This window comes from Mycetomoellerius zeteki, unplaced genomic scaffold (assembly GCF_001594055.1).
Source record: "Mycetomoellerius zeteki isolate Tzet28-1 unplaced genomic scaffold, Tzet1.0 scaffold114, whole genome shotgun sequence".
In the NCBI taxonomy this organism is placed as follows: domain Eukaryota; kingdom Metazoa; phylum Arthropoda; class Insecta; order Hymenoptera; family Formicidae; genus Mycetomoellerius; species Mycetomoellerius zeteki.
Window position 1 is genome coordinate 1433416 of NW_017256062.1, and position 144179 is coordinate 1577594.

Below are 144179 nucleotides of genomic sequence, written 5' to 3' on the forward strand. Positions count from 1 at the left end.
TTTCTCGGCTAGACCCCACCGGGATCTGGAACTTCGTTAAGTTATATCTCTGAATAGAAAACATATTTTTAACTTATCACATGCAAAATTGATATCTCTAGAGTAAGACAAGAACAAATAAACAAAGATGAAACAAAAAATATTTTATTCTTAAATCATTTCATAAAAAGTTAAAGTCTGAATTGCAATGTGAAAAATCACATTAGATACGTCATATTCCAGTATGGCGAACTAGGGTTAAAAGAATATTACATATTATAGCAAATACTCAAATTGGCGTCCCTCCGTAGTCTGACAATGTGCTAGACGATTATAAAAACTTAAGACTGCATTTCTACAGAATTCGCGAGGCATGATTCTAAATTCATTTATTATTCGTTGACGTAAATCATTAAAATTTCGAGGTTTAGTATTATAAATTTTTCCGGCTTATTGCCGGCATTTAGATTAAAATTATTGTATGTTTATTTTATATTTATTTTTATTTTTTAATTTTGACCCTGTATATTAACTTTGGCTCGTAGCTCTATTACCATTTATATGAAAGAAATATATTTTTTATATGTAACAAAAAATTTTCTTAAATAAAAACTATTTTTTTATGTAATAAAAAGATTACGATTATATCTTAACGGAAAAAATAATTTTTTTGTTATTATTTACTTTTGTTTTTCCAGTTTAATTTATTATTTACTATTTCGTATACCTTATATATTCTTGTCTTATTAACTACAATTAATTATTGAAAAACACATCGCATCGCCGCCAAGGTTTGAACCTACGATCCCTAGAACAGTAGCCTAATACGTTACACTTACGCTGAGCTAATCGCACGCTTGTGATCAAGTCATTGCCAACGTTAATTATATCTCCTATTGTAACCATTCTTATATTAATTTCATGCCTCTGCTGACAGTTTAATATTATTAATATTTGAAGAGATCATATGGAAACGAAATAATATTTATTATTTCGTTTCCATATTTATTCATTTAGTTAGGAAATGATAATAATTTATTCATGTTAAATACTTATTCTTTATATTTTTGTATCAATAAAGGAAAAATCTACACGACAATCGTATAAAAATAACTAACTGATAGCATAATAGAAGCAAACTATATAGAACCTAACCTACCGTTTGGATAGACTTTATTTGCTAGCGATACTGATTATCTTGATTATTTGTTATATTGAAGAATGAGAAATAATTTGTAATAGTACTTATTGATCGATCGTTTTCTTATCAATTTATCACATTTGTTGTCCCTTAATATGTTTATATAATAAAGTCACTTCTCTCAATGTGCAAAAACAAATATAATGAAATATGCTCAAACACTGAAAAAGTGACGTATAATTTATGAAGTTATGTTACATCGTAGTGATGTAATTTTTAAGAAAGCTTTTACAATCTCATAATTTTAGTGATATATCTGTTACAGATTATAATACATATTTCTGCAGATGTAACCAAAATATGTATTATTTACATCTTTTTCCATTATGACTTAATGATGTAAATGTATTTTGTATTTGTTATGTCTCATTCATAGAATAATATATGGATGTAACTTAATTACGTTTAATTTACATAATTATGTGCTATTTACATAATTATATGCTATAAATATATAACAAAGATATGTAACAAAATTATGATATTTATATCAGGATATCTCGTTTACGCCATATAGCTGTCTTGTTATAAAACAGAGACATCTGAATAATGACAAAAAAATTATATAATAGTGCCAAGTCATGTTTGCTGGGTAATATATCTATTATTTTAAATATTATAAACAAATCAAATTAAGACCTAAAATTAGAATATCACTAAAGCATCATTTATCTGTGCTCAATAAGTACATTGGTGTTACGTTACGCGATCTTATTGAAGGTGGATAAAGTAGAGAACTCCGCGATATACTTGCTAATTTTAGTCCAAACAAGTCACACTTACCAGAAGAAGTTTAAGTTGACTATTATCAGCTACAGTACAATTATATCAGCACGACAACATTACACATTTGTATAATAAATTTTTTATGATTTATGAAACCCTTAATCATTCAAAATAAACATACGGCCCGCAAGATTTTGTCTATATCTGAGAATGGTTTTCAATTTAAGACAGGTTGAGCTGATTTAAGAATCGATAATCATTTGTCAATAATTTATAATCACATAGAAATAGGTAATCACATTTACTATGATAAATTTATGCAAATTTTTTATCAATAACACGAGAGAAAATTTATAATTTATTGTATCATGAATTACTCATAAAATCCAAGATTTAATAAATTACCAAGGTATAGCAAATAAGTCTTATTTTTATTCAAAATATAAATATATATGAGGTATGTACACCCAAGGACTTCGATTCTTTCCCTCGATTACTTTTTTGAAACTTCCAAAAATCAGGTGTTATCTCGTCTTTATGTCAAATTTAGTTGTAAGCAGACGTAAGGTTTAGTCGTGCCGTTAATCGCGCATGGACTACGAGTATTAATGTAAAAAGGTGATCATTTCTCAGTTTGTGAAAATTTCCAAGGGAAAGAATCAAAGTTCTTAAGTGTACATCTCTAGAAATTATGTGGTCTGAGATTATATAGAGATTATATAGCGTTCTCCGTTAATCATTTGCAGCGAAACCAAAGTGACTCATTGAGAATCATGACAGTTTTGGGTTGGGTTATTTCTGTGATCGTACTGGATTATTATTTCAAGGCAGACATAGATATAGCATAGCATATAAGCATGTATAAATCGTATAGTACATCAAACAGGAAAATTAGACATTTTTAACTCTACTGTATTAAGTTCAACGAAATTAAAGATTTGTTAATAATATTATAGATTTCTCTCTCTCTCTCTATTCTATTTTTAATCAGACTTTTTTAAACTTTAAGAACACCCCTTCGAAAAAAATATATATGAAAGTACAATAAAAAATATGTATAAAAATAAAAAATATGATTTGCAATACAGTACATTCTATAAAATAAAATATTAATTAGAGATGCACTGAATCATAAAATTACCGGATATCAGATATCCGGCGTCACATGGTTTTAGGATATCTGATATCCGGTAGAGCAATTATTCGATCGGATATTTCTCTGGATATCCTGCCGAATATTTGGAAAATGGCTTTCAAAAAAAAAACAGGTCAGCGGAAAGGAAAAAATAGTGATAATAATTTTCTCTATCTTCCCAACATGAAAAGAAGAAGAGGAAAGATGAATTGTACAAGAAATTCAGCTGAAAAGACTAAAATTCTTTAATGACGCAACTATCTCAATATAAAGAATGTAATAGAATTCAGGCCAAAGTCGAGCAAAACAATGATTGTTATACATATATAAAAAACATTTAATTTAAAAAACCAATATACATATAAAAAAATCAGCGAAACTAGTTTCGACTTACAAAAGTCTTCTTCAATCGCATATTAATTACAAAAAATAAAACTTGTCAATGTAAGATCGCAAATCACATAATTGAAATGGTCAGTATGAAAGGCGAATTGTCTGTCACTTGTCGCCACGCTCTCTTAACTTGACGTTTTATGATCTAACTGTGATTTTAATTACATAAATATAACGGCAGGATGCGCTATAATTACAATATAGGGTGTGTGGATCGTTGTTGGTAATCGAGAATGGAATGATGATTAATCATAACAAAACACTCATCGTCTTGTGGCGAACAAAATGCAACAGATATGTTCTCGATATTTTTAGTAAAGTACTACATACATGTAGTTATAAAAATAATAATCACACATTAAAATAACGTTTATCCTTTTAGCGATACACTTTTATTTTCGAACAATCGTATACAAATCATTTTGTGGAATGTATAACAATGCACGTAATAAATTATTTACATTTATGCATCGTTTCTTTCAGTGAGGTTATTGCATTAATTTATTGTGCTGGACATTATCATGAGCGATAAATTAGCAGTGACCATATCTTTGGTAATTGGTAGCACAATTATTTTGTGGTTGACATGTCCTGTGATCAATATATCCTCATATAGCCGTGTCTGCGTTCATAACAGACATTTCGGCTTAATAAATCCCCGTCTTTAAATTTGTAATAAATTAACCGTAAGTAAAAACCATATATAGTCGCATTAATCCACGGCATATTCATCGTCAGAGTATAACATAGTTTTATGAGTAAGAGAATTATAATTTCGCGCTTCTTATAATTAACTCTTATAATTAAATTACTGAGTAGAGTTCATTCTCGCATCAAACTTACATATTTATATGTTTAATAAAAAATAAAATTAATAATGTTATTTTAAATAAGATAAAAATATTTTTTATTAATATTTAAATGAAAATACTATGTACATTACGAATTAAATGCAATTTTAAGATTTATTAATAATTTTCTTCATTTTGTGTGTTTTAATGTGACTAGCATATTTAATCTCACGTCTCACAATTTTTATTTTATTATTTGTAGAAAAGTGTTGGCAATTGTGCCACGCTAGATATAAGAAGATCATATTTTAACGTTTCCAATATCAAAGAACGCAAATAATCTGTTGCAAGAATGTACACACAGAGCGACTGATATCTCTAGTCAATATGTAAACTTTCACATCTTCATTCTCGTCATATACTATTTGCAGTATAGGTGATATGATATCGATTTCATGATAGTATTAAAAATATTATTGATACAGCTATCGATGTAAATCACGATCCATGTTTTGCAAGCAAACTATTCTAACGTACCTAGCGATTATACCTTTAATATATTTATATTTAAGTCTATCAAACATGAAAATACTAACAATCTTATCATTTTTGCAATAATATTAATAATTAATACAATAACGTAACAAAAATTATAAATTTTATAATTAGTTGAACAATGTATTCGACAATTACAACATTTATTTCATAATTTTCATTTATATCTACAATTTTCAGTAATTATTTAACAATGTATCGAAAATGGGACAACTTATTTTTTAGACGATGAGTATCTCTTAACCTCTCTTTAAGATATCAAAATTAAAATATGGATATTATTCTACAATATCTTGTTTTTTCTTTATATTTGTGGAACTTCTTGTTGATTATAGAGAAATTTTTTTTCGATAAGGCTTTAAATAGTTCAAATTCTTATCTCTTTTAAACTCTTATAATATATTTTGGCACTATTTATGACTTTTATAATTCATCCTGTGAATCATTTTTGATCTCTTAATCGGTAGGTTCCGATTTACAACATGTTATTAATTTATAATGAATTGTATCCATCACTTGATTCAGCTGTTCCTTGAGTTCTCGAGCCTTCACGTATACCTCTTCTTTCATCAGATTATAGCACATGGCTATTAGACCCATGCCCAACAACATGTACACAAAATTAATGATGAGCTTTGTCTGGCTGTCCTCCGTAGAGTGGCTCCAGCCTGGAACTAGATCGCCCATACCGATCTTGCAGAGCGAGGTGACGCAGAAATAAGTACTGTCCAGATAGTCCCATCCTTCCCACTCAGCAAATATAATGGAACCAACGATTATGTAGCCGAATATTACCCAGAGACAAGCAGTCGAGGGCACGATAATTCTCTGTCCAGGTTTCCGCTGACCAGTGCACTCGTGTAATTGCGTATACAGCCATTTAAAAGTCTGTGCAAACACCTTGCCCATGTTCAAAAAATAGAGCACGTACAATGGAATGCCTAGCACAGCGTAAATTACAGTGGCGCCTTTACCCCACTGGGTCTTCGGCACCAGGCTGCCATAGCCGATCATAGTGAACACCGAGAGACAGAACATCAACGCCGCTGGGAATGTCCAGACATCTTGAGGTGCTAGACCATTGCAGTTTAGCTTCTGTTGTTTTCTACCAGTAATATTTTCTTGATAACGTTGTAGAATACTGTTGGACACCACGTAGAAAGCAGTTTGGTTGAATACGTTCACCGACTGATTGCTAGCGGTCCTCAACCATAGTTCGTTGGCGTATTCCCGACGTGTATCATCCTGCACACACACTGTTTGATTGACCTGAGATTCGATCGATATGAAGCCAAAGGCACCGACAATGGCATAGCCCACTACCAGACCGCCCACGCCGACCTGAGTGCACATGAAAGCCACCAGCTTTCGGCAGCAGTCTTTGACGCGTTCTCGAGGATCGACCCCGGTCGATGTCGAGGACGAATCTCGGCTCCTCAGGGAGGATCTCATTGAGATGCCGCGTGGCATGCTTCGATGCGAACTATCGAGTTCGATCCGACGAAGAGACTCACATGGAACACCAACCTGGCTAATACTTAGCGACTCTCCTCTCGCGCGCGCGTACCGCTTTTCTATTTCTGGTCGGAACGCCCCGTCGCTTGCTTCTCGTTTCTTCCTTCAAGATTCAGCTGTCTATCCGTCTCCGTTTCTCTCCTTTTGTTGAATCATATAGCTCTCTACCATGCTGCTTTACTCTGGTGGATTACTTCCACGGGATTAGAATTGCTACAGTGGCTTTAGATCTATCGTTGTTTTAATACGACTTTGCGAAGATAATCCTCAAAGTCAAAGTTTGCATTGTTAGTTTCAAACCTTTGATATTAAAGCTGACTTATTATCCATATGTTACAAGAAGCTGTCTGATGATTAAGTAGTGAGATTGTCTAAGCTCCATATTATTATTAGTGGATAAATATAATTTGACAACATAAAAATTTTAAAAACCTTGAAAGCTATCAATCTGCCATTTTAATTGCGAGATAAAAATCTTATAGCTCTGTTATAGATTTAGCTATTTTATATTTAGCCTTTTAAGATATACACAGTTTATAAATCTTAAAAACGTTGAATGTCGAATGACGTCAAATTTGATGAGAAATAAATATTATCGTATATCAAGATATTCTTAAGTTGCATCAATTAATGTATATGTAGCGATATTTTGTGAAAAACTGTTCCGTTATGAAGCGATTACACGCAACTAACTCCATCAAGTTTACTATTTTTACCAGCGCATCTACACAAATGGGAGTCTACTAAATTCCAAGGAATACGTATACATGGAACTTGAAATAGTTACACATGTGGTGCCAAGTAACATGCCGGAACACGAATTTAATAAACAGGTTTTTTAATCATATAAAAGACATTTCACACAAAGAATTATAATTAATACGAGTTATTATTTCATACATGTATTATTGAAATCTTTGATAAACGGATTATTAAGAGGTTTTTATCCTTATCGTAATTTAGTTTTATTGATCAACTTTGAAACCTACTAAAAAGATCACGCCGACAGATGTGATAGCAGCTTTAGCAACGTAGTGTGTCAGAGTCATCAGCATTCCAAACAACATTACGAGTATATCAGAAGGGGGAGATAGAGAGAATCGTGTGACATAATAAACCGCATCATCGTGAAAGGGGGAGAGTCCCCTTTGTTGAATTATTTTCCCTTTGCAAAATTATACGCAAAATCACGCACATATATAAATTTAATATTACTGTATACATATGGTATGTTACAAGCATGTACATATTTATTTTGACTTGACTGACTGCACTTTCATATCAACTCATTCAATTTTATCGGAAATTATGTTTATTAAAGTAATTGCTCTTAAATGCGTTTATATTATAAAAATAAATCATATATTTCACATAAAGAAACGCTATATATTTTGATATTCGATTTACGGCCTTAGGCACAATAAAAGTTTGTAATAAATTTCATAACTTAAAATAATACTAATAATAGTGTGTTACTTAATGTATTAGGAATGTGATTTAATTTTGAGGGTTTTTTTTCTCAGAAACTGATTTATTTAAACAACATGTCACGTAAACGTTTAATAACTTTGTGTATGTTATACGAACAACATTTAATTCTCTGATAAGTTCTGACTGGGGATTGTGCTGGATTTTCGTCCAATAATGCTTGCAAATCTGCATTTTTCAGCTTTTGTCGTTAACATTGAAATCATCACTTTTGAATCGACAGATCCAATATTCACATGTCTTAATTGATGGAGTAACATCACCATAAGTTTCTATCAGAGTTTTATGACCTTCAACTGCTGTTTTCTTCTGATTAAAAAACAAAAGCAACGCATGTCGAAAATTCTCTTTAGGAAGCTCCAGCTTTTAAATGGTATAAATGCGATGTTTGCTGAGCCTATTGCTAGTAAACGACTAAATATCATGGAGTAATAACAGATCCAATATTCACATGTCTTAATTGATGGAGTAACATCACCATAAGTTTCTATCAGAGTTTTATGACCTTCAACTGCTGTTTTCTTCTGATTAAAAAACAAAAGCAACGCATGTCGAAAATTCTCTTTAGGAAGCTCCAGCTTTTAAATGGTATAAATGCGATGTTTGCTGAGCCTATTGCTAGTAAACGACTAAATATCATGGAGTAATATTAAAGCATTAAGAAATAATAGCTGTGATTGGAATGTTTTCGACAACACTGATTAATGCCATCTCTTGCAAAAGCCTCAAAACTAAATCACATTCCTAATAATACATTTTTTTTTACTTAAGGGGATCCTAAAGCCGTCTGTATAACATCACTTAATGTAATGTCATTTAAGGTTCATTATTTAAGGTAATGTTACACTAATTAGTATTTATTAAGTAAAAAGAATAGTAAATAAAAATTTTTTTTCAATAAGAGCATTGTACTAGCTTTAGTAAAAGAAGGAATACTTAACAAAGAAATATTATAAGTATTTAACAAATTTATTATGATACAATTTACGTAATCAGCTTTATGCTTTGATATTCTAGCATTTTATGAATGCTTTTGGGAAAATATAAAATAAGAACATTGTGTTTTGTGATTTCGAAGAATCTTAATCACATAATATACACGTTTGATTAAGAATGTTAAGAATAATGAAGCAAACGTGTTATAAGAGGATTGATTTTATGCCTAAAAAATCTAAACTTATTGGTAATTTGGACTCTTGACACATATTTAAAAAGTGCTTCAAAATATCCTAAATAGTAAATGTTTGAATTAAAATTATTTCTTTTATATAAGTATATTTAACTTTTTATATTAAATTATATATTTTAGAAAGGTGGGAGGGAGGGGAGAAAGAGGGGGGGAGAGAGATTATTAGAACGAATTCTAACATGAGGCCATTTACAATTTCAAAAACGGAAAGACAAATTTTTGGTTTCGAAATCGATTTATTGTCTCTGAGTAAAACACATAGACTTTTTGCAATTAGAAAAGATTTCAAATTTGTAGTCTTACTTATCTTATGATGGACTCGTTGGATTGGAATAATATTCGAAACGATCAAAAAGTTTCCTAATAAGTTTTAATTGTAATCAATGGAAAGAAATATATGATCATCTTAAATAAGATTATTTTTTAAATTTCTATTCGTTTTCTTTCTATTGTCATTTCTCTATAAAAAATGCTAGAATTTGCGAAAATTTATTTAAGCGCATTCGCGATCTTCTAATGGACTAATCAAGACTGCAGTTTCACGTGAGTTCGATATAGTAATGCGGGGGTTGGATACATCAGCCTCTCGACGAAGAATGTGTCAGATAGATCAGTCGGGCGATGATTGTCGTCCAAATTGTGTCTCGGTAAAATAATAGGTGGATGTGAAAAGGAGTTCAGGTCAATCGCTGATAGTTACACTGATGTTGCTTTGCACAGGTAAAATAATTTGCGATTTTTTGATAAAGTGTTATTTCTTTATGTCTTGATTATTATTAGTTTTTAGAGAGGCACTATGACAGTTTAACCTTTAAACGCGGAAATTAATATGCAATATTACAAATATTAAATATAAGAGGAAAAGGTGTAGAATAAATTAAACGAATGAAAGTAATTAAATAGTTATTTCTTTTTGTAAAAAAGAAAAGAGAAAGGTTAATGCATATAAAAATAAATTATTAGTCTTATACTTTTAAAGCAGCACAAAATCTTGTTTAAATTATCAATAATTATTAGTTTTTATGTTGATATTGCTTTTTATTGCTCCTAAAAATTAAATATTTAATTTAATTTTTCTAATTTTTTATTTTTACTTTGTTTCTCCAAATATTTAAAAAGCATAATAATTACGTTCTATAAAACTTTTATACTTTAAAATTAAGAATTAGAATGATTTTTCGTTTATTGTACTTTTAATTGTAATATTTATTTTAGACTGAAAATTCTTAATTAGTTTAAAAATCAATAGAAACTAGCTTGCTTAAGAATTAATTTCTTTATTATATCTTCCTTCAAAATAAAAAGATATATTCTTATATCAATTTCATTTCATTAGATTTCTTTTTATCAGATAAATATTTCTGAGAACACTTGTGTATGAGCGACTAATGATAACTTATTTTGAACGTAAGATACATTATAACAATGACGGTGACTACGCTTATATGCTTACCTGCTCACCTATTTTGGTCTATCGGTTGATGACCGCATAAACCGCATGTCTAAATTTAAGATTTAGACCACGCTTTGTTCGCGGATTTAATTTTACTCACAAGGAGAGGCTCAAACGTTCGAAATTTAGAAAAATTTGAAACTTATGGTACGTGAAGTGTATCAACCAGATATTATTTTGGTCAAGCAGTAAGACGCGCTTCTTAGCCAATATCGAGAAAATCGATTTTTAAAAATTCCGAGCATGATATGTACATTGAACGTTAAGCAGATATCAACGAGCAGGTATCCCGTGGCGCAACGGGTAGCGCTCTTGTCTAGTATAACCGTTGGATCGCTGATTCGATTCTCTGCCGGCACTTTCTTCTTCCCTTTTTTTTTATTTTAATATATATGTTATTTCTATGTAAAATCAATCAAATTTATAGTAATCAACAGACATTCAATATAAATCTTTTATAAAAAAACGCACATTTCATTTAAACGTAATGGAAACATGTGATAAATAAAATCCAATGCAATGAAAGCAAAATAAGAAATGGTTGAATGCGATGTCGAACGATGTCCGACTGTTACACGAGCTTCTGTTACACCTTCTCCCTTCGCAAGGCTTACCCAACATCTTTTGTGTACGTTCTTTTGTTCTCCGTACGTTCGTTCGATCTATTACCTGAGGTAGTGGTCGATCCGAGGGTACAAATGACCTCATTAAATACCTGTTAAATTTGTCACTGTTCCAAATTTCCCTTGAATTCCATGATTCCGAGAATTGAATGTTTTCGAGAATTTTGTGTGTTCCTGATAATATTCAAAAATATACAAAAATTTCAAGTTAAACTACAAAATTAAGCCAAAAGTGAAATCAACGTAACGAGAGCACACAAAGAATAAACCTTAACGCAGAAAGAAAAACGTGTTTAATGTTTGCCTATTCTTGTTGTATTGAATTTTATTTATCTTATCACATACTTCCGTTACGTTGTAAATGAAATATGAGTCTTTTATAAATGATTTATATTGAATATCCATTGATTATTATAAACTTGATTGATTTTTATATAGAAATGACATAAATATTAAAATAAAAAAAGGGGAAAAAGAAAGTGCCGGTAGAGAATCGAACCAACAATCCAGCGGTTACAAGAGCGCTACCCGTTGCGCCATGGGATTCATTGATACGTGTACTTGCTTAATGTTCACTGTACATACAGTGTACCCCGCTCGAAATTTTTCAAACTCGATTTTTTCAACATTAGCTGAGAAGCGCGTCTTATTGCTTGGCCAAAATAATGTTTGGATGATACATTTCATGTACCATGAGTTTCGAATTTTTCTAAATTTCGAACGTCTGAATTTCTCCTTGTCAGTTGATTGCTCTGGCTACCGCCCCATAACGGCGTTACTTTACATCAGTAACGGAAATGCAACACTTTTCTTGCTTGCGTTTTACAAATTTTAATTATGTTATAAATACCAATTATTCATCAAATTAAAAAAATCTTTTTAATGTGTTTTATTATACTTCTTGCACTTAACAAGTAAAACAAGTACATAATTTTAGAGAAATAAAAATTGCAAGAAATCTCAGTCGCAATTATAAAAAGAAAATAAAAATAAAAATCTGTAATTTAATGCCATCATTTTAATTTTTCTTAAAAAATTTATTATACTTTGCAACAATTGATACATAAAAGTGTATTCATTCAATCAGTTAATGTAAATTGAATGAATCATTCTGCACCATTCGCTCGAATCGCGATCGTGTAATACAGATAAACGCACTCGATTATTTGCACAAAAATAGTGCATGTTGATAGAAAGAAGAAAAATAGGTATTTGTTTCTCTTTACAATGTCATATTATACAATGCGCTGATAACATTGTTCGAAAAAAATAACTTTTTTTGAACATCGAAACAAAACAATCATTCTTCGTACTGTAATATAATATATAAATTTTGGATGCTAAATATGAATTCGTTTTCCAAATTGCTTTATCACATCATAGTTTTGAAAAATTTGCAAAAAGGGCTATTTTACGTATTTCATTTTACGTATTTTTTTTATGCATTTTATCATATCATAACTAGGATATGTGGTGTACTGGAGAAGATTTATTATAATTAAAAAATTAAGTATGTTGTTAGGACTTTCATCCTTCGAATGGATTTTTTAGTGTCGATTAATAAGGTATTTATAGTTAAATACGTAGTCTATTACGGAAAAACTATTATGAATTATGTCATTGATGATTTAACAAATAGTTTTTAATTATATTTATTTAAACTTAAGAATTTTTTAAGCTGTTGAATACGGATGTGATATCAAAATTCACAAATTGAAACTGGTGGATTCAATATAGTAAATGTTAAAATTTGAAAAATATTTGGATTGTTACAAAATGAATTGAGACATATGACTGAATTCTTTTTGTATTATCTGGGTTATGTTTAATTAAATATAATTTAAAGCTATTTGATAAATTGTAAATTAATGACCTGATTTGTTTTTCCACATTAACCCTATAATTAACCATAAATGTCTTATTTAGCTTACATAGCGGACATTAAAAAATCTTTTTGAGGATTGAATGTCCTTACAATATGCTTCATTTTCATTGTTTTATTGTCAAAACTTCTCCAGCATGTCACATATTGTTATAATATGGCAAATATGTAAAAATAATTCTTTTTTGCAACTTCAAATGTAAATTTCTCAAAATTGTGGTATGATAGAATAATTTTGAAGTTAGATTCGTATTCAGCGTCCAAAAAACAACGGAAATTCGTTTTGATGTCCGTTTTTATCGAACAGTAATCAAACGGCCAGTTAGTCCATCTATAGTTCGCGTTTCATACTGTGATCACTACGACCTAACAGACCTGTGTATACGCTAAATCTCATGCGATAGCTTCTAGTGTAATCTCGGGGTTATCCAGTTAGATTTGCGTCGCGTTCATCAGTCGTATACTCGTCGTCATCGCGCTCGTGTGTCATCCATTACGATCATCCCAGGTGGTTCCCTGCGATGCGTCTCTTCTGCTTAATCGCTCTTCTAGGTAAGAGTTCTTCTACTGCGTTTGCCCGATAGCTGATTTCCGTTCTTTTGTTACTTCACCTGATGAATTATTCAAAGAAGATATCGATATGATGAAAGAGGTGAACAAGAGGATATCTCAGTTTTTTTATAATTCATCGTTTCTTAGGTATGTCCGAAATATTTGTGAACATAATATACTAAATATTTGATTTTATATTTTATCATTCTAATACTTTTTTGAGGATTTTAGCAATCGTTTTACCTGTTGGTGCCAATTTATAATAATAATATGTAGTACATTTTACTCTTTTTGCCAACAACTGTTTAAATTTATCGATACGTTTACTTGCAATTATTTATTTTAAATTTTGTTTGTGTAATATTTTGTACTATTTTAAACAGTTTCGAAATAGCTTAATTTTTTTCTTTTAAAACTATTTCTTCCCGGCAACTATTTTATAAGTCTATACATTTAATTAAGGGTTAAACTTACTACTTCTGTTTCGTACGTTTCCTCATTGCTCGTATAAGATAATATTGCATTCTGTTATCAAATCTAATTTATGTATATATATTTATTTTCAAGATTCATCACATAATCATCACTTAATTGTTCAAGAGCACTGCTCAATTAAATCATTTGCGAAAAAATACAATACTTGTTTAGAAATTCTAACATTAAATTATAAAAGAATTTTCTTAATAAATATTCTTAGAAATAGTTCTGTAATCTTAAAACTTGTGATTGTGAAATTATACATTTTATTTTCAAGTTAAATAATAGTATCATATCAAAGATAAAAAGAGACAAATTCTTTAAACTCTGTTGCAATAGAATTTATCGAAATATTGATATAGTGCACAAAGTTTCAACAAGAGAATCGTAGATGAAAGTTCGATGTGTCGATAGTATCGAACAATCTTAAACATTCCTAACTATAGATAAAACTCATATACCGATCAACCGGACTTACGCCCTATCCCCACAGCGGAAGTGTGCATTATGCTCATTAAAATCTGCGGGTCGTTTGAATGATTTGGCCGTTGTTGTGGCCAGTACGCTGATCTAGAAAGCGCCGGCGTTTATCCGCCGATTGTAGTCTAATTGCCAGCAGTATGGACGGCTTTCGCGAAATAATCGATTTATTTACCCTTGCCTTATCGCTTTCTTCCTAGCCGTGACGAGAATAGGAAATAAGTGCGAACAAATTCATTATGGTCCAAGCGGTCAATGAGGTCAATTCTGTTTCCTGTCGTGCGCGTTCAATTACTTATTAGGCCCAATGGGACGGACACGCTCGCGATATGACGAACTGTTCGCGTGGCAGTGACGTGAAAATAATCATATTTTATGAACAGTTCGTGCGAACTCGTCAAATTAATACTGGGAGCACGAGGTCAGCGCCGGCTTTAGATCACGAGTATTATAGTGCTCACGTTTCTCCGCAATTTGCCTCACTTGAACGAATTTGCATGTAATGCTGAAACTGAGCAGCCGGAAAAAAGTTAGAACAATTAGATAAAGGTTTACTGTTAATTATAGAGATTACTATAATAGGAATTACTATCTCATTATGTCTATCAACTTGCGTAAATTTAATTTTGATGCCAATCACAATTACTGTGTTTGATCGATAATAATATTACTTGCGGAGACTAATATTGGCATTATAATATGCTTTCAAGCTAATTTGTTCTATTTTTTTAATTCAATTAAAATTTATAATTTGTATATGCAACATTAGTATAATTATTTGTATAAGGGATGCTGGAATGGCCGAACTGTCGGGATTTTGCAGATCGATATACATCTCCGAATTTACTGAATAGAATCAAAAATCTTTTTACAGGATTAAAGTAGCCGCAAAATTTGGGAGTGCTGCAATAGATTTTATACTAAAATCGGGAAAAAAGTTAAAAACTTACATTTTTTCAATTCATAGAGCTATCACCTGACGTAGATGTTTCCCCAAAAAATTTATAGCTTGTATGGGCCAAATAATAGTGCAATACTCAGCACAAACAATATTGAGTTTATAAAACTAAGATTAAAAGCTTCAAAAGAAAGATTTATATCGATTTGCTAATTACGTATATACGAACGCTGAGCGAAGACTTGGAATGATAAACAAAGCAATAATTGTGTCTAGCAGTAGGTGTTCGATCTTCTAAGAGATGGCGTTGCAATATGTTAGATAAGGACAGATGAATGTGTTTGAGCGAGACACAACGATGTATAAAAAGTATAAGAAGTGAATGAAAGATGTCACTATTATTGGAATTTAAAAAAGATATATGGAATTTAAAAAAGTCTGTACTATCGACCTCGATCAAGTTCGGCCGTCAATCCAGCATCCCCTTAAGGGGGTATTCTACTTTGTTGGGTAAAAAAATCGATTTTTTTTTACATTTTTTCAATCCTTATAGCCTGTAGAATATCTCTGTAAAGTTTTATACAAAAATTTGAAATATTAACGAAACTACAACAGTTATTCTGCGCATCTGTCAGCGCGCTATCTGAGCGCGGTCATCGGTAGGAAAAAACTTCTTTACTGTTTGTAATATCTTTTTTCCTACACTTGTCGCTATATTCATTTATTATGGCGGGCAATTTCTAACTGTTTCTTACCTTCTTTCGGCGTGAGTATAGAGATTAGAAGTGAAAAACGTTATATATAAGCTACATATACTAAAACAAGATTAGTTTGCGAATATGGACCGCTAAAACACATCCACTCCAGCCTTTTTTCAAAAAATGGTAAATATAAATCAAGTTGAAAAGGCCTTGGTCTTGATGTCTTAATTAGGTCAGGAATCTTTATCATAATTCCAGAAGAAGATTTTGAAATATTGTCTATATTAATTAGTGCTAACGTCTGAAGTCTGTGTGCTATTGATAATGCCAAAAAGGTTGCTATTTTTTCAGCCGCAGCTTTTATTTTAAGTTGGGATATGGGAGGAAGGTTTTCTATATATTTTAAGATTGGAAATGTGTCCCAAGTACTAGACTATTTAAGTTTAGTCGGTTTTTGTTTAAACTCCTTTCAAGAACCGGGCTATAAGACTATCCTGTGAAATATCTCTTAGAGAAATAAGTGAAATGGCGGATTTATTTGTGTTTAACACACTATAACTTGCTCCATCATTGAATCTTTTTGATAAAAAGCTTAGAATATCGGGAGTTAGAGCATTATAAATATTTAATCCTCTATTATGCGCGAATTCCCATCACATCTTCAATGCACTTTGATATTGTTTCAGTGTCGGAACAGAAATAGAGTTAAGAATAGTATTTATGGCATCGTCTCTCACACCTTTCCTTGGCATTGCCGATAAGATAATTTCCCTGCCACCAGGGAAAGGTAGGATGCCAACCTTACCTAATGGTTTACCTTTATTTGAAGGATCGCATTATTAGTAACAGACTTGGCAACGCCGTAGTGCAGCAGCTGATAAGAAGTCAACTTCATATAATTTATCTCGGCCTAACCGAGTGAAACAAACAGACATGAAAATGACGAAATTACTAATAAACGAAAAATGACGAAATAAATTATATTATCATTCGCCATAGCCAGTCACTGCCACATCGCGTACATTGACAAGTACACACTCGGTATTAACACTAGAATCGCCGGAACTGGATATCCTTCTAGAACCGCCAAACGCGCCAATTTGACTCTTATGCTTTTTTCGGATTAATGAAACGTTATTTTGATATTATTTGCATTATTTGGTGTTGTATATATATATTTTCGGTATTCTGTATTGTACAGAAAAAAAGAAACAATTGAATATGATAATCGCTGTTTCATTGTTGATGTGTTGATTATTCTTGCTATGGTAAACAATACCATAGTGGAATCAGAAAGGTAAAGCATTGCACATGATGAGGAAAGGATGGGGCGAATTTCGACCAATCAAACGCTATTGGCATTGTATGGCATTTCAAGATCATGTTGGCCATGACAGAAATGTGTGTGGCAAATCGAGAATGGGCACAAGTCGCTGACAGATATACCGCTAATTTTAAAACAGATCTATGCAATATGAAGTGTAAAGATCAGGTTTCAATTAAATAAATTGTTAGATAAATAGTTTAGTAAGTTATACATTTGAAAATGTCATTCCGCCACATGATTATTTTTCGCATCGCCGATCGCGTCTGATTGATCAAGCCTCCACTATTTTACTGTCTACTGCGCATCTTTCGGAATGCTTCACCTTTCTAATTCCACCATGAACAATGCTATAAAAAGAAAAACAAGACAGAAAATATCGGAATCATAGACGTATACAATACAGATGATTAACTCACACTAAACAATATTAGCATACGATTATTTCCAAATATACATGAAGCGCCATTTTGGTGACTTTTGGCGGTTCACAGTAAAAATAAAAATAAACTGTGTAAACGTGAGTGGAATTAATTAATTTTTTTTTATAAATCAAACTTCTAAAATGATGAAAAGTTAGAAAAAACTATTAACTAATACGGAAATTTATAAAAGTTATAGCAATTTTTAATATCAGCGGAGCCAAATTAGCGTCATCGGCGGTTATAATGTTAAAAGACTGACAACGACTTCCGAGTTGTTGATAATCTCATACATTTGTTAATATTCTATAAACTAATAATTTACTAAGAATATAGCACATAAATAATATCCATAATTCATGATACTAATATTGCATATTATTCGGAATCGCTAAATGACAACTTATTTCAGTCGCATTTTTTATTCCAATGTAATAGTCGAATCTCCTTAATAAAGAATCTGGAAATATTCCAAATGAAAAAGGTATTCACATTTTAATGAGTTATAGTTACATAGGAATAAATGTTTAAGGGGATGCTGGATCGACGGCCAAATTTGAGGTCGATAGTATCATAGTGGAAGTATATTAGATGTGCTCTTGCGCATTTTGACGCGCATTTTGATAAGAAGAGCGATATCCAGAACCCGCCATGTTACCGCGGTTATTTGAAGTTGGCATTATGTATTATTTTACATATTTATAATATAATGAATTTGATATAATGAATTTGATTTTATCTTGACATTAACAACTAGCAATTAATAATTACCATTAATTAGTAATTAATAATTAACATTAATATTAATTTATTTATTATTAACATTAACATTAATTTATTTACTGATGTATTGTATATTATACACATACCATTTTCGTACTCATTTTCGCGAAATGTCACTTTGTGTCACTTCGTTCAAAGTTACCGCGATGCAAATGTTTAAAATGACCGCATCTGGTTATGCGCAGAATGGTACGAAATTCGTCTCGAAAACGAGCACATCTTTCCTTCCACTATGGATAGCTTTTTTGTTTAACAATTGTTAACAAAAAAATTAAAAAAAGTTTTTTTTCTTCACAACATTGAAGTACTTTTAAAATTGTACAACTTTTATTAAAAAAAATTTTTTCCATCTTTTATACTTCCGACGGTATTCGGCTCGAAATAGAAATACCGGTTTTTATTTACGTATTTAGACGGTATATCATCATTTAGATAATATATCATATCATACCTAGATATTAAATCCAGAAATGATATATCACTTAAATATCAATTTTATATATTTACATTTAATAAACGCATAATATACCAACATGTGTTTATTGAGCAATATATAAAATCATTAAATATTATAGTCAAAATATGTATTATAGACGTATACATATTATGAATAGTTATATAACGCGATATCTTGATATCGCGATATCTTGATACGTTTATAAAAGAAAATATGTCTAAGTATTATAAACGTTGAAAACGCACCTCTATTTAACTCAATATAGGTTAAATATAAATAATAAAAATGTTTATTAATCGTATAATATTTTAGCTATAAAAGTGTAGTGTAAATTATTTCTGTAACCATTTATTGATATTTTAAAGACATAGATTATATCATTCGTACAATTTTGTAAATGTTTACAAATGAGATCTCTTTCATAAATCATATATCTTTTCAATACACAGGTTTTTCGATTACACGCATAAATATGTATATATTAATATATATATATTATAAATATAAATGTAAATACACTCTTAAAATTAAACCTTTCTTTTCGTATACTGGCTTTCAACTTATAAAATCTGCTTTGTGTTATGCAAACATAATAAAAACGGGTATTATTGTCATATATCACACGATTGCGTAAACATTTATCTGCTTTTAATTACTTTTATTCCTATACTATTTTTATACCTACTTTACGTTTAATGAACGTGTAATATACCATCATGTTTTTATTGAGTACATTTAAGGTTTATAATGGGATGTATAAAGATCATTCTCTTTATGTAATAGGTTCATGATATGTAGACAAACTTAACTCAATTAGTTGTTTTAACGATTTGTTGGGACGGTTAATGACGCTTAATTGTTGCGCATTTTATTCATGCATAATTTTAAGCTATAGTCTTAAAAGTTTATTTCTATATACAGGGTGTCCCACGGGAAGGTGTTGAAACTAATCAGTTGTTATTTTCAAAAGTATTCAGTTATTGAAAAAACAAAAATTGTGCTGAAAAAAGGAAAGAAATTAGTTTCAACACCTTCCCGTGGGACACTCTGTACGAGGGTCGTTTGAAAAGTTTTGAGCCTAACATAGAAACAAGTATTTTTCGGTCAAATTCAGTTTTATTTTTCAATATAGTCTCCTTTTAAGTCGATACACTTTTCCCAGCGACGCTCCCATCCTTTTAACCTATTCAAATAATAGTTGGCGTCTTGCTCTGCAAAATAGGCTTCTACGAATGTAATCCACTGTTTTGACTGTTCCTTCATCTCAGGAGTCCAGATCCAAATTTCATCAACAGTTATTAATTGACGCAAAAAATCTGACTCGTTTCGCTTAAACCACTCCAACAAAGCCTTGGAAATGTATATTCGATTTTTTCCATTTTTACAAAATCATCGACTGACACGAATGACTGTCAAACAACAACTGAGCGTCCACAATGGCTACAATTTTCACAGGTATCTTTCAAAGTATGTATTGTAGTACCAGAATGGTTTTGACGAGTAATGCCATCTTCATGTTGAGGCTCAAAACTTTTCAAACGACCCTCCTAGACATTAATTGAAAAATAAATACTTTTTAGTGCAAAGAAACGACTAAGAATATTGTATAATTACAGGTTTGCAAGCATCAAAAGCATCGGAGTGGGGATATTCGGGCAAATATGGTAATTATATGATGATTATACGATGAAAATTTTACGCAGTATAAAAATCCACGCAAATGCATTCATACATTAACGTTACATAATTCTTCGATAAATGCTTCGATAAAGATTGCAATAAAATATTTCCAAAAATTAATTGTAAGCTTTTATCTCGAAGCTTTCTTTAAACATTTTTAAAAATAAAATATTATTAATATTAGGTCATTCGGGTTAAGGAATGATATTTCACTTTCTACTTTCTTCTTTATTAAACATCTTAATTATGCAACATAATTTTACTTTAATGATGATAAATCTTCCGAGAATGTATAAAGAAATGTAATAGATACCGATTGATAAAATCGATCGCGGGACAATAAGAGGTGATTTCATCGATTTCAAAATTGATGTCTGGAGAATTTCTTTACAATAAACATAAAATGTGATAGGTACAATTTTTTTCATCTAGCTTTTATAAAACTTAAGCCTATTCTACAATTGCGTAAGTGTAGTTGTAAGTGGTTGTAGTTGTAAGAATTGATCAATCACAATCGAATATTCTTCTCGTATTCAACAGTGATTGGCCAATTCTTACAACTATAACTATTTACAACTACGCTTACGCAATTGTAGAATGGGCTTTACATTCATGTCATTAGCGATCTAATAACAGCAACCTTGAGTGTCAGTTAAAGGTATTTGAAGATAAAATCCGGCAATTGGTATGACAAAACAAATTTAATCATCTAAATGAACCTGCATTATTCAATAAGGTAATTGTTGAGAGTTAGCCTCTTCTAGGGTTGCCAACTTTAAAATTCAAAGTTATCGGTATTTTCACGCCGATTATGTAAAATTAGAGGAAAGTCGCCGATACTGATATAGATCTTCTAAAGTGACACTCTCTTATTTCTCAGAAACTAACTATTGCATTTTATTAATACTAATAAAATCATGACCTGTTTAGCTAATTAAAGAAGTACAAATTCATAATTAATATATTTGTGGCTTTTTTCTATACCAAATCAGCTAAAAACGAATTCTACGAATGCGAAAATAAAATTCTTACGATTTTCTTTTGCAAATTGCGTGGTTTAAATAATAGTGACTATATTATCGATAATATTACGTCATTTTAAATGCTTGTAGTTTCCTAAATCAGTTTTATTTATATTATTTTTTCTCTTAGTCTTTTCATAATACGATTTTAAATTTAAAATGGGGTGCAGCGTAAACTGCCACATCTGTAAAACAGACCGTGAGTTAACTTAATCTTTATAATGTTGCTTTATAATGCCAAATAAGTCTATTGGAGCTGAAGGCAATCGTGCTGTATGGAAATACTCTTGAAAAACTATCGCACATATTTGTATCTTGCAGAACAGCATAAAATAAATATGCATATATAATTCAATAAAAATATTTTATAACGAAGTGAAAAGATTCTGGAAAATCTTATATACATTCACTTATATAGGTACTTTATACAGATAATGCTTGTAAAATAAAAAGAATATGAATACGTAGTATTACTGCTTACTGTGTCAGTTTTGGAGCCCATTTTGTCAGATGCTCATTTTTACTTAATTATTGCAAAATTGTAAACAGTATTATAAAAACTGCTTATACTATCTGATAGAAAATACTTTTCAGTTTGTACTTATGTTTTTAAAGTTTTATTTTTATCTTTTGTTTAAGAAATATTGTCTAAAAACAAAGTGGTATCGGTGAATTTCGGCCGTAACCGCAACCCATATTTAAAAGATTTCGAAGATGTATAATTCAAAATAAAACTATGTATAATTAAGTAAAAACAATTATAAACCTTATTTATTAAAATATATGAACATTAAACAAACGTAGCTGAAATACATAGTCTACTTTTTTTATTTAAAATCATATTTTCTGTCCAATTTGACAGCAGCGATCAATGTAGGATGGCCAATATATGCAGCGTGGAATTCTGAACATATTCTCTTAATATTCATATGAACGCAAAATTCTGTCTTGATCATATCTACCGTCAGTCGGTTGCGTCCATAAATTGTTCATAATGCTAAAGATACGTTCGACATATACATTTAAACTGCATGGAATCGTCATATAATCATTTGTACGTGATTCTTTTCAAATTTGGCCGAATCTTACCGGCCAAGGCCGGTGGCCGGTAAGATACATTATACCGGCAACCGGCCGGAGAGTGAAAATACCGGCCAGGCCGGTTCATTATCGGTTAATTAGCAACCGTAGCCTCCTCACCTACGATATTGACTTTAATGATTAATATTTCTGTCCACGGGACAGAGCAATACTTTTTTTGCCAAATTCGTTTATTTCGTGTAAAAACGCGTCAAATGAATCTAATTTTATCAACATCAGAGGTGAGAAGATTAATCTCGACAATTAGCATTCAATAATGGTATGAGATTGGAAAATGCATATTTATAAATTTTCTTTACATATTGTGATTTAACTTATTTCTGTATATCCCTTATGCTAAAAAGATCTGATGTGTTTTATCTTGTGTATCTTATATATATAAACTTCTATGACATATATATACAGGGTGTTTCACGAGGAAGGGTCAATATCTTGAGAGATGATAGTATCAATTATTTTAAGCAAAAATATTCATACAAACATGTGTCCTGTTTCAAACGGTTTCCGAGATAGGACGAATTTGGCATGTAATATTGCCACTTCTTTTGGTTCAGTTACTTCTTTTGGCATCGCTGTTTATTTCCTGTTCTCGCTGTGACCTGTTAAGCATTTACAATGTCACAATTAACACAACAGTCAGTGTTGTTTGTAACGTTGTAGAAGCATTGTCAAAAATGCCGCACATATTCACACATGCCAAATATGCAAATATACTGTATGTTTATGGATTCAGTGCATTTTAAAGCCGTTGTACACAAATCGACGTAAAGATGTATGTTTAATAAAAAATATAGAAACAAATTAAAAACCACAAAATCCTCAATACATTTTATTGTGTATATTTGATAAAATATACATTGGGTATTTTATATATTGAGATATCTCACTTTTACATTCAGATTAGGTTAGTATACAACAGCTTTAATGTGCACTGAGTGCGCACCAGTTCTGTCAGTGAAAAGCGCTATTAGACGTCTAAATTAAAACGTGATTGTTATATGAAAATTTATGTGCATGTACATACATGAGTGATATTGGTGTTGTGATGTGACAATGATACATAAATCGTCTGTGTATAAATGCTATTAACAATATGACTAATCGTTTTTAGGATGCCCTTAAAGTACAACAAAATTTAATATTTATAATGCAAATATTAAATTTTGTTGTACTTTAAAATAATTGAAACTACTGTCTACTGTAGTTTCTAAATGATTACGTAGGACCAGAAAATTGGCCAGGAATATGTACGACAGGAAAGAAGCAATCGCCGATCGATATTGTGACGGAAGATGCTATAAGAGTTGATCTCGGTGCTCTTAAATTCCACCGATATGACTTCGCTTTTCCAAGTACAATGATTAACACTGGACATTCTGGTAAATAAATAGAATGTGACACATTTTACTGTTCAACATTTCGGTTGTACATTTTTTAACAAAACAGATTAGCAGTTATAGTTAAGTTTTAATAAATATAAATTAATAGAGAGTAAGTGTCCCTAAGAATCTGTCATTGGCTACGTTTACACCGTGCATTTAGGTCGCGGCCTATACAATAGATGTCCTTGTTTATCCTGTAGGTTAAACAAAGACATCTATCGTATAGGTCGCAGACTAAACGCACGATGTAAACGTAGCCATTGTTTATGTGTTCTTTTTATTTTTATTATATATAAGTTATAAACGTTTCAATAGAATGTTCTGAGTCATCATCTTTAGTATACAGGGTATTTCCTGTAGAAAACGCATAATTGCTTATTTTAAAAATTATCCATTTTGCATACATATTTCTTTAAAGCAACTATGTGTTTTCTTTACATCGATTAATTCATCTCATTTTTCTGTTCATAAAATTAAGATAGGATTATCAAAAAATTAATAGTATACGAGTTATTTAACATTTTATGTCAATATATGTGCCGGCTAGAATGAAATATACAATATCTTGTATTTATAATCTTATCAATCTATATCTTGTATCAAAACTATTATTTTTTTATATCTCTACCGTAATACTTTTATATGCAGAATAATTAGAGAAATCATATTGTGTAAAAAAAATCATTTCATTAAAAAAAGTGAAGGTGACTTTGAAGTCTCAAAAGATCTGCTTGGCTGGCAGATGTAGCGCCTCCATTTAACCAAAAATTTTTTAATATAACATATCGAATCGAAACAAGTACAAGAGCCTGCAAAGCATTATTCCGCGAAAATACAATTGTATGTTTTTTGTACTTTCAATATCTTTCGACTGAAATTTTTTTATAGTGCAAATACTACTTCATGGTGTACCACTTCATCTCAGTGGCGGAAGTCTATCATCAATGTTTGTTCTGGAACAAATGCACTTTCATTGGAGTGCAGAGCATACTGTGGACGGTTTACGTGATCCACTAGAGTTGCATCTAGTGCATTACGATATAAAGTATACGAATTTTAGCGTAGCGTTGCAACACGAATACGGGATTGCTGTGGTTGCCGTTCTATTTGAGGTAATAATGTATTGCTTATTTTAGTTTCGCTTTTTTCTAAATTTTTCCAACATAAAAATTATGTACGGACATATCAATGTAATATTTTGTTATGGATTAATAATATTCTGGTATGGAATTTTGCATGGACATAACGTAATATTTTGTTACAGTTGAGCAGTGATGATAATCCAGATCTGTCGCCGATTGTAGATGCAACGAAGTTGGTATCAAATTGGGTGGGACATAACATGATACACGTAAGGAACAAGTTGATACCTTTATTGTTCCTACCGAAGGATCATACTACGTACTACAATTATAAAGGATCTTTAACTACACCTGCATGCCAGGAAGATGTATTGTGGTTTGTTATGACTGAGAAGCTTAAAGTGTCGGAAACGCAGGTAACTTGAATATAAAAATGAACAGAATGTTTAATTTTGTAAGATTATTAATTCTTTTATTTGTATAATAGATTGTAAGTTAATTATTTTCTTAGAATTCTTTTGGATTAATGACAACAATAACAATAATTATTATATTAATATTTAATCTATTTACAGATGGACGTATTTAGACAAATGGATGGCAGTAATGGTACACTAAAGTTCAATTACAGACCAATTCAAAAGCTTGGTGACAGAAGAGTGTACCATCGTCTAGAGGGATATATTAACGCGTCGTCGAGTATTACCTGGAGTGTCTCTACAGTTCTTATTATTATTCTAGTCAGACTTTTAGGCGAGGACTTTTAGTACGAAATAAATAAGCGCCAAATCAAACTTTATGTTATAACGCGTACAACGTGATATGACAACTGTTATATGTGATATAATTTATTGCACTGTTTTGGAAGACGTGCATTTATTATGACAAATGTTATTGACACTTGTATAAATGCATTATTTGGAAGGCAATGTGTTTTACAGAAACATTGAAAACTGTAGGAGTATTATCAACGTTAATATATAAAAAGATGAGAGTTTTACAAATAATGAAAAATCCATTCCTTATAATCACCTTCTAAATTCTGTTGAAATATTGGATACGGATTTTCTATCATTAAATATTTGATTGTACGTACGAAAAATTCTTTTTATATAAACAATTTTTGTGATATAATACAAATATATAGCAATATATATTGCTATACACAATCTATTATTTAATGTTTATTTTGTGTCTAAACTGATATTAATAGTGACTGAAAATTATCGATTTGTGAGCATAGGCTAAAATGCATAAATTAAAACAGCGTATTTTTATGAAAATATGTTCCTATTTTTATGTACATAGAAATATAAATTATGTTAATTCTATAATATTATACATATATTATATTGATTTACGTATCTTTATTTACTAATAACAGATTGTTAACTAAACATGAAATGGGTTAAAGCATCTCTTTAATTAAACTTTAATTCCCATTTATTTTGTCACTTTTTTACAAAATAGCTTTAAATTAATTCTAAATTACCTACTAAAAATAAATTTTTATATTTGATTTATAAAGTTTCTTATGTTTGATTTGTTTCTTATTTTTGGCGTTAAAAATAAAAATATTAATAATATGAAATCTAATTAGAAACAAAATTATTTACAAAATTTTTAATTTTAATACCGTTTCTGAGATTCTTTCATTAAAATAAGATCAGGGAACATATCATGGAATTATTCGAAATGAAGTCTGATCGGAATTATTCAATTATTCCCTACATATCTATTGCATTTTCTAGGAACAACGAAATAATTCCGACCGGAATTCATTCCGACTTGTTTCATGTTAAGTTCCTTGTAGACACGGTAGTGTCTCGCCGCTAAGACAAGTGCAGTTACTACATAGTGCGAGACCGATCGTCTCTTTACTGGCGAGCTGCGGCAAATTTAGATTATATCGAATCTTAATAATGGCTTAATAACCGATCAAGTTCTATGTATGTTTAGTCGATAGATTCCACTCGGATTGTACAATAAAAATACTCTCATTTCTTCTCTATGTGCTTTACAAGCGGAGATATTGCGACGCAAAGTCCGGATTTGAAACTTTTTTATATTAAGATATGTCGTCGTCATTATTATCTTCGACCATTACGTACTGTTGTAGGCGGTTACGTTCTGGCGCAAAACTGTACTGTTTCTGGCATAAGAGGCACTGGTCAGCGAGTGCTGCGGTAGGTTTATTTGGAACAAGTAAGGTTATATGATCTTGAGTTTATGTCGTGTCGTGCAAATCACGGAGCTTCAAGAAAGAGAGCGAGCATGTGATGAGTAATGAGTTTCTCTTATACGCAATCTATATTAATCCAATAAATACATGATGGTATATTAAACGTAAAGTAAGTATAAAAATAGTACAAAAATAAAAGTGGTATAGCAGATAAATGTTTTAATTTTTACATATTTATGCAAACGTATAATATATGATAATGACATCCGTTTTTATTATGTTTGCAAAATACAAAACAGATTTATATGTTGAAAACTAGTATATGAAAAAAATGGTTTAATTTTAAGAGTGAATCTACGTTTATATATATATATATATTTATATAATCGAAAATACTGTTTATTGAAAACATATATGATTTATAAAAGAGATCTCATTTGAAATGTTTACAAAATATTATTGTACAAATGGTATAATCTACGTCTTTAAAATGTCAATAAATGGTTATAGAAATAATTTACACCACACGCTTTTATAGCTAAAATATTATACGATTAATAAACATATTTTATTATTTATATTTAACTCATATTGAGTTAAAAAGAGGTGCGTTTTCAACGTTCATAATAATTAGACATATTTCCTTTTATAACCATATCAAGATATCGCCTTATACAAGTATTCATAATTTAGAGTAAAAGCAGGGAATGTGGAATAGCGTTTTTTAAATTAATATTGCTCCGATATAAATGCATATGAAAACTTTAAATTTACACAGAACTCTTGAGAAATATGTTAGCTACAACATCCAATAAATGAAAGTCGCCAAACCCAATAAGAGCAGGATTGTAGTATACATGCTTATTAAACGTAAGTACTGTATAAAACTAGTATAGGGATATGGCATATAACATATAAGTATATAAGCTGAATTGTTCTTATACGGTAATGTAATATACGTGCATAATTATTAGATTAAACGAACTTACCTAAGTGAAGTTCGATCTTAATTATGCCCCTAATCTCGTCCGGATGGATATAACTTGTAGTAGTGCGCCTGCGCACGCTTCAACAACAGTGTTTAAAGTACTGCCAAAAATCAAAATAGATTTCTGATGTTTCCGCCTCGCGCGCCATTCCGTGAACCTAGTCCTTCAGCGCGTCGCTCGGCCCGCGCAATCTCATTAGTTCAAAGCTTCCGCGACAAATCGCCTTCATCGGGGTGGGCCAATGAAAGAAGGTTGGGATGTCCATTTGGACGAGAGTAGGGGCATAATTAAGATCGAACTTTACTTACAAGGAAACTTCGCGTAAAAATCGGTCATGAAAGTATATGCATTAATTATTATCGTGAACAAGATGGTTTCAAATAATAATATTCATAATTCATTCGCTGTTGGTTATTGTATATCGCAGGTCACTCCATTCACACCGATTGACGTATTAGACAATGTTAAGTTCTGCAATGACTCTCGGTTCCAGTGGTTCTACAATGTTTGACGGAGCATAAGATAATTGCCGCGACAGTGTAGGGATATAACTATAAAGAACTTAATAATTATTTATACTCTCGATAAACAGAATCAAAAAATACAAGGCCACATTCAATGGACTATCAAGTATATAGTGACCTTTAGAAACTTCTCTATATTTTCATTACAATAGGATACAGAACATTATAAAATTATCAAAGATATGGTCCGGCGATATTTAATACTTAATATATCTGTACAATGATTAGAGGTCGAAACATAATAAAGAAATATTGTAGAATGAAGGGAGAGAAATGTCGTGCTTCGTCATATGACTGGTCACATTGTATATTAGCAACAGATGAGAGAAATAAAAGGAATAATAAATTCCTTAATGTAGAGTTAAGTGTAATTTTGGAATAAAGGAAAATTCATTCATTTTCACTTATAAAGGAAGAAGCGATAGCGACATATGAGACAGATATTATTGGAACCACGGACAATTGAAATTTTATTTCATTCACGCTGCATCATCAAGATATTTAGATTATCACGAACATACGACACGGAAAGAATGGATTTTAAAAATGCAAATTTTTTAAACACTCGAGTGAACTTGATATCGGGGAATTTATTACCGATAGTATCCGATAATTCGCGATTTTCAGTAATTTGGCGCATTCATAGCGCTGCCGTATGGTTAATAGAATTGATTCATACGATTGCGTTGATTGTTGGGATGATACTTGTACCGAAAGAGAAGAGTCTAAAGGATGGGACTATCGCCGTCGTGATTACTCTGGAGGCATCTTTTATGCTTACGCGTCTTTATTCACGTAAGAAGCTGTTGGATGAAATAATCGAGAAAATGAACGATATCCTGCAAAGTGCGGACGAAATTATGAAGGATATTGTAAAGTCGGCTATAAAGCCCATAACAATGCCGTTCATAATATATGGAGTGACCGGTGTGATAACTGTCGTGATATGGACTATCCAGCCGATTTTATTGATTTTCGAGAAGTCCACCTTTTATTATGTAGATTACAATTTGCCAACCGCTTTCAACAACGAACCATTTTCCAGCCGTATTCTGATTTTTTCAACCATTTTTATGACAATTGGAAGTAGTTATTTATTTCTTAAAAAATTTGGCGTGGATGTGTACATGATGCATTTGGTATTAATGTTAACGGCGCAATATCGATACACGGCAGCAAAGCTCACAATATTGTTTCGAGATCTACAGAACAATCACGATGAAACAGAAAAAAAACATTCCATGGAAGATCAATGGATGAAGAGAGAACTAAGAAAATTATGTGTACACCAGAATATTGTCTTAAAGTAAGTGTAATAGGTTTAATATGTCAAAGTAAATATTGAATGTGTAATAAGTTACAATAAATATTGAATGATGGGGATAAATGCATTTAGATTGTTGCTACTAAAATTATTCTCTTACTGATTTTTAAAAAATCATTAATAAAAGAAAAAAGAATAAAATAGATTTGTTATTACGTATGTACACAGGATGTCACTAAAGTTTGACCTCATTCATGGAACCCCATTCTCAGAAACGGCTTTAGAAATGGAAACAAGTTTGTAGGATATTAAGAGGGATTGATGAAAATATGGACCTGACCTTGAGTAATCTTTTCAAGGTTGGTTCAATCATGTTTTTGTGAATGAGGCTCCTCATTTTTTGTTGCATATTCTTGCAGCCTTTGTTGAGACATTTTCAAAATACTATAATAATACTTTTTATTAAGTATTTTTCAAGTCGAGAGGTTTCACAGTTACAGTACCGCTGGCATTTGCATTATCCAAAAATGGAGAGAGGGATTCAATTTAAGAAAACATTAAGATCACATTGACCTGGCCTTAAGAAGGTTACTCAAGTTCCATATTTTCATCATTTGTGCCTTTAATACTCTACAACTTTTGTCTGAAACAAATATGTAAAGCCGTTTTTAAGAGCTAGGAGTAAGATTATACTTTACAGACATTATGTACATATACAGGGAGGGGGGGGAGTAAGATAATTGTGTGCATTTTGGTTTAGCATTTCCGATAAATAGAGCTGCTACCGCGGCGGAATTTATTTTTTCATAATTTTGTTGTCATTTTGAAAATATGTATAAAACATCCTTAACGACAAAAAACGAGAAAAAGTGAAATTATATATTTTGATAGTAATTTCGATACACAGAAATTAAGACGATAGGTACTTTCATTTTGTTTATATAAGGTATCCCATTTTAATGTCTCACCCCAAACAACTTTTTTATTTTTGATCTTAGAAAAAAATGTTTCAGACAAAAGTTGTATAACTTTGAGGGAGACATAAGATGGTGTCATTAGTTTGACCTTGAATAGTTGCTTGAAGGTCACCTTAAATGTGTTATTATGTACATCTTTTGAGTTATTATTTATCGAATTAAGTTAAAAAAATCTTTTAGTAAGTTTTAATTATCAAATCAGTTCACGGTGGGAAATTGTGCACATAGACATTTCTTCCCCGGCAAAAACTTTTTCATGCATGAATATGTACAAATATGTATAAACATACATAAACATGAATAAATATTCATGAACATATATAATTATATATGAAATATGTCCATACATGCTCATACATCTTTCTTTTGTAAAATTACTTTTTAGTGTAACAGAAATAATAGATAATAATAATATAATAAAAAAATTTACTATACGTATTATATTATATTTTAAAATTGTATATAAGCATATTATATTTATATTAATATTAAAAGTATGAAACGTGAACCGCATTTTTTAAAATAAAGTAATCAATATTCCATTAAACATAACAATTTAAAAAAACCTGTATTTCCCAATCATTTAACAGAATATTGATTTTTTTATTTAGAAAATACGCGGTTTACATTATATGATTCTACATTACATTCTGTGTTGTATTTCAGCATGTCATTTATATTAAGGAAACTCCTGTCTGTGAATTTCAGTCTACTCTACATCAATAACGTATTTCGGTTCTGCTTTATAGGTATCTTATTAAGCACAGTAAGTAACAATGATATTATTAATTTAAGAAAAGAATGATTTATTCTAATGAGTAAGAATATTAAAGCCTGTAATGATCGCGCGAGGCTGGATCTTTAATGCTTTAAATAACTCAATATGAATTACATATGTATATCCCATATACAGGGTGTGTTAAAAATCTGGAAACGGTCGAATTTCTCGAAAGCAAAGTATATTTGAAAAAAATGTTTCAGACAAAAGTTGCAAAGTTTTAAAAGATCTACGAGTATTAACTGATCACATCCATTTGACCTTGAGTGGTGTCGCCAAGGCCAGGTCAAGGTCACATCGATTTTCTTAAATGGAACTCATTGAGGTAAATCTTTTTAAAGGAATGAAATATTGCTACTCTTTTTCAAGAAGTGAAACATTTTCACTCTTTTTCAAAACTGACTATATTTTCACTCTTTTAGAGTGAGATTTCATTTCAAGAAGTTTGGGAGTAGATACTATCAGAGTCGTATAGCACTTAAATTAGTCATATAGCCCCGTATTATGGTTAGCCTACTAGCCCCATCTGTTCATTTTTTAAAAACCTTAACAGTATACAATAACAAAGACAGATAAACAAAAAAAATTTGTTGGCTTTTATTATTAAGTAAGAACTACTCTTACTATCTAAATGGAAATAAAATATCTCAGACAATTATATACGATTGTAAAACAAAAACTTTAAGAATAAAAATGTTTACTTAGGAATAGGATTTTTTAAAACTGTAGCGTAACTTCTATCATAGATGTGTTAGTAACGAGATGTTACAGTAGAGACAGAGCGGCAGTCGCTGCTGCGTACTCAGACGGGTTTACGCGTGTCTCGCGCGATTTGTTTGTAACGTAGCCTCGATTATTCTATTGTATTTACCCCTATAATTTACTGACCCCGGTCTCCCCTATTAATTATACTTTATTTCTATATAGAATTCAAGTGCATTTGACATGAATCAGCCCACTGTGCGACGCCATCCAAGGTCAAGGGGATGTGATCAGTGAATAGATCTTTTTAAACCCTGTAACTTTTATCTGAAATATTTTTCTCAAAAACACTTCGCTTTCGAGATATTCGACCGTTTCCAGACTTTTGACACACTGTATGTACAATGTACATGCATATATACCATATTTGTAGTCATTCGAATTGCGCGCCGAATTGGTTTTTTGGATTTATAAACGCAATTAAGTACTATAATAACATCATGAATTAAATTAAATTGACAAGCAATTCTTAATAATTTTGATGCACAAATATCAGGCATAATATTAGAATGATGTTAATGTGCTGAAAAACTGTAAATAAATTTATTGCGAAATATATTACCTCGGCCGGAGTCGAACTCGGATCTCTTATATTCTGTACGAGCGTCCTAAGCCTTTAGACTACCTAGGCCTTAGTAATATTCTTCGCAATAATCGATATGTAGGATACAATAACGCATCTTTTAGGCAGCGTGTATAAACAATAATAAATGATTTACTAAGATCATAATGTGAATACACCATAAGAATATTGAAGTCTATAACGAATGACTACAAATATAATATACGAGTATATGCATGTATACACATATATATAGTACATATATAATTCACATCGAATTATTTAAAGCATTAAAGATCCAGCTTCGGCAGTTATAGACTTTAATATTCTCACTTGTTGTGTTTTTACATTGCGGTCTTAATAAATCATTTATTATTATTCTAATAACTCTATTGATGTAAATTGATTATTTATATAGTGCTTACTTACTAAATTATTTTAAGAAATTAGTAGATGTTGAATACACAGGTAAAATTTTTTAAATATCATTAAAAATTAAGGTAAAGCTTCCCCTTTACATAGCCAGCTTCAAATGATTTCCGAGTGACCTTGACCTTGACCCTCAAGGAGGTCAAGGTCATTGACCTGCTCCGTCGCTCGTTATTCATTAAAAAGATATGAACAGAACAATTTTTATGAATAGTACGTTATTTTTAAACACTTAATTAAGGTCACTAGGAGGTCATTTGGGGCTGGCTGTGTAAAGGGGAAGTTTTACCAAAATTAATAATAATATATAAATAATTAATAAAAATATTTTAAAATTATTTCTGCATATACAATGTAAATTATAGAGGTAGATTTTCTGTTGATTTAAAACTTGAAATTGAAATTTTTCGAATTAGAATAATGCAAATGAATTTTTTTTCTAATGATACTTTTTATTTGAAACTTTATGACAAGTATTTTATTATTAGGTACCATCAATGTCTTTTGCAGAAGGAATTTCGGTCACGTCATATGCAATAGCTTCACTAACGCAATTCTATTTATTATGTTCTTCCGTACAAACATTATTAGACGCAGTAAGATTTAGCACTTTACGTTATATCAATTATTTTTCTTTTGTAAGTAATGTTAATGATATTGAATAAACGTTTAATTTTATGTGTATTATTTTAAACAAAACAAAAATTGCAGTTATACATAACTACAATTGAATTTTATAAAATGTGATCAAATTATGATTAAACCTAAAAGGAAAGGCAATTTACATAATTTTATACATTTAAAATGTAACTATATAAACAGTGTTGAAAAGTTGTTTTTTAAAAGTAACGCGTTACTGTTACCATTATTTGCGGTAAAAAGTGACCTCGTTGCCGTTACTCATTACCGATTCTAAAAAGTAATACGTTACCATTACTTAAAAGTAATTTTAAAAAATCGTTACTTTTCATTTCTTTTTTTGTAATTATGCAGAAGACGAGCCTACTCAATTATCGATTTTGATGAAATTAGGATCATTCGACGCGTTTTTGCACGAAATGTAATGTTGCACAAATCAGGCAGAAAAATAAGTGTCGCTCTGCCCCGGGAATATTAACCGAGATATTAAACGCTAAAGTTGATTACTATTGGGGTTAGGAAATCTGTCAGATTCTTTCATTTCGTGCAAAAACGCGTTGAATAACCCTAATTTCATCAAAATCGATAAATAGGCCCGTCTTCTGCATAATTACCCATTTTTTAAATGTTAAAACAGGTTTCTAAGACAGAATGCTAAGACACACACACACACACAAAATATAAATTAAATATAAAATATTTAGAAAGATATTTATCTTTGAACATTTTAATTTTTTATTAATATTTTACATATCTAAGTTTAATTATCGGCGTTACTATATCGTTACCAAAAAAAGGTAACGAAAAAGTAATGTTACAAATAACGCGTTACTTCTCAACCCTGTATACGAATAATAAACATAATTATGAATTAATTACAAATATTGACAACATTAACTAAGAAATGTGTAATTTATGACTGCAATCTATCATTTTTTTATTTTATTTTATTTATAGAGTACCGAAATAACAGACAAAGCATTTGATGAAGGCTGGTATCAATTTGGATCATCAACAAAAAGTACATTTATATTATTGATAATGTCTAACAGTCTAGAATGCAGAATTGCGGCGATTGGAAAGTTTAATTTGTCTTTGCCTTCATTTATGACGGTAAAATTTATTAATTAAAATTTATTAATTATGACGGTAAAATTATTAATGTGGATTTATACTTCTTATGTGTCTTAAAATGATTAATAGTTTAAATCGCTTACGTATTTTTTAATTGTGTTTTAGATCATAAATCAATCATATTCAATTGCTCTTTTGTTATTAAGAAGTACTTAAGAAAAACATTTTATGCACATTTAAATTTAGAGTAGATATAAGATGGTTATTTTGAAATGAATATTTAAAAATTTTATTATACAAGAAAATAAATTCGTTTGTATAATGAACCGAAAAATACAGTTTGAACAATTTAATAAGCTATATCAATATGTGACAGACATTATCATATTACTCATAATCACAAATTTAATCTTTGTCTCCTGTCAATCTCGTATTATTCCTCAAACTAGAAATAATTGAATTTAAACATAACTTGTTATATTTTAATAGCTATAACACTTACTTTAGAGAATACAGAAAATATCAGCACATAATTTTAGTATGTGTTTGTATTTAAAAAATATACGGTGTTTATATACTAATTTGTCTAATTTTTTTGAAAATCTGACAATTATGATAGAAATTTACTTGATATAGTAAGATTGATAATAATTCATGTTTGTTTTGTACTAATTTTGACGAGATTTCTTACTCCTACCCATGAGAAACACCCCCAGATCATAATATTTCTTCCACCATGTTTTACAGTTTTCTGAATATATCGATCTTGAAGCTCTTCTTCATGTTTTCTTCATACTCTAATTCACTTCTTTTGCCCAAATAAATCGAATTTACTTTCATCTGTCCATAGAACCTTTTTTCAGAAGTCTAATGACATATTTGCGTACTTTCGAGCAAATTGCAAACGTTTTTTCTTATTAATAACTCTGATAAAAGACATTCAAAAAGTAAACTTCCCTATCATAGGAAAATAAAATGAAAGATAAGACAATTTTGTACCATTTTTTTATTTCATTAACTGGATCCTTAAATTACTTCTCAACGTTATAGTTACTATTGATATTTAAGCACTTTTTGTAATGTGACGCTAGTTTTTCGATACCAATGTTATAAAAAAAACGTGTCCAACATGGAGTCATTTATTTCAATCTTGACTTCATTCCAGATCACTATAATTACAGAGCTTCTATTAAGTGTCATTTTATAACTATTTTACAACGAAAGGGATATAAATACATAAGATGGACATTTTTGAAGCATTCAAATGTTAATATTCTTAGTATGTCGAATAATGTACGTTTTAAAAACATATTAAGTTTATAGACGTTCGTATTGAATAAAAGATGATTTGAACGTCTAATGGACGATGTGTGCAGTCTGAGATACGATACACGAACATGCTGCATTGATTTTCATAAAACATTAATATGTTTGGTAGTGTTCCTATAATAAGAGTTAGGACAAACCGCCGTCATTAATAACCAAATACTACAGAGACTATAAACAAATAGCCGAATACTACTATGGCTGCGGTCCACTTGATGCTTCTAAACGCTCTAAACGCTACGCTCTGAACGCTACGCTCCGGTTGGTCCATTAATGTTATGAATGCTACAGTCGTAACCCAAATGGACCAGGGTTGTAGCATTTGTAACGCCATAGATTTCCGTTAATTTCGTTGCATATTGAAACAAAATTGTTGAAAACAAAACTATTTTAAATAATGTTGTTGCAATGTATTTTTACGAACGTTTTAATTTGTCAAAAAACCTTACGAATTTATATATTATACATAGAATTAATACAAATTTCAAGACATTTCCTAACCTTCTTTGCACATATATTCAGAAGCATAAAACGAATGATACTTAAAGATTATTCACCTTTTGAAGCACGAGCAAATTCTTCATCATTCAAATTAAATATATAAACACTATTTATTTCCGTGCCGGTAACTTCTAATTGTGGCATTTTAATGTACGTTTTACAACTTATCTTCACTTTTGATTCACATTTCCCGCCAAATGCTTATAATGCTCTGGCTAACCTATCTCGCGAGGTGAGGCAGTTGGAGCGGAAGTGGGAGCAAAAACGATGACGTAATGATGACGACATAGGCATTACTGGGAACGTGCCAAAGCGTCAAGTGGACCAGCCAATCAGTGCTCCAAATGCTTTGTAGCGTTTGAAGCGCTAAGTTCAATTAAATGAGCATGATATGGTTAGAAGTAACATTCTTTAACAAACTCGTGTAAATGTTATACTGCCAGCGCTAGATAATGATGAAAACATGAAGGATAACGTCCAAGTAGCACAGCAGCTCCTAACTCTTATTGTAGGAACACTAGTGTAATAACTCAGAAGATATTATTTCATCATTTTTTGTTTATAAAACGTTGAACAACATTAAGTACTGGGAATTTTTTGCAACTCACTTCTGTGTTGCGTAGTCGTGTTTGTAATTATAAAGAGAGCACTTAGTTCAAAATAATCATCGTTATGTAAAATACAGTTGTATAGAACACAGATACATTTATAAGGAAAGCTTCTGACTATTCTATACTTCTCCCTGTGATAGATGTAGTAAAAATTGTACATCGTCTTTATTTCTCGACATCGTGATGTTTATTCATCAACTTCTACTTCTATTTCGTGATAATAGAAAATGAGGGAGAATTTCCTCAAATCTATAAAGTATGTATTAAACAACATTATATACTGGGAATTCTTCGCAACTCACAGTTCTGCGGTGTGTAGTCGTGCTTATAATTAAGAAAGCACTATAAGATAATCATCGTTGTGTAGAATACAGCAGTGTAAAACATAGATATGTTAGGAAGAAGACCTCTGACCATACTTCTCCCTGTGACAGATATACTAAAGATTGTCTTTATTTCTTGACATTGTGACATTTATTCATAAACTTCTACAATTAATAATAATAGAAGATGAGAGAGGACTTCTTCATATCGTTATTTATTCAGAAATACGCTATGTTATTGACGATATTGAAGTGCTGGCGTACACTAATAACAAGACAAAATATTATAAATTATAACGAAAAGTACAGATTACCATTATATGCCATTGTGACAACGTGTATAAATACAAACAAATTCAGTTATCGAGTAGAAATTCAAAAGAATAATGGAACGTTAGAAATCGACTATCCAGTTATTTTCGAATGCTGACAAAAAAGATACATATGTTTTCTTGAAAAGGAGAAGGAGATATGCGTGTGATATAACATTACGACAAAGACGTGAAGCGAAGTGAATACAAGGTACGCAGAATCATACAATTCTGATTGACGACGTCAGGATGAACTTTCAAAACGTGAATTCCTTAAATGTTCGGTTGAATTTGCTCTCGGGCAATCTTCTACCGATGATCGACCGCGACTCATCCTTTTCATTTTTTTGGAAAATATATAGCATTTTTGTGTGGATATTACAATTCATTTTGATAATTGCGATGATACCTGGGTGCATCTACGTGCCAATAGAGAAAGCTCTTAAGGATGGCCTTCTCACCATTGTAATCTTTATAGAAATACTCTTTGCGGTCCTGCGAATTTATACTCATAAAAATTTGGCATACAAATTAATTCAAAAGTTGAATGAAATACTGCATATTGCCGATACATCTATGAAGAACATTGTAATAGCGACTTTAGAGCCGGTAAAGATTCCACTCAATTTTTACTTATCCTCTGGCGTGGTAGCAATAATAGGATGGAGCTGTATGCATTTCCTATTGATATATGAGAAGAATCTGTTTTGTTATGAGGATTACAGAATGCCTGCTGTTTTCTCCAAACAGCCATTCTCGTTCAGAGTCTTTTTACTAGGAGATTTGTTCATACTTATTTGCATGATATATATGTTCGTTAAAAAAGTCAGTGTGGAGGTATACATGATGCATTTGGTCTTGATGGTAACAGCGCAGTATCGATATATTGCAATAAAAATCGCGATGGTATTTAAAAAAAAAAATGAAGATAAATCTCGAACAGGACATTCCCCTGAGCATTATTGGAAAAAAGAAAAAGAAATAAAAACACTGTGTCGACATCACAGTGATGTAATATAGTGAGTATTTCAGAGTTTATTAAAGTATATGATACCTTCTATCAATTTCTGTGACAAGACAAAAATATGAAAGACATAATAATTGATTATGTATATGCAGGGCAAATAGTGACTTCTTTCTTGTCACTATTTGTTCATTGGGAAATGCAATCTTTTTTCTTTGAGAAAAATTGTATTTTCACAAAGTTTCCTGGACTTTGGAGAATTTTAAACTTCATATTCGAGTTTAGCACATCCAAATCTATAAAGATTGGCCGATTTCATACGTTTCCATCACATTTTGGCCCTAAACTGCCACCGTTCTTTCATATTTGCTTTTGTATAAAGTTTATACTTAAGTTTATGTAATTATCTTTGCATTATTTCATGACGTTTTACGGTTGTATTATTCGTTTTCTTTCAGCTTAACTTTATTACTAAGAGAACTGCTGTCTTTAAACTTTAGTTTAATGTATGTAATGAGTGTCTTTCGATTCTGCTTTATTGGAATTATGTTTAGCAGCGTGAGTAATAACTTGTTACCACTAATTGTCCCTCTCTTCCCTCTCTCTCCCCTTCGTCCCTCCTTCTTTCCCTCCTTCTCTTTGCCCCTCCCCTCATCTCACTTTTTGTTTACAGAAATTGATTTTAGATAAAAAGACGATTAAAAAAAACTGCTGAATTATATTAATTATGATTTAATAACTAATACATCTTTTTTCAGGTTACGTCTACAACGGTCGGGGAAGCAATTTCGATTGCCATGTACACGTCGGGTGCCACGGTGCAACTTTATATCTTGTGCTCCTGTGTACAACAATTATTAGACGCGGTAAATTTTATAATTTATCAACAATACTATTTCGTTTTTAATTTGCATTTAAATGTGCTATTTTACGTACACGTTTCTGTAGTACGACAAATATGTTCAGGACAAAGAGGTCCTCGAATCTCTCTATTCTGTAGCCAATCAACAGGCTTGAAAAATTTGTCATACGACAAAAACGCACAAATAAAATAGCGGCCTAAAGAATTGAAAATTTTCTAAATGATGATGAAAGTAGGATGTCAATAAAAAGGTGCCAATTTTTATCTCTAGCAAGTAAAAGTGATTCTTTTTTGTAGTTTTTGAGATGCAAAATTTGATTCTGACTTTCTAGTAAATTTCTTTAGTAAATTTAATGCAGATTAAAAATAATTAATCAAATTTACGTGCTACCATAGCTACGCGTGCATGTCAGTACGTGTAAGACATTCTTCTAGTATTGAAAGGATTACAATCCTAAATCCAGCTCTTTATCATTATACGAAATTCCATTATTTTGTAGAATATTTTTTTGAGATCGTATATCAATGAAAAATCCTCTGACATTAACACGGAACCGCAAAATATTTTTTTTGGGTGTAAAATTAGTAAAAAGAACTTCTTTTTTCTCTATTCTTTTTTCTCAGACTTTTAACTTTAAGCTGAATCTCCTTGAGTTTTGGTAACATAAGACAGAACTATCGGCATTCTATCGATAAATTCTTCAATCTTTAATTAAAGACTTTAATCTGTTTAATCTGTTTAATCTGGCACTTAATTTCTGCGAGAATATGTATTGCTTCAATTTTTTCTTATTATCGTGATACTTAAGTGTTTATCAATGCCTAACTCAAAATTTGAAATTAATATATATTTTAACCAATATAAATGATAATTGTCTTTTTGAGAAATTTGTTTATAATATTAATTTTATAATTATTTTTTGACAATTCACGATTCCATATTGAATACTACCGTGATAAAAAATAAGAGAGTATGTATCATATTATAATTTTATATTTTATAAATGAAAAATGGAATCATTAGCAAAAATATGATAAGACATGCTTTTCAACGGTAGTCTGTACGAGGTTTGTCCCAAGTATTTGACCTCTACGTATATCTTTGTCCTTGAGCGTCCTCCCTCTCTCTCTTTCTTTCTCCCTCTCTTCTTCATGAAAAACAGGCATTCAATACAATATTTAGAGAGAACCTTGAGGAGTACTGTCACCAAGCGGCACGATTCAATAGCTGTTCAATCGACAATGGTAGTTGTGTGATCATCGAAAACTCCAAACGTTGTATTTTAACCCTTGTGTACGCATCCAACTTTACCAACGTTGTTACGCACTCGGGTACTCCGGTGCCCATCTCTCATTTTTTCAATTTTTTAAATATTTATGCAATTGAAATGGTTTCCTTAACGTTTATTTCAATAAATAAACATAAAAAATGATTGCCCGAGACATTTGCAGATAAATTGATCTTTTTTTGAAAGGGCCGCATAGTAGTAAATGATACCATTGATGTATTTAACAACAAAAATTTTCTTAATTTTTAATTTAATTTAAAGTATGGTTGAAAACAGCTTTTTTGTCAATTTTAGGATATCTCGAGATCTTGACGTGATAAAGGAATTTTGCAGTCAGATTTGGATTCAGCGCAAAAAATTACGTAAGAAAACATTGTTAAATCCCAATCAACAAAACCATGCAGGTCTGTGTAATATCAAGATATCTTGTTTATGCCATAAAGCTATTTTTTTATTATAAAATCTACGTAATGATCAAAAAATTACATAACAATGTCAAGTCATGTTTGTTAGTTGTGAAATACAACGCTCAAAGTTTTCGCGATGCTCACACAACTGTGTACAGTTGCCGACTGAGCAGTTGTTGAGTGTCGTGCAGCTTGGAAGTACTCCTCAAGGTCCTTCCTTAACACTGAATTTACTATTTTCCACAATATAGAAGGCTCAAGCATAAAGATATACGCAGAAGCCAAATACTTTTGGGACAGACCTTGTATAATCATAAATTGCTTTTTTCGCTTTAATGAACATTGCGATAACATAAAGATTTTGAATAAACTAGACATGATTTTATAAATTGCGAATTGTATTCTACATAATATGTAATAATAATATTTTTTGTCATATGTTGCTCTATTTTGAAAAATGTAGAGTACAGAATTAACAGATAAGGCGTTTCACGAAAATTGGTATTTACTTGAATCATCGACAAAACAAATATTTATATTGATAATTATGGCTAATAATTTGGAATGCAAAATCGCAACGATTAAAAGTTTCAATTTCTCCTTACCTTCATTTATGACGGTAAAATTTTATATATTTCTTATTTTTTTTTGCAGTAGTGATTCTGTCACATTTCGAATTTAACATTCTTCAAATTTTCTTTCAGATTTTAAATCAATCGTACTCGATCGCTATTTTGTTTTTGAAAATAAAATGAGAAGTGGCGAGAAAAATATGTTTATCGACGATAATTATAATCATTACTTTCATTAACAACGAAACAAAATTAATAACAGGAAATATTAATATCTATAAAAATGTGTACTACTTATAATGCAAAAGTTATGAAATAAAATGAATTTATTATTAAATGAATTATTGTATATTCATATAATTATTAATACGACACGTTTATTTTCTCAAATAGAAAAAATATATTGATTATTGATTACGTACCTGAAATTCATATTATGAATATTTTCTGGTGGTATTTTGTATTTCATGTCGCGCGCGCGCACGCCTTGTTTGTAATACGTCAAAGAATCTTTATTACTGACGTGCCAAGAAAGCAGCGGAAGTAACAATACATTTTATCGAAGAGAAAAAGAACTTACTTTAAGCATAATCTTGCGATAACTATTTAGTGGTTCATGTGTTTACAACGCTATATATACAGTGATGGGAGAAAGTTCCGTAACGGTCAAATATCTTGGAAAATAATGATTATGGAAGAAAATGTTCAATACAAAAATTTTAGTATATCAAGCGGTCTATTATACGGTTATATTGAAATGACTTTCATGTGACCTTGAAGGACACTGTGAAGGTCAACTTTGAGAGAGAGAGAAATCTTAAATAGAAACTCCTATTTTCTATTACATATTCTTAAAGCTGGTGTTAAGACGTTTCTGAAATATTGGTTACAAACCCTTTTTGTTTGAAATCTTCCTGAATTACGAACCTTCAAAGTTTAAATATTGCCGGCGCGTTATTTAAGGTGTACCGCGATTAATTTAAAAGCTATGAATTTATTAGTTAAAATGTTCTATAAGGAAATTGTTTTAAAAATATAGATTTTATTAATTTCAAAGTGCTTACAAACCATTTCATGTTTAAAATATGTATTAGTTTATAACTACTTACAAATAAAAATAAAAAAAACTTTATTTATATATAAAATATAAATAAATTAAATTCGAGGTCAAATTGACCCCAGGTGAGTATTTATGTAACAAAAAATCAGAGTGCTTAAGGGTTGAAACTGCTGTATAATCGACATAAAGATGTATGGTTAATAAAAATATAGAAACGAGTTAAATTGTGAAATCCTTATTTATATTAAAGTTATGTACGACGCTTTAATGTGCATTGAATGCGCACAAGTTCTGCCAATGAAAAACGCTGTAATGTTCTATTAGTGTTAAGAAAAAAAAGTAATCAGAAAGTAATGACTCGTTACATTTTGAGTGAAGGTAACGGTAACGAGTTACTTTTGCAATGACGAGTAACAATAACGAGTTATTTTTTAAGAAAAAGAACGGTAATGATAACGAGTTATTTTTACGAGGTAACGTTGCCAACCCTGACTATAATTTAAACAAAAAAAACGAAATTCATGTCATCTACAGTTTCCCACAATCACGCAAGGCAATACCGAATCAAGTTTTATTTTCTTTTTAAATTATGTTTATATTGAGAGAGTATGTAAGTGTTAATTATTATTGTTAAAGCCGATATTTTTTGAACGATGTCTTCTACACTTGATAAATAATCATCTGTATTTAATTTTTTCTTTAGTATTCTCAATTCTCTTACTCTACCCTATATAAAAACAATGAAAACAAGTAAGAGATATTTACCTCAGATAACGTGTACATTCTATGGTCACGCTATTTCTATGATATTATACCTAAGCACTGAGTGTATAGGACTACTACTGGATGCGACAAATAAGAACTTTTATCACTGTACTCTAATATACTGCAATAGCATTATTCGTGTTTATTCCATGTTTGCAATTATCACATTCTACCCTATTCTATTCCGATCAACGATAATATCAACAGTGTTAATTTCTGCAGAAGAGCCTCTCGATGCCAGATATATGATGCCTATAATGACGGAATATAAGATAATTGTCGCGACGTAAAGATAATTATAAGGAATGTAATAATTATTCTCTCTTGATAAACAGTATCAAAACATAGAATCCTACATTCATTGAACTATGGTACAATATATATTGATGATCTTTATAAGGTTCTGCATGTTTCTATTATACTAAAATGTGCAGAACCTCACAAAATCATTACCTTTGTCAAAGATATGGTTCGACAATATTTAATATTTAATATATCTACACAACGATTACAGGGCAAACATAATAGAGAAATAGAATGAATGAAGAAAACAGAATGAAAGGAGAGAAAAGTCATCCTTTACCGATTACTTATAAGGTATTATTAAAAAGGAGGCACAGCAGTGTCGCTGCACTTGGCTTAGCACCGAGACACTACCGTGTGTCTCCAGATAAACAGAAAAAAATAAAGGGAATAATTCCTTACTATAGAGTTAAATATAATTTCGGAATAAAAGAAAACTCGCTTATTTTTATTTATAAAGGATAACTCATAGTATGTGATAATGAAATCATAGCAGCACGTGTAACAGATATTATTGGAAATACAAACAATTGAAGTTTCAAATTTTAAACGCTGCATTTCATCAAGATATTTCCGACTTACAAATATATATACGACACAAAAAGAATGAATTTCAAAAATGTGAATCTTTTAAACAGTCGAGTGAATATGCTCTCGGGGAATTTATTACCTATAGCATATGATAATTCGCAGTTTTCAATAATCTGGCGTACTTATAGTGCCACCGTATGGCTAATACAATTGACTCACACAATCGCGTTGATTTTCGGAATCATTATGGCATCAAAGGAGAATGGTCTGAAGGGCAGTACTCACACCATCCTGCTCACAGTGGAGGCATCTTTCATGCTTACACGTCTTTATTCACGCAAAAAGTTGATGGAGGAAATGATTCAGAAGATGAACGATATCTTACAAAACACAGATGAAATTATGAAGGATATCGTAAAATCAGCGATAAATCCCATAATAGCACCGTTCATAATATATGGAGTAATTAGCGTGATATCTATTATAATATATCACGCCAAGCAGCCGATTGTATTGGTCTTCGAGAAGTTCATCTTTTTCTATGTAAATTGCAATTTGCCAGCTACTTTTAGCACCGAATCATTCTCCAGTAGTGCTATGATTTCTTCAACTATTTTAAAGATAGTCGGTACCATTTATTTATTTCTTAAGAAATTCGGCATGGACATGTATATGATGCATTTGGTATTAATGTTAACGGCACAATATAGATACACGGCAATAAAACTCGCAATATTGTTTCGGGATCTACAAATCTACAACGAATCTCGAATAGAACATTATTCTAAAAATCGATGGACAGAGAGAGAACTACGAAAATTATGTCTACATCAGAATATTGTTTTAAAGTACGTAACATATGATCATTATAATAAATATTAAATTTTAGAAAAATGCATTTGATCATTATTGAAATTATTCTTTCTCTTTTGGCTTTTAATAAATCATTGATGGAAGAAAAAAGAATAATATTTTTACTATTTTATATATGTACAAATTTAAATAGCATATATATATTGTAAATCTTATTTTTTCCGGTAAATATTCACTTTACAGGAAGCCTCTCAAATGATCTTGATCTTGACATATGTTGTTATCAAGGTTATGACCTTGAGTAACCTCCAACAGGTTTTAGCCATTACTCGTTATCCGTTAAAAAGTTATTAAAAAAAATTTTGAAAAATTAATATGGAAAGGAATACGAGTGAGTTTCTGACGAAACGCGAGGATAGTTCTCACCTTCATCTAACTAATTTCTGATTGTGCTAGATGGGTTTCTACTTCTATTCTCATGTGTTTCTGCTTTTTGACAGGTCTCTTTATATTTTGGAAATGAGTGGGGGAGTGTTCTTTCAGGACCAATCAACATTCATCAAGGTTTGGTAGAACCTATACTTGCGCTTGTTTCCTTAAGATAAGGCAGCAAGACTCCGCATAAACCCTACTCTACGAGTTTAGTCTTAATAGATAATGGTTGAGAGTTTAATAATTTATAATAAAAATTCGGTCTTTCTTAACTAACATCCTTATGCGAGGCAAATCCACTACATTCCGAATCATATATCCAAAATTGATTTAATTTTATTGGAAGCAAAAAGAAAGAAAAAAAAAGAAGGAAAAGATATTCGTCCTCGCATTCAGGAAGATTTCTATTTTTCTGTTAAATGCTAATGTAATATACTATTACCAATATAATATTAATACACGCTATTATTTATTATTTTATAGAAGGGCTTCTTTGAAAAAGATCGGGGGATATTCTTAGACATTCTTTAGGATAGACAATATGTGTGACGCATAAAGGTATATAAACGTGATCTATCTATTGGTTTGGACTAAACATGCCCTTCAAAATTAAAAGATATGATAAAGAAATAAAAATAAGGTTTCAAAATAAAGATAAAATACCAAAGTGAAAATGAAATATTAACTAGGAGTAGCCTAAGATAACATATATTTATAATAGGAGAGAGAGATCTATCAGGATGTAACATAGTCAAGGTCAAGGCCTCCTAAAGTGAACAATTACCTTATTTCTTATACGTTTTTAACAATAATTTTTAATAGAGAATATTAGCTTTTTTATTTAGATAATACGCGATTTACTATTTATGATATTTTGTACATTCTGTGTTGCGTTATAGCATGTCATTTATATTAAAGAAGCTTCTGTCCGTGAACTTCAGTCTACTGTATATCAATAACGTATTACGGTTCTGCTTTATAGGTATCATATTAAGCACAGTGAGTAATAATGACGTTATTAATCTGAAAGAAAAAATAATTTTAAAAACTTATTGGTGTTAATTCATCATTTATTGTTTTATGTGATATCAGATAACTCATTTTAAGGAATTAATGAATTTTTAATGAATATGCAAAATGAAAATTTTTTTAAAACCATTTTTGTACATATTACATAAATTAGAAATAGGTTTTTAATTAATTTAATACACTTAAGTTGAAACTTGTCAAATGAGAAAAGCAGAAATAAATTTTTTTTTCTAAAGATATTCTATATTTGGAATTTTCTAAGAAGCACTTTATGTATTTTCAGGTACCATTAATGAATATTGCAGAAGGAATTTCGGTTACAATATTTGGAATCGGTACACTAACGCAATTTTTTGTGTTATGTTCTTCCGTACAAACACTTTCAGATGCAGTAAGATTTATTACTTCACGTTATATAAATTATTTATTGTCATTTAAATAATTAATAATATTAGAGAAATGTTACATTATCAAATTTTGTATGTATTATTTCAAACGTCACATAATTTGCCTTTGTACGTTTTATTATTACAGAAATTTATGAAATTATATAACCTAATATAAACAGAAAATACAACTTGTACAATTTTATTTATTTAGAATATTGTAACTATAATTATAAAAGTAGTAATAATAATTATATGTATATGAATTACAATGTTGGTAGAATTAAGTAGAAAAGATAATCTGTAATTACAATTTATCATTTTTTATACCTTTATACTAATTATAGAGTACCAAAATAACAGATAAAGCATTTGATGAAGGCTGGTATCAATTAGGACCATCAATGAAACGTATATTTATATTATTGATAATGTCTAATAACTTAGAATGTAAAATTGCTGCTATTGGAAAATTCAATCTGTCTCTACCTTCATTTATGACGGTAAGATTTATTGTATACACTGAGAAAAAAGTTATTAAATCTTACTAAATATTTGTTTGAATAGTCCTAGCGAAATATTTACTTACAGTAAATAAATATTTAGATAAAAAAAATGATAGTTGAATCGAATTCATGGTTCTTGTATCTAATAAATATATGTTTACATTTCGTAAATATTTTGCTAGGATTATTCAGAGAAAAATTTATTAAAATTTAGTAAATTTTTTTTCGGTGTACCTATATTTCTTATATGTATTGAAATAATTAGTATTTTAACCTTCTTATGTCGTATTTTTTAATGGTGTTTTAGATTATAAATCAATCATATTCAATCGCCCTTTTGTTTTTAAAAGCGAGATGAAAAATGTATCACGCACATTTAAATTTAGTAGGTATAGGATAGAGGATTATTATTTTAAGACAGGAAAAATAAAAATACTTTAAGAAAAAAAATAATTTGTGTTTTACATAATATTATGAATTATTAATAATCCGATAATTATGGTTAGAACATAATGGGCTACATATGTGGAAAATGTTATGATATTACTTACTGTTAGAAATTTAATTTTTATTTTCGATTTTCTTATATTTTTTAAACTAATAATAAAAAAATAATTTGTTGTATTTATAATAATTGTAACACTGACTTTAGTAATGAAAATATCAGCACTCATATTTATAAATATATGATTGTACTTAAAACACGTATTGCTCCCTTACTTCAAGGTTCAAAAATGACACAACTTGAAAAATGTAATTTTCAAGTTATTATTATGAATGAATTGTGCAAGTACTACTTTGTTAATCATGAAAAATCAACAAATTTAAATCCAAAAACTGAATAGCGTTCTGTACTCCGGAGATGAGACTATGAAGAACATTGTACATTCAACTCTGAAACCATTAGAGATTCCACTTAAGTTTTATTGCATAGTTGGAACTGGATCTGTAATAATATGGTGTAGTACGCCGCTCATATTAATTTTCAAGAAGAAATCATTCTTTTACGAAGATTTTGGAATGATGGCAGCCTTCTCGAAACAATCATTTTCAACAAAAGTTTTTGTGCTGGACAGTCTTATCGAAACCATTGCTAGTGCTTATATATTTCTAAAGAAGGTTGCTTTGAATATCTATATGATAAATCTAGTATTACTGTTAACAGCACAGTATTGTTACATCGCAGTAAAGTTCGCAACAATATTTCACTATGATACTTTACAAAATGAAGACCATGAATTCCAAAAGGAAAATTATTCTGTAGATTTATTGATGGAGAAAAAAATAAGAAAGTTATTTCTACATCATAACACTATAATTCTGTAAGTAATCCGTAAATAAGCTAACCTGTAAATTTGCTAACTTCACAATTTTTAACTTTATCTATCTGTTAATTTTTCTGAATTATTCCCGGGAAAAAGTGTTTCAGATATAATTATGTATAAAATTATATAAAGTTATATATATATATAATTATATAAGAAATTGATATTTTATATACAATTATATATAAAATATGTTCATATATACGATATGCATTTTTTCCCGGGTTCCTACACAATTCTTGAATTAAATACGAATAAAATGCTTACATGAGCCGTCACAGTTCTTGAAGCGTTATAAATAACATATTTATGAAGCGATATAATTCGTAAATAATTGGAAAATACTTACTAAAAAAAGATTAATTTCAAAGAATTATTAAAATAAAAATAAAATCAGATATAAGTAAAATGCCTATATAAGCCTCCATGGTTGTTGGTACGTAAATAACGGTATATTTATAAGACGGTAAGATATAATTCGCAAACAGTTAACTGTAAACGTTTCGATTCTAAAGTTGAAAAATTTTTTGAAAGTATCGAAACCTTTTATGTACTAACACACATTTAAAAATGCAAAGAATTAAAAGTAATCAATTTAAAAACAGATAAATAATGAAAGTTTCTTTAACTAATTTTTCTAAAATATATCTGTAATAGAAATACTTACTTAAATTTATAATAATGTCGTTTTATTAATAAACGAAAATGTTTCATTTCGAAATAATTTATAAAATGGTATTGGCATGTTCACCGTAACATATAAATCAATCCTGAATTGCCATCTGAAGGAGAATATATTAGACTAGACTAGAGTATCATATACTGGTTTTTCCACTTCTTACTTTGCGATGAAGTATTGGAATACCATAAGATAATCGCTGCTTCGTAGTCCTGGGATAATTATAAAGTAACTTGGAGTCACCTCCAACTTGTACAAATGAAATGATCATATCGTGATATATCACAAATTTGTTGAGACGATTACAAGCTTCTCTACTTCTTTACAACGACCTTCTTTACAAAAGCTCTCTATTGATAATAGTTAATTTACCATTTCTGATCTGTCATCATAGATAAATATTTATAATCGTGGTAAAAGAGAAATGATATGTCCCACCAATGACAATACATATTATAATACAAACTACAAAGAAATAGATATTCAAGGGGAATAGGATATTCAAAGATGACGAACAGTTGCTATCAACTTTCAATAGTGATTGTTCCGTATATACTTCTAAAGAGAAAAATAGAATGTGCGCAATAATGAAAATGTCAAAAGGAGGTAAATACCTGTCGATATATATATATATCTAAATTTAGTATACATATTTAAAAATGATTGCTTATATTAAAGACAGAAAGGATCTATCATACAGTTATAACTAATTAAATTATCTCTTAATTAGCATAGGAGTTAAATTAACTTTGGAATAAGACATTATTCAATATACTTTATGATCGGAGAAAAAGAAGAGAATTCCAAAACAAGCTACATTTTATACAATATTCCATTAATCAGAAAAGAGCATTCACCAAAACATGGACTTTCGAAACATAAATCCATTAAATGTTAAATTAAACAGGTTCTCAGGTAACTTGTTACCAATGACTAGCAACGATTCTCTATTTCCTGTAGCGTGGAGGATATACAGTGCCGTCATATGGTTGATCGAAACGATTCAAACTAGCGCAGTAATTACCGGAATCTTGATCGTGCCAAGAAATAAGGCTTTGCAAGATGCAACGGTTGGCTTAGTTGTCACCATAGAAGTGTTTTTCTTATTAAGGCAAATGCATTTGCACAGAGACCTTGTAACTCAATTGATTCAAAAGCTAAATGAAATTCTGTGCTCTGAGGATAAGACGATGAAAATCATCGTGAGATCGACCTTGAAGCCAGTAGAGATTCCGCTCAAATTTTACTGCACTGTTGGGACTATATCCTTATTAGTGTGGTGCTGCATGTCTTTCACGGTGATCTTCAAGAAAAACTATTTTCTCTATGAAGATTACAGACTCCCAATAGTTCTTTCAAAGCAACCATTCTCGATTGAAATTTTTCTGTTAGGAAATTGCATTGCAACTATTGCCAGCGTGTATATGTTTATAAAGAAGGTTGCCTTGGATGTCTATATGATAAATCTCGTTTTGCTAGCAACAGCACAATATCGTTATATTGCTGTAAAGCTCACAACAATATTTCGAGAGAATGTTCCACAGAATCAGAGTAATGAATCCGAAAAGGAATATTCTACTGTAGATTCATTAGCGGTCCTGATGAAGATGAAAGCGTTATGTCGACATCACTGCAATGTAGTTCAGTAAGTATAATTGATGAACGTTTGACTGTTTTTCAATTAGTTTATTATTTTATTATATACAATCTTTTCGAATTATTGTTACTCGTCTTTTAAAAATATTCTTTAATTTATATTACTCCCAACTGAGCTTATTTCTTTATGTGTGTTTCTTTTTCAGGATAACGCTAATGTTAAAGGAATTACTTTCTTTGAATATGAGTCTAATGTATTTGACAAATGTTTTTCTTTTTTGTTTTCTCGATGTTATGCTGATAAGTGCAGTGAGTAACATTTAATAATAATAATAATATTAAAAATGTTTTTTAGATAATTGAAGACGATGTTAATGATAACGTTAATGATGATGTCAAACCTAGGTGTTATCGAAGGCTCCTGTCGAAGGAATTATGATTATTATGTATATATCCGGTGGCCTAGTACAACTTTATATTTTATGCTCATGCGTTAATCAATTATTAGATGCGGTAAGCTTTATTTTAATATTTATTGATATATTTGTTATCATCCTTTCTATCTTGCAGTATGCTTTATTTCGTAATAATTTTAAAAAAGTTTTAAATTATAATATAACTTTTGATCGCAATTAGTATCTAATGTTAAATTTATTAGTATTTAAGAAAAGTAGTTACATATTTTTCAAATTTAATTCTCTATTTCTTATTTAGAAGGATTTTGAAAACGGATTATCATTAAATAAATACATAAATTACATAAATATATATAGAGTGTTCGGAAATTAGCGCATCAGAATATCATAGCAAGATAGAGTGGACTAAACTGAGTCGAAAAATCCTCTACCATTTTGCAATTTTCGCAATAGTTAACAAGATATTAATTACTAAAAATCGCTGAATATTGGTATTCAATAATTTTTTATTCAAATATACTATCAATTTTACAGAAAAACTACAAGAGACAAAAATTGTTTATTTTCTTCTCACAGAACTCTAAAAATTTTTTATCATCTTTTTAGTATTGCATTTTCTTATTTTTACCGAGAGAAATTTATATGAGAAAATACGGTATTAAAAAATTCTAAAAAAATTTTCAGAACTTTATGAGAAAAAAATAAATAATTTTTGTTTCTCTCGCTGTTTTTCTGTAAAGTTGATATTATTTGAGTAAAAAATTATTGAAAACCAATATTCAGCGATTTTTAGTAATTAATATCTCGTTAACTATTGCGAAAATTGCAAAATGGTAAAGGACATTTCTACTCACAATCAGTTTAATCCGCTCTATCTTGCTATGATATTCTGATGCGCTAATTTCCGGACACCCTGTATATAGTATTTATGAAGTAAATAGTAGAACAAAGTTACAAGTTGTCTGTTTATAATCAATAACTGTGTCCTCTTAAGCTTATTAGGCAATCAATAATCTGTGTTAGAATTTAGAATATAACTTTATTTGTAATTTTGTATGTTACATAAAAGTAAAAATTTTGAATATATTATGTACATAAATTACATAAATTGTTAAAATGTTAATTATATATTGCATGAAGATTCTATGTCATTTTTAATTTAGAGTGTAGAAATAACAGATAAAGCATTTCATGAGAAATGGTATCAGTTTGGACCATCATTAAAACACATGTTTAGAATGATGATAATAACTAATAATTTAGAGTGCAAACTGTCAATCTCTGAAAGATTTAATCTATCTTTGCCTTCATTTATGACGGTAAGATTTAATATACTACTTATATTGAGCACATATGATTATGCCATTTTCTAAAATAATTTCCTTAATCTTGTAGAAATTATTTACATTGTACTATATAATTTTAATATTAATGCTATCGATGCTTACCTTTTCTCAAATATTTTTTTCCCTTATAGATCTTGAATCAGTCATACTCGTTCGCACTTCTGTTTCTAAAAATGAAATAAAAACGAAAAGTACGTTTTTATTTTTTTCGTTTATTATAAATATTTTAGCACAAATATTTTTTCTTTCTTAGTTTTAATGATACTATATAAAGGCTTATTTATTGTAAATTACATTGTAAATTATTTATTCATTTTGCTATCTACATATAATATATTCATATTTCTTGTTTCAGTTCTAAAGAATTTAATTATGATAAATTATTAAGGACAAATTTAATTATTTATATATTATGTATCTGTATACGTATATCATATTCAGATATAGAATATTGAGAAAAAAATGAGAATTTAAATTAGCTTATTGTTAAATGACTTTAACGGTCTAGCTGGATTTTAAGTGCTTGTATAATTATGTGTGAATTTGTATACTACGTAACTGATCCTTTAAATTGAGCGCCGAAATGTAGAATATATAAATATGAAATGTAGAATTATATACAATTATAAACATAACATTGTTTAATTGAGCATATTTTATAATTATAAATTGTAAAATATATTATTTTGTTTAGAATTCAGAAATAACGGATAAAGCATTTCACGAGAACTGGTATCAATTCAATTTGTCTGTACAACGTATATTCTTAATGATAATAGCTAGCAATAATATAGATATTAAACTGTCGTTATTTGAAAGATTCGATTTGTCTTTACCTTCATTCATGTCGGTAAGATATTTAATTAATATGTGCTATATAATCAGTAATTTAATGTTAGTCAGTGTTTTAAAAATAAAAGAGGTTGTTTGATATAACTCTCAAATATTTTTTTTAGGTTTTGAATCAATCATATTCTATAGCTCTTTTGATTTTAAGGATAAACTAAGGAATGGCGAAAGTAATAATATATGTTGCTAAAATATAGTAACATTATAAAAGTATAAAATTGTTTTACTTTTATTAAAATTTATGAATTTCACTTTATTAAAATATTTAATCATTTATCAAATAGAAATTAATAGATACATTTATTACTTGTAAATTGAAAAATTAATGTTTAAGTCTGATTATAGTTAAAAGTTGAATCATTATAGAATTTAGGATAAATAAAAATATGAAAAATTATTAAGGTACGTTTATTTAAAAAATTATTAATTTACAAGGTATTCTATATTTCATGTTAAAATATGCTAAAATAAAGTATTTTATATAAGTATGTTATAAGCTATTGATTTTTCAATGTTTTAACGTTAATCATTTATATGCAGAATAATTAAGGGAATTATGAAAAAAAATAAAATTGCATTTTAAGAAATGGCGATAACCTTTATATAACCTTTAAAAAATTATTTTAATTGGATTCCAAGATTAAAAATTGATATTTTTTGACAGTTTTCGGACCTTGCTGACGATAACTGTTAGGTGTAAGGTCAATATTACATGCGTATGTTTCTTGTCGTACGACAAATTTTGCAAGCCTGTCGATTGGCTATAGGACAAAGAAGTCCGACATCGTCTATCTTGCAGCCAATTAACACGCTTGAAAAATTCGTTGCCATACGACAAAAATGGACGCATGTAATATTGGCCTAAGGTGTACCGGCCATACGTGGCGCGCCGATCGGTAAAAGCGAGGCGAATAGAGGATGATGGCGCTCTAAGGAGTAGAACTAATTGACCACTTACGGTTGACAGTTAATTACCGATTAGGGTTAATCAAGTTGATGAAATTTTTTGTATATATGATACATATAAAAGTTTTGATATCAACAATTGGTGCCAAGTTAAATTCTGTAATTTCTTACTGTACAGTAAAGAACGTTTGCAGATGATCATCGTCTTCTCATACTTATTTTGGTTTTTATATTACTATTATAAAACAATGGGGGTGGTGATGGTTTCTTTATTCCAATCCAAGTTATAATGGCTTTATTCCCCTTCAAAAATTATTACATGAACATTATTACATACGAGTAAGTTACCGTCAGATACTGTGACTCTTCTGGACTTTTCTAGACAATATGGTAAAGATCAGCAACGAGCAATAAGATAATGACCACTTTATAGCCTAGTCATAATTACAAAGAATTTTACGTTGCTTTTAGCTTTGTGTTTAACAAAACATATATCTTAGGGAATCATACTAATTCTTTGTAAACTATTTTATTCCCCGTGACAATAGTATAAGTACAAGAAAATGCTTTCTAAATCATAATGTACCAAGTAATTTGTGAAATATAGGTAATAATTACTATAGAATATACTTGGACATTTTCGCGGGGAAAATCGTTACTTATCATCGCAAGACCATGATATATTCATGGAAGTCAACGAAAAGCAGAATTTCAAGAAGAATAATAAATTGCTGAAATTTTGTGAAAGCAGCTTTTAATACTGGTAGAAATGTCATACGTTGTCTTGTAGACGCAGGAACACTAGCAAATAAAGGTAAATACAAATGTGAAGGCACATTTTAATCTTATCCTTTACACTATTAATTATCTTTACGCTATTGATTTCATAAAGTGTGTATATATCCTTTTTCAATAATACTTACTATAATGGGTGATAAGTGTAGAGAAATATCATGCAAAACATTATTAAGTTAAGAACATCAAGATTTTGTCACGAATAGAGGAAGGTCATCGATACACACTGACATAACACTTTGTGTTTTTAGACAGTATTTCTTAAACAAATGCTAAACATAAAACTTTAGAAAAACTAAACCCCCTCTCTTTTTCTTTCACCTTCTTATAGCTCTTGTTGAGATCTTTTCAAAGCACCATAATTTTATTCACTTTAGGCCAGCTGTTTCGAAATTATTAAGTATTTTATGGTGAGATGTCGGCGACTGTAGACGAATCAAACAAGAAAACTGTTTATTTCTCTGCTGTAATGCTTGTATCTTTTACTTAGCAGGTCATAAGCTACAACATATGAGAATACCACTTGATTTGATCGGAGCCAATTTCATATAGGATTGGTGCGGGGTCCTTTGTCATTAATGTTTAAAATTAAATGCGTAATGTAAATTAAATTATAAATAAATAGAATTATCCCGTTAAACTTTCATTCGATTCATTCGTTGTAAATATTTTATTTTTCTTTGTTCTCTGTTCAAGAACAATACGCTAGGAAACATCAAAGGCATGGATTTCCAAAATGTGAATCCTCTGAATGTTCGATTAAACATGGTATCAGGTAACTTGTTACCAATGACCGCTGATAATTCGTCGTTTCCAATATTTTGGAAAATATACAGCATTTTGATATGGTTACTCGAAATACTTCAAACATGTGTGTTAATTCCTGGGTGTTTTTTTGTGCCGAAAGAGAAAGCTCTGAAAGATGGTGTAATCGGTATTGTGGTTGGCATGGAAGTTATTTGTACAATTATACGAATTTACTCATGTAGAGGACAAGTGCAACAGTTAATTAAAAAATTGAATGATGTTCTAACCGTAGAGGATGAGATAATGAGGAGTACAGTGATAGAAACTATAAAATCGATGGAGAGTCCTCTTAAATTTTACTGGTCGGCAGGTGTGATATCCACAATAGCATGGAGTAGTGAACCGTTTATGTTGGCCTTTCAAAGAAATTCCTTTTTTTATGTAGATTATAAGATGCCAGTTGTCTATGGCAAAGAGCCATTCACGACTAGTATGTTTGTATTTGGAAGTGTTATTGTGATGATGAGCGGCGTGTATATTTTTACAAAAAAAGTTGCTGCAGATAGTTATATAATAAATATGCTGCTGCTGATAACGGCACAATATAAATACATTGCATTAAAACTATCGATGATATTTCAAGATAAATTGCTTCAGAATGATCACAGTAAGTCTGACACAGATAAATGTAATCTCAATAGAGATGATTACGCAGAAAAAGAAATAAAAATTTTATGTCGGCATCATAATACAGTGATCCAGTAAGTTAGATTTTTAATTTTCGAAAAAAGTTACAAGTACCAAATCCTTTTAACTTGAATAGAAACTGCTTGTAATGTTCTATATTATTTGATTCGATATGACATTGACTTATGATATTCTCGATATCATCATTTACAATATAACTGCATGTTATTAAATTCTACATGTGAGGTATTTTAAAATATTTTATTGTAATACGTAACTTAAATTTATTGTTTTAATTAATCGAATAACAATATAGATTCTTAAGTTAAACTTTCCCTTTACACAGCCAATCACAAACGACCTCCGAGTAACCTTGACCTTGATTTGACCCTTCAGAAGGTCAAGGTCATTAACTTTTTCCGTTGCTCGTCATTCGTTAAAAAGTTATAAACAAAAAAGTTTCTCTGCTTTAAAAATAAAAATTCTTTGCTTTAAAATAGATTTCCTGTTTCAAAAACAAAAATTTTTCTGCTTTAAACTAGATTTCCCACTTCAAATACAAAAATTGTCTGCTTTAAAATAGGTTTCCAGCGAGAAAAGTTTTGTTTTTCTGTCAGTTGAAGGCAATGTTGAACATTGTAGAGGAATATTTTACTTCGCATGCACCTACCGACAGTAACTAATAAAAATATAATAAAAATATAAATGTATATTTCATACATATATAAATATATATACATAAATATATCTTTATTATATACTTATACATTTACTGTATATAATTATTTACTTATTTATGAATTCCTATTTTCCCAGAATATTTACATCAAGGAATTCTGATGCAATGTTAAAGTAATCTCTATTTCCAATGGTTATTCTTAATCTATATTAAATTATTTGTAGTACATATTGCTATTTTCTTTTCAGACAAATGACACAGAATTTATTCAAATTAAAACAACAAAATAATTACAGCTTTGTGTATGTAAAATATACAAATATTCGTTTTTCAAAGTAATAATTATTTTACTGTTTTAATTTTGTCTTACTGAATTTTGTCATTTAATTGCCTGACAAAAATAGCAAATATTACAAATAATTTTAACATAGATTTAAAATAATTATCGGAAATGGAGATTACTTTAATATGGTATCAGACAATTTCTTGGTTTAAATATATTTTTAAAATGTTTTTTTTTCTATTTTTAATTATAATATAGTCGAGACACAAACCCCTGTAAGCTATGCATTTTTATAGATCAGAGACGCCATATTGCTATTTAGTTATACTGGACTATTTTAGATGGCGCTAAAATCAACGACAATTTTTTCCAAGAGGGGTGTTGACACACCCTGTGGTCTACTTCCACAATCCCTTGTCCAGAGAAAATACTACTGATATATGTACCTTATGTTTAAAAATTGTGTACTATTCATAAAAATTGTTTTATTCATAACTTTTTAATGAATAACGAGCAATGGAAAAAATCAATGACCTCGACCTTCTTAAGGGTCAAGGTCAAAGTCACTCGGGAGTCATTTGGGGCTGGTTGAGTAAAGGCAAAGTTTTACCGATTCTTATTTTATCTTTTAATATATAGCATCTTATTATCATTATGTGATGTTTTTTAGAATAATGTTAATGTTAAGAAGGCTACTATCTTTAAACATCAGTTTAATATATGTAATAAGCGTTTTTCGATTCTGTTGCATTTCTATCATGATAAATTCAGTGAGTAACAATCTCTATTGCCAATTATTGTCGGAATATTTGATAAATTTAAAGGCACTATAATGTTATCAATGGGTGCGTTCAGCAGCACGTAACAGTTTTGCAACCGTTTTGTGATTGTCTGCTGAACGGTTCTAGATGCACTCACGTCTCAACATGTTTATTCAGCGGTCGCCATGATTTTACAGCAAAATAAGGTTGCGTTGCGCAGCAGAAGGTAACAGTTTTGCGTTTTATGATTGTTTGCTGAACGGTCCTAGATGCACTCAACGTCTCAACATGTTTATTCAGCCGTCGCTATGATTTCCAGCAAAATAAAAGTATGCTGAGTCACAAATGGCTGCAAAGGGATTGCATCTCTTTATCAAATAATTAATCTTCATAATATTGTGGGTTTTTCCCTGGTGCTGTGTTGTTTCGAGTCCTTGTGAAGTTTTGAGTGAAACATGAAAGAGATACAAAAATTGGCCTCCGGATTTCGCAACATGATTTGATATTTTTTGTAAAAAAAAATATATAGAATCCTGTAACACAATACTATGAAGAGTAGATATTTGATAAAGAGATACAATCGCTTTGCAGCCATACTTTGCCGCCATTCCTTGCAGACTTACTTTGCCGGAAATCATGACGACCGCTGAATAAACATGTTGAACCGTCATAATCAAGACGCCGTAATCGAGACGCAATAAATAAGAAACGACAATCATAAAACGTTTGCAAAACTGTTGAGCTGCAAAGGGATTGCATCTCTTTATCAAATAATTAATCTTCATAATATTGTGGGTTTTTCCCTGGTGCTGTGTTGTTTCGAGTCCTTGTGAAGTTTTGAGTGAAACATGAAAGAGATACAAAAATTGGCCTCCGGATTTCGCAACATGATTTGATATTTTTTGTAAAAAAAAATATATAGAATCCTGTAACACAATACTATGAAGAGTAGATATTTGATAAAGAGATACAATCGCTTTGCAGCCATACTTTGCCGCCATTCCTTGCAGACTTACTTTGCCGGAAATCATGACGACCGCTGAATAAACATGTTGAACCGTCATAATCAAGACGCCGTAATCGAGACGCAATAAATAAGAAACGACAATCATAAAACGTTTGCAAAACTGTTGCGTTCTGCTGAACGCACCCATTGCTTCAGATATGCCAAAGAGTTTGCGGTTTATTGTCATCCCGTGATTCATTGCTAATGCCAATATTTCATTAACCTTGCTGTTATCGTCATCTGCATCATGGTGGGGAGCGCACTGATACTCTATCAGTGTGCCCCTCGCCCTGATGAGAACGGCAAGATTCATGAAATGTTGGTATTAGCAATGGATCACAGCACAACGATAAACCGCAAACCGATAAACTCTTTGACACCTCTGAACAAAATACCCGTGAAAGCATTATCAACTCAAAAGTATTATCAATGTTATTATATTATTGCATTTTATCAGTCAGTATCTTACTGACATGTTTTTGGAAATCTTTAGATACCATCAGAAACTTTATGGGAAGTATGCTCGATTATTATGTATGGAATCAGTGGAGTAGTGCAGCTCTACATAACATGTTCTTGTATGCAACAGCTATTAGATGCGGTAGGTTTTGTTGCAATCTATATTTTTACATGTGTACATTACATACAAAGAAGGTGAAATGTTTATAATTAATAAAAATATATTATTATACATATCTTTTTCCATTTCCTAATTAAGAGTGTTAATATAACGGAGTATGCATTTCACGGAAAATGGTACCAATATGGAAAGAATGTGAAACGTACATTTATGTTTATGATAATGGCTAATAGTTTAGAAATTAAACTGTCAACATTTGAAAAATATAATCTATCTTTATCTTCATTTATGATGGTGAGTTTTAAATTTACTTTCCGCATAGAGTTGACGTACTTAGTATTCTTATTAATACTTTAGGACATTCTAAAGTATGTATTAGAAATTTTTAAATGAATATTTCAGATATTAAATCAATCATATTCGATTGCGCTTTTACTATTGAAAACTAATTGAAAGATGCGTTGTTTTGTGCAGATTTTACATACAGTAAATATAATTTTTATAATTTAAATAAAATATAAAGTTTAATATTATTTTGTGAAACTAACTTTTATTATATCTTAAAGTACGTTATTTTTGTTCCAGTAAAAATAATATTATCATGTGTCATAATATATTAAGCTTAGTAATTGAATAAAAATTTAAACAGTGCGCAAGTATTAAGATGAAATGTAGTATAAAATCTCACTGTAATACAAAATTGTGTAGAAATAAAGTTATATATAAAATATAAAAAACTATAAAAAAAAAGAAACATTTTTTGACAAGAATATCATAATTATTTCTGAGCAAATAATAGAAAGGACGTTTAATAATATATTTAAATTCAATATTTAATTTATATCCATTTATCTAAGAGCAATATCTGTACCAAATTAGATATAATGGTTATTTTGTAAATATGGTACAGAAGGCCAAGGATTGGTCAAAGTTAGATGTTTCGAATAATATAATATTCTTGGATTTATAATATTCATGAATTTAATTTATATTCTATAATTGTCATGATGGTAAAATCTCTTTCTTTTAATTTGTCTAATTATTTTTTGTTGAAAAATAAAGATTGAGGACAAACCTGAAGTATCAGTTGAATATGAGTATTCAATTCGTGGATAAGCCTCCTTTGAAATGTTTTAATATAATATCTCGTATTAAACCTCTCCTGAATTAATCTGGAAACTTAAGTCTACGAAGTTCGCGTTTAGATAGGATCAAGTTTCGATACCTTGCCATAGTTGACGAAGTACTATAAGATAATCGTCCCTTCAAAGTAATTAGAAGGAAGTTTATAGTCGTATGCATCTCGACAATAAACATAATGAGAAGGACGTACCACAATAAATTTTATATTATTGCGACCTTTAGTCATGTGTGAATTTCTACATTTGCCTGCAACAATGAAAGACTCTCTCTAGATCTTTATTCACGATATTATTGATGTTTGCTTTTGTCAACATGCTTATAATTGCGATTAAAGGTAGCAGAATGTCTTCTGCCTTTGTATGCTAACGTAAAATATACTACTGGTATCCGAGTAGAAAAGAAGTTATTGAAGGGAAATAATATGAATAGCTGGAGATCTACGATCGGTTAAGTGTGGCTTTTAAAACACGATAAAAGAGCAACGCGTAGGAAGTATCAGTCTGAATCGAAAAAGAGCTTTCGTGATGATCATAAAATAGAATAAATAGTTTTTATGTTGTACTTGTATATTTAAAATGCAATATGTAATGTAACATTAATGTAAGTAAACTATTCAGATATTCACGAATACTTAAAAGAAGTCCATTCTTAAATATTTATTACGAAGAGAAGAGTTATACCAAGGACATGGATTTTCAAAGCGTAAATCCCCTAAACGTTCGCTTAAACGCACTCTCGGGTAACTTGCTGCCCTTAAAGCCAGGTGATTCGCGATTTCCGATAACGTGGAAAATATATAGCGCCTTGGTATGGCTGATTGAAGTAATTCAAACAATCGCATTAATTCCTGGACTGATTCTGGTGCCACGGGAGAAGGCTTTAAAAGACGGTACAGTTCTCTGTGTGATTACCGTAGAAATGTTTTTTATGGCTGCGCGGATTCACTCACGCAGGCAGCTGGTGAATCAATTGATCCAAAAACTAAACGATATTTTGCGTTTCTCGGACGAGACTATGAAGAATGTTGTGACGATGACTCTACAGCCTATGGAGAATCCGCTTAAGTTTTACTGGCTGTCTGGCTGGTTGGGTGTTTTCATATGGGCTTGCTTACCGTTTCTGTATATTTTTAAAGAGGTTTCCTTCTTTTACGAGGATTATAGAATGCCGGCAGTCTTTTCCAAGCAACCCTTTTCGCTTGATGTCTTCCTATTGGGCAGCGTTCTCATACTGATCGGTAACATGTATGTTTTTGTAAAGAAAGTCGGAATGGATGTTTATATGATACATCTTGTGCTACTAATAACGGCGCAATATCGATACATCGCCATAAAACTCGCGGTAATATTTCGGGACGGAAATTCGCTAAGTAAATTCGATGAATCTCATCAGAAATACTGCTCTGGAATAGATCGCTGGGTAAAAAAAGAAATGATAGCATTATGTCGACATCACAGCAATATTGTTCAGTAAGTAATTAAAAAAATTTTACTAAAATTTGTTGCTAAGAAAAAATATATAAATGCGTCGATAATTGTTATTAAAGGAATCTTGAACCCAAGAAATGACATAAAATTTTTTTTTTATACTTTTTTATACTTTTTTATATACTTAAAATAAATTTTAAATATATAGAATATTATATATTTTATAATATCTTATATGTACGTGCATTTTATTTTAGCTTATCATCTATGTTAAAGAAATTATTGTCTTTGAACTTCAGTATGATCTATGTGAACAGTGTTCTAAGGTTTTGTTTTATTAGTATCATGCTGAGTACAGTGAGTAAGAAGTTAACATTAATTATTATATTTGGTATGCTCGCAAACGCTTCGTTCAGGAGATATTACTCATACAGCATCGAAAGTTTTCAGACATATTTTAACTGAAAAGTTGTCTGCAATATTTTTTAGACAGTTCTGGAATAGCAAAATGTCCGTAATTCTTAGATATGAAACCTTGTTAGAAGGTTGCTAAACAGTTACAAGTTTCCGCAATTCAAGCAGAACAAGTCATTCATATACAAAAGTTTTTCGCAATTAAAGTAGAACAAATCACGATAACATCATAATGACGATAAATTGAATCGAGATTGATCAAAAAATGACTTTTAATAAACATTTTGGAGCCATTTTAACGTTATGATGATTTTTTGTTCTATTCGGATGTTCTTCAATTTATTGCATACGATAGATTTTAGAAACATTTCTGTTGAAACATTTCATGTGACACACACATATTGCAGGATTTCTTATGTTGTAACATTTCATGTGACATATTGCAGAATTCTTTCAGAATTGTTGCACATGGAATGTGAAATATTGAAACATTTCTGAAAATTTTCAGAACAAACGGTGCTGTATGTGTGACTTCTGAAGTTACAGAATTGTAGAAATGACTAATGTCGAAATATGTCGAAATAAGATCTATCTTCTTTATTTTTCTGCAATAATCAGAATTTAATTATTAAATGTTTTGTTCAAAATGAAAATGTATGGTTATATTTTATTAGAAATAATGGGCGATATTTTAATTGAATCCCATTTTCTACCAGTTTGAATGCGAATGGATTTCTCGCATTTTTGAATAATGAATTTTATGATCTTTTGGAAAACATTCGTTTGAACATGAGAGTGAACTCCTGATTTCAATTAGATGGCTGTCCTGCTCGCTATGGCAGACGTCTTCAACAATGGCTTAAAATTCATTTTCCCAGAAGATGTATCGATCACGCTGAACTTGTGGTTTGGTTTCCGCGTTCAACGGATTTAATACCATTATATTTTTTTGTATGGGGTACTCTGAAGCAGAAAGTGTGCAGTATCTGTTAATGACCTTTAATATTAAAACGAAAAATTGTACAAGCGTGCGAAGAAATTACAGACGCACAATGTCATCATTGATAGATGCAATGCTTGTCTCCTAGTTGGAGGTCATCATTTTGAACAAAACGTTTAATAATCTTATTTTGATTATTGTAAAGCAATAAAGAGGATAGACCTTATTTGGACATTATTTCGACATTATTCATTCTTATAGTTCTGTAATTTCAGAAGTCAATATCTCTTAAACAGACCGTTTGCGAGCATACTTCTAGAGGAAAATTTTGTTTGTTTTGATGTCCTAAATTCATATTAAAAATTTGGCCATTTAACACGGTGTAGATATACAGAATGTCCCATTTTAACTTTGACACTGAAATATCTCGAAAATTGTAAAAGATACGGAAAAATGTTTCAGGCAAAAGTTGTAGAGTTTAATTATATTTCAAACAATATAATGTTTTGAAAAGCTTTTGAGGTAAGCTACAAGAATATGCAATGAAAAATGGGGGATTCCATTTAAAAAATTCAAAGTAATCTTGCTCTGACCTTGACAACGCCACCCAAGGTCAAACCAATGGTATCAACTTATGTCCTCCTCGAAGTTACAAAACTTTTGTCTGAAACATTTTTCGATTTAATGAAGTGTTTCTGAAATATTTGAGTGGATCCTATAAAATGGGACATTCTTTATGTGTATACAGGATATCTCACAACCACCGTACAATACTTTTATAGCATATTCTAGAGATAAAGTAGAGTAAATAATTCTAATACGTAAATATCGAATCTGCAATAGTTCTTGAATTGATCAAAGATAGTTTGTAATTCAAAAACTATTATACATATATCTTCAACATTTTCATATTAGAATTTTAATCTTAGAATGTTCCAAAGAATCCAGAAATAATAATAGAAGCTATAAAAGTAAAATAGTTTTCAACTTATAAGCAATTAAAATTAGTTTATATAATAATTGAAAAAATTATTGCAGCCTCAACATTTTCATTTCAGAATTTTTATTCTACATCATCTCTAAAATATCGCTATAAAAGTCTAAAATATACTGTGTGAAAGTATTGTACGGTAAATGTGAGATACCTTATATATATATGTATATATTTATATGTTTATAAATTTTATATTAAATAAGATATTTTTATATTTTCTCTGAGGTACCTTCAACAACTGTCCCAGAAGCTCTTTCGATCGTCATGTTCGCATGTGGCTCAATAGTTCAATTTTACATGTTGTGTTCTTGCGTTCAACAGTTACTAGACGCGGTAAGTTGTAATTTCATTAAAAAAGACCTTACAAAGATAAAAAAAAAATGTATACCAAATACATAAAACGCATCATTCAAGAAAGTTATTGTTAAATATGTAATCATTTAATTATTTATTATTATCATATGTTTAATTTTTAGAGTCAGCAAATGACAAATAAAGCATTTCACGAAAAGTGGTATCAATTTGGACCATATGTAAAACGTACATTTATGTTAATGATATTAGGTAATAATTTAGAATGCAAGCTTTCGACGTGCAACAAGTTTAATTTGTCTCTACCCTCATTTATGACAGTAAGAGTATTTTTTATATTTTTACAAGTAAAGATGTTATCGAACGTTATTTGTTTCAAATCTTTTCTGATGATCTTTTAGATCTTAAATCAATCGTATTCGATTGCTCTACTACTCTTACGAGTACATGAATAATAATGAAGAATATTTGTATAAATTACTTAAATGCAGCACTTTTTTTAAATCGAATCCTTATGTTCCAAATTAATGGTAATAAAATTTTGAATAATTTAATTAAAATTAGTAAAATTATGTTAGAAATATGTGCAATTATTATAAGATAATTTCATTAAAATATTATTAAAAGATAATCCTATATTAAAATGCGCCTGTTAAATCGATAGCCGAATTTATTGTCGCCCCTTTTCCGCGATGCGGATTGGTTGTCTAGAGCTCAATTGCAACGCGCGCGTAACTTCGTATCGTGAGCGGATTTGTGCAATATTTTAACTGTTTATCGATTTTTAGATTCTCTTATTTAGTTATTTTATAACTCTTATTAATGACAGTAATGATGTCATGGTATTGTTGTCGCCCAGGTTTTTTACCATGTATAAAACCTGCGTAGTGACAATGTAACGATATCATTACTATTGTTGTTAGAGTTACAGAAAGAGAGAGAGAGAGAGAGAGAGAGAGAGAATAAAGGCCTTATTAATTCAAATTGAAATTACTTACAGTTTAAGATTAAATAGATTAAATTTAGGGGAGAGTAGGATGATGGCGATCATTTAAGAAATTTTATTAATATTTTTATTTAAAATTGATTTTTTAATAAATTTGTTGCAGAGACATACACAGTACAGAATTATAGCTTTAAAGAAAACTATTAAAATAATTATTAGACGTATTAAATTTTTATTTATCGATGTAAAAGATATAGTAGTTTTGATCGGTATAACCTATCTATGAAGGGTTATGGCGATCAAACTACGAGTCATAGTAATCGGGATGAGATTATGAAAATTATGTTTGGGCATTTCAGTTGCAGATCATGACAATCATTTTTAATAAATCAATTATATGAAAAAGTTCGTATATTAAACTATTTTTTAATTAACAATATTAAGAACCTTTATTTTAGACCGCATATGTGAAAAACACAATCAATACTAGAAATTAAATGCCTATAATGGTCGAAGCTGAAAGCTCTTTAATGCTTAAATAATTCAATGTAAATTATATATATATTATATATGTACAGGGTGTTGCATCACCATACAGATCAGTATGACGGGTTGCCCATTCGTGCAGGCGCGCAAGATCGTTCACAATTGCGTAGAGTTCGACAATCAATAGCACACACACACACACACACGCACGCACGCACGCACGCACACATACCGCATATACGTATATGCACTAACCATAGTGGATTAGAACCGGCCTAGTATACCTACTTTATGTTATTTAATAAAATATACTTTATCAATTGAGATATCTCATTTTTTACATTTAGAATTGTGTACAACGGCTTTAATGTGCACTGAGTGCGCACAGGTTCTGCCAATGAAAAACGCTATAATATTCAAAAACGGAAAGATAAAAGGCATATACCACGATCGCAAGATGTTCTTAGTGAAGTTTATATTTAATTCCAACACACATAATCGGGTTACAAAAATATTAAACGTTTCGGCCTTAAATTAGGCCAGCTTCAGTATATAAAAGTTAAGTATACAATTTTTTAAAACACACACATGTACGACTAATCTAAATTAATTAATCTCCTAACATGTCTGAATATTACGCAAGAACGCTCATTAAATTTTTTATATGTTAGTCCAAGAGTTTCAAATATCCAAAGAATTTCGTCTCTTATGCCAATTTTTCCGATATTCCAAATGTATGTAATAAGTTGTTCATTGAACCCAAAATTTCCAGATTCTAATGATCGCAACATTTCTTGATTAATTCTTGATAAATTTGATGTTTAAAATTCGTGTTTCGAGTTATAACTTATAAAAATTAGTACCTGTGTTCCAGTCAACTTGTGAAGATTAATATCGAAAGTGGATGTCTTGTTGTAATAAAGAATTAGTTTAAATGTTCTGCCGAATTCTCATCATGATACACAGCTTTATATACTCAACATGTCTCGAAGGAGAGGGTAAAATGATATTATGTAGGGGGAGTTATGCTAATTGTTAGCAGGGAATGGAAGTAACTCGTTACTTGTAACGAAGTTACAGTTACAAGTTACTTTTTGGATAATTTTATTGGTAACTGCGTTACTTTTTCTTTTTGGTAACTGTAACAGGGTAACTTAGTTATATTTTTTGGTAATGAATTTTACAGTTACTTTTATCGTTACTTAGCACACAATTGAATAGAGATGTAAAAAAAACAGTATTTTTTACTTCGGAGAAAAATATCAAGTAAAAAACTAGTTTTTTACTGTAAATAATAATATTTTTTTACCAAATTACATAAAATTCATGAAAAAATAAGTTCTTTTAATATAATTATTGGAACGACAGATATTTCATATATTTGAAAGCTAAATAAGTGATGTTATTAATACAGATAATACTTTATAAACATAATAGATACTATTTTGTTGCATATCGATGATAATTATACCCTATATTTTAATTATTTTAAGACAACATCCCAATATAATATTGATTCAAGCGTAGTCAATTAAAGATTCGATGAACGTTGTCTCACTATAATTTAAATTTAGAATATGTATAATTATAATCATAGTATACGACAAAAACAATGTCAATTTGTCTAGTAAAGTATTATTTGTATTAATAATACAAGTATGGAACACTTACTTAACTTTTAAAATTGAAATACAGTCATTCATAAAATGTCATTCAAATAATAGTCAAAGGTAAGGTATATTTATAATCATTGACATTGTACTATATTAATCATTATATTATATTTTAACTTTGTAACTATTTTCACACAGAAATCTTATGAATAAGTGCAAAAACTAAATTCTGGAACAATAGTACAGCGTCGAAATCATGAAATGTTAAAAAAAATATCCGGAAAAAAAACTGTCAAAGCCGAAAAAAATAATCATTATTTTCCGAGTATTTTATCTTAAAATTCTAGAATTTTTCCATCGTTTACATCTCTATGATTGGACATGATTCGATTAGACAAATAGACACGAGCCACTCATAGCGCTTGAGACTAGAAAGCCCCCAAGCACTCGTCTGCTGTGATTGGTGGTCGTCGATTTTAAAAAAGTAACGGAAAAGTAACGAAAAATTACTTTTTCAAGTAACGGTAACTTTAAGGAGTTACTTTTAAAAATCGCGGTAACTGGTAACTGTAACTATAAATTATTTTTTCTACTCCGTAACGAGTAACTGTAACTTGTTATTTTTAAATAGTAATTTTTCATTCCCTGTTACTTACAATTAGTTACAGAGAACTATGATCAAACATTTTTTTATTATTATTGAAAATCTTTAATAATATTTCAGGTTATGATACTCAATTGCTATTTCGTGTTTAAAAATCATTAAAATATAATAAAGACATACTGGTAAACATCTTAACAAAACCTTATTCTGTAAGGTAAGTAATTAATAATTCATAATTCTGCATTAAACAATTCATTACCTACGTCGCTAAAATTCATAATTTTTTATTTCAGAACGAAGAAAGTATAAAGAAATAATAATTAGTAATTATATTAAAATATAAATGTTATTAATGGATTTTTTATATACAACAAACAACATGGAAAAAGATAAAAACAGATCGATTATAATAATGACGACGTGTAATGTGTTTAAAATATATTTTATCGTGCGAACATTATTATAAATTAAAATCTTTTGTTAAATGTATGTACAAAGCAAAGTATCTTATATCTAAATAACTTTAATTCTTTTTGTTGTAATAAATGCAATCATAAATTGTTGTATAAAAGATATTAGGTGTATAGAAGATATTTATTATCACATACGCGCGTATCCTAAATTAGATGTTGATATTAATACAGTATCATGAAATTTAAACAATTTTAGAAAGGAAGAATTTTTCTCTTAATAGTAAAAAAATTTGATGTGAGATGAGTTAAATTAAACAATTTTATTTTTTATAAAAATTTATTTTGTGATGCATAAAAATATAAATTGCTTTATAATCTATTATTTGTGTAATTAAATGGCAAAGAATAAATATTTTATCATTTTGCTCTGCAAAAACGTAAAAATATAGATTGTAGTTAATTTAGAAAGAACTTATTTATAGAATACATTTACAAAATTTTTTATATCACCTAAAAAAAATAATTTTTTTTTTATTAATAAATATGTGATATGTGGTGGAAATTCACGATTCGTATCTCGCGAAATACACTCATATGAGTATATTTATCTTCTGATAAATCTATATTTCAAATATTCTTTACCATTTATAAACAACGCTCATACATAAGTAAAGTCTTATATCTACATACATTCGTCTTTAAGGCTCCTGAGTCTTTAAGACTCACCTCAATCATATTGAATTGTGACATCATAAGCGAGAAATGTGTCATAAGCGGCACGTTCATTTTTCTTTCATACCATTTGTAAATAAAGAGTATTTGGATGAAATAAAGTTTTTGAAACAAAATGATGAGATCGCTTTAAAACGCTTGTAAAAATGGGCCGAAACTATTCATATCTCCCTTGATAGTCAGTAAATAGTTGTAAAAGACACGTAAAGTACGTTTACCAGTTTACTTAATGGGCATGTGTAGCCTATTTTCACTTTACGAACTTTTTTTAACTAATTACCGACTGTCAGGGGGGATAAGAAACAGTTTTGGCCCATTTCCCACATAACAATGTATTTCCTTAGGATATCCTAATTTAATCAGATTGCTCCCATTTTGATCTTGAGCGCTTTGATCAGTGAGCGGTTGTAATACTGAATGCACCTATTAAATCGTCCCTATGATTAACTCAGGACATTTGTAATTATCATTGTACTAATATAAAACGTTTCTAGGATATCCTATTTTGATCTGAAAAAATTTTGATCACTGTGATATGATTGATAAATTGCATTTCCCTGGTATAAAAAGTTGATAGAAAATGATAGAAAAAAATCCTATCGTCTTGAGTGTGGAATCGTCTTTGAATATGGAATCTGTTTCGTGAATTCACTAATGTGAATCGTGTATATACGATAGAAAATGTATCCGACGTTGTAGGAATTTTTCGATAAGATCTTTATCGTTTCTTATATACAGATCTCATAAATAAAAAAATCCGATAGGAAAAGTAAGAAAACTATTTTATCTTTATCGTTTTGAATATGGATTTTGGTTCTTAATTTCACAAAATGCTATATAATAATTTATATTGGAGTGCTGTCATTATCGTATTATCACATTATCGTTTCTTGTAGTTTTTTTTCGTTGTTAAGAATCATGAATGTATAAGAATTTATCGAAAATTGAATCTCTATTGTTTTCTATCGTTCTATTTATTAAATGCAAATTTGATGTAAATATAAGAAATAAAAAGTAAAATATTTTTCATTCTCATATTTACATCATATATTCATCATGCTTAAAATACGCCGTACATTTATGCGCATACATATTTTTAAATTTACAAATGATCTCGTTATTTTCTTTCATCCAAATTTTCTTTATTTACAAATAGCATGCAAGAAAAATTAACGTATCATTTCTCGCTTATGACGTCACAATTCAATATGGCTGAGATGACTACTCAGGAGCCTTAAGTTCTTTTCTATTTCATATATTTATTAATAGTAATGCAGCGTAGCAAACTACTTTATAATTTTATTGTGTTAATCCGGCCGTCCATCTGTCTGTAAAATAAATTCTATATTCGGCAATAAAACCTACTACTTTAGCTCCATCGAAGCAAAATATGAATTAAATCAGTTAAAGCACGGTGTTAGAAGTATACGTGGTCCGACTGAATATTTTTTTCATATGCAGCCCTGTGATTATTTTGGGTCAGTTAGCGCTTTCGTTACTAGGTGGCGTCGTAGTTTCAAGTACCGAATGAAAACAAATATGGTAGCTTCATAGGTCAACAGTACGGTATTCTAACACCATGATCAATGGGTGCATGAGTGTGATGGGTATCAAATGTATACCAATTATCATTTCAATACAATAAGGAGATCTGTTGCGAGTTGCAATAATAATACTCATATAATAATACACTGCAATAATAAGGCTCAACTTTATTCGCAATGTCGAAGAATATTGTATTAGTCGGCATGTGGTGTAAGGTGTTAGCAGTTACCTGGATCCATTTACAGAAAAAGCATTTTATATGCGAACAGCATTTCGAAAAGAGTGACATTAAAGATACAGCAATAATAAAGGATGGAATAATAGCAATAAACAAGAATGGAAAAATACTAATAAATAAATATTGTTGCGTTGTTGAAAACATGAGTTATACATAAGCCTATTTTCACAATATATGGTTACCTAAAGATTAAAGATTACCAAACCACAGATTCATCAATGAAATTCATGAATTTCTTGGTTACCTTTAATCTTTAGGTAAACATATATTGTGTAATCGGGCCATAGGCTGCGTTCCATTCAACGCTCACAACGTTGGAGAAATCATTTCATCCTTGTTGTTCATCAAATGTTAAATAAGGACAAAGGATGCTTGTGCAACGTGGAACGAAATCATAACTGCACAACGAGAGTGAGTGAGACGGTGAATGGTACTTGACTCTTACACACCCTCTGGTGGCAGTCTTTCAAATTATCCCAAAATAATCACAGTTCGAGAAGGTGAGTCGGACTACCTATACTTCTAACACTGTGGTTAATGGAATCAAAGCTCAAGATCAATAAAATTATCAATAAACAACTTAACTTTTTTAAAATCTTTTCGTTGCAGTACTTCATTACATTTGTTGCAATGGTTTATTTTTAAAAACTATTATTATCTAATTCGAAGAAGCGCATATTGAAATGAAGAACACAAACGCAATCAAACTTTTGAATTAAAATCACTGCTCTATGATCATTTTCATTTTTGCGATAACAAAAACTTTAAAGCGAGCCATGCTAAAATTATATATTTTCAACATCAAATAGACATATAAACAAATTATTTTCTTCTTAATATTAAATATTCATAATAAACATAATATTAAACGTAGAAATATTCATGTATAAAAAAAAATCTAAAATTATGTCTTCTGTGAAGAAATTTTATGTAAAAAGGCCCCGTGCTTTCTTTAAAAAATTATTTTATGTTTTGACATTAAAAAATTGTTGCAATATTGCATTATCGAATTTATGTAACTGTTCCACACAAATCATAATTGAATTACAAGATGCTAGAGTAATATTCATAAGCTATGAAGAAAATATTGTTAATAACTTTAATAATTAATAATTTTGTTAATAATTGTAATAATTATATTCGTAGCCTATAAATATTACAATTACAGCTTACAATTCGTTTGCTTTGTGTATAACGTTCAAATAAACACAAAGTTTATTTATTTTTATTTATTTATCACAAATAAACCGGAAAACTGTTTTGTAGATCTGGACGATTTTGTTTTGCATCGCATTGTTTTTCTCCGCGAATACTTCCGTCGCTTCTGGTCGTCTTGACATCCCGTTGCGAAGAACTCTATACTAGTACCATGACCGATATTTTCACCGTTTTTCAATATGTTTCGTACATTTGCACTGTACATACAGTCGTTTTGAAGCTGTCGCAAATCATAGTGAGATGCCTGAAATTAATCATACGATGGATGAGGTTAAGATATATCGAGACTTATTTCTCATTTTTGTTTTCATTGTTATAAGTGTTAATTAATAAATTTTTTTTAATTTTCTTCTCTTAAATAATGGGATTCGAGATCTGAGAAAAGAATATCATAATTATTTCAAATTTTTTAATATTTTAAATAAAAAATTAAATTTGGAATCAGGTGTTAAAAAAAACAACGTATTAAAAAAAATGTTATCTTATAAAAAAAGCTATCTCTTTCTCAAATTTGACAATCTTCACATGAACTTTTTTCTTGCTTTCACGTCAACGAACTCTTTCACTACTTCATTAATATCTACTTATCAACACATTCTCGATTGACAACAATGCCAATGAATTTAACCGTTCCTGACTCATGAAAGACTGCAAATACGTTTTTATGAGCTATAATTTACTGAAGCTACGTTCCCCACTAGTAACTGTATTGAAATTGTGCAGCAATTTTTGAACAGTAATTTTTTTCCCCTAAGCGGCGCCCCCATGTTTTGGCGCACTGGGCGGTTGCCCGAGTCGCCTACTCCAAGAACCGTCCCTGAGAATATATATGTGTTTTCTAAATATGTTACAGTTTTAAAGTCCAGGAGTACGTTCCGAGTTATGCATAAAGCACATGATGCATCATTTATCCTTGTTGTTCACTAAGTAATAAAAAAGAATAAAATGATACATCATGCGCTTCATGCGTAACTCGAAACTCACCCTAGGAAACTATGAAATAATTGAAATAATAATTAAGATAACAAAAACAATTAATTCTCTATTAAAAAAAAATATTTATAAAATTCTTATTTTTTACAGAACTCTCCAATTATAATTCTATTAAAACAGATACAATATTAGAAACTAAAAATTTTTAAATATTTTCTTTAAAATGACATTCTGATAATTATGTATATTAAGGGACACTGCACCGATGATCTTGACCTTGACATATGTTGACAAGGTCATGATTCTGAGTAACTTTGCCTTAACAACTAGATGGCGGTCTCTTATAGATTCTAAGGTATTTAGACTTAAAGATTTAATTTATGTAATTATTTACATTAAAGGACACCGCGTCGATGAACTTGACCTTAACATACGTTGTCAAGTTCGTGATCCTGAGTGACCTCCAGATTTTAGGTGATCGTCCTTCGTTAAAAAGTTATTAACAAAAAAAGTTTGAAAAAGTCTCCTTTTTACTATATGTAATAGAAATTTTCTGTTTTAAAATAATATTTTACGACTTTTCCACGCAAAGCGACTCTCACCCCACCTCTCTCCCTACTTAGGGGCGCACGACTTCCACGCGAAGCAACTCTCACCTCTCCCTCCCTGCTTAGGGGCGCACGACTTCCACGCGAAACGACTCTCTCCCCATCTTCTTCCCTGCTTAGGGGAGAAAGTCGTACGTGCCCTAACAGGGGGAAGGTGGGGTGAAAGTTACTTCGCGTGGAAAGTCGTAAAATATATTTTAAAGCAGGCTGCTTCATATAGTATAGAAAAGACAAACCATTTTTCAAACTTTAAGTTTAAATATCTCAGAAACTATAAAAGACCGCTATCTAGTTGTTAAGGAAAAGTTACTCAAAATCATGACCTTGACAACTATGTCAAGATCAAGGTCATCGACGCGGTGCTAATATGCATAATTACCGTTACCTCATTTTTTAGTATTATTGCTACATACTATTTGTTGTTATATATTTGTACAATTAAATTCGGTATGTAATTTTACATTGAGATGTATTCTATATATTTTTTATTAAATTTACGAGAATTTGTCAATCACAGCAATATGACTGTTATTCGCGGAAGCACAACAACAAAGGAATTCAAAATCAGCGTACCTGAACCACTTTCCAAAAAGTGGATTTCCGACGATATTCCGGGCTTTTCTTGCGTGAACAGGACTCCTCTTGCCAAGTGACATTATACATGCTAACGTCGCTGCTTGTCGGCCAAACTAGACGCGCCTTGACTTCTCCACAATGGCAATTCATGCGACGCACATGAAGACCGGCCTGCGTTCGCTCGCATCTGCGAGAACGTCTCCCGACGTCGGCTTCAATGAAAGGTCACTGCTTTCGTTGGTTATCCCGATTACACTGGACTTAGAAGGGAGACTGAGGGAAGGACTGATGAGCTATCATTATCGAGGATCAAGCCAGTTTGGTATCTTACCGTACGCCATATAATCGGTGCTATTGAAGACCTTGGACGCTTTGCGTGAAGTAAGGCGCCGACCGCCGTACATCGCCACCGCCTGCACCTGAAGGAAGTACTGGCACTTGAGCTCCAAATTTTTCAATTCATAGCAGGTCTTATCCTGGAAAGCAAATACAGAAAACTCGATTACGCTAAAAAACGTTTAATCGGATGAAAAAATTATCGGATGGCAAAATCTCGAATATTCAGAAGCTAAAAATTGTTATTAATTAATAATAGGTTAATTAATCATAATTAATTATACAGGTCTACATGAACTTTGACCCAGAAGCAGTACGTAATCCTGAACGTTTTGAACATGCCAGAACCAAATTATTCCCGTCAAGTTTCTGAGATATTCTAATTTTAAAGTGTTAAAAAGATCTATTTCGAATATTTTTAGATTAGAATATCTTGTAAACCTGATATGATGGAGAAATATGGGCTACAGATTCGAATTCAGCATGAAAAAAATCTATGAAACTCACCTATAATTATAAATGGGTCAAAACAATATAATAAAAAAATAGATATATTGCAAATATGTTACCATCATTATCTGAACTCAGAGTTACGAACAGAAATGTGACGGTTATGGACTCTATTCTTTTTATTCTTAATTTTTTATTTTTTTTCTTCTTTGAACTTTTTTTTTATAGTGTATGTGTTTTTGCGAATTTTACTCCGCTTTTCTCTCTTACAAGAAAAGTGACGACTTTTTATCATTAAATATATATAGCTGTGGCAAGGCTGCCGTTTTAAGATTAATTATATACTAGCCGACTTAGTGGAGGAATTGAAGGGGATGGTGATAGCAGCGAACTTCAGCTAAGGGCGGTAAACGTACTGCAATACATCTCAATTTTTTTTTATTTCACTGTGTTGATCCATTTATAATCATAGGTAATTTTCGTAGAAGATACTTTTTCATGCTGAATTCAAATCCGTAGCCCATCATATGAAGTTTACGAGTTATTCTAATTTAAAAATGTCCGATAGGCCTTTTTGGCACTTTAAGATTAGGATATCTCAGAAACTTAACGTGATGGAGCAACTTTAGCTGCGAATTTGATTTTAGTATATCAAAAATCATCAGAATTACATATTGTCGTTTCTGAGTAAAAAATTTTTTTTTCTGTAGACTTGTGTTATTATATTTAAATTTATTATGTAATATGTAAAATTAAAAATTGATCAATTTAAAGTGAATCTCGATTTATATATAGGTATGTCTCAATCTTATTTTTTTTAATTCCGAGCACATATCGGAATGTTACCTCTTTTAAAATTATGTATACGTTTACATTTAATTATTTAGAATGGAATTAACTTAATTTCTTTTATATCTTGTTTGCAAATAAAAATTAAATTTTAAGAAATATACTAACGATAATGAAGAGAACTTACTTTAAGAATCGTCTTATGATAAACGAGAATAGAATCATTTGTTGGTCCGTGGATAAATCTGCTCCAAAACACTTTGTAAAACGATATCGGCACGTCCGATGCCGGTTTAATCCATCGTAAATTAATACGCAGCTTTCCACCGACGAGCCGAGCGTTAGACAAAGTCAAGTTCTGAGGTTCTTTCGGGTTCCGTGGTTCTGCAACCGAGGAGACACCATAAGATCATTGCTTCTTCACAGTGCAATGCTAATTATATTAGGTGTTTGAATAAGTTTCCCCCGTTTTCTAAGAGACATCGTCACGAGTACTACATGCATAGAATTCCAATGGCAACTGTTGTATTTGAGAGTATCTATACACAAGTTTTCATATTTAGTATATCTGTATATGACATTTGATGGACGTGTAAACAATAATTTTGTCATTGCATTGAAAACGTCGACTTTTGTGCCAACAAAACGGCATTTGCGAAAAATTTTACTGCATTGCTTTATTGTTAAGAAAAGTGCAGCTGAAAGTTATCGTTGCTCGTGGAGGTGTATGGGAGCATGCGCCATCAGAAAGAGTGATTTCAACGCTTTAGAAGTGATGATTTCGATATAAGATGGAGAACATAAAGATGCACCGAAAAATTAAAAGATGAACAACTGGAAGCATTACTTGATGAAGATTCATGTCAAACGCTGAAAGAATTGTTAGAGGCATTAAATGTTGATTAATCAACTGTTAGCAAACGTTGAAAAGCAAAATTTCACAAAAAAAACAGCGGAAACTTATTCAAACACTATATAACGAAACTACATGCTTCGCGTATATGTTCTACAGTGAATATGATGAAGAAAATAATTTCGCGCTGTAGTAAACGATTGTTGCAATTCGATTGATAAATATATTTTTTATTCCATATGCTTTTTCTATATGTATATGTGATATGCAGAAATTTTTTCTGAATTAACAGGCGACACTTTGCAATTTTTAAATAACATAAAATACTTTTTTATCAAATTGTATAACGTATATGCAATATATATTCAATATAAGTTAGTTCAATAAATTACAGAATAATTTGATCAAATACAATATATTATATAAAAATTATTCTATATTTACGAATACAAAATGTGTTCCCTTCTGGTAACTGAAGGTATTGAAGGTAAATGAAGTAGTAAAACAAATCATCTCGACTCGGCTGATTCAAAATGATAATCGTGCACAGATGTGATTTCTAGCTGATTTTTTATCTGCTTAGGAACGACTGAAATACTTAATCCGGTTTTACATGATCCGTTGATGCGTGAACCGTTTATTATATTAATTAGTCTTCTTTTTATGAACTAAACCCGTTTGGCATGATCGTGATGAAGACAGAAAGTTTATATAAAAATATATTAACGAGCCAGACTCATTTGAGACTCATTTAAGATAATACTTGACATTATAATCTGTTTATTTTTAATATAATGTCAATACTTGACATTATGATTTATTTTTCGCTGCTTATAATATCTGTATTCATAACTATGGCTACATTTCCTTTTGTCGCAACCTTTCGGTGGTAGATATGTTTGTTTTCGTATTAGCCATTGGCCTTCATTCTGGTGAAGCTTAATTTGCGTGCGAAAGGTCAACATTAAGCAATACTTACCGTAGCGATTTGCGCAAGAGATTAACGCGACTCGGAAACTTTTCACTGTGGGTTAATAGCCCGAATTCCAACAAACAAAGTTCTCAAACACGAACACGCAGGTAAATTTTCTTCTGTGGAACATTACGCATGTTCGACCTCGCGTGAGACGAGTTGTTCCACAAGTTCGGACAATTAACGATAATAACTCTTTCTCTCCCTCTCTCTCTCTCTCTCTCTTTCTCATTCTAGCCTTAAATTGTTGTTTTCTCGTGTCAATTTAGAATGCAGGAATGACGGATTTAAACGTTTCACGAAGACTGACATTGGTTTGGACCATCGATGATAATAGCCACTGAGTAAGAATATAAAACTTGCTACATTTGCAAGTTTTAATCCGACATTATAACTTTATTTTCACCGTTAAGTTTTCACATATATTGCATAGTATTATTTTATTTATATATATATATATATACAGTGCTTGCCAAAAGTTCCGGGCCGGCTGAATATCTCGGAAAGTAGGTATGCATTTTTGAGAAAAACGTTTTAGACAAAAATTGTAGATTTTAAAAAGATCTATTAGAAGTGTGATTTAGTTTTGAGGTTTTTTTGTCAAAAACAGATTTATTTAAACAAGATGATGAACGTATACCTTAATCAAAATATTTTCCTTCGTTTTGTATAACTTTTTCCCATGTTTCTGGCAAAAGATGAATTTCGCGATGATAAAAAGATTCTTCTTTGGAGTTGATTCTATTTTCAACAAATTTTCGCATATCTTCGAAATTCATGTGACATCATGAAAGTGTGTACCCTTTAGAGCATGTTGCATCGACCGGAACAAGTGAAAATTAGATGGAGCAATGTCTGAAGAATATGCGGGGTGCGCTAAGATTTCCAATTCCAGCTCTAATCGTTTACTCGCAATTGAAGATCATTTTTGGTCTAATGTTTGCTTCAATTTGTATAATTGTTGTCGATAATGATCATGTACACAATATCTTCTTGACCCACTAAATACACAGTAATACCTTTATTGAACCATGAATATTGCGCCTCGAAGTGAATGTTGCTGGTTGGCCTGAATGAACCCATGATTTTTTGGGATTATCAAAATAGATCCATTTTTCATCCCCAGTAACAATTCGATACAAAAAACTCCTCTTTTTTTATCTGGCGATCAACGAAACGCAAATGTTCAATCGGTTCGCAATGGCATTTTCCGATAACTGATGTGGAACCCATTTTCCTTCTTTGTGAATCTTTTTCATATCATGTAAGCGTTTAGTTACTGTTGTACGATCAACATTTAATTCTCTGGCAAGTTCTGAAGTGAATTGTATTGAATTTTCGTCCAATAATACTTGCAAATCCGCATTTTCCAGCTTTTTTGATTGTCCCGAGCGATCTTTGTCGTTAACATTGAAAATCACCACTTTTGAATCGTCTGAACCAATATTCACATGTCTTAATTGATGGAGCAACATTATCATAAGTTTTTATCAGAATTCTATAACCTTCAGCCGCCATTTTCTTCTGATTAAGAAACAAAAGCAACTCATGTCAAAAATGCTATTTAGGAAGCTCCATTTTTTAAATGATATAAACACTAAACACGATGTTTACTGCGTCTATTGTTAGTAAATGACTAAATATCATGGAATAATAATAAAGTATTAAGAAACAATAGCTGAGAAAAATATTTTAGACAAAAATTATGAGGTTTAAAAAGATCTATTTAATGATCTTATTAGTTTGACCTTATTCGGCGTCGCCAATGTCATGTCAAGGTCACATCAATTTTTTTAAATTGGACACCTTATTTTTTATTCCTGAATCTAATAGCCGATGTCAAAAGCTTTTCAAAATGGTACAATAAAGTTCATTTTCATTATGTGCTTTTCGAGTTATAAGGCGTGAAAATTAATTACCGCCATTATATATATAGTATTACCCAAAGTGTCCGATGGGCGACTAAAATCTCTTGAATATTGTTCAGCATCATGCCCTGAATAACACTTGTTAAGGTCATTGGAAATGATTTTTCTTATTTTCATTTTTACGTAAAAATGAATTTTCAATACAAAATGTATATACAGGGTGTCCCGCAATATATATGTATATATATATATATATATACACTCACCTTTCGTTTTAAAGGGCCTGGAAGGTTGTGAATATCCGCGTGATCCATTTCCATTGATAGCCGCCACACGAAACTGATACCAGTGTCCTGTTTTCAGCCTACCTCGAAGGGTCGCGTGTGGTTTCGTTGACACGTGACATACAGTCCAGGAACTCAATCTAGATTCTATGTATCTAGGGCCGACCAGATGACGCACTAAATACCGAACATCCCTGTCATTGTCGTTAGCGGACATGTTGCTGATATCTGACCTGCTATTGCGCCACGTCAGAAGTACTAGATTCCTCTTTTGCTGTTGTATCTGTAGATTCTCGGGTATAGCTGGCAGATCTAATTTAAATTGGAAATCATTATTCACAATAAGTAAATAGTCATACAATAAAATTACCAAGCTTTTTATACATTTGCAGATTTTTTAATTAAGAGTCAATTTTTACGTAATTAGAATGTCGAATTAGAGCACATTTCATGAATTTTCCACATATTTATGACGTTAATTATCATTGTAATTTATTTTTAAATTTCAACTCGAATAAAACGAAGTTAAACTTAAAATTAAATGATGAATAAGGTCCTAATATCTGTTTATATTTCTAAAACTTACTTTTTGAAGTCTTCATCTTTGTGATTCGCTTTTGCAATTTACAAAATTGCTAATCTGTAGGATACAGATACGAAAAGGAAATAAACACATGACTTACAAAGGCTGTGTTTCAAAATTGACTACCAGTAAAATTGAAAACCTGTAGTACACGTAACGTAAACTGTAGCATTATCAGCGTTGACAGTAAATTTGGAACACAGCCAAAATAACAACTGCCATACTCACCGTTTCGACTGTCCAAACCAATAGGATGCATGCACGTGATGCCACAATCGTGAGAGCAACACTTCGCCAAATCCGGACAGCGGGAGTCATCGACGCAGGCGATCAAACAAGCGGCTTCGAAAGGCGTCATGGACATTCTCTCAGGACAATAACCAGGTTTCGTGTAATTTGACGCCAAGCAATTTTCCACGCACTACGGTATGATGGCAAAATATTATGAGAAAGGAGATTTATTTAAACATATTCATTCCTAATTTTTTTTATACATTTGACATTCTTTTCCTTATCATTAAGAAATGTACCAGCGCATATATAACACCCATAAATTATAAAAATTTCATAAACACGTATCTATTCAAGGATACTTATCTATATATATAATTAGCATTCGTCTCAAAATAGCTATATAAGTGAGTGCTCAAGTTTTGCGCGGCATGACGATGTTTTCATCGTCGTTATCATCATCATTAATGAAAATGTAATTTGCGCGAATGCAAAGTCGATAGCGCGATGCAAGAAAAAACTACTGCTTGGATTCCTATCCTAATAATGTTTTAATATGAGTGCAATAGGCAGTATGCAAGCATTTTCATACAATTTAACAAAGATTTGTTTCAAAGAATTACTATTCAAACATAATTAAAAAATTGATTATAATTATTATTCTAATATCTAAGCCAATAAAATCCATGTATTGATATTATTATAATTCTATTACGAAGTAAATGCATTAAAAACATATCACGAACTTAAATACACAAAGGTTGTAAGATTTCGTAAAAAGTATTTTAAATAATTTTTTATAATATTTTGTTAAAATTATTATTCATGAAAGCTGTAAAGTTTATATATATTATTTTTGTTGATTTATATTGCTTTTTCATCCAGCGATTCTCTCATACGAAGTTATCTCTTTACCATTCCTTCAATGAGGCGGGTTTATCAAGGCCGGCTCGAACTTCATCTTAATTGAAATGCTTTCGATCTGCTCTCCATCCACGATCCGATCCAATCCCGTCGGTACCGAAAAAAATACGACGAATTGTCGTGTAAAAAGAAAAAATAAGAATACAACAAATCATTGCTGATGTTGAGTTCTACCACGATTGAGAGCTTTCCTGCCATTTTCATGGAAGCCAATTCTCGCTGCATAGTTACGAAACTGCCGCACTCCTCGATTCCGTTCAAATACGAAATGCGATTTCGGATCCTTTAAACGATCCTCGGGGCGTATTCCTGATCATCAGAATCAAGATGCCCCTTCATATATATTTTTTAAACCTAATACGCATTCGAGTAACGCGCGTTACTGTGTTTTTATGCCGTCATCATTTTCGTACAATGTAGACGCGAGAAAGCAGGTCCGGGCGAAGTTGACCGAAAAATGCAACATTTAAGATAAACGTCGACGACGTGTAAAACATATGATTACAAGCGTAATATGGTGTCTGCAAAGTGCGTGTCGTTAAGCTTAATAGCGATTGAAAGCAAATTTTCAAAGTTTCGTTAAAATAAGTACATTGTATCAAATTTCGAGATTGTGCTTCACCAAAATCTGCATTAAAACAGACGTGCCGCGTAAAAGGAAGAGTCACGAATCGTCATTTATGATTGTAATGCAACATGTTTCCTTCGTAGATCTATGCCGGATGTTGGTTGGTTTATAGTCTGCTATATCGTCTATATAGTGACACGTGCGTGTAACTAAATAGGCCATAAAGAATCACTTGAAGAAAATACATCATTCTCATTACAAACAAACGATCTTGAAGTTGCTACTTAGTGCGATTTTTGTTGCATATAAAGTGTGACATATAATCAAAGGATTTTTATCGATAATTATTTTTTAAAATCATAAGACTTCCCATATCATATCTCTTATTCTAAATCACAAGTATATAATATTTTTATAATGAACTCTGTAAAAAAAAGAGTAAACATTAATAGCATGTAAAAGATTTTTTCTGAAATGTGATATCGTATAAGTACAAACAATATCTTTTATCCAACTGATTTATACAAAAATTACACAAAAAAATGGTGTAAATATATTAGATAAATGCTTAAAATATTTAAATGCATTAAACGCGCAATGTTATCAGCAACATGATATAATTCGTTACAAGTTTTTACTTTAAAGATTATTTTAAAAATTGAATATTTGAATATGCATGAACGTATTAAATATTAATCTTTATAATAACTAATAAGAATCTTATTTTATATATATAGACCGTACATGTGAGAACATGATAAACTAGAAACCTATACCGGTCGAAGCTGGATCTTTAATGCTTTTTAAATAATTTTTATGTGAATTTATATTCTAATAAGATGTCAGATTGTGCATCAAATAATGAAATTGCTTATCAATTTAATTTGTGATATTACTATAGTAGTTTGATTGGGTTATAAGTTAGAAAAATCATTTCGGCACACAGTTCAAATAACTACATATTTAGTATATAAATTCACATAGAAATTATTTAAAAAACATTAAAGATCCAGCTTCGACCGGTATAAGCTTCTAGTTTATCATTTATAATAATTATCATTTATAAGAAATATATGACGTGTAAACCGCAAAATCAATTGTGTACTTTGATGGTTTCCTTTGCATCGATGTCTTATAAAAAATTTCATCAAGAAATGCGGAATCGTATATGAAAAATGTTGTAAAGAATGAAAAAGTAAAGGAAAGGTTGAAAAATATAAAGGCTATATTGAAATGTTTACCATTAAAAAATTGCTAAAATTTATAAAAGATTACTTATGATAAAATAATTACTTATAAAAAAAACCGGGAAAAGAGCAAATTTATTTTCTTTTTAAATATAATTAGAAAGTATTAAATTGATGTTGATATTGGAAATATCATTGGAAAAGTCAAAAGATCGACAACATCTATGTGGGTACAACTGGCGACCTTTGCGACAAGTTCTGATAAGATTTGCAAAATGACAAATCTCGGGCTCTTCCCGGAGGAGATCCAGGAACATTCTTGGGAACGTTTACGCGTTGTCGCGCTGTTACAACCGCGACATATGTCATTCGAACAGTCGGTGAAACTGGTTCGCGTACTTATTGGCCTACTTTTTACAGAGGGAAGCGAACACGCCGAGCGAAACGAACCCGTGGCACCGCACCGGACAACGTCGTCGACGGTGATTGCCTGGGGCCGTTGACCAGCTAATAAAGTTCGCAATGCGAGGGTCGCATCGTCAGTAGCGCTGCGATCAGTATATTGTTAGCGAAATCATACGTATCACGTTACCCCTTTATTATACCTATCCCCTTTCCCAGGAGATTCTCAGAGACTCTTCGGGCACCGCCCGAATAGATTCCCGATGATCCGTACCGTTGCTCCACAGAGCGGAACCGTATTCAGAAACAACCAGATAACGACATAGTATTATTTTATTTTGTATAGAAAAAACTAGAAAATTATTAATTGAACATGTTTACGAGCCAAGCTAAATGTTCATTGCTAACTACTTATATTTAATCTTCAGAAATACACAAACACGACCCGTTATCGGGTCAATGTGAACAAAAATTTACATAAAAATCGTTATAAATTATTTCTATCCACTTTATACAATTTTATTCCTAACGTGGTCACATTAGGTGTTGAGCAGTCGCATTAGTCGATTTTTTCTTGAATATTCGGTATTTCTTCACTATTTCGGATTACTATGATCCCTTGTTATTTTACTTTTGATCCCATTGTACTAACAATATATTTAATTTCTACATTCATAAATGATGAAAAGATCATTACAAATTTAAAGTTAAAATAATTCATGAAATGCTTGTATTGTAACGTCTGTGTATAATAAAATAAATGATACCTGAATAGAAAAGTCAGCAATTACATGGTTAATCTATAAGACTTCTTGAAAACGGAGAATTCAAAAATTACTGTAACATGTGTTACGTTTGTTTTTTAAATGAGTTACAAAAGTGAGAGAACAATTAAGAAGATGAAAAAAGAAATGTAAAAGGAGTGGGTAACATGTGAGAATCATTAGGAAGAGGATAAAGATTGTACTAACTGGGTTATCGTAACCCAATGTGGTGTTCAAGAGTTAAAGTAGAGATATTGAAAAATCAATAAATTTTGAGTTTATTACTTTATTCTGACACATGATTCACATAATATATCAAATATCTAGTAAACTATTCCTTTTTTTATAATTGTTCCTTAATACTTTTATGCAGAACAATGAAATCAAGTGATATATATAGAAAACACATAATCGCTTATTTGAAGAATTACGTACCTAATTGCATTAATTGTAAAATGCATAATTTTTTAAATAAGCAACTTGTGATTTCTTTACACCAATTAATTCATCTCATTATTCCGTGCATAAAAGTATTAATCTTTATACTATTATAAAAAAAAATTAATAATAACTTACGAGATATTTAATATTTTATGTCAAAATGTACTTGAATAAAGTATAAAATAACTCGAAAACTATCGATTTTTCAATATCTGTATTCTAATACTCTTACATAACGTATAGAATAATTAGAGGAATTATATTATCTAAAAAAATCATATAATTACATCTAAAAAGGTGGAAGTGATTTTCTATCTATATAGCGTCTCCTTAGAAAAGGACTTCGTTAGAAAAATAGCATAAATATGTCTCCTACAAAACAGTTCCACTTTCATCTAAAATATTTTTTCATATCGTCAAAAATAAATGAAATATTCAAGGCTTTCAAGTTAAATGGACCACCATATATACAATATATATATATATGTATATGTATATGTTCGTAATATGTGTACGTAATATTTCTTTCTGATTCCTCTCCCTATCTCCTCTCTCTGTTTCTCTCTTGACTACATTTTCCACAAAAATACGAAAACGATTGGTAGCTTGACTTCCGCGTTCCGTTGCCAGTTAAGATATGTTGCAAGTCAAACGGGAATATTACACATCGAATCTCAGCGTATAATGTTATCAGAGTCGATTTCTATTTATTATTGAATTTTTTATGTGTTATTAAAAGTACATAATTGTATAATTAGGTAATTGTATAGGTTTATTATATTTTCCTCACATTCTAACACAGTCTCGGGGTGGATATATTATATATAACTTTTTAATCTAAACAGTGCTTGTATAAGTCAAATCTTTGTAAACAAGAATTTTTTTAATTTTACAAATAAAACATAAATTACAGTATATAATATATAAAATTGTATGTATGCAAAACACACGTAATATTATAAATTAATAAATAATCCGAAAAGTGTTATATATGGCATACGAATCTCTATATGATAGTTTACAAAGATTTAACTATACAAGCGCTGTTTATCATTGGCTGGTTAGACATGGAATTCTACTCTCTACAGATAACACCTGTATGACTTGGCAATATGAGATATTATCAAGAGTATGGAAAAGGAGCACTATTATTACTTCTAGGCTCTTACATAATAACATTGTTTTTATAAAATGAGGCCTTATTCATTACAAGGATATATTATTTCATTATATAACTTCTAGCTAAATTAATAAAATAAAACAATCAATATCAATATACCTTACGATATTATTTCAATTTTATTTAGTTACAACAATATTATTATAAACTAATGTTTTGTTATTTACTGATTCAATGATTTAAGAGATTCATAACAAAGTTTTAATTTATGATTTAAAATTTTTTTTTAAATACAGAGATACGTGTAGTTATATGTAAACTCCATATTATAATTTAATAAAAGGGATGAATTGTAATAAGAGTGACTTTAATCTATTATTATTAGTTAATAGTTGAGAGTGTGCAGATTGTTTTAAAAAAATTTCTAATTCTACAAGATTTCATATTATTTATAGACATGTATATTTTCATGTAACAAAAGCTTTATATTAACAAGTATTTCTACATTTATGAAACAAGTAATTTAGATAATAATAAAGATTGTAAAAAATTCCTAAACAAAAAAACATCACAAAATGCTTACAATTACGAGGGCGGTTTGAAAAGTCTGTGCAAAGTCTAAAATATGGCACCAGTACGTATCGAGATTTTTAGTATCTGGCAATTCTTGAAGGAACTCTTTCCGAACTCACGAACTTTTCAAACCGTCCTCGTATGTAGGAATATTTTATTTAAAAAATTAGATTTTAAATACGGACTACGAATTTCTGAAAAGATTAGGGTATTGTTCTAGTTTTCTCTGATACATTTCCTTCGATGTGCATCATAAAAAATGAATGAACGATTGTCGCTTTCGCGGTACTTGCATCGCTAGTGATAATCGCCCTCGGGACGTAAAAGGGTGAAAAGAGCAATCCGAGGTGCGCGATCTGATGAAGCGTCGTCACGGTCGAAGAATTAACTTCGCCGATGCGCGCCGAGATTGTAGAGTGATATCCGAAGCGATCACGCGGATCAAAGATGTATAAGAAGACTAACGAAGTTCACCAGATCTCGCTCTTCTGTCCCTCTCTGCATCAGCAGAGAGGCATCGTCTTCTTTGTCGATCGTGCCGAAGGCGCGCAGGAGCCGATCTGTTCCAGTCGAGAGCTTCTTCGCGAAGATTGGAGCGCGCGGCCGTCGTGAAGTGATCGCGAAGATTAAGGTATGGCAGGAGACTAATGTAGTCCGCCGCGAAGATCGCCGATAGTGTCGATCGGCAATACTGAAAAATCATGCACGCCGATCCTTGCTCCATCTTCCTCCACCTCCCCCGCGGACCTGCTTTCTTTTCTTCTCTCTTCCTCCCGATCTTTCTCGCATCGGTGGACTACCCCAATTAAAGACTTCGCAAAGATCGCAGTTTGAAGTATTCATTAAGATCGATATAGCCGAGGCGGCCTTCCATCGAAGTTCATCGCGAGAATTGGCCGGCCGCTGATCGCCGTCGTTAAGAAAATTATATTGCCCATTGGCGATTCACCAGCGTCGTTTTCTTTTCGCTTCATCTTCTTCTTTCCCTTGTACTTCATTTCTTCGCACTTATTCTTTCCCTCGCAATGACACCAATAATTAACAATCAAAACGATGCCGCATGTGGAACTTGCATTTGATCGGCAAATTTCCGGTAGAGTTCTCCACGATATAACGATCGCGCTAACGAAGTCGATTGTCATAGCGGTAGTTTATCTTTTTTGCATCAACATTCTAAAGGATGCCGCCTCTTTGATATTGAAAAATTCATGTCTGCTCATTAAATCTTACTTTCAAAATGAAGTTTCGCAATGACAGTTAAATATGCTAATGCTAATGAAGTTAATTGTAATAACAGTAGATAATTACATTTTTTCTCTGATCTCTTCTATATTTTTATAACACGAGCATATAAAATTACCAATGGAATTCCATTTTGATGACTATATTGACTAAGTTAATTAATCATGAATACTAATTATTTTCTTCTTTTATTCTTCCATATTTTTACTGTTAAGGGGATCCTAAAGCCGTCTGTATTACCGACTAAATCGTAATCTTTGTATAACAATTACGTTTTTCCTCTTTTATAGATTCGAAAATTCTTTTCCAGGATTGAAATATACGCATTAATAGGTACATGTCTGTGAGGTGGAGTTTATGCCGTGAACGACAAAAAATTTTTCTCAAGATTTCAATTTCGAAATTTTTTGTCATTTTCGTCATAAACTTCACTTCACAGACATGTATTAATGTGTATACTTTAATCATGGAAAAGGATTTTAAAAAATCTATAAAAGAGAAAAAAGTAATTGTTATACAAAGATTACGATTTAGTCGGTAATACAGACGTCTTTAGGATTCCCTCGAATAATAAATAATTAACATTCGATAAAGTAATGCGTCATTGATCGAACGCCAATATTACATTGATTTACGCCAATTAATTAAAGCAATAATAAATGCTATTAAAAGAATGCGGAAAATTACGTAATGGATTGCGCGAAGATAAAAATACAACGCTATAAATTCCAATGGAACGTGCACAAAATATCTCGATAGAAATAATGCTTTGTAAATACTTCATGAATGCTTTACACTTCAAACATTAATTGGAAATGACACGTAAACTAATGAATGATATTTCGCGGAAACAAGAGCGCAAATTAACACTAATCAGGAACTATCTTTAAATTAAATTAAAAATACTAATCCTTCATATATAAAATAGAATAGAAACTAGAGAATTTAAACTTTATTCCAAAAATAACTGAAAAAAAGTAATGACTATAAGTACGGTTGAATTGGTATAAACTTTGAATATTGCTCTTTACATTCTCTGAATGAATTAAATCCATACAGCATAGAATTTGCAATAATATCGCTGCAAAATCTCTGTAATATTGCTGCAATATTGCAGCAGTGTCGCTGCAACTTTTGTGAAACTTTGTGCTATAGGGGAAGTCACTACTCTACGAATTATTTATATACGTGCAATAAAGTCACTTTTACAATGTAACTTATGAATTGGACTTATCTAAGACTTATGTATCAAATTCTTTTATTATCACGTTTCACTATTTCTATTTAATGTTTGTTAGCGCCAGATACATCCACGCAGAATGAATAGAAATTAATTTCGCCGCCAAAGATAATTTTGCCGCTTTGATGCCGGAAACGGAAAGCTTCATCGATCGCTTGCAGTCGCGGAGTTCCCGAAGATTGACGCGCCGCGCGCGATGCAGTCGAGTGCCATCGGGAAGATTGATCGTCGATGCTTCAGAATAAGAACCTGTTTTCGATAATGTCGGAAGATACATTTCTAGTGCGCCATAGGTGCACATCCGGACTTAGTGAGTTGTGCGCGGCGCAACTCTTTTATAGGCCATTACTTCGGAACTTTATTGCTGGCCGCCAGTCAGAGCTTGGAGGCTATCTCTTCGTCATTCCTTCTCGTCCACTATCCCACCCTGTCCTCTCGCAACCGCCTCCACCCCATCAATGACTCTCCGGAATCATTTCGGGACCGTTTGCTGTAATGACGTGTGTATACACGCTGGCGAAAAATATTAGCAGTAAAGCGCCCGAGTTCGCTGAAGAACTGACAAGTCAATGGATGTTGTCTCTTTTATTAGTCATGACGTTATCGCGTGACCAATTAAAATCTTTAACTTTCACTACTCGTATTGTGAATATACTTTATCTTCATTTGTGATACGCGAACATATTAGAGTCGTAAGGTGCTATTGGAGATCTCAAAGAATTAATTCAAGTTCGAGCCTATTCTACAATTGCGTAGCGTAATAGTTGTAAGTAGTTGTAGTTGTAAGAATTGATCAATCACAGTGAAATAATAAAGTAAATGCCCTCGTGAACAGATATGTACTTATGTCCGGACATTTACAAAATTTATTATTACTAATCTCACATGTTTTTTTATTACAATATTATAATTTAATTGTATTTGAAGATTACAATTAAATTGTAATATTATATTTAAAAAAGCATTTGAGATTAATAATAATATAAACAAGTATGAGAAAAATATTTTATTGTGATTGGTCAATTTTTACAACTACAACTATACGTTTACGCAATTACTGAAAAAATTTCTGGTTGAAAATGGACGAATCAGAATTTTCTGGTTAAATTTATTAGAATTCTAGTTGAGATAACCAGAATTCTGGTTGATACGTTATTTCTAGTAAAATCTACTAAAATTCTTATTTATCAGAATAATTCTCTCTCTCTCTCTCTCTCTCTCTCTCTCTCTCTCTCTCAATCAGAATTCTAGTTAATTCAATCAGAATTCTAGTTAATTCAACCAGAATTCTAGTAGATTTAACCAGAAAATTCTGATTCGTCCGTTTTTCACCAGAATTACTATTTAATCCAACCAGACCATTTTTCTCAGTATGTAGATTGGGCTTAACGTAATCAAGACATCTCCCTGTAAATGAAGATAATTTTAATATTAATTATTGTAGAAACTCTCAAAGCAGTAATAAATCGTAACAAATGAAATCACATTTTCTACTTGTGAAGAACTTATCGAGAAACGTCCGTTTTATACGATATGGCAAGTTTCTTTGGGCAGATGACCCATATACAATGTTATCGATTCGCCGTTGTTAACTGCCGAATTAGCATCGTTCGAGTTAAGTCCCACGGACGGTGGCACGGCGTGCCTCATAAATCGTCGAGCGTGACGATGAGATTCAAGTGGGCGCGGACTCAGGGACGCTCGGACTCGCATAACTAATTACACGCGAGCGAGAACCCGCAAAACCTGGACAAGCCCTGGATGAATCATCGACGTCCGCGTCTGCGATTCTTAAGAAGGCGACAAAGCGTTGAGCGAGAACCAGTTTATTTAGCGACGCTATCGAGTGTCGAATCGGCCATCGAAATTAAAATCGATCTCCACTCGGACAGCGGCGTACAATGTAGCGCGTTGATTAATCGAAGCGATTATTCCGCCTGATTGCAACGCGCGGGTCGATGCCATAAGCGCCAACAACGATCGGACTTGTTGAGAATAATGATTGTGTTTGTGCGATGCTAATATTCTACCCTGTCATTAATGCTTCCAAACTGAAATGTTAATTTTTATAATGTTCTCCAAATGTTTATCAAGTAATGCTTTTTAACGTTCAATGTAATCCAGACATAGAAAAAAATTCTCGATTACACTTTGCATATGCTAATAACTTTATATTGAAATCCACAGTAATTGGGTTGGAATAAAAGTTCGTAACACTGTATGAACTTCAAAATTCAAGCAGTTGTAACTTTGTTAAAAATGAACGAAATTTAGATTTAATAAAAGAGTTTTGAAACTTAAAATCTATACTTTTGAAAAGTTACTATGTATTTTGAGTTTCTAAGAGTTTTTACATATAGAAAACTACGAACTAGACAAAATGGAAATTTTCTTCTCACTTTGTGAGACTGTCACGCGCTTTAAAGAAACTTATATGAAAATTTTCAATTTCCTAACGTGCAAGCTTAAAGTTTTTCCTACAAAAATAATTTTTAAAAATGTTCCTAAGATTTATTGTCAATGCTTATCGCGAATTAAATAAAAAAAAAGTATTTGACTTTAATTGCTTAATTTACAATTGGATAAAAATTGTCCTATGGTAATTAAAAAGGAGAATTTTAAAGCTGAAACTTCGAATAGTATTTGTCTATTTAAAAAAAAAACAAATGAAGTGTGTAGCGTTACGATCACTCTTGTTCCAATCCAATACAATATAATACAGTAAGATTACATAACAGTGTTAGTTGAAATATTATCATATATATAAAATTACTGTTCGTTGATAATAATAATATTACAGATATTAATGGCGATACAGTTAAGATAATCTCGCTTGTACAACGTGTCCTCATCCTACGTACCTCGTCAGGATGATTCTCCCCGCATCGAGCGTCGCACCTGGCCACTCTAATGGAGTCGTACTCCTCGACGTATCGCGTCCACGATGCCAAACATCCTGGTAGCAGCAACCACCATGGCCACCATTCTGCGCAAACATCATTTTATTAACTCTTCCGCACCCAGTGAACGGAATTTTATGAGGCTTATTTTTTTCTTTATTTATAATACGCAAATGTGTGGCTTTGCAGTCAATACAATCTGGACAGTTCGCGTCCGAGTGACCTTTAGGCAGAATAAAAGGAAAACGCTACCTTCAAATCAACGTTATATAATATTAAATAATGTACATTAGACCTTTGGACGACACAATTTTTTCTGCAGGTAAGACCAAATAAATCTCAAAAGAATTGGATACTTAACGGCTCTTTGCACTTTCCTCATGCGTTCGCATCCTGCCTTGCTATCGGCATTACCTCCCACGATGGTAATTCCGAGGAAGCGCGATACGTATATACGCTTAGTATGCTACCCGCTGGGACAGCTCTCCGAGCACCATTTAGTCCATCTTAGGAATTCATCCTTTTTTACTTGCGGACTGGGCGAACGACTGACTGCTGTCGCCTGCTCCCGGAGAGATTGTTTCTTCGTTGTAACAAAAGTACGATTCATGCGGTCGCATATTCATTCGTTCACTTGGTCGATTGCGATCACAAGACATACGCTACCTGCGTCCGATCCCACGCGTCTCCTCAGAATTCCGATTGGGGCTTGTCAACAAGAAGGTAGCAGACGCAATCCGCTTTTTCGCCGTTCGCGTAAATACGGAGACCGGAATGACACGACGGAGACTGCGAGAGCCATGGAAATAAAGTGAAAATGCACGGGCATCGGTGACGATCGCGATCGATCACGCTTGTGCAGATGATAAATAAAGACTTTAAGTTGGGACTTTTGCATGAATATTGTATAAATAGACATTTAAAAATCTATGAAAAGAGATGAAAAAAACGTTAAACAATTTATATTAACGTTTTTTTCATCTCTTTTCATAGATTTTTAAATGTCTATTTATATTATTAATAGTTTTATTATTAAAATTAATTTTAAAAATAATATTAATTATTATTTTATTGCCTTATTATTATTATTATTATTATTATAAGTACTGTTATATCGGAAGAGTTACAAAGAAAATTAATATTTGCATCTTTCGTCATATTTGAATGAATTCGATCTATATCGCAGTCTGTATTTGCGATCGTAATTTGTAATATCTCATTTTTTATTTCAACAATTTTTCTAGTTTGCCTATAATTAACACCATGATCTTAATATACGTTAGGTTCGACGTGTTACGACATCGATCGTCAAAAAGAACCGCGCCTGTCGGTGACTTCAATGCCCGCTCTCAACGAGAAGGACGTGTTCGTCCTCCCGATTGTGAGAGGAGTAGAAGCAGCAGAGAAAGAGTTACTAACGACAGTCGAACGGAAACATAACGACCTCTTAATTTTTTGCCTGCTGTCAATTCACGCGTTTAATGGCCTGATCCTGGCCCGTTAATTAACGCGAATCTCTCGAAGGTGCTCGAACGCTTATGCTTGATTCCAGTGTGAATGTATATATATACTCCCATTTATCATAATTAATTATCATTAGACTGTCTTACTTAATAAGAGAAAAATTTGTTATTATAATATTATTTGCAAAAACTAAAGATCTTAAATTCGAGCTAAAATTGATTTAATTTTTTAATTAAAGAGGAAAAATTAAATAAATTAAATAAATAATTTATAATAGATATCGTCATGTATGTCACTTCATTTAATACTAAACGTAATTTCATATTTTATGCGTTCCTCTTATATATAAAACGGATGCATTCTTTCAGGTTGGTAATTATTATTGTTTAGTTTTAAAGATGAGAAAAAATAGGTACAGAAGAAAATAGCAGAAAATAGAATAACCAGCCTTTTCACTTTATTATTTATTCATACTTTTTTAGAACGTCAACCACTAGAACTTATAGAGATGCAGTTCATAATGAACAATGCACGATTATTAAATTGATATTTTGCTGGTCAATATACTGTCTGATTTTTATTAATTAAAAATTTTTTTTAATTTAATTATAGACGTATGCATATACGAATGATAAAACAGAAACTTGTACAGAAACTCACGTATTTACTCCTTAATGTCATATGGATTTATTTTTCAGCAATGATTTAATCGAGATTTTCTCCTTGCTCTTTATGCTTATCTCGATATTTTTCGCAAAAGTGCGTCATGCATTTCTGAATTCACATATCATTTGATACCCGGAGAAGGAAAAAGAATATTAGTCTTACTGTCTTTTGCAGATATTAGCACAGTAAATGAGTTAATAATCAGATTTTTTATTGAAAAAATATTATTGTTATTATTATATATTCATTTGAAAGAAATATCTGTATTTAATTATTGAACGCATTTTTATATATTGAGGACGAAGTACAGTATAAGAATATATATTTACCTGGAAAAAAATTATAATATTTGCTTATTTCATTTATAAATTAAATTGTCTTTTGATGAAACACATTAAATTTAAGGTTTTGTAAATGTACATTACTTCGTTATTTTATTAAATTATTGTGGAATGTAAATATTCTATATTTACAGTCAGTGGCACAAGAGCATAGTCAACAGTTCTTTGAAAGAAACCGAGTATATTATAAAAATTAAAGTTATATTTTAAAAGTACATTCACTAAAATGCATTTACTTATTGTTAGTTATGGCGTCCAATTACTATTATCATTAATTATGGCTTATTGTCGAGATACACGGAAAAAAAAGATTAGCTGCCACAGCTAAAAATTAGATATGGCAGCTAAATTCAGTAGCATTATATGGACACCTAACGTCGTATCTGCGAGGTCTAATTTCCATTAGCTGTGAGGTCTAAATATTATCATTGTAACAGACAAGCATTTTGCTATTATGTCGATGTATTGATCATTGCAGCAAACGTTTTCTGTGTAATAGACAATTTGGTAGCAAGTACAGTTTCAGCAAACCATATTTAACTGTGGTAGAGACAATTTTCTTTTACACGGACATATTCGAACTGTGACAATTAACTTCATATTGCTAAATAAATCGATCTGTAACAGACATGCATATTTTGCTATCACGTCCTTATATTAGCTACAGCAGCAAATCCTTTGTATGTATTAGCAAATTCACAGCTATAGTAGCTAATGCAATTTCAGTTAATCAGAATTAGCTGTAATCCAGAAACATTTTTTTCCGTGTATGCTTCCTACAAAATTTTCGACTAAAGTTTTAGATAAAAATCTTCAAATCTTCCAAATGTGCCAAAGATAACTGTTTCAAAATAAATCTTCGTGTGATTCATCAGATATATTTATTTTTTCGGATTTGCGTCCGGAGATTGGAGAGACCAATTCATTAATCGATGTCATTTTTACATTTGCAAAAATTTTTAAAAAGCATGTCTCGTGAAAAACATGATTACAAGTTATAATTAATGATAATGGTAATTGGATGCCATAACTATAAGTAAATATTATTATATTTTAGTGAATGTAATGTACTTCTAATATATAAGTTTAATTTTTAATACCGAGAACTGCTGACTACTCTCTTGTACCACTGACTATATTACTTATACATTACACATATTCTCTAAATAAGTTCTTTGAATTGGAGAAGTTAAATTGAATTAAATTGGTGGTTTCGTTTTTGTTAAAAAATGTATTTTTTTTAATGACAAATTTTACATTTCACAATTTTGCTTTTCAATTACTAACTTTCAATTTTTATATAATAAATGGGATACTCGAAATTATACTACCGAGAATCTTTCAGTTAAAACGGTACTTCGACAAGATCAACGTTTGCAAGTGATTCTTGTCAATCCACTTTAGCTTTATGCGAAATGTCTTATACGTTTTATATTATAATATATTTCTAATTTTAGAATTTTACATATCAGAACAAAAATTTTTATAAGGCTGTATTTGCTTTCTTCAATTGCCTATAACTTGGAAACTATTTGTACGTGTTTTTAACGTTACATTTAATTGATGATACATCAATAAAAATTACGTTACAATTATAAAACAAAAGATTCAATCCAAAAAATCAACAATGATCTTAATGTTTAAATATTTGATTATAAATAAAGTCTTTTTAATAAAGTTATAACAAAATATGTAGGTCAAATTAATAATATATTAATGCAAAATCGTCGCTCACAATAATGAAGTATGAAAAGCGATCAACATTTCTATTTTCATCCTTCGTTGAATGATAAACGCTGCTGTAAATATGCGCCGCATAATCTTCAATTTACAACCCCATATTCCCCCATACGTACTTTTGAGGGTGACCGGTAGTTGTTGCCTCCGCTTTCTCTTCGCGGTTATAGCTGACGTCGGAATACCAGCGTGCGGCATCGAATTGCTGATGGTCTTCCGGGAGTAGTCTACTCGATCTCAACTATCTCCTATTTCGCAGATTCCTTCCCTCAAATAAACAATCGAAGGTCACTCCTCGGAAGACCGGAAAAGATGATCAGTGGGCTTTTTAGTGACTATATGCGACGTCACCTTTCTTAGAGAAAACGTGAACGGTGGTGCATGGCGCCAACCCGCTCGCTTATTAGGTGATAACAGTTGCGATGTGTAGGATATCTAGCCCTCAAGTATCTATCCCGATCCTCCTGATCAGCTACAGTAACAATCCACTGTTCAAGACTAAACCCGTAAGACCGAACCGAAGCGTTCGAACTGGGATCGAGCTTACTTTCCTGTGCAGTCTGATCCTCCTCTCCTGCTCTCGCCCTCCTGGCGCAGTCTTCTCCTACTCTACACGCCAGGCCCACACTACTTCGTTTCCACCACTCTCCACCGCCACCGCCACCCATTGCAATGACCGAATCATTAACTTCAGGAAGGGTCCTGGCTCGCGCTCAAGCAAGGAGCACACGCGCAGGGACTCCGTTCGCCGAACCGACGCGACGAGAACTTCCTTCCTATTCCTTTCTTTCTTTCTTTTGCGCGTCCCTAACACATTTGGAGACAGTAGCGCTCTTTGACCCCCTTTTTCAAGAGAAGAGGGTTTCTTCTTTAATCTCCTAAGAAAAAGACTTTATGGTATTTTTCATTTTAAACATTTCTTATTAAAAAAAAATTATAAAAATGTTTATTTATATCATTTGTTGTAATATTATACAAAATAATTTTTTGGAGTATGTAATCTATATTGAAAGTTTAAGAAAAAAAATATTCGAAAGAGTTGAATTATATTTTTTGAGCATGCTCTTATTATCATAGACGAATTTTAATTTGTGTTAAATATATAATTGTGTATATATTTTAGTTCTATTTTATATTTCATACGTGAAAAAATGATGTCGACATTTTTATTGTTTGTGTACATACAAATGCACTGTACGTTCACATTAATCCCTAACTCGATCGCTGTTTAACATCTTACGTGACCTATACTAGAAACATTCTTCAAAAATGGAGTTGAACACCACTCATAACTATGCCGGTCAAAACAACTTAGCGTGAGATTCTTTTTCCAAAGGGTAACTATTCAGGCGTGAGAAAGTTACCAATCAACTTCCCTTACAGGAAACTTCTATAATTTTATAATTATTAATATGTAACTTAACATTTCCTATTCGTGAAATAATTTTTAAACAATAAAATCAATAATTCTATTATATATAAAAAATTAAATTTATTATAATAACAAAAAATAACAAGATTTATAACTGAAAGAAACAATTAGTATCTGATTTAGTTTTATTAATCATATTAGTCTAATCGTTAGTTTTTAATTTAATCATTAGTCAAACGATTTTTATTTGACTTTTAGCACGTGTATTTTTAACCTAATTATAACATAATTACATATGTATGTATACATATATATATATATATGAACAAGAATAGAGTTTGTTTTATTTTAAATTGCATCGCGACGTATGCAGAATAAAAGAAGGTATCATGCAAAGGAAAAGGTCCTTTTAAAGGGTCCTTGTATCTTGACTTCGGGTTTTGGGTGTTGCAACGAATCCTCTCGACAAGGAGTCCGCTGCACATACAGGTTACTGACGACCTGTGTGGCATGAGAACGAGGCCTGCTCTTCCCACATAATGAACGACTTCGAAGAACGGTAGTAGCATTGACCTGAATCTATTAGGGCTCTTCGGTTTGGCGGTATTATAACTGCCCGTGAATCAATCCCTTACTTAGTAACATTCTCCGACCACACGAAAACCCGGCTCGTTACTGTCCGGTTAGAACCGGGGTACCATTGCACCGTCACTTTTCGCGGCAAGAACTTCTCGCAGCTCCCTCGTACTCCTCGAGGGATTCTGACAATACTTTGATGTCATCGCAGCATCCGCGTCTTATTGTTAGTATCGATGATGATGCAATAGCCTCAAATGCTGACTTCTTTTCATATCGAGAAATTATCTTCAATCTTAGTTCCCTCATTCAATAGATAATTTTTCGAGTAGGAAAAGTTAAAACGAAAGTTTTTTTTAATCTTTAGTTAAAACATATAAGTCCTTATAACCTTAGAACTTTTCCTAATTTTTAAATAGTAATGATTTGGAATAATTTTATGTTTCGTGATCTTATTTTTCCCAACTCTGAACTTGAAAAATTCTTAAAAAGAAATAAGACTAATAACAAAAATTTTAGTGGGTAATTCTAAGAATCCATATATTCTTTTAACAAAAAATATATATTTCTACTACAGCTAACTGGACCATATAATTCTAATTAAATTTTTAATTTATGATAAAAAGAATATGTATCTAATACATTATTATAATTTATAGTATATAATATTTTATCTTGAGAAGGGGAAACGACAAATTAACAGCATACAATTCTTTAGAAATTTTCTTTATCTGACTCTATAAAAAATGTACATTTTTTGTAAAATTTTTTTTCATCAATAAATAAAAACTAATGCAGTAAAATTTTAGATTTCGATCACAAAGTCATGACTTTCAAAATCTGTACAAACTAATTGTACTACAATTATTTGTAATTGTTTTGTTCGTGTTAAATAATCGCACGGTTTCTCTCTCTCTGATTTGAATAAATTTTTAACATAATATTTCCATTAACTTTGCTTTTTACAATCTATTGTCTCGGCATATTTCACAGAAATTTCTTCTAGTATCTTCAATGTCTGTAGAAAAAAGATTGAAAAATTAAATTTTTACAGATTGCAAGTATATTATTTTTTTTTAACTGACGACATATTAAAAAGCTACGAAATGAATGGATACATTTTATCGTATCTTATTCTTTTTGTTTCACTTAAATAAAATCAATACATATTATAGTATATGTTGGATGCTATTAATTATTAATTATTAATTATTAATTATGAAAACAGTACAAATGTGTGTAAAAATGTACAGATTTCAATACAAGAATAATTTCATAGTAAAATGTTTACTAAGTGCAAAATCCATTTCACTTTTTGAGCAACTAAGCTCGATAGTTACCTCGTTTTTCTCCTTTTTATACCATGCGACATTGGTTTGAACTCTATTAATAACCATCCCGATCGCAGTTTCATACGTCTCGCTTTTGCCTTTCAGTTGTAGTAGCTGACGAGAAAAAAAAAGAATGCGATCGTTGTATAATGATTCGACACTTTTAACACCCGAAGTATACGAGTATACATATACATATATATGTTTTCAGAGAAGAATATCATTCACTTTTCAATTCTTGTTAAGAGTTTCATCACTCGTGTAATTTTCTTACCCATTCTATGTCCTCTTCTTGACGAATGTTTTTCGAGAAAGCATACAATACGTCGATCAAGGTAACATTTGCGCTGGAAGTACAGCAATGAAAATGTCATAGCGAGCGTCAGACAATAATACTCGGATGATATCGTACAAAAGGCAATTGATATTTATTAAATTCTTTAATAATTATTTTTTCAACAATTTGAAAATTGTTAAGAAAATTGAATTGTCAAAAGAAGAACAATTGAAAAGAGTTGTTTTCTTGCCAATTGTAAACTTTGTTTAACTTACTAATTATTATTTCCTTCTGTTGTGTTCGTGTTAAACTCATTCCAATGTTGAATTATGAACTGTATTGCAACGTGATATCCGTATGGATTTAACGCAATGGACCTTAGAGCTATTTCTATATATTCAGACGTTACGTTCTTTTGTGAATATATTGTAGACAGATATCTGAAAGCAATTATTATAATATGCAATAAAAAATTGTAATATATATTTAAATAATTATAATTCAAAATAATATTCAAACGAACACCTACTTGGCACTCTTTATGTCGCACTTGTCTATTAAAAATTTTGTTCTTAATTAATGTAATTTTATTCTATCACGAGATGCGGAATGTATCTTACCTTTGCAACAGACTCGCGTTTGCATGACATCCCAATGCAAAGGCGAGGCTTTTCTTATCATGTACCGTTGATTCGTTGTATCTTTTCAGGAGTGCCAGCCATTGTTCCTCCGTGGTGACTTTCATGAGTGTACAGTACGCCCAGCTACGAAATTCTTGAGGTAAACTAGTTTAACAGATAGTTTTACTGCTATCATAACAATATTTAATACAGTGATTAATTTAAACAATAAAGGTCATTGCTCATGTTTCCATGCATTCAGTGCGTTTCGATGCATTTAATTAATACTAAATGTAATTTTATAATTTATAATTAACGTTAATATATTTAATTCTCATAATTAACAAATCTTAAAAATAAACAAATACGTTTTGTATTAAATATACAAATACTTGTAGTTTACTTTGCTGCACTCAGAAAAAAGTTTTGTTGATATGTGACCAATCACAACTTTTTTGTTCTAATCAAAAATTTGGTTAGAATAAAAGTTGAAGTTGATCACATATCAACAAAACTTTTTTCTGAGTATAGATACGTACGAGTTCGACGATTCGTTTTGTAGCATTTTTCGATCAAAGTCAAGGACCGCCGTTAAACATGCTTGATAATCTACCGAACAAGCCGATTTCATTAAGTTAATTTCGAATTCTGTCCACAGCGTGGGATCCTTATAAATCACCGTCGGCGCGATCTTGCTGTACACTTTATTTATAAACTTGCACATGATAAACTGAAAGAAGTCAATTCAATTTAATTGAATTTTCCGTTTAGATAAAAGAATAGAGAAAAGTTCATATTAAGCTTAAGACGTAAAGTTATTTATAGCAACACGTTTCTTTTCAACACACTAAAAATACCTATAAATATAAAAAAGCTTTGATAATCCAAAAGTATTTTTTTTAATTGTAATGAGCTATAAAATGATATTTTAGAAGCTGTTCTTCTTTTTTAATTTCCTTTTCATATCATACCTCGTTCTCTTAAAAAAGGAAAATTATCTACTGTATCGAGCCAATATCTCACTCTTCCGTTTCAAGATTCTGTTTCATCTTTAAAAACATCAAAGTGTTCTTGTGAAATTGCGAAGAAGAAGGTAAAGTAACCGGCAGCGATATTTATCGTAACATTATAGAGATCTGCGGTTGATTCGCACAAGAAGTAAGAGTAAGTAATTCCATTTATCCAGAATTTACGAGCAATAAACCGGGTGGATTAAAACGCAGAGATACGCCGCAACGTATTTATTTAATTTGGCACGTTAGGTTTACAGACGTGGAGTGCCTGAAGAAACCGTGGGGCCTGCCTCTCAACTCGCGGTGAGGCCTCTCCTCTCGTATATTTTTGCAATAATGGCTTCTGTGAAAAGGGAACTGTTACGGCAACATTGGTCGGCGCGAGTGCTTAATTAAATGTTACGTGCCTCGTATTTCGGTGCAAATAATGATTGAGTCCTCCGACCTAATTGAGAACGTCGAATCGCAACGACGGCCGATGGGCCGATGATCACTTATATATCTGTCCCAGGGATAATCATACGCTTTATAATGCCATACTTAAGCCTTAACTGCGCGTAATAACGACATAAGCCAGAACTGCATAGCGGACGATTTAGATCGCGCGAGGCGGCGTCGATTATATCTCGAATATCTTATCGCGCCGCGACCGTATAAATTAATAATAAAAGGAAATGTGCTCGCCTTTACAATCTCACGTAAATCTACTTGGAAAGACGAACTTGACAAAGTCACAACTAGAATGTAGCAAATATACTGCAAATGTTTAAGGGATTTACTGCTTTACTTGTATACGATCGTCTCTTTATACTATCGAAGAAATGGTCGATGCTCATAATTAAAACAATTACACCTTATTGCTTGAATATCGTTCATCAAACGTATAGCTTCAAATGTTACCTTGATAACTTTGAATATTACCTTGAACGAGTTTGAGTCCCAAAGCCGATTTTGGATAATAGTTAATAAACGCAACGCAGGTGTCCATAATATTGTTCCACTTTCTGTTTCCATTTTCTCAAGAATATTCCACATAATTCTTTTATCAAGCAATCCGGCGTTAGTCATCGCAGCTGAATCGGTTAACACTTGAACTTTAGTTATTTCCGGCAGAGCTTGGAAAGATTTTGTCAACAATTTCCAGTTTTCTACATCGTAATTAACACGATATAATGCTGCAAATAACAGGACAATAGAGATAAATTAGTAACAATAGTTTTATGTATAAGTTCAAAGGCAACAGTTTCCGAAAAAATATTATTAATCTTTCTCGCTCGACGTTACGATAAATGACACTATTCTTGATACGACTTTACTATCTACGATTTACGGTAGTGGTGTGACGATTTTTGAACACCCTATATGTGAAACAAATTCTTTATGAATTTATGAAGTGGCTTGAGTTTATTTCCAAATTGATCGACACCAGTTATTGACGATAAAAATATTACTTTGTTATCTCCTTAATTGATCGGCGTATGTTACACAGTAATATTACCCGTTTGATTGATATTCAACAAAATCCACTGGTTGTTGGAAGTCGCTCGGCTCAAAGCAGTGTCGTTAATTTTCATGCGTTTCTTGACCATCCATGCCTTCGGCAGGGTATTACCAAATTGCTGTTCATTTTCGGTTGTCCACGTCAACGGGATATGCCATAACTCTTCGCTCGTACTATTTAGGCCATAATGATAAAATCGATCCTGAAACACAAACATCGCATAATCGAGCAATTTTTATCGATGTCCATTATAGACATTTCATAATTATATTTTACTTCTTTATTTAATTTATCCTTTCTGACGGCTTTATTATAGTATTATAATGAAGATTATAAATTGCAGTTTTATTCGTAAAAGATATCTCTTTAAAGAATATAATGTTTTATATTTTCTCTCTCTCTCTCTCTCTCTCTCTCTCTCTCTCTCTCTCTCTCATCAATTTTTATGAGAAAATTTTAATTTTACAACATACACTCATAAACATACAAACTATATAGAAGTGGAGTTGGAAGAAATTACTGATTACGTAGACAAATTAATATAAAAATTATTAATGTATCAGCAATTTATATCTATAATTATCTTCGAGCTAAAAAATAAATTGGCCATAAAAAGATTTTGTTATAAGATATATATGCCGTATTCGATATGAAATAATATTTGTATCAATATGACGTGTTTTTTAAATATAAAGTTTCATTAATTTGAAAAATTGAAAAGTCACGATTAAATATGGAACCCATCAAATTTTTGACAAAAAAAATTGATTCCAGATTAATCGGAAGAAATTGAGGCATTCTGTATAATTTAATCGTTCTGTATAATTTAGCCACACAACTTCCTTTTTTCTCGTTACGTTAAGAGAATAACGATTATTAATATCGTCGTAAATGCATTCCATCGATAAGTAATTTGTCGTCCACGAAACAAGATGAAGAAACGCTTCTGGAGATCGATATGCGATAAAGAGCGGCGCACCTGCGTAAGCTCGATCGCACCGGTTTCTCGATTCTGTTGGACGTGCAGGACAGGGAGTCCGGGCTGATACGTCCAAGTTCGCATAACGTCCTTCATGCGGAGCCCTGAGGAAGCCGGTAGCCCGTTCACTCCATCGATCTCCATCTGAAAAGCGCTCCAGAGATCCTCCTGATCGGCGTTGCGATAGTGATACGTACGCATGTAATGGCGCACAGACGAAAGGAAGATTCGCTCGCCCAGAAAATGATAGATCATGTGCGTCACGCAATTACCCTTAACGTATGATGTCAAATCGAAGACGCCAGTGAGACCGTTCATTTTCCTCAGATCAATATGTAACGGGTGTGCTTCTTCGCCAGCGTCGCTATCAAACACGTCGTAACACCCGATCAGGAAATAGGCCTGCAGATCCCAAGAAGTAGGCTCGAGCTGGAAAATTAAGCAAGTTAATCACGGCCATTGGTTAAATATCACAACAACATGACTATGCAACGATAAAATTAATTCTCATAAAATTATTAAAATACGATGAAACATAAAAAAGAGGTGAAAAAATTATTAATTAATGATTATTAATTAATAATCAAAATATAAATTATCGATTTTTTATGTGATTTTCTGTAACTTTACAAAATTCTACATAGCTTCTACATAAAAATTAATATTTACATTATATTCAGGGAATGGAAATAAAACTCGTTACTTGTAACTAAATTACAGTAACTTAAGTTAGTTACTTAGTAAGTTAGTAACTTAACTTAGTTACTTTTTTGGTAACTTTAATAGTAACTACGTTACTTTTTTTTGTAACTGTAACGGTAACGTAGTTACATTTTTTTGGTAACGGTAACGAATTTTACAGTTACTTTTATCGTTATTTTGCATACGATTGAACATGGTTCGATTGGACACTAGCCACTCATAGCGTTTGAGACCAGAAAACCCCTAGACGCCCGTCCGTTGTGATTGGTGATCGTCGATTTTAAAAAAGTAATGGAAAAGTAATGAAAAGTTACTTTATCAAGTAACGATAACTATAACAAGTTACTTTTAAAAATCGGTAACTAGTAACGGTATCTTGTTACTTTTTCTGCTTAGTAATGAGTAACTGTAACTTATTACTTTTAAAAATAACTTTCCACTCCCTGATTATTACGAGTATGTTAATATTTATATTATAATATTGAAGTATACATATACACTCAACAGCAAAATTAAAACATGATCTATTTTACCCCCCGCCCCCCCTTCAAAGTAGGCAAATTTCAAGACACTATAACTTCGTCAAAAATCATCGAGATGTTTAAAAAAGCACTTTACAGCTTGAAATCTTTACTTTTGCGTACGGTTATTGAGATTTCAATTTGATTAACATTTTACGGAGCTATACGGATACAAATGGAAATCCGTCAAATCTAAAAATTTTGAACAAACTTTACAAAGTTTCATGGTCTGAATTAAACATAGTAATCAAATTCTGTTTACAGCTTTCGAAAGAGTGAATCTTTACCTTTAATTTGCTTTTTTATAAAGCTTTGTGCAATTTTTTTTCGCCGAGTTATTCAATATTGAAGTAAAAGGAATCGTTTTTGCTTCAATGTTGAATAACTCCGTGAAAAAAGACCGTACAACGCTCAATAAAAAACCAAATTAAAGGTAAAGATTCACGCTTTCTTGTCTTGGAATTTGCCTACTTTGGGGGGAGGAGGATAAAATAGGTGATGCTTTAATTTTGCTGTTGAGTGTATATATCTAAAATCGAACTTTTTCTATAGACTGAATAATAAAATTGTTACATAAAGTGATTATAATTGATAATTTTTAATCAACATTATTTAGAAAATTGACTTATAGCCACTTTACTGCGTTTAATGCTAGGAATCCGAAAAATGAGGCGAATCCTTCTTTCAGCCACACTTCGTCCCACCATTTCGGCGTTACCAAATTACCGAACCATTGATGAGCGACTTCGTGTGCCACGATACCAGCTATTGACTTTTTGGACTCAATAATACTGTCATCTTTCTTTATAAGGATAACATCTTCTCTAAAAGTATCAGTATAATTCATTAGTACTATAACTTTTAATCTAAATTGTAATAAAAAGTTCTGTTAATTAATTTATACGAGAAAAATACAATATTCTAAAATCTAAAATAATCAAAATCACAAATTCTTGTTTAAGAAAATCCTGCAAATGCAAATTATACTTAAAGAGGACGATATTTTTATGCTTTAAAATTTTTTACAAAAGAATGAATGAAATTGAGTATTACAAAAAAATAATTCGTTTACCGAAACGTTAAGAGGCCCCAGTTTTCCATCGCAGCATATGCTAATTCAGGAACTACGATCACATCTAGTTTATCTAATTCGTAATAAAATCCAGTAAGATTCTGTACTACACGAAGAACTTTCGATATCAGATCGCCTACGTATCTTGTATCGTTCGCGATCTCTTTCCTGAAAAAGATCGTATGTGATGGTCGATCGGTGACAGCAACGTCGTAACTCGAAAAATCGGTGACCATAAAAGCAACCACGTAAGTGGGCATGCGGAAGGTTTTCTCGTAATGGTCCCAGACATATCCTGGCATGCCATGTCTGAAGAAAAGGGAGTTTGAATTAAATTTAGATTATCCTTTAATTAAACATTGCGATTACACGAATAAAACTTTGCAGGGATCAGGGGATATAATAAGTGATGCATATGTATGTTACAATTGTAACAATCGCTTTCTTTTACATTTCCTCGGTGAATTTGCGCATTGAGTTCGAGTGTGATCGCATGTTAGACTTTCTGCCAATTGAGATACGAAACGGCGCCTTGATCCACGGCTCGTCGAAGCATGGATAAGCTGTTCGAGCATAATCTGGGGAGAAGTTTGATACCGCTATCCATCTGGAAAAAAAATATCTGCTTTCGCAACAGGCAGATATAAGTTGCGTTATTAAATATAACATTATAAAATAAATGAAAATTGGAATCTTTGAAACTAATAAATTAACAACATTAAGGCTGGATTGTTCTTTTCGATAAACTTCAGCGTTCACTCTCTTACTCTTCTACTCTCTCATTCTCTTATTCTTTTACTCTTTTGTTTATTTATTGGATAAATCATCACACAGTTTATCTGAAGATGGAACAATCGGTCCTAAATAAAGTATCTTTTAAGATTTCGTTGGGGGAAAACGTCAGGGACAGGACTTTTCTGGGTGTGTGGAGTCGCCCAAACGGGGGGAGGGGGAATTTCAAAATAACAAATATTTTATCTTTTGTTGTATGTGCGAAATATGTTTCTACATATACACTCTAGTCAAATATTGTTTTTTGTCAAATTACTCAAAATTTTTTTTAATTTATCAAAAAAAAAAAATTTACATATTTTTTTTAAATACTTCGAATTCTGGCTGTGAAATTTAACACCCACTGGAAAGCTCCATATTCTCCATAAGAAAGTCTCTGTCTATGCTTAATGTGAATATAGGCTACGTTTATACTGTGCATTTAGGCCGCAGCCTATACAATAGATGTCCTTGTTTATCCTGTAGGTTAAACAAAGACACCTATCGTATAGGTCGCGGACTAAGCGCATGGTGTAAACGTAGTCATTGTACAACAAATTAGGAAAGCTGGTCAAAATAGATCCTTAATGTTTAAATAATTTAGTGTGAATTTAACTAATAAATTAAAGATATCATATTTTTGTATCAAATCGTAATACCTGGTTTCGTTTGTATTATGGTCAATGTGTGCGCTCCTGAAAAACCCTTTTGGGTTTTGATGTAACGGGATCATATATTTTATGTGTAAAATGTAAATCTCTTCCGCTATCAATACATGTAGAAGAAACACATCGATAAAATCCTCCTCATCATTCATTACAGCGAACGTGCTCGTTAACTTTGATGCGTTCGGCGAACGATATTCCTTCACGCTAATATCTTGTATGAGGAGCTTACGGGCGTGAAGTCGTATGTGTTTAGTCGGTACTTTGGAATAAAATTGGATCTGTGCATCACCGATCATCGTGAAATTATTCTCTTCTAATATGGGCAGTATTTTCAAACTGCAGTGAAGAGAGAAAAAAAATTGCAACATGACATTTAAAAAAAAAGCGCAATATATAAAAATCAATGTTTTTGTCTATTTGTATTATTTTATTTACTCTAAATGTAAATATCTTCTGTTTCTAATATTAATTTTAGCAGTAGTTTGCCAATTGAAAGAAGTGAGATTAAGTGCTGCAAATATTTTAGTTCAAGTCTGTAATGTCAATCACTGATAATAGATATGCGGGGGGTGCAGACAGAGAAGTCAACATCAATCAGTTGATACAGTGAAAATCTGTGTTAGTTAATCTGTGTTAGTAAATCTATATAATATATTATTTCAACTTTAAATATAAAATAAAAAAGAACGCATTTATTTAAGTATTATCTATATATCATTAAAATACCTTCCTTCCTCTGTTATACTAGCTTTAATATTCGATAAGTCTTTAAAAAAAAATCTTGAAATTTTTGAGGAAGCAGTCAAAGATTGCAGCGAACAAAACTTTTTTTTCATTTCTAGCGTTTGAATAATTAATCGAAAAGATCATCGGAGATATGTTGATCGTCCTGCTTACGTGTATTCTAACGGTAAGACTTGATCAGACAGCCTTTCCAAATGAGCCATTTTACGAGACTTCCCACTGGTCGACCCCCTATGTCTACCATCCCGCCGATTTTCCATGCTCGAACTAATGAACCAGTAAATGATCATTGAACCGACGAAGATGAGTATCACCACCGCGATTCGCGTTCTCACTTGCCATCCACGATGCCTAACGTAAGCCGGAATTTCTGAAGCATGTTTCCATATAGTTTACAAAATTTTATTTACTTCTTTATAAATTTTATTTATAATTATTCAACAAAATAAGAATAAGTAAAAGTAACAGTAAACGTTGTAGCTATCAAATTTCAATCCTAATATCTCGTATACATGATGTCTGTTACTGTAACTTTGATTAAAATTAATGGTATATAATATTCCTTTGATTAATTTCGATTACCTGGAAGAAAAAATTTGTTAGGGTTTGTTCGAAAAATATTAAAAAATGAGAAATATTCTGATAAATTCAGACAGTATTGTCAAAATTTGACGGAAAGTATCTCATTTTATCTGTAACTATCCGAATTTGTCCGAAATTTCTACAATCTTCAATCTTCAGAGAAATTTAAAACGAATTCGGACACATTTCGACTATATTTCGGACAATTTCGAACACATTTGGACAAATTTTTCCACCAGAGTTGATTTCATTTTTGTGAGAAAAATAATAATATTCTGCGATTTTTATGAAAATATCGTGTTGACAAGTTATTGTATGTGTTGGATGATCTGAATAATTCTTTTAAAATGAACTTTTAAATGTTTACTTTTTGTATTGCACATCTATAAATTACATCTTTTAATAAGTTTTTTTTTCGATGAAACCTTGCTTTTACCTTGCGTTGGGTTATCTTCCATGCTTATCGGCAAGGGGTGCTATACTCCCGCAGGATCTAGCAATCGTACGAACATCGCCACGACGGGTAACTAGCTGCTACTGCGTCCGAAAAGCAGAAAACGCGTCAAGGGTTCGTGGTTCGACCAGACACGCCCGCCAAAAATAGAGAGACACTTGTACGCCATTTCCCTCCTCTGTACTTTACTCCGACGTTTACTGTCGATCGCTATTCGCCTGGAACTTTTTCGCGGACCGTTGTGACGACTTAACGAGTGCGCGTCTCGTTATGCAACACGTCTTCAAGAATACACCATCAGCGCCGTCATCTCGTGTTTATAATTAATAGATTTCCGGTAAATAGTCGAAGAAGAAACGTTTCGCCCATTAATCATTACAGACACAACGAACGAAATTGGCGCATACCAGAAAACAATTCACTGATCCTAAAATACGAGCAGAATTGTAAATTTAAAAATAATGAATTTAATTACCTCTCTAAAATTCTTTAGAGTGGAATCTTACTTTAAAGAGTGAAAATTAAGCCAATATTGAAAAAGAATGGCTTAATTTTCAATTTTTAAGAATGAGATTCACTCTAAAAGTTTAAAGAGTAGATATATACCTATATATGTACAAAATACACTTAATCAAGTACATATTTTAAGTCTTTCATTATTTATATCGGATTTAACTCCATGGATTGACAAAAATTTTGACATGAACGAAATATAAGCTTCCTTAAATTATTGTACATTGTAATTCTTTGCACACAATTTATAAAACGGTTTCTTTTTCATTAATTACTTAATATTATAATTATCAAAGATTTGTATATATCAGGCAGTTGATTCCTTCAGTGACTGATTGGATAATCGCGACGGACATGTGGGTGTCTAATGTATACTTAATGTGCTGCGACTATGGCCCATAAATGCGTCGACATTAGTGTCGCTAACTTTTGAATTAGTTGAGAATTCTCGTTTGGTTACTGATGAGAAAGCCACACTTACATTCATGGATTTATATTCGAACTGAAGATTCAACATGAGAGCCTGCAGCAAGTGTTCATTGTGGGATTTTACTTTTTTCATGTTACATCCCACGAAACTTGGAGAACTTAATTTCATAAAAAAAGACTTTAACTTATGAGCCATTTATCTATTTCTAAGCATCTTCTTTGAAAAATAATACTCGTGGAAAAATGCAGCTTATGTTTTAATTTCTATCTTCAGTAAATCAGTCATTAAATAAAACTAAAAAGTTTTATACCGTTCATTCAAAGAAACAGAATTAATCTGAACAATACTTATTGATCTCTGATGTTATGCGAGCTTCGAAAATTAAATTGAACGTGTTTCAATTCTTATTTGGTACGGAAGACTTTGGAGAGACTAGTTGCAAGACGAAATTCAGGAAATGCGTTTCCGAGCGGGCGTTCCCGTCCTCGCAGACCGCTTGGCACCGCTTCACGGCTAGGAGTGTCTCATATTTCAGGGAATCTCGCTTCCTGTGGCGATAGCCGAGTGCTTCGAAGTGGTGGGCCTCTCGCCACATCTCTTTCGGCATCATACGCGTGTGAGCCGCATTCAGAGAGGGTGCAAACGTCCGAGAGAGGAAGCCAAACAATGCCGATGACTGATGGAGACGCGTGACCCTCGAGAAGGAGTCGACTCTTCGAAATGTGCCGCGTCGAGGGACCTGGCCGATACCCTATCCACCCATTCTCTCACTCTCGCGCGGCCGTTACTTTTCGCTTCTTTCCTCTTTTCTCCCTCCACCCTTGTATTTTCTTAGGTGGGCCTTTACCGAGATTGACTTCTCGTTGACGGAGTAATAGCCATCCTCAATGAAACACCGACGACGAATTCGTGAATGAATCGGCTCGACAAAGAAAACAACTTTATTTCTTTTCTCTGCATTTTTCTCATTAAATATATTAATATATGATTATTGCAATTACAATAATTAAGTTACATAGAGAATAATTTATTTTATTTGTATATTATTCTAAAAAGCACATTGCTAACGTTAATAAGAATAATCATTTATGACATTTATATTATTAAATTTAATATATCAAGAAAATTTAATTTTTCTACTATTATATCATATACATACATTGTTTAAATTATTTTATGCAAGGAAAATGTTTAGTATTGTGTCAATTAGATGTTAAAGTTTTTCCTAAAATCTCTGATCAAATTTCTTTAACGTATAATTTTATCGATATTATTTTCTTTGTTAAGGAGCTAAAAATATTCACAAACTAATATTTGCAAGTTATTTTATAAGTTAGTTAGTAAAAATCAGTTAAATTTATATGACAATATTGAAAAAATAAAAATACAAATATTAATATAATTTATATGTATAATAAATTCATAAATAAATAACACAAGAGTTTGAGGGATTCATATATAATTTTAAAATATTTTGAAAAAATTAAATTTGCAATTATAAATTTTCTTGAAATCTTATATTAATTAATTAATAAAAATGTTTATGCTAATCGATTCATGTTTAGTAATCTTGAATATATTTTATAAGATTCAATTTCCTTCCTTTTACTAAATTTAAAAAAAATTTAAATATTTTTGACAACCATGACAACCGAAACGAACAATTTCTTTCTTTCTAATAAAGCATGACACACTTATCTCATAGTCGGAAGTTAGTATCGTATTTCAAAACGAGGGATGAAACCTGAATTATTATATTTTTGGACGATAGTACTAGATGATATATATGAAAGAAAATATACATATATTGAAATAATTAAGAACATTTAAACTTCGATAAAAATACAAACTAATTATAATAGTTTTTCTTAATCTAATTTTAACCGAAAATTGTTTGGAAATTTGGAGACAAAAGATACAAAAACATATTTCGAAATATGTTTTAATTTTCGTAGTAGATTTACATATTTAAAATAAATTTAAACACCATTTCATTTATCTAAAATACTTATATTCTTAGTTGGCTATTACTTGTTTCATTCAAAATTTGACACTCATGAAAACATAACATTGAAAATTTATCGGCACGAGGATAAAACAATTCACAAAAACAACGTTTCACATGCGTCGTATAAAAATTCTCTTAATCCCCGACAAATGTAGAGCTCAGAGCAAAAAACTCAGCGGCCGCTTCGTGTCTCACCATTTCGAATTCTTTCGCGAACACCGACCAGTCACTTTGGCTGCAAGAAACGATTCACGCTCAGGGATTGGCCAAAAAGCTGAAGGAAACATAGAAGAAGATTATGAAGCTTCTGTGGCCCTACTCCTACGTTCTGTGATTCTCCTCCAACGTTCTCCATGACATTCTTGCTGCCCTATGACGGCGCCGTCACATGTGCTCATTTGACATTTCCGAGTAGGCACTAACGCAATTCGCATCCATCCGCGCGCGGAGTGATTCTACGGTGAACCTGTGCTTGCCTATTAACGAAATTAGTGACAATTAATAAATATTATATATATATATCTATCCATTGATCTAATTTAACATTACCGCCTAGTATTTTAACCCAACTTCTAAACATTAAGTAATCTTATCAAGAAAATAGATATAAGAACTGTAACAAAAAAATACGAGCAAAGAAATATAAAAAGGCTATTGTAATATTTAATTTCTTTTATAGTGTTCAATGAAAAGATTTTTTTTTCGAACAAATATAAGTATAATTAGAATCTTATATATCTTTCCGCTGTTTTTTTAAGCACATACTTTTATAAATCAAATAAAAGAACAAAACAAACGTTAAATGAATAAATCGTTGAAAATTATTGAAGATTTATTGCGGATTGATTGCTGATTATTTTGTAGTTGTTTTATTTTTGTTAATCTCTTTCTTTGTCAATTCTTTGTAAAAATATTCATATAAAAAATTCGCATACTGACACGTTGAAATTGTCAAAATCTTTATTCGTTGCTATGTTGTGTTCGAAAGACACGATTGCATCGTACAGCCATCGGACATCCGATAATTTTGAATTACTACCGACACCGGCAACGCCGTCATCTTTTCATATGGAAGGGCAGAATGCGAGATCAGCAACAGGTTGTGAGACACCATGGTACCATAGGTGGTCTTGGAGCAACCCATCGAATCCTTGCGGCGGATTTGATATTGCAACCGACGAAACCGCTCGTTTAATTCCGCCGCCTTACGTCGTCAATTTTCTTCAAAACACCGACAGCAATCAAAATTATCGCACGTGCAGGTAAAACTCCCATATATTATACGTATAAAAAAATTAATTAAAACTAATGGACTTCTTTGACACCTTATTTACTTAATATTTAAGAATTTTATTTATTGGAAATTATACTTTAAAATGCTCTAAAGATAACCCTATAAGAAGTATAGTATACTTTAGTTTCTCTACTATAACAGTGTTGAAACTGAATTGAAATTGAAATATTAACTTTATTATTATATTTATGAAAATATTATATTTTGCATTAAAATAAATATTTCACGCTCATAAGAAACAAATATAGCTCATAATTTCTAAAATTATATCTTTTGATAACTCATTATTATATACAATTAATAAATGTTTTTGTTATAATTTTACTACTTTTTCAAATATAGTTCATGATTTTTCGTATTGTAAGATCGTGTAATTATTATTGCAATATATCTTATTATATAAATGTGTATTCTATAACGTTTAATTTTTGTAAGATGGGAGCAATATTCTCAGCAAGATGCAGCAGATTGTCATCTGATAATCGAGCAACTGAATGGAAAGGAAGACGAGAAACCTTTGAGTAAACCTGAAGATTTGTTGTACGAGAATAACCAAGATCGTCGTGTGACGACAAACACGGGGACAATGTTTCGCACTTGGGAGTTGCCTCATTTGCAGAACATAGACCTCGAGTATGAGAGCAAGTATCAATCTTGGCAGGATTCGCAACATAATCAGAATCATACGAATTCGTTGTTTGGAGAAAATATACGTTTGCACCAACGAGAGCGAGGTAATGTGTTATTTCTTTATCTACTTCGAGAGATCGCATTTTATAAAATAAAATTTATATTTTATATATATATATATATATATATACAGGGTGTTAGTTAAGTATGTTGCCATACTCAACAGAGCGATTCTTCGGTTTATTTCAAGTAAAAAAGTCCATATAAACATGTGTCCTAAACGGCTTAGTTTCCGAAATACAAGTGAATGTTCGCAAATGTTTGACGAAACGTAAATTGCGTTGGAGATATCTTCCTGTATAAATATGCCTTGCTTCACGTGAGTTACCATTCGCACAACCGTAAACAAAGTGACAAAGTCAAAGTCAAAGTCACAAAATAAAAATAGACTTCAGTTCTGATGTAGCTGCGGGTCATTTAGTTCGTACATACGTTTTCGGACCAAATTGTTTCAGTTCATCAAAATCGCAAGGTGGACATTTTCAACAATTCATCTAATTGTTTTATTTCATCAGAAGAACTGAAGCCTGTTTTTGTTTTTCTGTTTTTGACTACTTTTTGACTAGTTCAAGCTGTATTTCTTTCAAATAAACAGATTACTACTACACACATTAAAATTTTTTTATTTCGGAAACTAAGTCGTTCAGGACACATATTTATATGGACTTTTTTACTTGAAATAAACCAAAGAATCGCTCTGTTGAGTATGGCAACATACTTAACTAACACCTTGTATGTATATATATACAGGGTGTTCCATTTTAATTTCCCCAGGCAAATATCTCGAAAAATATGGAAGATATATAGAAAAATGTTTGCCTGGAAAAATTAAAATGGAACACTCTGTATGCGCGCGCGCGCGTGTGTGTGTGTGTGTGTGTGTACATTTAAGCTATTAGATTATAATTATATTTAAAAAATTTTGTAAAAAGACTACCTATCATTCAAGTAGAAATCGATTATAACTTATTGGAAAATAGTTTAAACTCAATTTAAATTATTCTGAAGCAATAATTAAGCCATTGTTATACGAATTTTTATAGCTCTGCACAGCTGTGTGTAATACATTAGATTGAAACCTTTTGAATTATAGCTTCGACAGATTTCCGATGTAAATCATTGATAATACAATTAGAAGTTTTATGACTTTAGTGTCGCCAATGCGGCTATAACAAACCCAGTACAATCTAAATGTTTATCGGATGTCTAACTGCTGGTATACATCTTGCATAGTAAACGTCATTATAACACACGCTGTTACACTGATATTTAATATATTCTGTCTACACTGCTAATTTTGTTGAATAACAAATAAATTTTCACGTCAAAAATTGATAATTGAATTTTAACATGAATTGAATAGAATAAATAGAAATCAACAATAAAACTAAAATTATTTAAAATGGTATATATCTTTTTCCATGAGAAATCTAACATCTAGAGTGCATTAACATTATAAAATAATAAAAATTAAAGAAAATATAAACAATAATAAGGATCCAAGTCGACACAGAATCGTTATAAAATCAAGATTTAGCAATCAAATTTACTACTTTACTTTAAACGTTTTTATTTCATATGTCACCTAAATTTACAAAATTCAATATTTTTTATTTATTTGTTTAAAGACTTCTCTAATAATTATTTTTAAATTTGATAAAATAATTAAAATGTTTTAATACGATAAATAAAAACAGCTTGAAAAACGGTCAAACCTGGGATTTAGTATGTAATAATATTTCTGTGACTTTTTAAAATGTCTAAAAGTAATATGTAAATTAAAAACTTTTTAATTTACATATTACTGTATAAATACATTCAGTATATATTGGTGTATAAATCATACTCTTATTATATGAATATCATTCATATATGATTATATATTAACTTGTCCAGTATATTTGCAAATTAGTAACATCAACGTTAGCTTTGGCTTTGTTTGATGTTACTTTCGTATTACTCTGATAGTAATCATCGATGCGGGCCATGAATTATGAGAGATCTCGCGTTTGATGTCAGCTAGCAATTAGAGTCAAGATAGCGGCACGGAAGCAAAGTTAAGGGCTTCAAGAGAGCGAAAGAGAAAGAAGAAAAGTCTCTGGCTCTCTCGACAGCCACGTGTTGCATTGCGGTAGAAACCGCGTGCTTCTAGCAAAAGTGGATTTCGCAAGCGGGTGCATCGGTGCAACGCGCACTAATGCATCGTACATGCGGCTATTTTCATCTGAGGCCGACAAAAAGTCGCCGACGAGCCGCGAAATCTTACCGCGGAAAACCATGCGGCAAAAAGATCGAGCCGGATGATAAGCGCGTTATGTCACCATCCGGGATGGAACTCGATCGTTCTCTTAATGCGAACGGGAGAAGTGAGAGAGGAAGGGCTCGCATCGATATCATCTAAAGAGAATGTTGTCTGGAGTTCCGTTTCTTTTTAATTTCACTTTACTGTATACTGAAAATCAAGCGAATATAAGATAAAAATATCTACAATTAATGGACATGAATCAATTGTTGGACAAAGTAATAAAACATTTCAAATATAAAGTTTTTAATAGTATGTATGATTCTAAATAATTTCTTATTAAATTTTTATAAATAACAAATTTATTTAGTCGTATATGTCATTAAAAACTTAATATTTAAAATTTTGTACCACTTTAGTCAACGAATTGGATCCACTAACTGGTACCTTTACCTTATATCGATGACTTAAGGGGATCCTAAACCGAACTTGATCGAGGTCGATAGTGCAGACTTTTTTAATTCCAAATTCGATAATAGTGACATCTTTGATTCATTTCTTACATTATATTATATATCGTTCTATCTCACTTAAACGCATACATCTGTCCTTATCTAACATATGCCAGCACCATCTATCGCAAGACCGCGCAACTATTACTACACGGAATTTTGGCTCTGTTGACAGTCCCAGTCTTTGCAAAGCATCCGTATACACGTATTTTCCATTCGGTGAAAACGCTTTTCTTCTAGACTTTCAATCTTAGTTCTACAAACTCGGTATCGTTCGTTACAATAATGTGACCTCAGCCGTATGCTTATTTTCAAGATATAAATTATAAAACTCTTGTATGAAGCAAATATAGACCTGAGGTGTCAGCTGTACGAGCTAAAAGTAAGTGAATTTTTAAACTTTTCTTCGATTTTCTCATAAAATCCGATACAGCTGAGGTCCTGTTTGTGCGTACTTTAATTCTGTAAAAACAATTTTGCAATCCGTCAATTCAATTCGGAGATATTTCACCGAATGGAAATGATGGTAAAGTAGAACAACTTTAGCATCCCCTTAAGCCCATTCTACAATTGCGTAAGCATAGTTGTAAATGATTGTATTTATAAGAATTGATCACAGTCGAATATTCTCTTCATATTTGACTGTGGTTGATTAATTCTTACAACTACAACTACTTACAACTACGCTTACGCAATTGTAAAATGGGCTTTACGCAGTGTCCGACAGCTAAAACCTCTTGAATGTTGTTCAGAATCGTATCCTGGATAACATTTATCGAGATCAAGGCCATTGGAGATTATTGTCTTACAAGATATTTTATATTTTGTCAAAATGTTGAAATTTTCAAATCTTACTCAAAAAGTTCCTAATGAAAAAATATTTGGTTATAATGATTTGGAAATCTTGAAATAAGCTGCAAGAATATGCAATGAAACAGAATGTACCATTTGAAAAAATCAACATGACCTTCATATGACTTTTGTCTGAAACATTTTTTTCTAAAATGCTCTGTTTCCGAAATAAAATGGATGTACGGGTGATCTCAGACACCTGGTATATATATGTATGTATATACATATATATATATATATATTTCCTCATTTTATTCTATTGATTGTAGAAACAACGAAGAGAACAAGCGATAAACCGCGGAAAGAGAGAACCGCATTTACAAAGCAACAGGTTCGACATCTTGAATGCGAATTCGCACATAGTAATTATTTGACACGTTTGCGCCGCTATGAAATTGCTGTAGCATTAGATTTGACGGAACGCCAGGTACAATATAAACAATTGAATAGAATACAGAAATTTTGTCTTTTCATCATTAAATATATTTTTTACAGGTGAAAGTGTGGTTTCAGAATAGACGTATGAAATGGAAACGGACGAAAGGAAACACGGTGAACGTACAGGAAGCAACCACTGTATCGTGACATATATTCCTAGAGTTCGTTATTCAATATATTTAGATTTTTATTGTATATAATTTATATTTGTAACGATTGTGGCGTAAAGAATTGCGCGTTTACTCTCTGTACCAAAGAAAAATTCGAGTTTATATTCATCCAGAAGACATATCTGATTTTATTTGAGCCAATATCTCTTGGAAAATAATGATAAATTATCGATAGTATCTTTGCCACACATACTAATCTCTTCTGATAAACCATTCGAAATCGGCATCAAAACTGTACGTCCCATACATATGCGGAAGAGGTCGTTACCTTTCGAATTCACCACAATTAAGAAACTACGAACTTGTTCTTAGAGAAAAAATAATTTATAGATACACACAAATTACTTACAGAAATTTAAAAATTTTACTATAACAATGGTATAGATATTGTAGAGCCCTGTATTATAAGATAATTTCCTATTGTTTATTAAGTTTATTTAATGCAAATACAAATTACAAATTAAATCTTAATTATAAAGCTAAATTACATTTTTAAATATTTGTTACGTTTTTGGTACGTCAACGGGTTGAAATTTAATGCTGATCCCCTTATTTTGCAATTTACTTTCTAATGCAGAAAGTTTATCAAGTGATCTTTGAACATATTTCTCATGGTCTCCAGCACTTTGAAGACGGTTTTTACTCACAGTTGTCTGTTTTCTATTTTTGAGTCTAGGATATTTATCTTCTGACCAATTTACGCCAGAGAAAAATCCAGAATGTTGCTTCTCGGGTGGAATGTATGTAGCTAAAAAACATATACTTATAAATAATGAAAGACAATTAATTGACAGTATTAATACAATTTTAAATACCTTTTAATAATCGACCGCACATGAGATAATTGTTCATAGTGTCTGCCGCAATTTTAGCAACTTGTGAGTGGAGGAATTCAACATAACCGTAGCCGCGACTTTTTCCAGTCTAAAAATATATTTTTATAAAACTTATTGCAATTATAAAACAGTTTACAATTCAAAAATTAACAATAATAATGGATTCCCGTATTCAATTAGAATAATAAAACGCAAATAATGGGAGTCTTTTTTTTAACTTTGGATGTTAAATGGCAGTGACATGTTTGTATCATATATATATATATATATATATATACAGTCACTAATTATTTAATTTAATTTACTTGAAAAAATTTCGCATTATTAATAGATGACTATCACAATCATGACGCTAAGGTCTTTTGTTTCTTCGCAATTGGTAAAAATATGTTGCTATGCTTCATGTGTTTCTGCCAACCAGCTGTGTAACTGTGTTGGAGCGATTTTGTGATAAATTATTGATTGCTTCTTTCATGAACTATAGCATTCGCAAGAAGAATTTATATTAATGAAATATAAGGTATTTGTATATTATTATATTTTAGTAGATTTACTGAGAATAGCTGAAAATACATAACCAAAACGTACGCTTAGCTGTTTAATATAATTTTAACATAGTTACGATCCAATATTTATGTCGGTTAAATAAATTAAGTTTTGTTTTTTGCATTTGCCCATTAAATACTTCAGCGATGACTCTTGTGGTCACATTATTTACATTTTATTGTTCTAGTTTATAATTCATTTTATAGACATATACATACTTTTTTGGATCTTGCCACTCGTACTCGCGTTATATTCCCAAACTGTTTGAAATAGTCTTTCATTTGTTCTTCATAAAATCCATGAGGTATGTGTCCTATGTAAACTATTCCTCTATTTTTAAATTTCTGTGGTTTGAATTGTTTAGGTTTAAGTTTTATTAAACTTTCTTCCTTTCTCGTGGCTGCTTTAGCCTCTGCTCTCTTTTTCTGCAAAAAGAACATTTATTGCTAAATGTAATTAACATTTACTATTCATGCAATATAAATTCATATTAAGGATTTTATTGATTTGAATTTTATTAATTTGAAAAGTACAAAAATATGGTAATTTTTTTTTTTATTTAGAATACACACGTCACCGCAAAATTTGATAAAAATATAACTGCTAACTTGATGCACGATAAAATTTGTTAATAACAAGAAAAATACTACCCAAATGTTTAAATATTTTTCCTAAATTTCTCCAAACGATTCCCAAATTATATAGACATAAATAAATCAGAAATACTCAATTTGTCTGCTATCCTGTCAGTGGTATACATAGCGTTGTATCAAATCGAAGGGGGGGGGATGATAGATATCTTAACCTCTAAGTCTCGAACTTTAACGCTTAATAACTCAGTCTTAATGACGCAGTCTTAATAATGCAATGGTGTGTATTAAGGGATATATATATATATATATAAAACATTTGGTTATTAAAATTCTAATTCTAATAAGCAAAAAAGGCCAGTGGCCATTAGTTTCATTGATCTTCCAAAAATTTTTGATATGAAGCAACGTATCATAAATACGTTTTTTATTTTATGTAGATTATGTCTACCTTAAAAATTTGCTTGACATTTTTCACAGCTTTCTCGAGACTGGCACCGGCTTTTGGCTTCGATATATTCTGTTTGTATTTGGTATTTTTTCTCAAGACCAACTGCTTGAATGTCGCATCTTCTTTCTTTACTTTCATTTTTTTTTTTTAACAATTAAAACAACATTTAACACCTACACGTGCACAGTAAAACCAGAGAAAGACGAGGGCCGAAGCGAACAAGGAGGAATCAGAGTATGTATGGACAGTCTCCTCTGTGAAAAGTAAAATTGTGTTTCTGCGCCATCTGGGCGAATAGGCAAAAGCCTATGGCACATATAAAAACGTAAGGCTGCCTTCCCATGGAGAAAGAAACCACGGAACGGAATATTGACAGAAACGAGATAGGATGAGGATAATCCTAGAGATTCTCAAGTAAGAGATGCGCGAACTTCGAGCATTTGCAAGAACATGACGACCTCCATTATGTGTCATATGTGTGTGATACTTGTATGTTTGTAAGTACAAATTACTAAATTTAGATAATAATGATTCAATATTATTATAAAATATTATTATTCCATATAAGTTGTAAAATTAATGTGGTAATTGAAAATATTGTAACGTAGGCATATTCCTATAACCTATAATGTACATGACTATATAACGCATAAGTAAACAATTAGGGTGCCGTCACATGCGGCGTAACCTGCGTAAGCTTAACCTGCGTATTCTAGTAATTTACTAGAATTATTTTTTATTTACTAAAATACGCCATTCTGAAAGCCGGCATTCACATTGGGCGTATTTCGCGGAAGATTAGAGAAATGCGGAACTAATGCAACCAATTGCTGATTAAAATTTCTGTTGTACATTCTAACAGAAATGCTAAACGAATTTACGATTGGTTTTCGTAACCTACGCAACTCGAAAAGTACTCCTCATGGGGAAACCGGTACTTTTTATCGCGTACATACAATACGCATTTGTACAAATTTAGAAGAAGAAAGTCTGATTTATAATGGCCGTAACAGTCTGGATCTACAATAGGTGTTTTAAACCTTAAGCTATACGAAATGAGCGAATCACAGTCGATTATTCCCCTCGGATTCGACTGTAATTGGTCAATTTCTTACGGCTTAAGTCTTAAAACATTAAACCTATTATTGTAGATTCGGACTTACGATCATCTTTGTTCTTAGGCTCTAAGACACGAAATCATAGCAGCGGATCGCTTCTGATTGGTTACGCGATACGCGGCAAATACGCCTCATGGGATTCCAGCATTAGGCTGCTTTCACATGCAGCGTAACTTGCCTAAGCCAATCAAATTGTCTCAACTGGTATAATGCGTACTAGCTGATATAGGCTGTGTTCCAAATTTACCGTCAGCACTGAAAATGCTATAGTTTACGTTACGTGCACTATAGATTTTTAGTACTTGCACTATAGATTTTCAGTAGCAGTCAATTTTGGAACACAGCCACAATAGATGCGTTCCGAGTTACGCATGAAGCGCACGATGTATCGTTTTATCCTTCTTTAGTAATTGGTAAACAACGAAGACAAATGATGCATCCCCAGTGAGAAATGATAATGAAATCGATTTGACTAACTAATACGGCAAGTTAGTATGAACGAAAGCATTGAAATCCTATGGGGAAATCCTATATAAGTTAACGGTTAGTCTGGATCTACAATAGAGTTTTAAGCCTTAAGCCATAAGAAATCGACCAATCATAGTCAATTATTCTCTTCGAATTCGACTGTAATTGGTCAAATTATTATGGTTTAAGGCTTAAAATACCTATTGTAGATCCGGACTTATGCGTCATCTACAATGGCAGTATCAGTAATGGATGAGGCTGTAAGAGTAAGAAATTGACCAATCGCAGTCGATTATTCTTCTTACATTCAACTGTAATTGGTCAATTTGTTACTCTTACAGTCTCATCCATTACTGATACTGCCATTGTAGACAACGCATTAATGGCCCGTCCACAATACACGTAGTAAGCTTGGTTTAAGAAGTAAGAGTAAGAAATTGACCAATCAGAGTCGATTATTCTTCTTACATTCGACTGTGACTGGTCAATTTCTTACTCTTACTTTTTAAACCAAGCTTACTTCGCATATTGTAGACAACGCCTAAGTCTTAAGTCTTAAGTTTTTTTATGTGCCATAGCCTTAAGATAAGTGTGTATCATGATAGCATAAAAGTACATAATATATTGGAATAAAAATTGTTAAACCTACTCAGCTATTCAATTTAGAAGTCAACCAAATTTTGTATATTTCAATTGCGTGAAAATCAAGGTTATCACTTAGGTTATTTCTTATTAGATAATTGTTGAGTTTAACCTCCTCACTTCCGATTTTAATAAAATTAGTCTCATTCGACGCGTTTTTGCACGAAATGAACGAATCTGGCAAAAACATGTCATCAAACACTCTATCCCGTGGACCGAGGTATTAATCGTTAAAGTTGACAACTATTCAGGTTAGGAAATTTGATCCATCAATGGCATAGAGGGACATGAGAAAAAGTATTTTCTATTTCAATGTGACATTTTCTAACTTAACAATAGTTAACTTTAACGATAAAAAAAACTAACGATTAATATCTTGCTTCGTGGGACTGAGCACAACATTTTTTGCCAGATTCTTTCGTTTAATGTAAAAATGCATCGAATGAGCATAATTTCAGTTAAATTGAAAATGAGCGTCTTCTGGATAATTACCTATTCTGTATAATTATTATTGTTCTAAATGTACTTTCGTGCTTTTGGTTTTTATTTTTTTGATGTTTTAAAATTATATGATTATAGGTAAGAGAGAGAACCAAAGTATATGTATAAATGATGGCAAATGCAACAGAGGAAAGATCCGGAGTAGAATTACTACCATGCAGCTTCAAATTTCATAATTTTGTTGCCAAAGTCAGTGATACTAATATTAATTGCCAAATAATAAGGATGGAAGATTCTTTGTATCTGTGGATTGGAGATTCTGTTAATGGCAGCATGGGAGATTTGTCTTTTGCTCTCACATCAAGTTTTGAGAAACAGCCTATTGCAACCAAAATCATGGGTTCTACAGCAGATGCTACATCCACAAACATGGCTAAGAGATTAAGCATGAAGTTTGGAAAAGCAATATATGTTAGTTTTAATATAACTCCAAACAATATAATATTACCAGGAATCGAAAAAATAATTCAAGAGGAGTTCAAGACACATGCAGATCTGTTAAGTTTTTGAGTTTTTGAAAATGACTTGAAAAAATTGAAAAAAATACTTGAAATATTTATTTAAACATAATTTTGTATAATGTAATAACTTTTAATATTTGTAATTAAATTAAAATGTTAATGTAAAAATTTTGGATACAAAGGATAATATGTTGACTATTTGTCAGTATTATTATATAATGTGTATATAATAATTATGTATATATAATAATTATATATATTTGTGAAAGAAAATTAGATAATAGTTTATTAGGTTAGTAGTTTATTAAAATGAAATAAAATGATTATAAATTTTTTTATATTTATTATTTAGAAATTCAATGATTCGATATAGCTTGATTATTGATATTTGTGTTAGCAAATTACAGTTTTGACTTTATTCATTTTTCTAATTAATATTGATACCTTGAATCAATAAGATTTCTTCATCATCGCTATTTGATAATAAAATTTGATAATAAAAATATATAGCTTTGTTTTGATTTTTCTAGTAAATGTAAGTGATTTTCTTTAAGATATTTTACCATTATTCCTTAAAACTCATTTTTTTACAACATAAATATGGTAGAGAGCGCCAAGGATCGGTCAAAGTTAGATGTTTTGAATAATATAATATTCTTGGATGAATTAAATTTATCTCAGATGTGACTGTGCGCCGAAACGTTTGGACATTTAACCTCTGGAGGACCGGAGGCCCCTTTAGAGACTCGACAGTGACACCACCTTTTTCGCCACTCAACCGGACTCAACCCCATGATATTGGTTGCGTTCAGCAGAGAAAACTGCTTTGCAAAGCTGCTTTTTCTGCTGAACGCAGCCGTTGATAAAAAAGTTCTAGCCCTTAAAATGAAGAAGTCGATCAAAAACATGCCGGTCCTCAGAAAGTTAAACACACTCAATCTGAGATGCTAATAATCGCGAGCCGAAACATTCAGTCATTTCAAATAAGAAACTTTTATTGCGAAAAATTTTTTTCGCAGAAAAATTCGGATAATCATTTTCTTTAAATTTTTTTTCAAAAAGAATATTTTCTAAAATTATTAAATATACAAATGTGTAAAATCAGTTTAAAAAATCTATCGGCATATTTAAAGTACGCAATATTTTTTTAATTTAATATATTTTTAATAAAAAATCATATATTTAATAATAAAGTTAATAATAAGAAGAACGTATAGTTTATATATTACACGTATTTTTATTTTAAATATGTGAGCAGGATTTTATATTATATACATTCAAATATAATGCATACCCTCTTTCTTCCTAACAAAGATAAGATTTATCTCGTATACTTTATATAGTTTACGATGTCATTTCGCATACTTTGCTGCCGATTTGCAACAGTGTTCGGTTTTTCAGGCACCGTTCTCTTAGAAATGTTCTTAATAATAATACTTTGCCCTGATGAGATTATTTAGAATAATTCGCTTGAGTGCTTTGGCCTTCAAGAACGCTTTGAAAATAATCGATTTTAATAGCAATTCTAAGATATATTTGCTGTTAAAAGATTAATGGAATTAAATACGTAAAATTAGTATAAAGATTTAATAAGATGATCACGTTATAAATTTTGGATATATTAATTTTTTTAATTTAATTGTTTTATATTATATGCAAGCATTAAATATATCTTAAAATATATAAAAATTTTAAGCATACAGTCTCAAAGTTTATATTTGCAATCCATTAAGAAATAAAACAAGTAATTGTAGACTGAATTAAAATAATATTGTAAAAAATACACGGTTTAATGTATTAAACAGATAGTTTAGATTGCTAAACTTTCTATTTAAACGCATCATCTCATATACTTTTAATGTATCTTGTTTTTTTCTTACAATTGCCATTAATCGATCACGCTGTTCTCGATATTGCATTTATAAAATTACGATAAAAAATTTCGGTCTCATTCTGTTACTTTCTTACACAATAATTTACATTAATTTACATTAAACATTTATTACACACGACACACTTAAGAAGAAAATATTCTATGGTAGTTCCAGTTAATTGACTTGTATCTAAGCAGCATCCTTCTCGCGGGTTGTTTTTAACACATATTCATCTCCGGTGAATAAAAAAAAGAAGGGATTGGGTAAAAATATTAATCTCATATAATTTTAATAAATATTGATACTGGCCACATAATGTTACGCTACGTACTTGTTTTAAACACACTTCTTTATATTGATATGTTTTTCACTGTACAATAAGAAACAATTTCTATACTCACACTTTTAGTATACTTTAATATAAGTTCAATTATGCCAATAATACATATTTTTCATATAATTTTGGAAGAAATTTTAATAATTTCGATCTATATTATTTATAAGTCTGGTTAGAAATAATATAGCTCCGATTTTTATTTTCATCAGGGTTATTCTTCTTTAAATTCTATGTTCAGAAAATTAAATATTTTTTTGCGGTTGAAAAATGCTTATTAATTAGATTTTTAAAACATAATTCATTCAGTTATAACCTGTTAATTTCGACATGATATAAATAATTTTTACAATTTTTCGCATAAAATTAGTAGAAGTTACTGTTAATTATTCTTGTGATTAAGAATATTTTTAGTTCATGTGAAGCATATATAATATATATATATGTATATATCATATCTATATACTTTAAAAAATTATGTTACAAATTAATGTGTTAATTATAATACAATTAACTGAGTTTTGATTGTTTTTAACATTGCGATTTTTCTCGTTTCAACGTTTTTCTTTTGTATCGTGTATTGTAATTTCCATATTATAATTTTTTATTATTTTTTTCATATATTATTCCCATATTATAATTTTTCGGGTTGATTTTTCTTTTTATAAGACTTCGAAACCGCTCGAGTTCTTTTTATTATAGAAATGTAATAGTAATAAGAATTTGAAATGGGAATATATCGCTTTTGGTTTGTTGATTTATTGGGTGCATTCAGTACTACAACACTCATTGCTCAGTGAGCTTTTGCATCTGATTGGCATATTCTGTTAGAACTAAATATAGTATATAAACCAAACAGATACAAGAGCTCACTGAGCGCTTAGTGAGCGACCGTGGTACTGAATGCACCCATTGTAAATATAATATTAAATTTATAAATATGAAAATAAATATCGGAGACGAATACATTGAGAACAATTATGGACAGTTATAATAAACATACAATTAGTAAAGAATTTCAATAAAATTGGAATGGTTCATATAAATTAACATTGGCTGTAATTATTCTTCATTTGGAAAATAAACGACTGATTTCTATGCTTCCTTACTCTTGTTAAGCTTTTTCATTTGCATAAAATAACATTGGTGTAACGCATAATTAGATCAACAGGACGTTGCGGTTGCAACGAGTGCAATCTCTATAATGTCGCATAGAAAATATATTTGTAATTTAATATATGTATATCGTATCTCGTTTCTCGAGAAGATTGAGTCCCTAGATATAGAAGTTCACGCGATAGTGCCATTTTACGAAGGACTGCACATTTTGTTATGTACATTTAATAAGTGCACCTATTTAATTCGGCTAAATGAAGAAATTACTTAATCCTTCTCAGTCAATTATACTTTCCACCACATATTGTACTTCTCTGACTCGCCAGATATTCGTTTCATTTTCAATTTCGTTCTGTGCAGCTGAAAAAGCAGATTATACGCGAATTAATATATATTATTTAATATCTTTAAAGTATCGTGTATCGCTTTGTATATATACATTATATATATACATTGTATATATACATTATATATACATATGTATATATGTATGTATAATATATATGTCTCCTAATTGTAAGAATCTGTTAATGACACCACAACAACGAAGAGACTAGGACGTTTATAAGCAATCACAGATATATTTAGATGATGATGCCCAGTGCACTATATTTCTTTCCTCTTCGATTTATCGCGTTTTATTTTCTAGATTTGGCCATGATGTACGATTTGTAATATTCAAACAGAAAAAGCAATTAAATTTTAACTTATATGATATCGAATAATATTCCATACATGATACAGCACATTTTATCCGAGGGACATCCTATAGGAACATCTTTTGGACATAACGTGTTCTTTGGTACATCTTTAGGACGCCCTTTGGAGGCCTATGTTGTATAAGTATCCAGTCTTTATAATAGCTTGCAATAAGCAGGGAATGGAAGTAATTCGTTACTTGTAACGAAGTTACAGTTACAAGTTACTTTTTAGTAACTTTACTGGTAACTGCGTTACTTTTTATTTGGTAACTAACGGTAACATAGTTACCGTTTTTAGTAACGGTAACGAATTTTATAGTTACTTTTATCGTTACTTTGCACACGATTGGACACGGTTCGATTGGATACAAGTCATTCATAGCGCTTGAGACTAGACAGCCCCTAGGCACCCATCCGTTGTGTTTGATGGTAATCGATTTTAAAAAAGTAATGAAAAGTTATTTTTTCAAGTAACGATAACTGTAACGAGTTACTTTTACAAATTGATAACTAGTAATGGTAATTTGTTACTTTTTCTACTTGATAACGAGTAACTGTAACTTGTTTATATTTTTAAAAAGTAACTTTCCATTCCCTGACGATAAGTAAACATACTTCTATAGTTTTAAAAAAGTCGCTTTTTTCAAATTGCTGGAAAAAAACCGGAAAAATTTCGGTTTTTTTTTCCGAAAAATTGGTTTTTTGGAAAAATTGCTGTTTTTGTTGTGTAAAAGACATAATAAGTAACTTCTAAATTCCTTTATAAAATTAATGCGATCTATGAAATTATGTAGCATTATTTTTAATAAAATTTTTTATCTATTCTTCTATTTTTATAGTAAAACTTAATCTAACCTTCCTTTAGTACATGGCAAAGCTTAAGTAGACAGATTTTCAATTCTAGTTTGTCACACTTCGGTCTAACGAACTCCTGAAGTGTCTCTTCGTAGTTTATTTTCTTTCAAATATTTTGTTACGAATTCAGTTTAAATCCAAATTTTCTAGACCTACTATTACCATATAAACATGATGTTTGGACTCTATATTTTTAATTCTTACATTAATGGTGCAATAGTGTATGTTTTGTATGTTTTATTGAATATATTCTCTATAAGCGCATAATATTATTTAATATGCTTAAAATAATAAATAATATTATGCGCTTATATTATGCGACCTCAATCTTTTATACAATTTCAAAATTTCTGTTAACTTATCCTGCTGTGTACCCTATACGCAATTATTTTCTTTATGGAAAGACTGAGAAGTAAACGTGGTAGATTTTACGGACACGCGTGAATTTTTCCAAAATGAATTTTTCTACCCTTAGGAAAAAAACCGAAAAAATCCGCGGAAAAATTGGAAAAATTGGGTTTTTCGCCGATCCTTTAAAACTATACATACGCATATATCACATCCAGAATTTAAATTGTTTTGTGAATGGCAGTTAAAGTAATTTAAACTTGTTATTATTTAATTATCAATAGTGTACTGCGCTATAATATTGTTTAGAAATATAATAAAAATGATTATTTCTAAAATATTCATGAATAATGTAATGTCATTTGTGCTTTGCGATAAAAATCGGAAAAACTGTTAGAAAAAATTTTAATCGTAAGTTTATAATAAATGGAATACATATTCATTCTAATGGCAAGACAACATTTTTCAGATATGGAAGCAACGATCTTTACATTACATTTTAACTTATGATTTTGAATATCACATCTGTGGAAATTGATATATACATAAATATGAATTTCGAGAAGTCAGTCTGTTAATTTTTTAAAACTTATTATATATACGTAAAAGTAAATGTACATATAGCTGATTCTTCAATAATTTCTCTTCCTATCACACAAAACTCAAGCTATATTATTCATATAATTAGTTTTGTACATAACTTGATGTACTCTTGTTTCTTGATATTGCATTAAATATGTCCGTAGAAACAAAATTTACAATTTTACAACAAGTTTTATATAAATTTACGATGGTATATCTTGTACTCCATCTAAATTAATATTGACATTAAGAGAATTGCAAAAACGTAAAATTTTATGGATATTTTTAAACGCAATTATAAACAGTTGTGTATTTTCGCTGATATATATTACATTAACATTCATTAAAAAATGTTTATATGAAGCAATATTTGTAGTTTGTAGCACATGATTTATTTGATTTCGGCTTTTTATCAACAATATGTGTACAGTGAGAGCAAAAAGTATTCGTATAAGAAAATTTGTTATAAAAAAAGTCTTATTTGTAGAAAATAAACATTAATTAGCAATTTTATACAATGAATACATTCTGTTTTAACATAAACGAACGAGCTTCGCATGTATTCCTGATTATAGAAGCTAAATTTCTCGACTGTACGAATATCTTTTGAGCATCCGATACATTTTTAATTTTCGTTTATTTTTTAGATGATATATTTTCTATAATTAATACATATCTTTTTGGTATATATAATTTTAAAAAACATACGTCTATTTTATTCTTTATGAATAAATTATTAATTACCCATCAAAAAATGATGAGTAATTAATTAAACGATGGGTCAATTAAACATTGAATCGACGTCAAATTGGTGTTGAAATCATTGTATCTATATCGATTCGATTTTATTTCTCGCTCTGGATAATATTTATTTTTTAAAACAAAATTTTTTTGAAAAACATTTTGTCTGTACGAATACTTTTTACACTCACTTTATGTGAACGTTTGATTGAAATATGATGCTGCAGGAAAAAATTAGAGGATAGAAAGGATTTTTCCTGAAAATCTGTTTTTCATCATTATTGCAATTATTTTTACATTGTAATCAATTAACGTTGTATTTTTTTGGTTCGATGTTGACTAAGGTCCATTTATTCGCTGGGTGAATCACTACTCGTCGGACTCATTTGTAGATCGTTCAGTTCCGCCGGTGGTGGTAGCAGGAGGCTTGGTCTCCTAGATAGTTTCTCTTCATACAGGCTAGAAGTGCTTTTCGGTCTTGAAATCAGACTCCAAGGATCTGGTGGTATCACGAAGGAGTTGTCCTGTAATTTTACTGATTTTATATTGTAAGCTTGAATAATTTTTATACATAAAAATATAGTTCTATAATAAAAATTATATAAATATTAACATTTTTTAAAAGGAGAAGCATCAAAGAAAATTAGTCTAAGGTCGATATTCATAGTCGATTCTTATATTTGAAACTATCTTAAATACAATCTTAAGCCCGATGTCTACGATGCTAGAAATCAGTCCGAGACCCCGGATGAAGAAAGAATTGACCAATCGCATCGGTCATGTGATCAAATTGTTCAAATGTGATTTGTTTTAATCCTTTCTCTGTCCGAGATCTCGGACCGATTTTTAGCATTGTGAACATCGGGCTTTAAGATGTCATAAGCCAATCAGAGAGCTGCATTAGTATCTCCAGATATTACTTAAGTTTTAAAATAAAGTTAATATTCAGTCTGTTCTTATTTTAAGACCACGCTCTAAAAAATAGCGATGTCTATATAATTCTCATTGTGTTCTCATGTTAATGTTAACATCAATATGATGTTGTAATTTAACATCATGATTGTTAATATAAACACCAGAGGTTTAAAATTCACATCACATTGGTATTAATATTAACATCAACACAGTAAGAATTATGTAGACATCGCATGGGTGTTAAATCTATACTAGAGATGTAAAAAATCCACACCGATATTTTATAAGTAATATCTTAATATGCCAATGTGGTTCTCTACTTCTCTGATTGGTTCATGACATCTTAAAACTGTACTTAAGATAATTTTAAATAAAGATTTGACTATATGAATACCAGCCCAAGTGACAAGTGATCTTTAAGGGATCCTAAAGCCGTCTGTATTGCACCGACTCATAATTTTTATATAACAATTAATTTTTTCCTCTATTACAGATTCGAAAATCCTTTTCCAGGATTAAAATATAAGCATTGATACATGTCTGTGAGGTGAAGTTAATGCCGAGTACGACAAAAAATTTTTCTTAAAATTTCAATTTCGAAATTTTCGTTCTCGGCATAAACTCCACCTCACAGACACATATTAATGCGTATACTTTAATCCCGGAAAAGGATTTTCAGAGAGAGAGAGAGATCTATGAAAGAGGAAAAAGTAATTGTTATACAAAAATTGCGATCTAGTTGATAATACAGACGGCTTTAGGATTCGCTTAAGTAATTAAGGGATAGCATCTTTAAAAGGAGAGATTTAAGTTAAAGATCAATCTTTATGTGATTAAGTGCTTTGGGATAAGTTTCAATAATTATTCGAGAGAGGGGGGAGTGAGAGGAGAGAGGGAGAGGGAGAGAGAGGAAGAGAAAGAGAGGAAGAAAGGGAGAAGGAAGAAGAGGGGAGAGGGGAGAGAAGAGGGAGAGGGAGAGAGAGAGAGAGAGAATCTTACCACCAATAAATGTTTGGCAGTCGGTGGCAGAGGTGGTTGTAGGAGCGCCACGTCGGTGAGATTACATCCTAGCGATGCAGCCGAAGCTGCCATAGGTGGATCTGGCGGCGAGGGGAGATTCATTGGCGGTTCGTATACAGGTAGTTGAACATTTTGCATCGAACCAGTCGCGGTAGATCCAAGGATCCATCGGGCTATGCTTTCGCAGCAGCTGCAACACACGTCCGACATCCCTTGTCGCAGCCCTCTATGCAGGAGAAGGAACAGAGCCGGGTTTACGAAGGCGTGGACATACGCGATGTGTAGGGTCACCTGGTACAACAAACCGCAAAATCCAGTGATTTAGATGCAGTATGCAGTTTGCATCGTGTCACTGCAAACATAAATCTAAAGCTAATTCAAAATTGCATGACAGCGTGCTTATGAAATGGGGGAAAAAAAAAACAAACCATATAAAGAATCTGCACTTTTTTTTAAATATGAAAATTAGATTATAATGTAATCAGTTCATCACATGAGAATAATGAAAAACATTGGTTTTATTATTTATATAATTTTGAAAAATATTAGTTTAATTTGTATGTGTGGATAAGGATCTATTTAAATTAAGAATAGATTATATTTAAAAATACTGTTTATATTAAAAAAAAACAAGCAAATATACAATTCACGGTTATCCACAATAAGTAAAAATATTTAAACTCACAAACATTAATTAGAAGCAAAAAAAATATAATTTACATTTCAGCTTTTTCAAGCTACCTTCAAAAGTTAATATACGTTATACAAAGAAACTCATCACCGTCGATCAAGAGGAAGATAACTTCTTACATAGGAAGATGTTACATAGGATGATATGGAATTTACCAGAACCAATACAGTGGACATAGATATCACTCAAGATCAACAGCTAACACAAATAATAGTCAAGAATAGCTCATATGGAGATCGATGCAATATATAGTTATGCATGGAAATCATAAATTGTCATAGAAAATGTGAAAATGAGATGTGAATATGAGAATGTCCAACAATTTTTTGCCAAGCACTTTTGAGTAGATAGAGCAGACTAAATTAACAAGTAAATCTACGGAAATATCACTCATCGATTTTAATGAAACTTTGCATATTTGTAGAACTATGAAAAATATTTGACACACATTTTTTTTTATCGGCAAAGGTTCGTTCTGAAGGGTGAAAACTATCCCTTAAAAATAAGAGGTAGATTTAATATAGGTGAAATAAATTGAAAATTTTAAAAAGTGAAGTGGGTTAGGGAGTTTTTGAGATTGTTGAAACTATTATAAATCTAATGTCAAAAGTATGAAATTCAAAATGGCCAATAAACAATTCTGAAAAAGATATTGAAAACCAATATATTCGGCAATTTTTAATAATTAATATCTCGTTAATCATTGCGAAAATTGTAAAATGGTAGTGGACTTTTCGATTCAGTTTAGGCCGCTCTATATCTATAATATATTATAAAAGCGCTTGGCAAAAAATTGCAGGACATCCTGTATATTTAATGATATATACAGGTTGTTTCAAAACTGATAAATATTTTAAAGACAGATTCTTTGTAACATTTTAAGACGAAAAATCTAATATGAAAATGTAGAGGCTATAATAGTTTTCAAATGGGAAGAGTTTAAAAATTATAATGGGGCTAGAATTTCGCGCGCTTTCAAGGATATAGAGATAGTCAATGTGTGAAGAAGATTTTATCATTGTCAAAGGCTTGAAGTTTGAAAAAACATTTTCATTCTGAGTGCGCGAAATTCTAGCCTCGTCATTCGTAATTTTTAAACTCTTTCTATTTAAAAACTATCGCTCATAGCCTTGACATTCTTGCCAAAAATGTTACAAAGAATCTGTTTATGAAATATTTATCGTCAGTTTTAGGTCACTCTGTAAATATATATTTTTTGTTTTTTAAAAAGATCTTTACGTAAAAATCATATTATAAAATTTCTACATTTCGGAGTTTTTATACATGTTTAGACAGGAAACGAGAAAATTTATCTTTTCTTAAATTATGCTTTTCACTATATCGCGGTCTTCATTTTGTCAAAATACCGGAAGTTTATTGCGCATTGAGAAGATAAAATGCGGCTATTTTGTGCATCTGCTATGACGTTATATCGCAAAACTGGTGCGCGATGTCTTCGAGTCATTCAACGTGTTTTTCGGCGGAGACTTTCCTTTCTTGAAAATTTATATTCTCGTAGAAAGATTCTTTGGAGGAACACTATTCGATAGCTGCGAATTCGCTCGATTCGCTCGAGTGATTCACATACAACTCTATATTGGCACAGTCGAGCAACTTACATTTTCATGTTTTCTCGCCAAGTTTTCGCATTTGTTCCTATTGGAACAAATGTATCGTTATCAGAAGTTGAACTAAAATCGCTTGGCAAGTTTTGTTGTGTCTCACACGTGTATTTTAAACATTGCGGCATCATAATTATTTAAAGAATCATATATAACATCGAATTGTAATTATTAGAAATAAAGAAAGAAGAAAGGAGAGATTCATATTCATTTATTCATTTCGTCGCGGTCAGATAATTAACTTCGACATTTATAATTGATTTCGGTCATAAAATGCTACTTGTGTGACGTTAGCTCAGTATATTCATTTATATTTATGATGCTTATATAAGCTGTTAGTATGCCGCCGATTATTTCTGGCGAATGTATCTTTCGAAATGAATAAGAGAGCGGATTTGCGGAATAAATAAACAACGTGACATACCATTGCTGTTTTTACAAGGACAAAGTTCGATCCGCTAAAGTGTAGCAAGCATTTGTATGCTGAGCTATTAATATTCGCACCGTTATCGCAAGTGCAGCGCACAAATGCGCCATTACAAGCAAGATAAGTAATGACCGGGAGATATTTGTAGGGACATAAATATCGATAGTGTCTAAATTTCGCGGAAGTAACATTAACACGAATACGGATACAAACTTCCCATTACCTCATCGCAGCACTCTATATGTTCTAATTACCTCATAACCAGTAGGATTTCCTATGGCAGGATGATGCACCAGGGTAACGAAAAACAATGGTCCCCAGAACAAGACGTATGCTGATGTTATGACCAGGAACATTTTTACTCTTTGTACACCCTCGTGTTCCATTCGTCTGAGGTAATTCCTCATTTTTCGGTGCTCTTCGATGGCACCCGTTCTCTGAAATATTGTTTCCAAATAATTTTAAATCACATGCTTCATGTCAATCAAAATACAATACATAAAAGATAGAATAACTCAGTTATGATATTATAATATACAAAATTGTTCTCAAAAACGATTCAGTTTTCGATTTATGTATGTTCATTAAAGTTTTTTTTACTCAGTGTGGTACGTATGTACTTTATAAATCCTGAATGCTTTTTTTATGAACATCCTGTACAGAAATATGCTTCTTTGTCGAAAATTATTAACGTAATTGACTTACTTTTGGTGTCGTACCGTTTCTTGTGTCACCGTCTTCAGTTGCAAGAGAATTCGTTGCAGCCTGATGTCCTCCCGTCACGTTAACGAGCGTTGTAACAAGACCAGCTACTCGTACCTGGAGATAAAGATGATGTTATATAAACATGAAAGAAATTTATAAAATTAAAGCAATTTAAAGCAATTATTAAATAAAATTAACCCTTAGTACACATCTTAGTTTTAATAGTAAGGGCACCCTTACTACACATGTTCGGTCATTCGTGTTCTGGATTAATTTTCATCACTTTTACAAGTATATAAAAATTATTAAATGATTTTTACGTATATTTTGATATCTTTAGAAAGTATATTTGTACAGTTGTATATTCATAACGAATTGTAGATGAACTATTATAACTAAATATAGTTAACAAAATGAGAGAAATACACTGTTTCATATAAAAATGTAAAACTCTGAAACAAAAATGTTTAAAGAAAAAGTATGGTTCAATATCTTAAAATTGACATTTTAAACTACAAAAAAAAAATAGTTCAAGTGTCGACTGTCCAAAAAATTTAGTTATTGCGTAATCTGAAAATGATGTTTTTTTAATATGCATGAATGGCTATAAATTGAAGATATATTGCATTATCATTTTAAACAATGCATTTTCTTTGCTATTTAAGGTAGACGAAGTTATTGCCCCATCCTGTATAAAATTTTTAAATAGAAATTGTAAATAAAACAATGGAGTTAATAAAGTATACATTCGTATAGATTCTAACTATTCATATGATTGATATCGCCGCTTACCGCTTCGATATTAGCTTTCGTTAAATCTCTGTGCAACTTTCGTAAGTGAAAGAGCGTTAGCGCTACGCAAATAATGTTGATGACAATCCAGAGAGCATTGAGTATGTAGTGGCGAAAAGGTCCATGTATCAATGGGCAGCTGGGCGCGTTATGACTGCTTTCCGTGTTTGCCGCTAAGGCCCCACTAAGAAATGTGGGCCCCAGATTGATAGTTATGCTGGCGAACCAGATCATGAAAGTACCAAAGAGTACGCACTGTGAAAATAGCACAAAATATTCAATAAAGTTTATAAAAGATTTTTACTAGTCATGAAATATTTCCTGAATATTTCAGATATAGAATTATCAGTTCAATCTATTTACTGATCTTATCAGTTTGATCTTAGATGGCGTCGGTAAGATCAGAACAAGGTCGCGTTGATTTTTTTTAACATTCAATTTTTGATTCCAGAATCTAATGTCGAGAGCTTTCCAAAACATTATAATAAAGTTATTTTTCATTGAACACTTTTCGAGTTATAAGGCTCGAAAGTTACAGTACCGCCGGCAATAACATTACGCAAGGTGTCCGATCGAAACCTCTTGAATGCGTTGTTCACGATCCTGGATAACATTTGTCAAGATCAAAGCCATTGGAGATTGTACCTTTTATTTTTATTTTTACGTAAAAATGAATTTTTAGTGAAAAAATGAAAATAAGAGGAATAATCTCTAATGGCCTTTTGAAAACTTTTATGAATGGATCTTATCCTACGAAGATAAAAAGGTGGTACAGGTGGTCTGAAACACCTGGTATATATAATATATATATATATAAAAGTTATGTTTAAAACATTCTATTTTTATTGAACAATAAATTTTTATAGTTTATTTATCTTATTTGTTATTATTATTATTATAAACTAAAATTTAAAAAATAACAAAAATCTAAATTTTTTTATGAGTAATTTTAATATTCAAAATAACTTATGCAAAGTTCTTTTGGTTATTCATTGCCATTCACTGATTAGTTACAAAGATATAGAACAAATAAATATTATATTGTTTATATACAATTAGTTAATGCATCGCAATCTAACTTTACATAAATAATCTTGAATGTATACTGTACTTATATATTAAAAAGAGATTTTTTTTATTCATTTTATAATTCATTTCCATACGTTCTTGTTAGAGCACAGTTTTAAAAAGTAACACTAAATTTTATATTTATACTTATTAATATAAAATATATTATAATTTTATGCTTTATATTTATTAAAATAACTTATGATCCAGATAGTAAACCGTCATCAAATTTGTCATATTATTTTTAAATGTGATTTAGAATAATCTGTAATTCTTTTATAATTTTGTTATCATTTTGGAGGTACAAACAAAACATCCTTAAGGTTTAAAATGTAAAATCAAGTAGAACATATGCTATTAGACACTTTAAATAATTGAAAAAATTATTTCGATGCTTGTAAAGCTACAATTGCAATTTTGTTGCAAGAGATACATAATAATAGACACATTTCGCATGTTTAACGAACCATCATTAGAATTCTGTTACAAAAGCGAGTCGAGTGTCACTAGATATGCAAGTTATAACGTTAAATTAATTTGAAACTATAACTGCTACTACACGCACAGGGAAACCAAGTCGTTAAGGAATTAATTGCACTAATTTAGTGTCTCGGGTACTGTAATGATATAGGATCTTCCGTAAGATTTGCATCGAATTTTAGAAGCGTACAGTCTGATAAATTTACAGATTATTACTTTTTCTCGATATCAGAGTTCTGTCTCGTGACTTTTAAATTCTTAATTAAATGCGATACAGGTACATTAAAAAACGTCGCTTCGCTTGTTTTAATACCGAGATACTACTGTGTCTCCTGATAAAAATAAAATTTGCTTAAAATTGAATCAGAAATTGAAGGAAAATATTTAATATATATAAGAACAGATTAAGTAATAAGAACGGATTTAATAATTTATGAAAAAGCCAAATCAGTTTTACACATACAAGCACACACACAATGCAAACTGAAACATTATTCGTTTTTATCCTTTATTAGTGTTTGAGCACTTATTAAATTTGATATAAAAATTTCATATGAAGTTGACTAGTGAAAAAAAATGTTGTCTTTACAACCGTTAACTAGTTGGATTTATCACAATTTATTAAGTCTCCGTATGTCCAAGCTCAGGTTGTGCGCTTAATGCTTTTTCCAGTGTAATTAATTTTCCTTGGAAAAATCCGATTTAATCCGACAGCTTTCACTTCTATATCTCTAGACTGTAACGCGGACGGTTTGCCGCAATCAGTCACTGCTAAATTCGCTATCACAATGCTGCGGTTAGGTGGAAATTTCTCTTTCATTTCGTATGCGAGAAGGACAACAGCAGTCTGCGTTACCCAAAGTAATGCGGTTTGTCCATACCTCAAATATTTTTGATTAATAGCCTGTCGAACGAACAAACTTATATAATTTAATTTATCAGTTCAAGTTTATAACCGTGATGTAAATGTAATATCAAATATAACTTAATCTTTTATCGAGTTAGACTCGACATAATATATGTTGCAATAGCCTATCGCATAATTCTTCAAATATTCAAATCTGCGATTATAACGCGATTATAATAATTGGCAAACTATACTTTTGGGATTTCTATGTATTTAATTCCTCTAAGTAATAAAATTCTTTAAATTCTGTTAGACTAGCTGATTACAGTTGGTTGAAGTTGAAGAGACAAATTTGATTTTCGCTCATTTACGAGAAATAGCTTAGACCGCAACGAGTTAAGAGACGATTGAAAAGATCGGTAGTTGAAAGTCGAGAGTTGCAAATTGGAAGAGCTAAGTGCTGAGAACTGAGAGATAAGTTGAAACTTAGTTGTTAAGATTCAGGGATGAAGAGCTATGTATACGCACGAATCTACACTTATTTATCTAACGAATCTGCGAAAATCATAGAAATACCAAGTACGAATGGAAAGCATGGATATTAGCTTAACAAGACATGTATAATTCTTACCTGGGGTGAATCCATCAGCAAGGGAGCGGTCAGATCTGCCTCCTCGTCGCCCTCTGGAAATACCGGGCTGTCATTTAGCACGGTCGTTAGCATATTTACTGTGGAAACGGTCACTAGTAACAGAAAGGCGGTCTCTACCAGGGAACACTTGTTAACGGGCTGACAATTCAATATACTGGAGCCTAGGGGTAATAGTATAGCGGCTCTCGCACAATCTACCATAGCTTGGTGGAATAACAGCCCCTGGGACCACCTGTGAATCCCAGAATAAATATACATTAATATATTCACTATTCTTCTCATCTCCGACTTTTCCTACTTCCCTAATCCTATCTTACAAGATACGCCTCCGACAATTGCTAGTAAATTCAGTAATAAATCTGCTGGCAATGAAATTTACCATTAAAAAAACTCATATGAATACAAATAGAATGTTTCTAAAATATGATATCGAATGGAATGTATTAATTTTTTTAAAATAAATATTTAATGATTATTTTTTTCCGTTACTTAATATGAATATTTAGAATTAGATAATACTTTATTATAATTAAACTTAAATTTTACTTAAAACATTTATTCCAATCTGTAAAGTTTAAAATATACATATTTTACTTGTAATTACCAGCAATCTCAAAATTTATAGAATATATCGTTTTTTTTTTAAGAAAAATCAGTTTTTAATTGATAACAAGGTACATTCTAAAAAGTCGATATTACATTTAGAATACTTCGCAGTTTATCACGTGTACTATGTTTCGCGTATCGATCAGACAATATTTGGTTTGACAAGCATATACGATCGAGATTTTATTCGGTAAACAGAACGTGATGGTTATCGGGCCGCAATACAGTTACCTGTTCACGTACTGAAATAAGTTCAACAAGTCAAGATACTCTTACGCGTGATTGGAATCTATGTATGGCACAGAATTGAACGTGCCCTTAGCTCTATAATTTTATTTGAAAGTATGAGTCACAATAAAACAAATTTATTTTCGTTTATATTGCAATAGTCTGTTTCTTTCAAACGAATGCATTAAATTTACAATATGTTTGAATATATAGGCCATGAGACGGATGTAATTATGCGTGATAGAATATGGTGCTTCCTATATTGCGAAACACCCTTTTTTTTCATTTGCGAGAAATCACGGCTGTGTAATTTTTATAGCACGATATGCCCGTAGGAAGCGATTTTGTTTCGCATATTGAACGGGTCATAACGCGACAATTTCCGAGCGTTATTCCCGGATCAGTTGATGCAAAGCATGAGGTGATCACAAAGCGCCATTCTTTGGTGGATTATTATCGCTTCATACCTGCGCAGCTGTCGCTTCGCCAGTATTAACGTCATGAGAATAATATTTGCCCCCATCCCCAATGCACCGAGGCTAAATATCACAGTGGCCTCGGTCACACCACCGGGGTGACACTGGAACACCTTGGTGGCATTGGACGTGACATTCCCGGAAGCGCCGATGCCGAATCTTAGATTAGCTCCTATCATTGCTACCGCTGAACCTGCGTCAGAGAATAGTCTCATTTAGCTATGTCGATGTCGAACGAACGAGTTCCAATTCAGTATATGTAGCTATTAAAACTGCGGAGCGATCTTGAAATTCGAATTTATCCGAACTGTACTGTAATCCGATTTTATAATATGCAAATCTTCAAACTTAATGAATAACTTAGGCGCCGACTTAAAGGGAGTAGAGCGTTTTTCTCTTCCCCTCCTCCCCAATAATTTTTACCTTTTTATTTGTTAACAAAAGATTTTTTTAATAACTGCAAAATAATTTCTGAGATCAAAACCGCGAGAATGCGTTGCATTAAGCTGGTGCATCATTTGCTGTATAATTGAAAAAAGAGCTTTCTTTCTCGATTTTATGCATTAAATGTTTTGTTTGTACATTTTGTTTTTCATGTATATGTACTATATAATCTACATGTGTCTGTACACTTTTAATTTCCTCGGTAATGTAAAGACTTTTAAAAAAGATTATTTGAAATGTTTTCATCTTGATCTCCCAATGCTTTTTCTAAGTCGGCGCCGTTGTATGAATAGATAAAATATTTAACACAATCATGTAATAAAATATACAGAATGTTATTAGTAAGTATAAGTGCATTAAAAAAAATTTTTTTTCTTAATGATCTATATAATTCCAGTGAAAAATATATTAAATACAGAGCAGAAATTCATTACTAGAAATCGCTATTAATTAAGAGCGCAAGAAGAATTTTAGATATTCATTTTCTATCAAATTTCATGCAACATTTCCGATTC

At 31.0% G+C, this 144179-nt stretch overlaps 13 protein-coding genes across 14 annotated transcripts; 8 read left to right on the forward strand and 5 right to left on the reverse strand.

The window, feature by feature from the left end:
* Window positions 1–5175: 5175 nt before the first annotated feature.
* Window positions 5176–6250, reverse strand: LOC108728634 (TWiK family of potassium channels protein 18). The gene has a single exon (XM_018457329.1). The coding sequence runs from the start codon at window positions 6248–6250 to the stop codon at window positions 5237–5239; it is 1014 nt and encodes a 337-aa protein (XP_018312831.1). The 3' UTR covers window positions 5176–5236.
* A 3350-nt stretch (window positions 6251–9600) lies between these two features.
* LOC108728642 (carbonic anhydrase 2) lies at window positions 9601–26247 on the forward strand. Of its 2 annotated transcripts, none has more exons than XM_018457350.1 (6): window positions 9601–9692; window positions 20641–20688; window positions 24051–24206; window positions 25098–25321; window positions 25474–25707; window positions 25867–26247. In XM_018457350.1, exons 1-6 carry the CDS (start codon window positions 9677–9679, stop codon window positions 26056–26058), a joined length of 870 nt encoding a protein of 289 aa, XP_018312852.1. In that variant the 5' UTR covers window positions 9601–9676; the 3' UTR covers window positions 26059–26247. The 2 variants fall into 2 exon arrangements, with proteins under 2 accessions (XP_018312852.1, XP_018312844.1); XM_018457342.1 differs by lacking the exon at window positions 9601–9692 and adding an exon at window positions 13363–13482.
* A 3437-nt stretch (window positions 26248–29684) lies between these two features.
* LOC108728316 (uncharacterized) lies at window positions 29685–40524 on the forward strand. Its single transcript, XM_018456809.1, has 5 exons — window positions 29685–30292; window positions 31894–31993; window positions 34247–34354; window positions 40266–40373; window positions 40456–40524. The coding sequence occupies exons 1-5, from the start codon at window positions 29685–29687 to the stop codon at window positions 40522–40524; spliced, it is 993 nt and encodes a 330-aa protein (XP_018312311.1).
* A 5432-nt stretch (window positions 40525–45956) lies between these two features.
* Window positions 45957–49651, forward strand: LOC108728323 (odorant receptor 67c). Its single transcript, XM_018456820.1, has 5 exons — window positions 45957–46144; window positions 47441–47540; window positions 47854–47961; window positions 48304–48459; window positions 49628–49651. Exons 1-5 carry the CDS (start codon window positions 45957–45959, stop codon window positions 49649–49651), a joined length of 576 nt encoding a protein of 191 aa, XP_018312322.1.
* Window positions 49652–51329: 1678 nt separating this feature from the next.
* On the forward strand, window positions 51330–52501 carry LOC108728331 (uncharacterized). Its single transcript, XM_018456833.1, has 3 exons — window positions 51330–52111; window positions 52269–52371; window positions 52418–52501. Exons 1-3 carry the CDS (start codon window positions 51330–51332, stop codon window positions 52499–52501), a joined length of 969 nt encoding a protein of 322 aa, XP_018312335.1.
* Window positions 52502–57097: 4596 nt separating this feature from the next.
* Window positions 57098–57886, forward strand: LOC108728340 (uncharacterized). Its single transcript, XM_018456844.1, has one exon. It carries the CDS (start codon window positions 57098–57100, stop codon window positions 57884–57886), a length of 789 nt encoding a protein of 262 aa, XP_018312346.1.
* Window positions 57887–62947: 5061 nt separating this feature from the next.
* LOC108728348 (uncharacterized) lies at window positions 62948–63733 on the forward strand. Its single transcript, XM_018456856.1, has one exon. The coding sequence runs from the start codon at window positions 62948–62950 to the stop codon at window positions 63731–63733; it is 786 nt and encodes a 261-aa protein (XP_018312358.1).
* A 10379-nt stretch (window positions 63734–74112) lies between these two features.
* Kal1 (anosmin-1 Kallmann syndrome 1) lies at window positions 74113–94607 on the reverse strand. The gene is made up of 8 exons (XM_018456868.1): window positions 94517–94607; window positions 93949–94073; window positions 82624–82816; window positions 81795–82124; window positions 78022–78218; window positions 76591–76735; window positions 76257–76471; window positions 74113–74386 (listed from the first exon to the last, which is right to left on the reverse strand). Exons 1-8 carry the CDS (start codon window positions 94605–94607, stop codon window positions 74150–74152), a joined length of 1533 nt encoding a protein of 510 aa, XP_018312370.1. The 3' UTR covers window positions 74113–74149.
* A 6423-nt stretch (window positions 94608–101030) lies between these two features.
* LOC108728673 (thyrotropin-releasing hormone-degrading ectoenzyme) lies at window positions 101031–111583 on the reverse strand. The gene is made up of 15 exons (XM_018457401.1): window positions 111361–111583; window positions 110496–110712; window positions 109590–109934; window positions 108611–108766; window positions 108160–108468; window positions 107728–107911; window positions 105865–106293; window positions 104883–105087; window positions 104306–104559; window positions 102911–103101; window positions 102372–102536; window positions 102027–102191; window positions 101749–101821; window positions 101484–101588; window positions 101031–101161 (listed from the first exon to the last, which is right to left on the reverse strand). The coding sequence occupies exons 1-15, from the start codon at window positions 111380–111382 to the stop codon at window positions 101093–101095; spliced, it is 2889 nt and encodes a 962-aa protein (XP_018312903.1). The 5' UTR covers window positions 111383–111583; the 3' UTR covers window positions 101031–101092.
* Window positions 111584–115379: 3796 nt separating this feature from the next.
* btn (buttonless) lies at window positions 115380–120857 on the forward strand. The gene is made up of 4 exons (XM_018457362.1): window positions 115380–115591; window positions 116059–116357; window positions 120189–120346; window positions 120415–120857. Exons 1-4 carry the CDS (start codon window positions 115398–115400, stop codon window positions 120502–120504), a joined length of 741 nt encoding a protein of 246 aa, XP_018312864.1. The 5' UTR covers window positions 115380–115397; the 3' UTR covers window positions 120505–120857.
* A 144-nt stretch (window positions 120858–121001) lies between these two features.
* LOC108728660 (MKI67 FHA domain-interacting nucleolar phosphoprotein-like) lies at window positions 121002–123183 on the reverse strand. The gene is made up of 4 exons (XM_018457375.1): window positions 122951–123183; window positions 122128–122334; window positions 121343–121451; window positions 121002–121275 (listed from the first exon to the last, which is right to left on the reverse strand). Exons 1-4 carry the CDS (start codon window positions 123086–123088, stop codon window positions 121031–121033), a joined length of 699 nt encoding a protein of 232 aa, XP_018312877.1. The 5' UTR covers window positions 123089–123183; the 3' UTR covers window positions 121002–121030.
* Window positions 123184–125101: 1918 nt separating this feature from the next.
* On the forward strand, window positions 125102–126527 carry LOC108728666 (proteasome assembly chaperone 4). The gene is made up of 3 exons (XM_018457388.1): window positions 125102–125257; window positions 125758–126189; window positions 126514–126527. Exon 2 carries the CDS (start codon window positions 125788–125790, stop codon window positions 126187–126189), a length of 402 nt encoding a protein of 133 aa, XP_018312890.1. The 5' UTR covers window positions 125102–125257; window positions 125758–125787; the 3' UTR covers window positions 126514–126527.
* A 6367-nt stretch (window positions 126528–132894) lies between these two features.
* On the reverse strand, window positions 132895–143411 carry LOC108728615 (uncharacterized). The gene is made up of 7 exons (XM_018457278.1): window positions 143212–143411; window positions 141890–142142; window positions 138864–139118; window positions 138072–138185; window positions 137621–137803; window positions 134606–134917; window positions 132895–133215 (listed from the first exon to the last, which is right to left on the reverse strand). The coding sequence occupies exons 1-7, from the start codon at window positions 143397–143399 to the stop codon at window positions 133042–133044; spliced, it is 1479 nt and encodes a 492-aa protein (XP_018312780.1). The 5' UTR covers window positions 143400–143411; the 3' UTR covers window positions 132895–133041.
* Window positions 143412–144179: the final 768 nt, after the last annotated feature.

Coding starts and splice junctions, on each gene's coding strand:
- LOC108728642 (XM_018457342.1), top strand. CDS start 13,452: ATGCGTCTCTTCTGCTTAATCGCTCTTCTAG. Junction 20,689..24,050: donor GGGATATTCGGGCAAATATG/GTAATTATATGA, acceptor ATGATTACGTAG/GACCAGAAAATTGGCCAGGA. Junction 25,322..25,473: donor TGGTTGCCGTTCTATTTGAG/GTAATAATGTAT, acceptor ATTTTGTTACAG/TTGAGCAGTGATGATAATCC.
- Kal1 (XM_018456868.1), bottom strand. CDS start 94,607: ATGCGACCGCATGAATCGTACTTTTGTTACAACGAAGAAACAATCTCT. Junction 78,219..81,794: donor CAGGCCCTTTAAAACGAAAG/GTGAGTGTATAT, acceptor CCTCGGTTGCAG/AACCACGGAACCCGAAAGAA. Junction 76,472..76,590: donor CACCGATTATATGGCGTACG/GTAAGATACCAA, acceptor CTTTCATTGAAG/CCGACGTCGGGAGACGTTCT.
- LOC108728660 (XM_018457375.1), bottom strand. CDS start 123,088: ATGAAAGTAAAGAAAGAAGATGCGACATTCAAGCAGTTGGTCTTGAGA. Junction 121,452..122,127: donor GAGTGGCAAGATCCAAAAAA/GTATGTATATGT, acceptor ATATATTTTTAG/ACTGGAAAAAGTCGCGGCTA. Junction 121,276..121,342: donor GTGCGGTCGATTATTAAAAG/GTATTTAAAATT, acceptor TATGTTTTTTAG/CTACATACATTCCACCCGAG.
- LOC108728634 (XM_018457329.1), bottom strand. CDS start 6,250: ATGCCACGCGGCATCTCAATGAGATCCTCCCTGAGGAGCCGAGATTCG.
- LOC108728323 (XM_018456820.1), top strand. CDS start 45,957: ATGGACATGTATATGATGCATTTGGTATTAATGTTAACGGCACAATAT. Junction 46,145..47,440: donor CATCAGAATATTGTTTTAAA/GTACGTAACATA, acceptor GTTGCGTTATAG/CATGTCATTTATATTAAAGA. Junction 47,541..47,853: donor TAGGTATCATATTAAGCACA/GTGAGTAATAAT, acceptor ATGTATTTTCAG/GTACCATTAATGAATATTGC.
- LOC108728340 (XM_018456844.1), top strand. CDS start 57,098: ATGGATTTCCAAAATGTGAATCCTCTGAATGTTCGATTAAACATGGTA.
- LOC108728615 (XM_018457278.1), bottom strand. CDS start 143,399: ATGATAGGAGCTAATCTAAGATTCGGCATCGGCGCTTCCGGGAATGTC. Junction 139,119..141,889: donor TGCTGATGGATTCACCCCAG/GTAAGAATTATA, acceptor CTATTTTCACAG/TGCGTACTCTTTGGTACTTT. Junction 137,804..138,071: donor GAAACGGTACGACACCAAAA/GTAAGTCAATTA, acceptor ACAATATTTCAG/AGAACGGGTGCCATCGAAGA.
- btn (XM_018457362.1), top strand. CDS start 115,398: ATGGAAGGGCAGAATGCGAGATCAGCAACAGGTTGTGAGACACCATGG. Junction 115,592..116,058: donor CAAAATTATCGCACGTGCAG/GTAAAACTCCCA, acceptor AATTTTTGTAAG/ATGGGAGCAATATTCTCAGC. Junction 116,358..120,188: donor TTTGCACCAACGAGAGCGAG/GTAATGTGTTAT, acceptor TATTGATTGTAG/AAACAACGAAGAGAACAAGC.
- LOC108728331 (XM_018456833.1), top strand. CDS start 51,330: ATGGACTTTCGAAACATAAATCCATTAAATGTTAAATTAAACAGGTTC. Junction 52,112..52,268: donor CATCACTGCAATGTAGTTCA/GTAAGTATAATT, acceptor TTTCTTTTTCAG/GATAACGCTAATGTTAAAGG. Junction 52,372..52,417: donor ATGTTATGCTGATAAGTGCA/GTGAGTAACATT, acceptor AATGTTTTTTAG/ATAATTGAAGACGATGTTAA.
- LOC108728673 (XM_018457401.1), bottom strand. CDS start 111,382: ATGGAAGATAACCCAACGCAAG. Junction 109,935..110,495: donor GTCTTACCGTTAGAATACAC/GTAAGCAGGACG, acceptor TCTTCACTGCAG/TTTGAAAATACTGCCCATAT. Junction 107,912..108,159: donor TGGGGCCTCTTAACGTTTCG/GTAAACGAATTA, acceptor TGATACTTTTAG/AGAAGATGTTATCCTTATAA.
- LOC108728316 (XM_018456809.1), top strand. CDS start 29,685: ATGATACTTGTACCGAAAGAGAAGAGTCTAAAGGATGGGACTATCGCC. Junction 34,355..40,265: donor TACAAACATTATTAGACGCA/GTAAGATTTAGC, acceptor ATCTTTTTTCAG/GTTACGTCTACAACGGTCGG. Junction 40,374..40,455: donor TACAACAATTATTAGACGCG/GTAAATTTTATA, acceptor ACGTTTCTGTAG/TACGACAAATATGTTCAGGA.
- LOC108728348 (XM_018456856.1), top strand. CDS start 62,948: ATGGATTTTCAAAGCGTAAATCCCCTAAACGTTCGCTTAAACGCACTC.
- LOC108728666 (XM_018457388.1), top strand. CDS start 125,788: ATGATGGCAAATGCAACAGAGGAAAGATCCGGAGTAGAATTACTACCA.